Source organism: Phodopus roborovskii, unplaced genomic scaffold (assembly GCF_943737965.1).
Source record: "Phodopus roborovskii unplaced genomic scaffold, PHOROB, whole genome shotgun sequence".
NCBI classification, from domain to species: Eukaryota; Metazoa; Chordata; class Mammalia; order Rodentia; family Cricetidae; genus Phodopus; species Phodopus roborovskii.
In genome coordinates this window covers 46,721,277-46,832,216 of record NW_026126517.1, presented here as the reverse complement: position 1 = coordinate 46,832,216, position 110,940 = coordinate 46,721,277, and the positions used below count along the sequence as shown (strand labels likewise).

At 37.4% G+C, this 110,940-nt stretch overlaps 1 protein-coding gene across 1 annotated transcript; it reads right to left on the bottom strand.

Annotated features, from left to right (window-relative positions):
• Positions 1 to 2,786: 2,786 nt before the first annotated feature.
• Positions 2,787 to 101,653, bottom strand: Adam10 (ADAM metallopeptidase domain 10). Its single transcript, XM_051197908.1, has 16 exons — positions 101,385 to 101,653; positions 78,396 to 78,546; positions 61,972 to 62,090; positions 58,118 to 58,276; positions 44,874 to 44,974; positions 41,493 to 41,645; positions 40,040 to 40,132; positions 36,807 to 36,990; positions 30,113 to 30,276; positions 25,737 to 25,920; positions 17,651 to 17,801; positions 16,760 to 16,943; positions 15,875 to 15,983; positions 14,929 to 15,149; positions 6,572 to 6,698; positions 2,787 to 5,068 (listed from the first exon to the last, which is right to left on the bottom strand). Exons 1-16 carry the CDS (start codon positions 101,437 to 101,439, stop codon positions 4,974 to 4,976), a joined length of 2,250 nt encoding a protein of 749 aa, XP_051053865.1. The 5' UTR covers positions 101,440 to 101,653; the 3' UTR covers positions 2,787 to 4,973.
• Positions 101,654 to 110,940: the final 9,287 nt, after the last annotated feature.

Genomic DNA, 110,940 nt, shown 5'->3' with positions numbered 1-110,940 from the left:
GGAAGTCTGATTCCTTTGAAAAACAGTATTTGAAGACCATAGTTGGGGTACCAAATTTTATCTTCATGAAATCAATTATTCAAAAGTCTTTCCCACTGCTGTTTCTAGTAAGTTTATATGGCTGCATATACACAGATTTTCAAGCATGAACCCCTCATATTTCTTTAAAAAGAAATCCTTACATTAAAAAAGGTATTACATTAATACCTTTTTAAATCAATGACTTTTCAAACATCTTTAACCCAAAATTCCAGTTTTAAGCCTGTATTATTAGGTTTAGGATTTCCACAAAAGACTGTTTAAAGAACAATTTGGAACTTAAATATCTAAATGATGGGGAAGTAGTTAATGTAAAAATGCATACATACCTCCATAGGGTACAATCATTAGAGCCATCAGAATGGTTAATACAGCATCATTACTTTGTTCAATTAAAAAAAAACAGTGGATTACAAATTATGCTTTTAGTCATATGCACCTACTCATATACTGTGACCTCAAATCTTGACAATACAAACCTACCATCCCCTACAACACTCCCAGACACCCATTTGCATTTCATGTTTAGAATTTGTTGTTTCTGGATCCGCCAAGTCAGATAAGACGCCCCTGCCTGCTTCCCAGTTGCCAAAAATACGTTCTTGTTATCATCCTCTCATTTCATCTGTTCTTTGTTGGATTAGCCCCATCATTTTCATGGTGATTTCAGGACAGAGAGAAAGTAATAAACACCGCATTCAATCCTCTTATATTTCATCTATTGTCCCGTTGCTTTTTAATAGAAAACACATTCTGAAAAGCTGATCAACTGTAAAATATACAAATTTCTAATGAACATAGCACATATGTATATATCTTAAAACACAAAGTATACAGGAATATAGAATACAAAGGTTTAATCTATGTCTTTTAATAAAGAGTTTGTTCCAGAAACAATACTGAAAATGTTAAACTGGTAATAAATGGGGAAAGAGAATCAAGTGGAAGTCTTTATTTTTGTTGTTGCTGTTGTGGCTTTCCTGTTTTGAAACTTGTCTGCTCTGTTGGCCAGGCTGGCTTCTATCTCCAGGAAACAAGCAATCCTGCCCCAGCCCCCTAAGTAGTTGGGACTACTGGCAAATGTGCTGTAGAAATTTTTAGTTGAGAATCTAAAATGCTAAAATCAAAGCTGCCCTCTGGGCAGAATGATGATCTTTTGCTTCGGAGATAGAAAAAAGTTTCCCCCAATAATTCTTACAGCATTAGTGACTCCTCTAAAGATGAACTAGCCTCACCATCTGCTTTTAACTAGCATCCTCCTTGCTCCCTGGCTTTGCTCCCTGACCCTTTTAAGTATAGAAGATGACTATCTCCCTTATGCCAGTGAGGACAGGCAGCTACATCTATGTTCTGAGACCTTTGATTAGAAATACTCTATTAGAACTTAAAGGCTTTTCCAAGGACATACCTCAAAAAATACCAGGTTGAGAACAATTGTAGTAAAATAGCTGCCCAAGATGGGACTTAGGAATAAAAAACTTTGCTCAATTTGGACAAATCTTTTCTTTCACATCCAACAAAATTCAAGTACCCCCCCCCCCAAGAACAAAGTACTGGAGATACTGAAAAATAAAGACCGTTCTTTAAAAGCTATCTTTTCTTTAGATAAATCCTCTCCCAGTCTGCATATTGCTACTGCTATGGAAATCACTAAATCCTGAAACTGTAATGATTTGTTAACTGGTATCAAAATTTAGAAAACTACACCAAAATAAATTCCAAATTCCAAACAAAATTTAAACAGCAGTAAACAAAGCATCAAATTTGTAATTATCTGGCTTGGTGAAAATTATGTGTCATAGAAAAAACAAAATACTTTCCTCCTCCAATTATTAAGTAATTCTACTATAGAAACAAGTATCCCTGATTCCAACATTTGGAAGGCATGGTGAATTCAAGGCCAGCTACAAAATGAGACCTCTATTTCAAAACATATTTATTTATGTAATAGATACCAATCATTTATAGCTAGTCTTAATTTTAAAAAAGGAATTTGGTTTTTTTTTTTTGTTTTGTTTTGTTTTTGTTTTTTAAGATAGGGGTTCTCTGTGGCTTTGGAGGCTGTCCTGGAACCAGCTCTTGTAGACCAGGCTGGTCTCAAACTCACAGAGATCTACTATTCTATGTACAAAATAATTTCTTTTGTAGGTAACACTACAATAAATCTGACAAGATAGGAAAATGTTAGTTCAAAATTTCAAATATAGTTCTATCCATTAGACCAGGTCTTCTTTTGTGTGTGGGTCCTTGGGGAGAGCTATGGATTGAAGACCAGGTCCATGTGCATGCTAGGCAATTAGTCTACCAAGGTTGTTTAGAGATAGAATCTTGCATGTAGCCCAGTTTGGCCTTTAACTCCCTGAATCCTACCTTACTTAGCATCTGTAGTACTGAGATTATGGATATGCACTATCACACCCAGATAAATTAGATAATAATAAGGCACTTAGCACTCAAAACTTTGGAAATAGAAATTTCCAGTTAGGCTCGGCTCTTCAGTAGGACAAGTCCTGGACATTGACTAAAAACAGTGAAAAGCAGCGCTGCTGAGTGATTTTTTTTTTTTTTTTTAAATTGTGTGTATGGCGATGATACCCAATCAGGCTGTTTACTTTGGGTCTGTACTGTGAACAAGGACAGATGCCTGCACTTGCATGGGGAGACACCATTCTGCTGAGTAGTCTTTCATTCAGTAGGACAGCTGCTTCTGACAGTTCTCAGAGTTCAAAGAGCACATACCCATCAGATTGATTTCATCAAGTCTATTTATTAATGCATTTCAAGTTTCAAAAAACCTTACATCTTTGCACAATACTTTATTTTTTGCAGGTTTTAGTAAAAATTTCCAAAGTGAACAAAAAAAAGATACTGTATAAAACACAGTGGACATTAAACTGACAGTAGTATTAGATCTCACTGGTCCTGATCCTTTCATTTTTACCACATCTTGATTTGCAGTGGAAACAGTTCAGTGCATGTATCTCTTCAGAAAACATTTAACTTAGACTCAAAATAAAACAGGGCAGTGTATAACTGCCAAAACCCTACCACAGGATAACATTACAAGCAAAAAATGTACATGTTCCAAAGTCTACCACACTCAAGAAGTTACTAAGAACTCTTGCAGAATAAAAGTCACCATTTTAGAAATGCAAACCCACTTCCAACCTTTGCACAGTCCAAAAACAAAGGCATTTGAATGATTTAAAGCAGTGTCATACACAGCTACCTACTTATTGGGTTAGAATTATTTATAGTCTATCTGGGGTTTCATGTACAAAATTTGTCTCTAAATCATGTACAAAAAGCTGTTTTGAAAAAAGTCATCACGTACTGTACAAGTTTACAAGGAGAGATCCCATTGTTTCTCTAGCGTTTTTTGGCCTTGCTGGCTCGCGTCACATTATGAGTGATTGTGTAAACCTTAGACTCTTAAGAAAAGAAGAGAAAGGAAAGAAAAGAAAAAGAAAGCCAAACACAGTAATCTTGTCAACCTTCCTAAATTTGCCTCCTAGTAAAGCCAGGAAAATCACTGCTGTTGACTTCTAATTTAAGTAATGTAGCTGGAAAACAAAAGCAATGAATATGTCACAAGCTTACATTTTTAATGCCCCCCTCCATTTTCTGCATAGCGATAAGCCTGTTAATACATTAAATGCTTTTGTTTTCTCTTTCTTTAAAAATGCCAATTACTTATATCTGCTTAAAAAAGAAGTTTATAATGGGACACTGTGCTATCTACTTTCATTGTTGTTAAAATGGCTTAAGGGTTGGAAAAACAATGTCAGAAGGCCTATCTACAATTTCAACTACCTGCAGAGCAAATTACTCATCTCTAGTGGTTACCAATGATCAGTGATGGTGTGCTGAAGACCTGTCCAAATATTTCAGTGAAGACACTGATTTTCTTTTCCATATCAGACAAAAACACAATTAACAGACTTTTAAGTATATGGAATACACAAAGGAATAAGCAGGCTATACACACACACACACACACACACACACACACACACACACAATCATTTCTGACATAATTCCTACCAAGGGATGAATAAAATTTCACCTAGCAATTTAAAAAGGGAATTGGATTAGGAAGTGTAAAATACTAAGCAGAAACAAGACATAAAGAACTGACTCTGAAGCCAAATGCTGTTGCTGTCCAGTTTGCACCCCAATCGACTGCATTCTTCAGCGCAGCCTCTCCTGCTCACAGCAGCCATGTGACAAGGGAAAAGATGTATGTAAGAACCAACTCCATCATAAGAAAAGGGAAAATGATTCTCATTTCAAAACTGCCTGTGTGAAGCATTACAGAATCCTGGACCACTGAACACCACCATTCTCTGTTATCCTGAGTATGTCAATTAAACAGTAATTTTTCATTAAGAGCGGGAAAAATTTATAATACAAAGAAACATCCATATTGCAATTTCTGTTTACAATTGCACAGAGAAGTACAGTGTACGTAAGAAATACATGTCTGCATATAACAAGGTATGTACATTGGCAAGTGATGTATCCAATGTTGAGGTGGTTGAGCCTCTCAGCCTTGACTGGCAGTTGAAAAAAATATATTTCAATTTGTGATAAAAGTTCATTGAGAGCCAAGTCTGTCTGCAAGTGAAGAAAATGCAGCAACAAAGAACAGGGAACATGGGGCACATAATAATATTCTAAGACTTTGTGCCATTATGTTAAAAATATCTGTCCATAAGAAAATTGGGTTCCTTTTCCATCTAACCCCCCAATTGGAATTTTCAGGCTTTAAATTTTAAGTAATCCCACCCGGACTGAGGACATGATCTCTTGCCATTTTTTCTTCAACTATGAACTGTGAGGGTTTCGTCTGGAGATGATGACTTAACAGGTTTCTCTTTGGAGTGAAGTTTTCCCACTGTAGGCACTAGGAAGAACCAAGGCAAAAGCTGCAGTTAGCGTCGCATGTGTCCCATTTGATAACTCTCCCGGGGCCTCTGACGCGGGGGCTGCTGAATGGGTTGTGGCGGTCTCCTCCTCTTTAAAGTGCCTGAAACAAAAAACAAAACAGCTCACTGTGTACCACCTCCTCATCTTCAAAAGCAAATCACTCTTTCACCAAGAAAAGTTATTCTTTGTGACTGATCAGCAGAAGTATGTGCCCTGTAACATAGTTTTTCATTTTTTTTTTTTTTTTGGTGGCAATAATCATAATATTTTAATACTTATTTCATTTGGGCCAATTCAAGTTAAAAACAACAACTTTAACATGTACTCAATATAAAATTTACTAAAATGTTTCATCATTTTATGTTGTCTTTAAGACTGATTCATATTGAATGTATAACAGCACATCTCAGTGGAGATGAGCCACATTTCAAGTACTTGACAACCTTAAGAGTTAGACTGATTAGTCTACATTAATATAGGTTTGCAGACAGAATCTATGACTTGAGCTCTGACAGACATTTGTGGCCTGTCAGCACAGCAGGATTGCAACTAACTCATCCAGTCCATTATAAAGATTTTAAGACTGCTCCATAAGTGCTTACTTAGCATTTTTTGTGAAGGTTTAACAAATGATAAATCAGTTTTCTGTCTATACAAGTCAAATCTGTTCTACTGAAGGAGAATGTCATGGTAACAGTGCCTAAAAAGAGTCCTATAGCTCTTGGAAATGTGTTAAAACTGACACAAGTGCCTGAGTTCTGACTCAGGAAACTTAAGAAAACAAGTTTATCAAATCAAACGTCCTGCCATGCCCACCATGACTTCTGGGCTCTCTTGTCCCAACACAGGAACAGAGCAAAAATACAAAGTAGAGGAAACTACTTTGTATAGCTTTCTAGTTGACCGGACAAAGCTCTCCTAAGAAAGGGGGAGATGCCAGCACCCAACCCTGGCTTTCTTGCCACTGTCTTGGGCAATGTCTTCCCCATACCTATAATGACTAGCCATATTATACTTTGGAGAGGGGAAGGGAGGGACTGTTAAGAATGACTAATGTGTAACACAGAGAAGCTGCTTCCTCTCATGCCTGCTTCAAATGCCCAGGTTTGATTTATCCTAGTGGTGGTATCCTCCCAAGAGAAAGGGGAGACTATGTGACAGGTTCTTAACATCTGAGGCTGCTACACCAAGACTCCCCTACATACAGATTTGTACTTTCAGTAAGCATCACCTAGGAGGAAAATGTGCTTCCGTGCCAGAAACTATTTCAAGAACACAGACATTACAAATTGTAACAGTGCCATTAGTTATCAGATGGAAAGACCAATAACTTAAAAGCAGCTTAACTACCATAACAAAAATAAGGTACAGTAATAGACTGAGACAAAAAACAAGGGGTGGGGGAGTCCAACACTAGGACAGATCAGCATCACACTGGTAGAGAGTAACTAGATTGGACTAACAAAGAAGTATACAGCCACTGAATCATTTGTCAAGAACAAAGCCCCATAAACACAGTTATTAAAGCCTTGTGGGTGCTGCATTGTCCCTGCCTGGAAGCTTTGGCTCTACTCACAGCAGCACCCATTGCTCAGCACCTTACCTGGAAGTGGTTTAGGAGGAGGCAACTTTGGATTACTACTTGGAGTGTGAACACTGCAAATCTTGATAAATCCAGCCATTAACATGATCAGGGCAATTCCCATAAGCAGTACTGCCCACCAGTTAGCCTGGATAGGAACAGAATTCAACTGTTTTAAGACAGCAGATACTAATAACCATCATATGTAGTGTTTACAGCTTCCAAATTCTGAATATCCACATTGGCTTTAATATAGATTGTAACACTTATGCAATTACTACTAATTATTTCTAGCAAAATAAACATTCAAAATACCTCTATCATCTGAGGCTTTACACAACTTATTACCTCTGTTCTGTTTACTCAGATCCTAAAATAAAAATACATGCTGTGCTAAAACTAAACCACCCCCAGCCACTTTTTATGCATATATAAACTCTCTCACATTAGAACAACGTTTGTTTCACTTTGAAAAAATCTCTAACTTAATGAAAAGTTACAAGCACAGTGCAAAGACCTTTCTTTCAAAAATCTGACCCAGAGTCAGCGGCATGTACCATATTACCCCTGTGTACGTTAGCATGAAAGTACCATAACAAGGAACTCAACTGGCACTCATGTGCTTGCCGCCTTGCCACCAAGATGAATACCTAAGTTCAGAACCTCAGAACTACTGAAAACGACAGGTGTGAAAGCAAATACCTATAATATCAGCACTGGAGAGCAGAGACAAGTGGATCTCTGGAGCTTGCTAACCAGCCAGTTTAGCCAATCAGAAAGCTACAGGTTCATGATAGACCCTTGTCAACAACAACAAAAAGTGGAAAGCAACAACCAACATCAGAATCTGCCTCCCACATGCACATGCAATCCCCAAAGCAGACCACTGACAGATGAACAGAGAGACAGAAAGATATAGACAGACAGACACAGGTAGACACATACACAAATTCCTATGATACGGAGTATTTTCCTAGATAGGCCATGATCATCACAGACCCATGCAAGCTTTGCTACCTGTTCCCCTCTGCTGTCCTTCAGTCTGGAAGGATCTCACAGGTTCCTTCTGACCTTTAAGACTTTGACATTTTGGGGGCTGCAGAGATAGTTCAGTGGGTAAGAGAACACTTAGAGAGGATCTGGGTTTGATTCCCAGTAACTACATGGCAGTTACCAATGATCTGTAATTCCAGAAACAGGGTATCCTATGCTCTCTTTCAGCCTCCACAGGGAAAAAAAAAATATGCATGTGATGCACATACATACATGCAGGCAAAATACACACACACAGAGAATAAATAGATACTTGTGAAATTTTCAGGGCAGTTAAGTACAGGATGTTAGTGACCAATTTTGAATTCCCCAGTGTTTCTTATGATCAGATTTTGGTCATGCATCTGTTAGGCATGTTACAGAAGGGATGTGGTACTCTTTTATCACATTCTGTCAGGCTAGACATGACTCTAATTTCATTACTATGATGCTACCTAACCTTGATTACTTGATTGGGATACTATCCACCAGGTATTATCCAATGAGTATTTTGTAGAGATGTAATTTGGAACTATGTAAACATTTCATTCTTCACCAACTATTATTAATATAGCTACTTGTTCTGTTGGGGTTTTCTATCTTATACAATGGATTATAACCCAATACTATTATTACCATGGAGTTTTTTAACACCTTCCTCATCTCATTCTTTAAGCACTTACTTTCTCACATAACAAAAATTTCAATATCTGAGTCCTGGATTACTCTTGTCTCTGTTAAACCCTGGTTCTCCTCCTAGGAAGACCCCACCTCACCCCACTTGCACACTGGCACAACATTTGCCTTCTACATAGCACAGAGGCCTCTTAATGTACTTCAGGGTTTTTCCTACTCTCTAGACCCTACTCACTCCACTTGAACACTAACACAGCACTCAACTTCCACACAGGGCAGAGGATGTTCACAATATTTGAGCTATGTCATCCCAGACCATGTTCTTCCCCACCCCACACCCTCCTAACCAGGTAAGGCTCTATTAGCCAGATATCTCTGTGGTACTACAGCTCTCCATATCTGAAGTGGATTACTACCTTGCTTAGATTCAACCAATGACTTCAGGAACAAACTAGTCAAGAAAAGAACCTACATGAGCTACATGATGGAAGGAAAGAATAGATTCCAGAAAGTTGTCCTCTGATCTTCACTTACACACACACACACACACACACACACACACACACACACACACACATGCCTTTTTTTTTAATGTAAAGGAGATAGATAGATAGATAGATAGATAGATAGATAGATAGATAGATAGCTCGCTCAGTGGTTAAGAGCATTGGCTCTTCCATGGATCTAGAATCAATTCCCAGCACCAACACATGGCAGTTCACAACCATCTGTAACTCCAGTGCCAGTGGATCTGACAATGTCTTCTGACTCCTGCAGGTACCAGGCACATACATGGTACACATGTATACAAGCAGGAGAGCACTCAAACACATAAGATGAAAATAAAAAGTAATGAAAGAAGAGTGAGGCCAGATGTGGTGGGACAGGTCTATGATCCTAGCAACTGGGAAATGAAGGCAGCAGGAAGATTAGAAGGCAGCAGAAGTTCATTCAGGGCTAGCCTCAGCTAGTACTGAGTCTGGCCTGGGCCAAATGAGATCCTGTCTCAATCCTTTCCCCACCCCCCCACCCCAAAATTATGAAAGAAAAGGGAAAGAGGACAGTTCTGTTTTTAATCTAAAAATGAACTCAGAATGACACATTTCACGTGGCTTGTGGTCAGTTTTTTACAATCCTCAGGAAATGAACTTAGAATGACATAGTACATGTGGCTTGTCATTAGTCTCTTACAGGTTTTAGGTCTGTACAGGAGAGACCCACAGTAACCTTCCTTCCTATGTTCTCTTATTATTTGTTTATTTGTGACCTGGATTTCTCTTGTGTAGCTCTGGCTGTAGGTCTGTACAAGCTCTGGCTGTAGGTCTGTACAAGAGAGTCCCACAGTAATCTTCCTTCCTTCTGCTGTCTGTCTACCTACCTACCTACCTACCTACCTACCTACCTACCTACCTACCTTTCAATCAATCATCTTGCTATGAGTGGGATTTCTCTTGTGTGGCCCTGGCTGTCCTGGAACTGCTCTGTAGACTAGTAGATAAGGCTGGCCTGAAAAGGACTACCTGTCTCTGCCTCCCAAGTGCTGGGATTAAAGACGTGTACCACCATTACCTGGTTCTATTTTCATTTTTATTCTACAGTCTTTGAAAGGAGTTTCCAATTTTTTAGTCTTATGTTCAGTATGGCAGGGATTGCAAACTCAAGTGCCCACATGGTGGGAAGGTGCAATGCAATTTAGCCTTCCTGCTCAAAGATCTGTTTTTTACTCAATGATCTGTTTTTTAGAAGTTACAAATCAGAATTTTTAGGAGAAATCTATTGTTAAATGCTGGCAAACTAGTTAAGAGTTTCTAAATACAATGAACAGACCACACAAAACATGTTGATAGGACTAAATCTGGCTTAGAAATTATGGGTTTGCAATCTTTTTTTTTTTTTTTTTTTTTTCTCATGCCATGTAAGGTTATTGTGTTGATTTATGATCTATGGGTAAAATAAAAGTCTAAAAGACAAAACATCAGTTTTTATTATATGTTCCAACTGTTCTAGGTGTACTTGGGTATACTTTTGTGTTCTGCTGAATGAACACTAAGAGACCTGGAGCTTACAATCTACTCTTTAATCTACTTCTTCTGTCTTAGACTGTCAGTTTTCTAAAATGTTCTTTTGTTTGCTATAGAAACAATTTTCAGAGTTCCTTTCTTTGTTCTCAGGATGATATCAATCTTATTACAGAAGTTTCCTATGGATTCCTATTGCTTTTCTGTTTGTACTCATTGTCAAGTAACAGACTTGCTGTTATCAAGAGGCAGGGTGCAGGACTCCTATCAGTCTGTCCACAGTCCAGAGCTAATTTTGAGCAATGTTGGAAGCTCAGTATTCCTGGAGTCCAGTTAGTAAATACCAGTAGACCCCTTCGTTACTTTAATAGCTACTGCACATTTTTTAGTTCCTACTGGGAGCAGTGCCTCCTGTAATGTGACCAATTCTTAAGCTCAGAGGACAATGGTAGTCCTACTCCAGACAAGTTGAGGCTTAGTGCTGCAAGCAGCGACGTCCACCTTTACTGTTCCTCATATTCTTCTTAATACCTAGTCTCTAGTCTCCTGTGTTCCAAATACCATTTTTTAATTAGATTATTTGATTTTTTTTGGTGTCTAGTTTCTTGAGTTCTTTACATATTTTGGAGATCAGCCCTCTGTCAGATGTGGGGTTGGTGAATACCTTTTCCCACTCTGTAGGCTGCCATTTTTTGTCTTGTCAACTGTGTTCTTTGCCTTATAGAAACTTCTCAGTTTCAGAAGATCCCATTTATTAATGTTGATCTCAGTGGGGATTGTACTGAATTTTCAGAATGCTTTTGGTAGACTGCCATTTTTACTATGTTGATCCTACCTATCCAAGAGATTTTTCTATTTCCTGATATCTTCTCTAATTTCTTTCTTTAAAGACTTAGAGTTCTTGTCATACAGGAACAGTTCTTGTCATACTGTCATACTTGTTTAGTTAGTTACCCCAAGATATTTTATGTTGTTTGTGGCTATTGTGAAGGGTGATGTTTCTCTAATATCTTTCTCAGTCTGTTTATCATCTGTATAGGATTTGTTGTTGTTGTTTTGTTTTTAGTTAATCTTGTATCTTGTCACATTAATGAAGGTGTTTATCAGCTGCAGGAGTTCCCTGTAGAATCTTTCAGGTCACTTATATAAATTATCATATAATCAGTGAATGGTGAAAGTTTGGTTTCATCCTTTCTAATTTGTATTCCCTTGATCTCCTTTTGTTGTCTTATTGCTCTAGCTAGAATTTCAAGTACTATATTAAATATGGAAAGAGAGGACAACTTTGTCTTGTTCCTGACCCAAGGATGACCCCAATGAAGAATCTGAGCAATAGTGACAGGATAACTTAACTGCCTTCCCCTATAATAATATTGAGAACTACTTTATTTGCCATCCTAGAGACATCACCCAGTAACTGATGGAGGCAAATGCAAAGATCCACAGCTAAGCACTGGGCGGAACTCCTGGAGTACAGATGAAGAGAGAGAGAGGAGTGATGATATGAGCAAAGGAGTAAAGACCATCTTGGGGAAATTCACAGAGATAGCTGACCTGAGTAAGTGGGAGCTCACTGGCTCCAGACTGACAGCTGGAGAACCTGCATAGGACCACAATTTATCCCTAGTGCATGAATTGGATTTTTGGAATCCATTCTCTATGGAGGCAGGAGGGCCTGGGTCCTATTCCAAATAATGAGACAGACTTTGGTAATTCCCCAAGGGAGACTTCACCTCTATGAGCAGTGGCTGGGGGGAGGAGGGTCGGGCAACAGGGAGAGTGGACTGGGATTGGTATGTAACCTTAAATTTAATATAAATAATATATATATATACATTATATATATTTATAAAAAATGAAAGCACTTTTTGGGATAGTTACTGCAATGTCTCATCATTCTATCCCATTAACAGAGATACAACATACAGATACTTTGGTGCTATTAATATTCCTTTTTCAGATCTACAATAGAACAACACAAATGGCCTTAACACTGGAAAAGTAAAATCTGGATATAACTGTGGTTGAAACTTGACTTAAGGACTAGAAAGATGGCTCAGTGATTAACAGCACTAGCTGGCTGGGCAGTGGTGGCACACACCTTTAATCCTAGCACTCAGGAGGCAGAGGCAAGCAGATCTCTGTGAGTTGAAGGCCAGCTTGTTCTGCAAAATGAGTTCCAGGAAAGGCTCCAAAGTTAAACAGAGCAACCTTATTTCAAAAAAAAAAAAAAAAAAAAAAAAAAGAGCACTGGTTGTTTGTCTAGAGGACCCAGGTCCAGTTCCCTAGGGCAGTTCACAACTGTCTGCAACTCCAGTAAAAAGGGATTCGATGCACTCTTCTAGCCTTCATGGACATACAGATATTGAATCCAATTCCAGGAGCTCTGACTTACTTGGTCTAGGCCCTGTGGTGCTCTTGGACAATGTTCACCAAGTAATGTCTAAGGACATCCTATGTTTGTAATTCTTCCATGAGTAAATGCTCCTGTGGTTGTTTCCAAAACAAAGCTAAAGAAATGTATACATTCCAGGACTTCTCCCAATCTCACCAGCCTCTAGTTTTCTCAGAGGCACTGGACAATCAAGCTGAGAACAATTGTAAACTGTGATCCACTTGGGAAGCTCTGCCATAAATCTTCCATTCAAAAAGAATAGCAGATACTTAGTATTTAAATTAATAAAGTTACAGCAAAATACAAGGGTAGTAACTGATTAAAAAATGAGAAACTTCATTTTGAAGGTTGAGGTAGGATTGCTGTTAGTTGGAGCTCAACCTGGGCTACATAGCAAGTGCCAGGTTTAGGAACATGATACAAGACTTGCCTCAAAAAATTGAGGGGTGTGTACTTTGAGCCCAGCTACGATTAAAGACCTGGACATTATAGTTAGAAAGGAGTATAAGGAATGCTTTTTTTTTTTTTTAATCAAAATAGTAACTAAAACTTTTGGCCAACTTAAATAAAAAGTCACAACATAGTGGGGAATGAAAGGAAGGAGGCACATAATGATAAATTTGAAGAAAAGGTGAAAAACCTAGCCAAAAGATGGAAAGAGAAACAAGACCATATCAACTATAGGAAAAACTGGAAAAGAATTACTAACGTCCTTAACTCCCACTTAAAGAACAGGCGATAACTGCCCAGGATCTCAACATATTTAATGGTGAATGCTTTGTGTCTGATTCTCAAGAACTACACGATGCCTGTTAAAGCTTTAGAGTATGTTTATCAATGCCTCCCAGCTAAAACAAACCCAGCAAAGATATGGAGCATATTCTGGAAAAACTTAAATATGGCTGTCAAAACAACTCTCCACAAAGAAAAACAACAACAAAAATATTTCCATGGCAACAGTAGCCATAAAATATTAAAGTGTTCAGGTTCTTACTTTATAGAACTGTATGAGGAGAAAAGGGGCATAAAACACATCAAGGAGACAAAAGGACACCAGGTGGCACTGGAAAAGACACAGTGAAAGTAACCCTTCACTCTTGCACAGCCTCTTACAGCAGAACACCCTAACAACATACACTTCCAAACAGAAAACATTGCCCTGACTGGTAAGATGCCAAGACACAAACTATCATTACTACAAAACAAACCTTGTTATGCAAGGAAACTCTGCAGAAAATCAAATGAGACAAGCAATACAAAACAAACTCAGTATTTGCTGTCTTATTGCTTGACCTTGCCAATGTTCACTAAAGCATTGAAAGTCTGCTCTCCAGGCATTGTGGGTGGTGCTAACCGAAGATGTTATATCAATGTTGACATTATAAAATAAAAGACACCTGTTACTCTCACTCATGTACAGCAAACCTGTATAAATCCAGAAGTGCCTTATTAACCCATTCCAGAACATAAGATAAGTATTCTCATTGCTAATTCACAGAAAAGAATCTTTCATTAAATCTACTTTAAAAAAAAAAAAAAAAAAAACAAAAACAAAAGTAACAACTTGGAAAAGGGAGAGTCTGAGTTCTAAGTCAATTTGCAAAGCAAACTGTTCCATTTTAGGTATAGCACATTCTTAGTCATACCACTTGCAGGTAAGTCTCCTACACAAATAGATTGGCGAATATGAACATTTAGGTTAATCTCAGCAATTCTTTAAGAAAATCACAGTTGACACTGGAGGGATGGCTCAGCAGTTAAAGAGCACTGGTTGCTCTTTCAGAGGTCCTAAGTTCAATTTCCAGTACTCATATGGCAGTTCACAACTGTAGTCCCATGGGATCCAATGCCATATATGAGCAAATATACATGCAAACAAAACACCCATACATATATATATATAGTTCATCAATAAATATATGCATATGGGTATACCTGTTATACTGAAACAAGAAACACATAAACCAAGTAGCACTTTCCAAAAAAGTCCAGTGAAAACATTAATATATATGTACCATCAGAAGAAATCACCTGCAAGAGACAGTGTAAGCAACAGAAGAAAGCAGAATGACTCCTATAATCTATAATGGACCTTTGAATGACACTCTCAGGTGGAGATCCCAATCATACCAGAAGGAAATAAGAACCAGGGATACTCAAACATTAAAAACCTATTCATACAGAAATTCTAATATAAACAGGCAATGTTCTTCCTCCAACATTGGTGACCACTGTCCAAGTAAAACTAAGATCAAACATTTTAAGTTAAGGTTTTTATGAATGAAAACTATACTTACTACAATCCACTCAGCAATGTTTTCATAGAGTTGTGGACTGAAAATTGCTTTTTTCAGCCTAGCTAGAGGACCATCAGCATCTACTAATCTGCACCGCATGAAAACATCACAGTAGCCTCTGAAGTCATTACATGGAGAGCCTGGCTGCAGAGTGATAGTCCGACCATTGAACTGCTTGTTCCACTGTGAAGACCCTGTACTGGCACAAGTTGAAGGGGCCACTGGAAAAAGAAGTGCCAAACATGGAGGTCAGAATACCTGGCGTGACAGTCATGGAAAGCAAAAGAAAGATGCAACTACCTAAACTCATTCCCATATTACACAGACCTATACTAATTTGTCAGAATAACATCATTAATTATTTAACTTAAATGTTAAAATATAATTATTAAATCTTGACTTAATGTCTACAATGGCTTTGTAACTACTGAGCTTTGCTTACGTAAATTATTGCCTAAAGCTGGCAAGATTTGGTCTTAATGCATCATTTAACAACATTGGAAGGACCATAATACAATGCTATATTTAAATTTTTCTCAAGAGAGACAATTTAGCTGGAAAATATCTGTTCAAACTGTCAGTTTGTCAAGGGAAACTTAGAGACAGGAATCTTCTCTGCCCCCACCCCACCCGTGTCACCACTCTCGTGGCAGCTCTGTCTGTCTGTCTCTGTTGCGTTCTCTCTGTCTCTCTCTCTCTCTCTCTTCCTTTAAGCTATAAAAGGTTCCTCCAAAAGTTTTAAAGGAAGCCTCTTTCCTTTTAAGGCTCTAAGCTGTTTCTGATACTGCTATTCCTTTCTCATGCTCTCCAACCTAAATGCTCAACATGGTCTTGAGGTCCTTTTTCCCAATAAACCTCATTCCCAAAGAATGAAAAAAAAAAAATATTAATGGCAAATGATAGATTTTGGAAGTAGACTTTAAGGTGAGGTATTGAAAAGCCTTACTCTTCTTCATGCAGCAAACATGGCATAACTCCTTATCATCTTTGCCATCAGAGCTGGCACAGGTGCACTCCTCCAAGTCATACTTCTCACAGATAGAACCTGCACATTGCTGGGGTAAAGGCAAATTTTATTTAGTATCTGTGCAGTCAAGACTACTGTCCATGGTAACAGGCAGATATAAGCTTCCAATGTTAAATAATAAAGTGAGTATATTTAATGTAATAAACAACAAGGCTAGAGATGCATCTCCATGGCAAACAACTGCCTAGCACATGCTAGGCCCTGGGTATGATCCCTGGCACCAGAAAACGAAAACACAGGTGAATATCAGAACCAACAACATCACATAAATATACCTGAGACTAAATGAAAGTAAGTTATACAACCTTTAAAGCAATTAAAGGTGGGGGGGGTGACTAAACGAAAGCAGAAAAAGCAGTCCCACATTTGTGTTGGTTATTATGGCGTCTCTATAAGCAGAGAAAAAGTAAGTTTTCTTCATGCAGGACAAAGTAACATTTAGCCATGGAAGTTCAACAGATTTCACACTCAAAGAAAATAACCAGATGAGTTCTTTTATTGAGGCTCCTGAAATATTAATTTATACGACTTAAAAGCAGTGCAGATAAGACCACATGCCTAGTTGTACTCTTGTGAATACCAAAGACATACAGTTACAAAGATGAAAGGTGAGTCAGGAACTAAATGTATGCCACCAGGCAATTGTGTCACATTAAACATTCACAGCTTTATGGGAAACAGATAAGGATATTACTACTGAATGGGAGTCCCAGAGTAGTTACCTTATGGAGCTTTCAGTGTCAACCATTACTCTGAAAAAATGATGCTCTACAAAATTTAAAACATCTTAAACTAAATGCTTACCCCGTTAATGCACACTTGTGTATGCCTGTTACAATCTGTAAAGTTGGGCTTGGGATCAGACGCTGGACAGAGAGCTGTGAAGCCATTGCATATCCCTTCCTTTGCGCAGTCAGAATCATCCCGACACTTCTCAGACTTTGACTTGAATGCACACTGTGCTGTACAGCAGGGTCCTTGACTTGGACTAGAAGAAGTGTTAAATGATCAAATAAAGTAAATCAATTGGTTATGGGCCTGGCTTTCACATCACCTTAAATGGTTAAGTACCTTACTGGAACACAAGTTCAAACATTACTAGTAACAAACATTCTAGCAAGTGTAAGAAGATGATTAAGTATCTGGTTCCCACAGTAAAAAACACTTCCCTCAGCATTCTTAATCAGCCCTTTGTGAAGTAAATTCAGGGATAGGAAACTTTTCAGTGTTTTTTTCCACAACTATATAACATTAGTCAATTTACATGTTTCTGTACTAGAGATATGATGCACAGACTAACCATCTAAAAAAAATGATGCAAACTATAGCCTAGTGCCTGTTATCATGACTGCATTTGACAAGTGAAATAACTATGACACTAAGTCACAAAAGCCTACATGCCCTACATTACCTAAATATTGTAAAGTTAAGATTCTATTTGGATAGCCAAGTTTTCAAAATTAGGAACTAAATGATATGTAGTTTAAGGAGCAGCATTTTCACACTCTTTTCCAGTACCCAAATCACTAAATTATGAATTGTTCCAATTGTCAACAACAGAAGAATAACAATAGAACAAAGCAGGGCAAATTTCCATAGCCATATGGATTTCTTGACATCAGCATTAATTCTGTCCTAATGACTATGGGTTACCCTGCAGGCATGTTCACATCAAGGGGGTTGGCAATCAGATACCTGCAATGCTTCCCAGGCTTCAGCTTGCATTTCTTCCCCTCTGGCTGGTTTGCATCAAAGCAGCACTCATCTTTACACTGGTCACTGTAGCCACAGTCACATTCCTCACCTTGCTCCACCATTCCATTTCCACATATGGGCTGGCCAGATTCTAAAGAAAGATGAGCACAATATACACACATTAATTTTTTTCAAAATTTACAAACTCAGGGTTGGAGAGATAGCTTGACTGTTTATTTAAGAACACTTGCTGCCCTTTCTGAGGACCTGGTTTCAGTTCCCAGCATCCACAAGGCTTTCACAACTGTCTATAACTTAAAATTCAGGGGAATCTGACACCATCTTCTGGCCTCTAAGGGAATCACGCTCACACATGATGCAGACATACATGCAGGCAAAACACCACATACATAAAAAGTAAACTTCACAAATTCTTTAGAGCTTTACCAAAAAGAAAAAATTTGATGAGTAAGTAAGGCCAAAAAACAGAATTTGAAAATCAGGAGCAGGAGACCTGTTTTTAGTAAGGGCAGTGCTACTAACCAACAACACAATCTTAGCATGCAATTCCCTTTGGGGGCCTCTGTTTCTGCACATTGAGAGTACTAACTTCATGGGTCCTTCTTATGTTCTTTACAGAACTAGTAACTTGCTATTTAGGCCACAATACAGTTGAGTTTTGCTGACTACACGTGTATGCCATAGATATGCCAATAAAGTTAGTGTTTCTCAACCGAGAGAAAAGAAGTAAACCAGTCTGTTACAGAAAACTTCAAACTTTATAAAAGTAGTAGGAAAACAAGCACAATGACCTCCCATGTATCCTTTTGTCTTACTTATTCCAAACCATTTTTATTCTGTAGCATTTTGAAATCACACTTAATATATTGTTTTGTAAATACTTCAGGCTACATCTCTAAATGATAAACCTTTTATAAACTTAACTATATTATCATTATCATAGCTAATAAAATCAGGAAGATGCTTAATAGCTAAGCATCTATTAGCCAATCAATGCTCAAATTTCCTGAACTATCTCTTTACAGTTGGTTACTAAATCAATTTCCAAACAAGGCTCTAACTCCACCCCGTCCCTCATAGTTGCTTTAGATGATAAATCTCAAGCTATTTTACTATAGAATAGGTTCATCCTGTCTTTTTATTTTTACATCATTTATTTATTAAGGAAGTTGGATAATTTTAACCTATAGAGTAACTCACTTTTAAGAAATGATCATAATATTACCAGTAAGAACTTTTAAATGTACTTTATTCTTTTTCTTGCTAGACCAAGCTCCTTAAGAGAAGGAATATGGATTAATTATTAATACACTTTCTGTAGTCCCAAGCAGGCTAACAGTATGAGGACAGATCTTAGATAATTAGAGTTAGAAAGTCTGGCCTAAATATTGATAGATAATTTCAATATATTTCCTCAACTTCTAAAGTTCTCATTGAAACTTAAAATTAGAAGAGTGACTTCAATCCCCAGTAACACTAAAACAAATGATAGGGGGTGGGAGTGGGGGTGAGGAATGCTACTCTTTGTGAGATCACAAAATCACCCCATGACATTTTCATTTACTGGGAATGACAAGTATCAAATGCCTTCATTTTCTAGTAAGCAAAACTAACTTCCAAGGAGCTCATGACTTGCTAGAGGCCATATACTCCAATATGATCAAACAGATGAAGCCTGGGGTTCTTGGATCTTAAATCTTAGGTTCTAAGCCAGACAGTGGTATTGCATGCCTTTAATCCCAGCACTCAGGAGGCAGAGGCAGGTGGATCTAAGTGAGTTTGAGGCCAGCCTGGTCTACAAAGCTACACAAAGAAACTCTGTTTCAAAAAGACAAAAACAAAACAAAGTTAGGCTCTTCTCTTTCTAATGCACCATTTCGGACTTTAAAATGGGAATTAAATAACTAGAAGGGAATCCACACCCAGCATAGGAACCTCACTTACAGCCCAGGTATGTGAAAATCACTCCAGGAAGACAGGTTTTACATTTATCAAGTTCTTTCTTAATTCACTAAAGAAATCTTAGCAGTCACTGAAACTCTAGCCTACTATCTGATCTTATATGGTGTCTTTGGACTCTACAACTAGAACATACATACTAAGTAAAAACAATGACTTTTAAAAAGCTAGTATAACTTTATAATTCATGTGACATGTAATTCAAGAGAAAAGGTCAGAAAATGCATGTGCAGTATCTGACACACAATGTTTTTCCAAATAGCTATCAATTGATACATTCATTTTTACAATCACCTTCAAAGTTTACTGTGAAAATGCTTATCATCTACAAGGCATTTCTACATGAAGAACTGACAGAAGTGACAGAAAACAACCACTGATGACAGTAACAAATATTAGCATCAATGTCAATCTACACTTTGTGGGGAAAGCCATAAAAGAAAAAGCCGGAGACTCCGTGACAAAGATAAAGAAATACACTACAGGCTGGAAGAAAGAGTCCAGCATAGTAGTGTACAACTATAATCTATCATTCAAAACATAAAAACAAGGAAGATTGGGTACTACAGGAAGAACAACCAAAAACTCCCCTAGTTAGCTGACAAATCACCAATCATTATATGAAGCAATCTCAAAACTCAATGAACAAAACAAAACAAAAAAACAAACATACTATGTAAACAGCTGTGAAACATGAATAGACCATGTCATCAGAGAAGATAGACAGCTAATAATCAGTGAAAAAGTTCATCACTGTAATCAGAGAAATATAAAATAAAACAAGGAACTACTACTTCAATCCTACCAGAACAGTTTAATCAAAAAATAGTGAATATGCTAATTTCAGATTCTGATGATGATGCTGATGATAAGACAGACTAGTCATAAGCAGATCGTGAGAGTATAAAGTAGTACAGCCACCCTGGAAAGCAGTTTAGGAATTTTGTAGAAAACAAAACAAGTGATCACTGTATGGTCTATTAACTAGATGTACGGTGTTTATCAAAAGAATAAAAAAAAATATGTTCACATGAAAAACCTACACATGAGTTTTATAGATATTCAATTGACAAGAGCAAAACCTTGCATATAGCCAGCCCAGCTGTTTTTAGCAGGTGAATGACTAAACAAACCATTATATATATCAAGGAGTAACTTCTTGGCAACAGAATGGACAAACTACTGATAAAGTCTGGATGAATCTTTAGCGAATTATTCTAAGTAAACAAGGGCATTCCCTAAAGATTATACACTCTACAATTTCAACTATACATTTCCAGAAGGATAGTATTTCAGAAATGGAAACAAGATTAGTGGGATGGGCAGGGAACAAGAGACAGCTAGATGAGGTTATGAGCAGACAACACTGAATATCCTTGTCCTGATAGACTGTTCTGGATCTTGTCTATGGTGGTAGGATATAAAACTACATATGTAAATCAAATTAATAAAAAGAAGCAAACACTCTGAGAAGATAGGAATAAAGAGTGTGGCATGTGCATTGATGACATCACACTGATGATACTGTCCACCTGCAAGGCATTACTAATGGAGACACTAGATGAAGGTGCTAAGTACTTACTGTTTATTGTAACTGCATGTGATGTATGTGAATCTATAATTATCCCAATAAAACTGTACTGAAAACAAAAGGACAGACTTATCTGGAAGTCGTCCTCAATTCATCAACCCTTCTTTGGATATTTTTATATATAAAAGTGACTGTTACTCAATATTTGCATTCAAGGATTTATAATCTTGTGGAAAAGGAGGATATACAAAACAACTGTAAGAGTAGGCAGAATATCTGGAATCTGATAAATGCCACAAGAGAGATATATACAGCTGAATTTAAGACCAAAATGTGGTATGCTTACACAGTGGAATATTGTTTACCCTTTAAAAGGAGTGGAGTTTTGGTACATGTTATTATAGGGGTGAATCCTCAAAATCTTATGCTAAGAAAAACAAGCTGAACACAAAAGAACATACACTGTATGAGTACCCTGTGTGTCCACTGACAGAAACAATGAGTAAACTAGACTCAGTTCTATAACACTGTTGTTTAGCAACAGGAACAAAACATTGTAATGAACCTTGAATCATATTGGAGTTAAAAGTGAAATTCCATAAAGGAAAAAGCTATGAATTCCATTTGTATGAAATCTTAAAACAGGCAAACCAACCTCTAGTTAAACAATCAACTAGCAGTTGCTTCTGGAGACTGGCTGCAAAGTGGAATAAAGAATTTCTAGACTAACAAAAATGTTCTATATCTTCACAGCTGCTTAGTTTACACAGGAAACTGCCATTTGCCAAATTCATCAAATGGTACAATTAAGACTTGTGTACTTGATCTGACAGAGGGCTGATCTCATACATATATCTTAAGAAAGTAGACATCAAAATACCAAATAATCCAATTTAAAAAATGGTGTATAGAGAACTCTCAATAGAAGAATATCAAATGGCCAAAAGACATTTAAGGAATTGGTCAACATCCTTTGCCATCAGGGAATTGTAAACCAAAACAACTCGGAGATACCATCTTATACCTGTCAGAATGGCTAAGATCAAAAACACTGATGACAGTGTATGTTGGAGAGGATGTGAAACAATGGGAACACTCCTGCACTGCTGGTGGGAGTGCAAACTTGTACAGCCACTTTGGAAATCAGTTTAGCAATTTCTCAGAAAATTGGGAATCAATCTACCCCAAGACTCAGCAATACAACTCTTGGGCATCTACCCAAAGGATGTTCAATCACACCACAAGGACACTTGCTCAGCTATGTTCATAGCAACATTATTTATAGTAGCCAGAACTTGGAGACAACCTAAATGCCCTTCAACCAAAGAACAGATAAAGAAAATATGGTACACTTACACGTATTACTCAGTGGTTTTAAAAAAAATGACAACATGAAATCTGCAGGCAAATGGACAGAACTAGAAAAAAAATCATCCTGAGTGAGGTAACCCAAACAAACCCACAAAGACAAACATGGTATGTACTTACTCGAAAGTAGATATTATGTACTCACTCATATATGGATTTTAGACACAGAGCAAAGGATCACCAGATTACATTTCCCGCTGCCAGAGAAGCTAGTAAACAAGGAGGACCCTAAGAGAGACATACATGGTCTATCAAAGAAGGGAAAAGGGACAAAATCTCCTGAGCAAATGAGGGGGGTGGCAGTGAGTGAAGAGGGAGTTAGGAGAAAGAGCAGGGGAGAAGAGGAGGGGAGAGGAGAACATGAGGGAGATTGAATTGGGATAGCAATAGAGAACAAGAAAAGAGATAGCACAATAGAGGGGGCCATTATAGGTTGAAGAGAAATCTGGCACTAGGAAAATGTCCAGAGATCTACAAGGATGACTCCAACTAACAATCTGAGTAACAGTGGAGAGACTACTTTAAATGCCCTTCCCTGATAATGATATTGATGACCACCCTAGAGCCTTCATCTAGTAGATGATGGAAGCAGAAACAGACACCCACAGCTAAACACTGAGCTGAACTCCTGGAATTCAGTTGCAGAGAGGGAGGAGTGATGAGCAAAGGGGTCAAGACCAGGCTGGAGAAACCCACAGAGATAGCTGACCTGAACAAGGGGGAGCTCATGGACCCCCCCCCAGACTGATAGCAGGGAAACCAGCACAAGACTGACCCAGATCCCCTGAATGTGAGTCTCAGTTAGGAGGCCTGGCCAGACCTCTGACAGTGGAATCAGGATGTATCCCTGGTGTATGAAAGGACTTTGGGAGCACATTCTCCATGGAGGGATAATCCCTTAGCCTAGAGAGAGGAGAGAGGGCCTAGGCCCTACCCCAAATTACTTGACAGATTTTGATAAACCCCCTGGAAGGCCTCATCCTCCCTGGAGAGTGGATGGGGGATGGGATGGGGGGTTGGGAGGTCATGGGAGGTTGGGAGGGAGAGGGAACTGGGTTCGATATGTAAAATAAGAAAAAAATATAAAAATAAAATGCAGAAATGCTGGGTTAAAAAAAATAAAGTGAATATTAGATGCAATGTAAAGGATAACCAGGATACAATCCACAGTCCCAGAGAAGCTAGGTAACAAGGAGGACCCTAAGAGGGACAAATGGATCACCCTCGGGGCAGGATACAATCCACAGTCCCAGAGAAGCTAGGTAACAAGGAGGACCCTAAGAGGGACAAATGGATCACCCTCGGGGAGGGAAATAGATGAGATCTCCTGGGCAAAGTGGGGGTTGGAAAAGGGGATAGAGAATGGGAACATGAGGAATGGGGATAGTTGAGTTGGGGGAAGGAGGAAGAAGGAGAGCAATGAAAGAGATATCATGATAGAAGGGGCCTTTATGAGGTTATAGGGAGAAACCTGATGCCAGGGAAACTCCCAGGAATCGACAAGAATGACCCAGTCCTAGCAGTAGTGGAGAGGGTACCTGTACTGGCCTTCCCCTGTATTTAGATTAATAACTACCCTAACTGTCATCATAGACTTGAGCCAGTAACTGATGGAAGCAGATGCAGAGATCCATAGCCAAGGACTGGTCTGAGCTCAGGGAGTCCACTTGGAGGGAGGGGGGATTACATGAGCAAGGGGGTGGTGTGTATGTGTGTGTGTGTGTGTGTGTGTGTGTGTGTGTGTGTGTGTGTGTGTGTTTACAAGATCATGGGGGAAACCACAGAGACACCTGACCTGAGTTTTATGGGAGCTCAGACTCCAGACCAACAGTTAGGGAGCCTGCATGGGACTGACTTAGGCCCTCTGCACGTGGGTGACAGTCATGTAGCTTGGTCTGTCTGTGGAGTCCCTAGCAGTGGGAGCAGCATCTGTCCCTAGTGCATGAGCTGGCTTTTTGGAACCTGTTTCCCTATGGTGTGATGCCTTGCTCAACCTTGATGCAGGGGGAGAAATTTGCCTCAACTGAATGTGCCATGGGAGGCCTTACTCTTTCTGAGGAGTGGATGGGACTTGGGGGGAGAGCAGAAACAGGAGGAGAGGAGGGAGGGGAAACTGTGGTTGGTATGTAAAATAAATTAAAAAATAAAAAAGATTTGTATACTTTACATATCCCTGTTTACTGCAGCACTATCCACAACAGCTAACCCATGGAACCAACCTGGGTATTCAACAAGAGGAACAGATGAAGAAAGTTCACATATACACACTTAGGATTTTTCTTGTTTTGTTTTGTTTTTGTCTCTTTCTCTCTTTTTGCTTTGTTGTTGTTGTTTGGTTTGAGACAAGGTCTTGCTGTGTAGCTCTGACTGGCGTGGGGCCTGCTATGTAGACCAGGCTGTCCTCCTGCCTCCCGAGTGCCAGGATTAAAGGTGTGCACTATCATAACCATACAGCACATACACAACTGAGTTGGTTTCAGATATGAGGAGTGCAATTTTTTTTGTTGTTTGCAGGAAAATAGATACAACTGGAGATAATCATATTAAGTAAAGTAAGCCAATGTCATAAAACAAGTATCATGCTGTCTTCTCATTTCTGGTTCCTAGGTTTTATACAAATCCTTTAAACCATGTACATATATGTGACAAGAAAGTAGAAGAAAAACTACCTAGGAGACAATTTGAGAAAGGGAGGATAAGAGGTATGTAGTAAATATGCTCAATGTTCAGTTCAATGTCATATACACACATACACACACACACACAAAAACTCAGAATGTGCAATTCACCTATGAAAGAAATGGAGGGGGGGAGAACCTCAAACAATAGTGAATGCTAACTAATGAGATATAAGCTAAAGTGTTTAAGAGTAAAGTACTCTGCCATCTGCAACTCAGTTCCAAAGGGGCAAACACAATTCTAAGTATTTGATGAAGCAAATCAGCAAGATCTTAACTGGAAAACATAGGTGGGAAATGTTCTTAGAGTAGATCCTTTCTAATTTTCTGCATGTCTAAAAATCTTGGGCTGGGAAGATGACTCATCAGGGAAAGGCATTTACCACCAAGTCTGACAAGCTAGATTCAATCCTCAGAACCCACATGGTGAAAGGAAAGAATTGACTCCAGCAAGTTGTCTTCTGACCTCCACATACATGCCATGAAGTGTGAAAAAAGTTAATAATTAAAATATTGGAAATATACATACCAACAAAACAGTTGTTTCTCTTCTTCTCAAGTACTTGGCTTATGTTTCTAATACTGCAGAGTGAAAATTTGTTGTTGTTAAGTTTGTCCCCAGATGTTGCTCTTGCATACATGATGTAATTGCCATTTTCTTTTTGTCCTAAGTTCTTAGACTCTCCTGGTGTGCACTCTGTTCCAGAATCATGCTGCCAAATAGAATATGATGTTACAATAATAGGAAGTAAAACAGGGTTTCCAGGTCATCTGCTTAAGTGGAATTTTCTCATCAGAAGAACAGTGGAAGTCACATACTTTCCTTAAGGAAGGATCTAACTATTGCCTAGGATGGTGAGTTAGGAAAACCACTTGCTCTGTCAGGGGCCACAGTCGGCAGAAAAGAAAGAAAACTGAAGGTCTAAACAAACTATCTCAGAGCTTTATATGGACTAGAACTGAGCATACACCATCATAACAACTACTGAAAAGATGCCTTTAAGGCTGGCAGTAATAATATAGATTGCTTAGCATTCACTAAAATACATGGTAAATTACAAGCTAAAACTGGTTCAGTAAGGCAGAGATGAAACTGAAACCCAAGACCAGTGCTGGGGACAACAGACAGTAACACTTAGGGCAGTGGCAGCTTCCTTATGAGTCAGTGCAAATGATAGCTGAGTAAAATGTTCATTGGAGACAGAAACACAAGTTTTACTGTTAAATGAAATTAAGAAAACTCAAGGCATGAGATCAAAATACTACACTATACAATAAAGAGGAGACAGTTTTGTGTATGAGCACATGTACAGAAGTGGTTTTGATTCCAGTAATTTACCTAGGTATCAAAGGCATCAGAAGGGCTGCCTGAATGAAGCAGCAAACCCCAGCAGCACCTGCTTTCCTAATATGCACTAAAACAACAAGCCCAGGATTTGGTAGGAGCCTCAGTGGGAAAGAGCACTTTTTGGCATGCAAGAAGACCTACCTCTGTACAAATTTCAGGACCCACATAAAAAGGCCAGGCACAGAACCAGGGAGATGGCTCAGGGGACAAAGGTGCTTATCATCAAGCACCTTTGGCAACTTATATTTGATCCTCTGAACCCAAATGCAAGTAGCTGTCCTCTGACCTCTACTAATATGCTGTGGCAAACAAGTGAACATACACACACACACACACACACACACACAGAGAGAGAGAGAGAGAGAGAGAGAGAGAGAGAGAGAGAGAGAGAGAGAGAGAGAGAAAATGTAATAGCAATTTTAAGAAAAAAATTAAAACGCAGACATGGCCATGTTTATCTTATCTGCAACAACCTCATTGCTGGAATACAGAAACAGACACCAGGAGTTCACTAGATAACCAGTCTAGCCCAGATGGCAAGCTTCTAGTTCAGAGAGCCTGTCTCAAGGCACTAATGCAAAGAGTGACTGAGGAAGACACTCACCATCTTCCTCTGACTTCTGAATGTACACACAAATGTGCATACTCAGGTGCACAAACACACACACACACACACACACACACACACACACACACAATACCCTCAATACACACTCACACACCTGAAGCAAACCTCATACACAATGTCCTCGAGTAATTAAGGTACTCATCATTGCAAGAGGCAAAATGTTAGGTACTAAAATGGCAGTTATATTTAAGTGAATCTTGGTTTGAATACCCAACAACCCCATTCTCTACAGGCAAATAATAAATACCAAGTCACTTTGATTTTTATATTTCCTCATCAGAGAACTCTATTTACATCTTACTTTTCCTGATACTGCCCTAATTTTCTCCTGAGTCCAGATTCAGCCTCTAGCAACTACTTTCTCTGTACACAGTATTACCTTGCTTCATGTTTCTGCTCCTTACACTTCAATTTGGTTTCTGATTAAGTATGGTACTAGCAAGAGTTCATCATCCAAATTCAGAAACAGGAAAAAAAAATTACAGAACTGCATAGTTCTTAATGTGATTATAGAATCACTTGCTAACTTTCAAGGCAGTAAATATTAGAGTACCCAGTTCTACATCAAAGTACTAAAATATTCAAACCTATACAGATGACATTTTGCAAGAGTTACATTCTTAAAAACAGAAAATTGTGATCTACCCACCCAGTCTTATACCATTCAAGAATGGTGTAACAGATCTCACCAATGGCTATAGAAGGAGAAACAATTTGTAAACAAGGATGCTAACTACTTGCCACTTTAGATACAGGAACAAAACTATCCAACAAAGAAGTAAACAAGACCTTCCCACTCCCCTGACACACACATATACACAAAAGACTACCTTGACTGAAAGCCAAAAGGATTGAGAGTTAAAATTAAGAGTAAAATTTCACAAGTATACTACAACTTCAATTAGAAAAGAAAACAACAAAAACTACTTCCTAAATTCATAAAATACATTTTGAGGAATAGATTGTAATCCCACCATTAAAGAGGCTGAGGCAGAGAGATCACAAGTTTGAGGTCAGCTTAGGCTATCCAGTGAAAACCTATTAAAACAAAAAAAGAGAGAAAGAAAGGAGCAAATATTCATAGAAAATTCATAAAAATATTTAAGAATATATAAGAAAGCAATTATAATCTACTGCCCACAACTATTGACATTTTGGTCTATTTTCTATGCATTCTGCCATGTGTATAATGTTTATATATGTCTCATCGTGACAGTGTCAGATAAGTACTGAAGAGTCTAATGACTGCAAAGCATGTCATGGTAGCAGTTAAAAGCACTTGCTGTTCTTGCAGAAGATCTGGGATCAGTTCTCAGTACCCACATGATAGCTTACAACCATCCATAAACTCCAGTTCCAAGGGTTCTGACACTTTTGTGGTACACAGACATACATGTAAACAAAACACTTATACATATAAAGATAATTTAAAAAAAAAAGATTTCAAGGTAAGTAGGCTGAAATAGGAAATTAATTAAAATTAAAAAGTGAGATGAGATAGCACACAATGTATACTTTGAACTGAATTATGCCAAGGCCTAAATACAGGATGAGGAAAGCTTATCAGCGTATCATTACACAACAGAAGTCAGAGTGGATTGATTAGAGCTAGATCTGCACAAAAACCACTCTGCTAAAAGCAGAAATATATCAGATTTCTCATACAGGACCTTTCTCATTTGTGATTACATTCTACAACAAAGCTTACAAAGCAGTTTACAAGTAAACAATAAATATTTGAGATAAGAAAAGTGAACATAAAGAATAATGTAAACCTCCTGGAGAATGTAACATTATGTGGCTCAGAAACATAGCAGGAAGGAAGCAGGCAGAAAGATTTCAGAGAGAGATGTCAAGGTGGACAGGCTTGGAAGTTGATGATTCCAGCTCATCTATAAATCACTCAATAAATACTTAGTAAGTATCTACCATGTATATATGTGATAGAATTAACAACATGCACAAAGAAAGGGTGTGGTTAAGCATGGTAAGGTCATTAAAATAGTCAAGTAAGAGAGGAAAAGGTTAACAAAGCAGACAAGGAACAAGAGCCAAATTATCTATTAAACAATTCATAAAATAAATGCTAATTTACTAAAAGCAACTCACTGGCAATCAGATAAAGATTAAGATGAGAAGTAAGGGGACTGTGGAGATGTGGCTCAGCAAGCAAAGTGTCACCCAAGTATGAAGACATGAGCTTAGATCCCCAGAATCCACATCAAAGTTGAACAAGACCAAGCAAAGTGTCACCCAAGTATGAAGACATGAACTTAGATCCCCAGAATCCACATCAAAGTTGAACAAGACCATATGTGGGCAGTTAGACAGATACCAGGGGTTTACAAGCCAACCAATCAGACTAGCTAAAAAGGAAAGCTCGGTGTATCAGAAATTTATCATAAGAAAATGTAAAGTACCAATCTATTTCCACAATAGAAAATATACTCAAGTAAATCACAATATTACTTTAACATAAGCATAGCTAAAAGGCCATCATGCAATTTACTAAATTACTAAAAGGAGACTCATTCCAAAGAAATTTGAGTGTATTACATGTTAGTGACTGTTTCAGAAAAAGCAAATATAGATAGATAACCTTCTGTCTGAATAAGCCAGACTGAGCCAGGCATGGCTGAAGCATCCCTGTATTCACAGAACTTGGGAAGCAAGAACAGGACGATCAGGAATTAACAACTGACTAGGCTACATGAGACCCTATCTCAAAACTCCCCTTCCACACACAAAGAAGTCAGAAAAAACTCTGTTTTCACAGAATTCTCATTTTCAGTATAGTTAATTACACCACTCTGCTTTGGCATATTAACACTAAACATTCATTTGTACATTACTTATACAAAAAATATCACTAGAGATAAAAGTCAAACTAATCACTTTTTAAATTTTTTAATAATTAGGCAGTACTTACTGGAGATCCAAAGTTATGTCCAACTTCATGAGCAAAAGTAATATGAGAGACTTTGGGAGGCACATGAGAGCCATAGTTCTGAACAGTAATAATGCCAGTATTCAAAGACTTCTTCTTGCCATCTGAATACAACTTGCTTTTCTCACATATTCCTCCAGAGCTTCCTAATTCAGATTTGTAAAAAATAATAAAATAAAAACAATAAATTAGTTATCTGTTCCCCTACCAAAAAAAATAGGTAAATAGTAAACAAAATCATTATATGGAGTTAAAACATTTATATTTTTCAATTTAAAATAGAAGTGGTACCTAAGTGACTCAAATACTCCAACGTTCCCATGATCTAAAATTTGAAAATATCATTTAAAATAAAATGATAATGTTACTTGCAAAGAAATGCCAGGATTGATTACACAATCATTACATGTTTTTCAGATTCAAAAGTTCTCAATTTTTTTGCTGCCAATAACATAGCAAAACATTTCTACTTCCTTTAAATTTGAGTAAGTCCACATTTATACTGAATCAAAGCTCACACCCCTTCATCTTTTAACATCTTTTAAAAGAAAAACTTATAAATTAAATAAATGTTAAAATATCCTTAAGTACATTCTGCAAAAGCCACTTCTACAAACAGTGATGAGCATTCAGCATGTGATGGCAGTCCTTTGATGCAATGCATCCATCATGTGTCCAACTAAATGACATGGATTTAAGAAATAGAGACAAAGAAAGAAGGGTGGAGAGAAGATGGGAAGAAAGAAAGTAAATATGGAAGAATATGCATTTCTGGTTTGCTACAAGTTTACTATACTAGTCACACAACTCCAGCAGCTGTGAAACTTTTTTCAAATAAACTGAATTATGATTTTGCAATGTGCCTTGAATTCACTTTCAAATTTTAAAAGAAAATACTTACAGTAAGCATAGTAACCTATTTTGTAGTTTGTCTTTTTATTAACAAGAACTTTGGAGTTTAAGAACAAAATGGCAATGCTTTCACAGCTAAAGGCAGTTACAATAAAGAAAAAATAAGTGAGAAAAATCAATCTAGCTAGTCATTTGCCATCCTTTTCATCTTAGACTCCTAAATGCAGTTACAGACATATGTCACCATGCTTATTCTTTCTTTTATTAATTTACAAATATTTTAAGAAGAAATTCTTTAGTCTATGTTCACATTTAAAAGAATATAGCTCAGTGGCAGACTACTTGCCTCAAATGCCAAGGTCTTGGATTTGGTCCTTAGCATCACATAAATTTACTATTTAAATAAACAGCTTTTCCTAATTAGTATTAGTTTTAAAGGTTTACTTTTAATTTTATATATGGGGGGGTGGGTATATGTACATGTGTGGGTACCCACAGAAGCCAAAAGAGGGTACCAGATCCCCTAGAGTTAAGAGTTAAAAGGTGGTTGTAAGTCACCTTATGTGGGTGATGGGAACTGAACTCGAGTTCTCGTCAAGAGCAGTAAGCATTCATAACCACTGAGCCAACTCTCTCCTCCCCTGTTATTTTAAAAGACAATCGAGTGGATTAAGATATTCTGATAATCAAATTATTTTAGTTTCAAATGCTAGGACACAACCATTTTACTAAACCATTTAAAAAGTCCAATATTAGTTTTAAATTCCTGATGAAATCTTTAATAGAAGGTAACTGGAAACAGAACTGCAATAGCATGATTAGAGCCAGGCATAGTAGAACATCTGTAATACTAGCATTCAAGAAACTGAAGCAAGAGACTCATAAGTTCAAAACTAGCCTTAGTAAGATCTTGTTTTGTCCCCATGTCCTACAAAAACAACTTATTGCTTTATTCCCATTAAATATATGGCAACAAACAAATTTGAAACTGTTATGTTTTAGCAAACTGAAATCATAATGCAATTCATGAAAAAGGAAAGTGAAAACTAAGTGAAGAGTTAGCCCATAAAGCACTGACAACCTTTATGATGGTCTCCATACACACCCTTTCCTGTACAGAAAACAGAAAAAAATGGGAAACAATTTATGAATATTTGATCTTTCCTGTTCTTTTTCTGAAGGTTACATCATTCTAAGAAATAGGAAATTAAATCTATGAGCAAGTACTTTGGAACAACTATACACCACCCATTAAAACGTTGAGCAAGTAGCAAATGAATGTCCTGTCTTGGCGAAGACTTGTTATATGAAACTGATCCAAAATAACTCCTGTCAAACTTGAACCAAGCACAGAAGACTCCACAGTGCACAACAGTTAAAAAACAAAAGAGAGAAAATAGGCACATTTTTTTTTTTAAAAAAATCCAATATATTTCTGTATTTTTCAGGTCTAACTAACTTAAGGCAAGATCATATAGAAGTTTGAGAATACTCTTCTTAAATATAGTCTCTGTGATTTATATACTGCTTAACCTCCTAAATAACAGCTCTGAGTCTTGAGTTTAATATAATTATAGACTAATAGTATACATTGGAGCAAGTCAGATCACACAGAAAAAAAAAAAAAAAAAAAAAAAACAACGTATAGTAATCTTCCCTGAGTTTTGAATTGACTTTTTCTCTTGGTGCTGTAGATCAAACCTAGGCCTTGTACATGCTAAGCTAGTACTCTGCCATTGAGCCACACCCCCTGTGTATCTTTGTTTGGGAACCAGGCTCCTTTATGATGGTTCCACTACAGGCATAGCATAATTTTAAGTGGGAATCTCCAAGTCAACTCCATTCACTGGGAAGATCCTGTTTTTTTTTTTTTTTTTTTTTTTTGATCAAAGACAGCTAAAGCAGCACTCAACTACAAGAAAGCCTTAAGTAAGAAGAAGCAGAGTACATGAGAAAAAGAAGAGATTATTTAAAAAAAAAAAAAAAAAAAAAAAAAAAAAAAAAACAACAACAAAAGACGTAAAGACAACAAACTTACTATTAAAACATTTCAACCTGCATCTTCCTGCATCAACAGGGTCAGCAAAGAGGACTACAGCTCATAATCTACATATATATTCTGTGATAATTAACCATAATATAACATCTTCTCTACTACCATGTTTTTGAATAGTAAAATAACTTCAGAATTTAATTAATTGAATTTAGGGCAAATTAAGCAACAGGATAAGAATTAACAAAGATTAATTAGATCAAATAAAAATGAAAGAATAAGAAATACTAATAGACTATAAGCTCAATAAGTCAGCTATGAAACATTATCTAAAAATAATAAGATAACAGCAAACACAATTAAGACATAAGAAAAAAGATGGGAGTCTAAAGGAAAGAGAGAAAATAAATTATAACATAAATAAATCTTATACAAAGTAATTTACTAGAATGTATAAAGGGGGGGAAGGCAGGTAAGGGCCCAAGGCCCTTAGTGCCACTGCTTTTCCCACAGAGCCATAACAATTGCCCAACATGATAATGCTGAAGTATAGCAAAGTTCCATGTCCACCTTCCTCTCTTAAGAAAGAAAGAAATGGAGTCAGTAAAATGTAACCTCTACTGGGAAGCAAGACTCATTATCCTGGGATAATGATCAAGTAAACTATATATGCAACATTCCTTGGAAATATATCAAACTCAAAATCAGTTCAGTTGCTGAGAACAAAACTGCTTGTTCTTATTTCCAGGCAGAAAACCTAAACCTGTATTAAGACAACTGAGTTAAGAGAGGAAAGTCTCCTTCCTTCTCTCACTCTGACCTCTAATCTCTCTGCCTATCTTCTCTTTAAGCACTTTTGGAAAAAGCCTCCTAAGACCCAGAGTTGGGGATTTAATAGTCACATTAGAAAACATCTCACACCTGAAATAAAGGGGAAAAGTTATTAACACAGAAGGGAAAAGAGTCATATTTTCCATTCTGACTATTCAATCTTCTATAGTTACTCACTATAGGCAAAGATAAGAGTTGTGCTTCACCCACACAAACAATCTAACAGTAAAAACACTCTACCTAGTGCCATGTTAGCAAAATGAGTAGCATCACAAAGTGATGGTTCAAATATCCAGAAATACAGACATAAATACTAAGTGTCCCTAACCCCACACCTCATCTAATCATAAGAAAATCATCTGACATCAGTATAGGACATCCTATAACCCAGCCAAATAACCCTCTTCAAAACCAGTGCGAGGGTTGGGGTGGAAGACTCAATATAACATCTGCTTAATTTTTCTGTAACTCTAAAAACTGTTGTAAAGAAATAATAAAAGCTTCTTTAAAAGGAAATTAAGCAGTTATATATGTAAAAGATACATATCTACAAGAAAGTTGGTCAAATTCCTGTAGCATCCACCTACCCCCCATTCCTTTCTTTTGGAGACAAGGTCTTACTAGGTAGTGAAGACTGGCCTTGAACTCATGTTTCTGTCAGGACTACAGGCATTCTTTTGTTTTGTTTTGTTGTTTTTGGAGACAGAGTTTCTCTGTATTGTTTTGGAGCCTCTCCTGGAAATAGCTCTGTAAACTAGGCTGGCCTCGAACTCAGAGATTCGCCTGCCTCTGCCTCTGAAGTGTTGGGATTAAAGGTGTGTGCCACCAATGCCTGGCTATTACAGGCATTCCTAATGTCTAACAGTCTGTAAATGAAAATGCAAAATGATAGCAGGGTCCCAGTCTGAAACAATCTTCTTGTTTGCTCTGGAAGTATTTGGTGAATGAGCTTTAGAGACAAAATAGTTTGGTGGTTCTCAGTCTCATACTTTAGTGCGCAGCAGTAGTATCTGAAAGGCTTGTTCAAACCAACATTGCTGAAACTAATACTAAGAGTTCCTGATTCAAAGGACCGTAGGCGGAGCTTATGAACCACATTTCTCACAGGTCCTGGGTGAGGCAAGCATGGCTAGCTATGGTTCACAAGATGAGAACTATCTATAAAATATACAAAGAAAATCCAAATAAATACCCAAGCTTTTACAATACTAATTAATAGGAAAAAGGGAAGCATTAATTTTGTTAAAAAAAAAAAATGTTCCAGCTATTTGAGGGGAAGAGGGTAAGATTTATAAAACTTGAAACATCCTGGGAGAGATCTGAACAACTTATCACGATGCAAGGTATACAAAGAGGACAGTCAATAGACAAAGACTAAAACAATATTACAGTAGAATAAGCAGTCATCATAATTTGTACCTTAGTAATACATGAATGGAGTATATTTTACAACATAAAAAAGCACTGAAATGCAAATAAGGATATTTATTGTAGGCTTCTTTTAAAAGAACAAAAAATATAAAATAAAACACATTACCTAAAAATATAAAATATACAAAATAAATCACAGATTAAGCTTAAACTAAAGAATGAGGAAAATATGCTTTATACCAGGTAAAGAAAGGTCAATTTTTAAGTAACAATGAGGTATCAGAAAGAGAAATTAGCTGGGTAGTAGTGGCACAAGCCTTGAATCCCAGCACTCAAGAGGCAGTGGCAGAGGCAGGCTGATCTTTGTGAGTTTAAGGCTAGCCTGGTCTACAGAGTGAGTTCTAGGACAGCCAGGGCTATGCAAAAAAAAAAAAAAAAAAACCCTGTCTTGAAAAACCATAAAAATGGAAGGGAAAGGGGAAAGAGGAAAGGGAGAAAAGTAGAGAAGGAGAGAAGGGGAGCAGGGAAGAAAAAGAGGAAGGGGAGGGGAGGGGAGAGAGGGAAAGGAAAGAAAAGGAATGGAAAAAGAAAAAAGGAGAGAGGAAAAGAAAGAAAAAAGGAAAGAAAAGGGAAGGGAAGGGAAGGGAAGGGAAGGGAAGGGGAAGGGGAAGGGAAAAGGGAAAGGGAAAGGGAAAGGGAAGGGAAGGGAAGGGAAGGGAAGGAAAGGAAAGGAAAGAAGGAAAAAGAAAAGAGAGCTTCACATCCAAAAATCTGAGGTCTTTATTACCCATCTTCCAGTGAGTACATCTGAATTTGTCAACAGCTCCCTCAAACCCACTGTATGGGATGGGGACTACCCATCTCAACTTTATCAATGAAGGATCCCCATTTTCATAGTGACCATAGACAATACCAACAAAGCTGTATGCGGCATGTGGCCTGCACATCTCTGCTGTTAAAATAAAACCCACAGAAAATAAAAATGTTTTCTTTCTTTCTACCTGCTGCTTCTGACATGAGTTTCTCTATTCTCTATCTCTCCCTGCAGAACAAAAAAGACTGTAGTTTTTTGTTTAGTTTGTTTGTTTGTTTGTTTTCCTTTTTTGACAAAGCACAGTTTTTTTTTTTCCTTTTGACTTTCAGGCCCTATTCCAAGCAGCAGGGGAATTTAGTAGCATTTAGCTTTTATGGGAAAATGTAGGTTTCATTTTTATAGTGATGCAAGTACTACTTCTTCCCATAAAACTGTGTCAGCTTCTAGAAATCCCAAAATCAGGGTAATTCCCATATTTCTCTTTTCTTTTCAAATTTTTACTTATTTAGTTAGTTGAGACAGGGTTTCCCTATGTAGTCCATGGTGGTTTTGAACTTACCTTCCCAAGTCTCTGACTCAGCCTGAGAGCTGAGATTACAGATGGGTACATCACAAGGTCAACTCTTATATTCCTTTCAAAATAAAAAACTGCTTCATCTATTCTGACATTTGCATTTTTGTGCATCTGGTCTTAACTCGGGATATGTGAACTAAAGTTTTGTATAGGCACTATTTTCTCTGACACTTGCTAAAACCTAATCTTTCTCCAAAGATGCTTTTTCTTCCAAGTATTAAAACATTATTACACAATCTACCTGAGGGTGCTCCAACCCATGCCAGACCAAGAACTCCATCATCAAAATCCCGGTCTGTGAAGACATAAGCCAAGCAGTAGTCATCATGATTCTGCTCAGAATTCAACTCCAGGAACTTCTCCACACCAATATTTGGGAAACGGAAAGGATTTGTAGGGTCCTTTTCATCAGAGGTTGTATTGATCTAAAATAAAAATAATAATTTAAATAAGTAATTACTGCTAGCTGTTCTCTACCAACCTCTTCCCACATAGGCCGGGACAATATTCCAGAGAACTGCTCACAGTTCTAAACTGGTCACAGAAATCATAAACACACAAACAAAAAGAACAAAAAGAAAAGCAGGACAGGGAAAATGAAATTGAAGGCATTAAATTTCTTAGTAAGGATCTGCCAGATTCCTGAACAGAAGCCATGGAGAGAAGGCACTGTACCTCTCCAAGTTGGTTTCTCAAACTCAACTGTCTAAGCAAGTTTCTTTATGGGACAAATATAAAGATACAAAACCTCATTGTTAGCTAATAAGCAGAACATGAAATAATTATGGAATCCAAGACTGAGTTTACCAATTTTTCTGGTTCTTCTTGCCTATGAGTTAAACCCAACTAACTTTTTAATTCATTGTTTTCTTAGATGTACACAAGAAATTTTAATTCTTTCCACCCCTCTAGCTGTTTTAAATTGGTCCTGCAGATCTTTTATCCTCCATAGTCTCTTCTTCCTAATCTGAAGAACAATCAACACCAGACCTTTATTAAACAACACTTTCAAGTATCAACCTTGCTTCTTCCACAAATGCTCAACTATCCTCTCAAGCCATAGAGCAGTTTGTTTTCCTAGGAAATCATACTCCAAACTGGGTAACAGATCTTATAAAAGGTAGAGATGAAAGTAAATGTTTTTCTATAAGGCAAACAGTCAATCTAAAAGGCCAGATATAACTGATACAGTGAGATTATTATAGAGTCCTAGGATCCACACCCTGCACAAACCAAAAGGTTCAGAGGCAGGATTAAATATCACTGTAAACACTGATATAAGGACATACTTTAGAACTTCTGGTTTAATTATCAATTAACTGTACACATTTGGTTATAGTCATTAATACAAAACTATCCAAAAACAGGCAAGTATATAACAACCCATGTATGGAGGCATAAAAGTACATTTATCCACTTCATATGAAAATAATTTTCTAACATTTATGTTATACTAACTATAACTAAAAACTATATCTAAATTTTAGCCAGCTATATTAAAAATAAATAGTTACTATTTAAGTACTATGGATTTAAAATAAAATATAATCTAAATTATGATCCTCCAAGCTGCCATATTCTTACTGATATACATGTCTTAAGTACCAATCGTTTTACTAAACTCTTTCCCGCAAAGTTGTTAGATACTCACTACTTTCTATTATGTTACATTTTATTGCTTTGCCAGTAAACCCAATACTCAAACCACTTTTCATATTTACTTGAACATTTAAGGATTTACATTGATTATTAGTGTCTCATAATGTAAATCATATTTCACCTTGAGATAAGCCAATGCAAGATATAATTATACTATCTTTGAAAGTAAGGAACATCTTCACCATTTTTAGATAAACTATGTATATACTAAAAATGTCTAGAATATACAATTTTTATCAAGTCATTTTAAGAAAACTATGAAACTATAAAGAAACATTATGGTAAAAGTTTTTGTAAGAGGGTGAATTTTTTAAAATTCAGAAATATCCAGTTAAAAATTTAGAATCTTAAAATATATGCACATATATTTAAGAAATTCAGAAAATTCTTTACTTATATTAATTTATCAGTGATTCAATATTTATTTGCGTATAAATTGGAACAATAATTTTCCAAAGCAATAAAATACAACAATAGAAAATAGTGAGTGCATAACACCTTTTGGGGAAAGGTAGAGTTTAGTGAAATTACTGGTACTGTGAAGATATGCATGTATTAGTGAAGAATATGACAGTTAAAAGGACTGTAACTGATAGTATTATTTTAGTTTAAATCAGTACTACTTAAATACTAGATCTAAATCTTAAGTTCAATTTTTAGTTATAGCCAGAGTAAGGGAAATGTCAAGAAATTACAATTAGTACCCTGTGGTTCTGTTCAACAGGTTTTGACAGTTACAAATGATGTTACTACAGAAGAGGATTCCATAGCCAAATTTAAAGAAACAGTTTTATTTCTTAGAGTACTTCTCAAAACCTGATATATGATATTCTAAGCCGTGAATTTTCAAGATTATAATAAGTGTTTCTCCAACTTCTAATTTTATTTAAACACTATCTATTTTTTCCTCTGCCCTAGAGTAACAAAAGGGATACACCCAAAGCAACATACACAAGGAAAACCTTAAAACACCAGTAAAAATCAAGCAATGTTTATCAGACAAAAAAGCAGTACTGTTTTACCTCTATTGTAGTATAGATTAATGCCTTGCAGATTTGGTTTCTGTATTGGTATGTGTACATGTTCATATAGAGGTTAGAGGTTGACACTGGGTGTCTTTCTCTAATGCTATCCACTTCATTTGAGACACAGTTGCTCCCTGAACCTGGGGCTCATCAAATTGACTAGCCAGCCTAGTCAATGAGCTTCAGGGATCAGCCAATCTCTGCTCTCCCAGTACTGGAGTTATGGATTACATGAGGCCACAACTGGCTTTTACATGGGTTCTGAGGATCCAAACTCAGGTTCTCAAACTTGCACAACAGGTACTTTACCAACTAAACAACCCCCAGCCCCCTAAATTTGTTTCTTAAATCATAAACTGAAATTTATGTGTGCATGTGTATATACACGCTCACACATGTGTGCACATGCATATGGATGCAAGCACACATGCACCAAAAGTGAAGAGCAGCAGCAAGAGCAGATATGATTTAAACTATGTTATTTCACATATAAAGATGAAGTAAAAAGCAATTATTTACTTTCTTTATAAACTTGGTTCTTACTAATTTTTTTAATTTTATTTTGTGTTTGTGTTGCCTTCATGTATATAAATACATCACATGGATGCAAAAGCCCATGGAGGCCAGAAAAGGGTATTGGATCATCTGGAACAGGAGTCACAGACAGTTTTCAAGTTGCCATATGGGTGCTGGGAACCAAACCAGGTTCTCTGAAAGTGCTTTTAATTGTTGAACCCATCTTTCCTCCCCACTTATTACTTTTTAAAATGTCTTTACTGTAGTTCCTTACTCTTATGCGTTTCACCATGAAACTGATGTTACGAATTCCGGAGAAGTCTGTAGTCTGGTAAATTGTATCAATTGCTTTAACGTGACTGGATATCTAGTAATTAAAAAAGAAAACAAAGCATTTTAGGGACAATGTTGAATATAAAAGAGATTATTAATTTCCCCTTGTAACATCAAGAACTATGCTATACATTTAAATTATAAAATTATAAATTGTTTATTATAAAATGTTTATGCTATATGTTGAATACAATGGAAAAGATGAGTGAGCTAGGGCAGAAAGTGGATACTCTTTATTTTTCCCAGGCTCTGGGCAATCAACCAACCAATGAATCAATCAGTAAATGCTCCCCTATCTTATTCCTATTAGAAACTGCTTCATCAATCCAGCTTGCAGAGTCTTATTGTCCGCTCCTTTTTATACACCTAATGCCTGGAGTGTCTTTATTTGTCCTTAAGACTCAAACACTTTGTACTAACCATCTCTACTTTCCTCAAATGGTGAGTACTCCTTAAAGGGTAACTTAGTAAATGTTCCTTAGTGAATGTTCAAGAGCACAGTCCCTCTCAGCTTGCAATCTCTCTACAAAGCTGTTTCCTGTCCTCTGAATGTTCTCATTGCTCCCCATTTTTCCATTATCCCCAAACTATAGCTTACTTTTCTATTTTTTCACATTTCTTAAAATCCTGTCTATTTCCACCATCAAAATGCAATCATCTTTTATACCATAGTATCTCCATCTTCTCAGTCTCAAATCCTCTGAGTCAAAAATACACTGAACAAACTTTCTCTAGGTATATTCAACATAAAGACATTTTAAAGGGTAACCTCAAAACATCTCTATTTTCATAAGGATTAATAGACATCATCAAAGTTGGTGTGATAGAGCAACCTGTAATCCCAGCACACTTTGAAGGCTGAAACAGAAGGATTACCATGACTTCAAGAACAGCCTCAGCACAAAGTGAACTTAAGCTATCCTGGGCCACAAAGTAAGACCTTGTCCTTAGGGGGAAAGGTGGGGGGCAAATATGAATAATAATTTTACTTGGAAAATGCTATGTAAGTACAAGGAGATACAAGACAGATATTATACATTTCTCATTGGAAAAATTCCTGTCCTCGCTTTCAAATTCAAAATGAAAATGGATTGTTTTCAAAAGTAAGTTTCATACTTGTCTACCATGCATTAGGCCAACCCCAAGTCCAAAACACTTTTATCAAAACAAACAAACAATTACAAAAGCCTAAGTTTCAGTGTCATCAGCAACTTCCAGAAACTGTTCCCTTTATCTCTTTTCTTATTGGCAATCCAAAATCTGAACTGGTTGGTCCTATCTCCTCTGCATTTAGTTTATAGACTTCCCCATGGCACAATTGAAACTTTATTTTCTTTATCTTTATATAATTAAACAAAAGGGGAATTCATAACACATTGAGTAACTTTAAGTACCTGGGCAATCACAGCTTCTCGTGTTCCATAGTATTTAAAGAATAGGTGATCTGTCTGGATATACAGCTGACAAGTATTTCTTTCAGCCAGAGTTGTGCGCTTTTTCCTCAGGAGCTCCGGACCAATACTAGCAGCATGCTCCTCTTGATGTGCCTGTATGTCAGAGTCATTTCTGATAATCAGCTTGTTTCACAATTATAGTTTTATAGTTTAGAACACATATGTTGGGCAATTTCTTATCATGTAACTATGCAATACTGCACGTATTTCTAAAGCTGTTAGCATAATAGGGGCCACCAGAAGTTAGAAAGAGAGGTGAATGTGAGGGTTATCCAGTGAACACCAAAACCTAGAAAAGCATTGCCATGCTCTAGTGTTGTATGGCTAAGTAGGGCAACTATGCTCTATGCAGCTAATACAAACTCTCAAACAAATGAGAATGAGAATTCCTAACACATACAAAAAGTAGTAAAACCAGAGATGGAAATAATGAGGACTCTGATTATCACATAAACACACACACACACACACACACACACACACACGTACGTATCGACCCAATAAATATGTACAAACAGGTCACATTTTGTAATATTTAGAAATTATGCATAATATCATTTTATCTATAATATTCTCCACATAGATTACCTTTCAAGCAATTCCTTCATTTTAAACATTTTGAAAGTGTATTTTAAGATACATTCATTTCAACATGGTAAGTCAGTAGTCATGCATAGTAATTTAATATCTTCTTCCATTTCCATCTACAACCTAATCCTATCAAACTCCTAAGTAACTATGGCTCTGACACTCCAGCTAAGCTACCTACCATTTCTGGACTTTTAACTAGTTTTCATACTGTATTTATTCACCTGAATACTATATTTCAATGAGTTTCTATTACTCCAAGGATAAAGTTCTCAATTCTTCATATGTTCCATGAGATCAGTATCACACAGCCTCTCTTCACCACTTTCTTTTCCCATGTTGCTTCTAGAAAAGACCCCTATATCAAAGCTTATTCTCTAAATACAGAAGACTTTTATGATTCTCCAAAACACAGCTTGCCTATCTCCTGCCATTCTCTGCACATGCTTATGCTGCCTCTCGATCTGGTTAATTAGTATCTTCCCTCAGATGTTGAAACTGTCAGTTCATCCATTATATCACTTCACAGAACACTGCACCCATCTTCCTTATACAGGAAGACTTACATTTATTATTTTCTATTTCTGTCCCCAGCTCATCACTAGAACTTCAATCCACTAGAATGTAAGTTTTTGAAAAGAGCCTCATTGTGTTTGTTCTTCTCTATATTGTTATCACTTAAAAGATTTAGCAAGAAGTGTTTCTTTAATGAATTACCACTACTATTGAATTCAAACACTCAAGAGAAGTGTCACATAGAACCTGAATTAAATTTTAAGCCACAACTTCAAATTTATGTTCACATTAGACTTTCTCCCTTCACAATTCTCTGTTCATTTATTCAAACTTTAAATGCTATATTTCACAAGAAACGAGTAATAGTGAGATAGTGAATATTAACTTGCTTTGCTATAATAATCATTTTATTCTCCCTATATATCTATATTATAGACTATATCATAAAGATACATAATTTTAAAAAAGAATGTGCTACTATAGGTAAAAACAAATTCTACTGGGCTAATGATATAGCTCAGTGTTAAGAGTACTTGCCTAGTATGAACAGGCCCTAAATTCAATTCCCAGTCAAGGGAGGGGGGAGGAGAAATCAATACTATTAAAAAGCTACAGTCCTAAATAGTACATTTGGAAGAAGCATGCCTTTAATACTATTTTCCTCAATATTTTCATTTAGGTGGTTTCTAGGTGGTACCAGTCTGTTCAGCTTGAAAATGACTAAAATGTACTTCATATGCACAAGTTTGTGTTATACAGTTCATATTTATAATCATGTTACTTCACATATAAAGGGTACATATGTTAATCTTAGCTACATTTAGAGATGCATATACAGCTTTTTTTTTTATTTTAACTTAGGGAGAAAAACCTGAATGCTCCAATATGAAAATATTGGGGGGGGGGGATTTAAATTAATTTAGTCTTAAGTATGAAGGAGATTTCCAAGTAGTGAATTACATAAATTAAGTAGTCAAGTTTATTAATAATATAATTCAGAATTTCCATATCTTTTATTCAACTATTCCCTAAGAAGTGGACATTTCTGTCATATGGTCTTTCTACTGCTCCTTCTGGTTTAATTGATTTTAACTGTATTAACCTGTTCACAGACAAGATCTCATATAGCAAGGCCAGCCTTAAACTCAAAATGGAGCCGAGAATGACCTTGAAGTTCGTATTTTTCCTGTACTCCCAAATACTAGGAATACAAGTATCTACTAAGTGAGCTACAGCCTCGGGCCCTGCTTTATATATTTTGAAGTTATAATATAATGTTGTAACACAAGAGAATCTTAAAAATATACTTATTTTACTAATGCTTTCTTTCCTGAAGTCTAATTTGATATTAACAAAGTATTATAATACTGTCTATTTTGATATTAACAAAGTATGTAGAATACTGACTGGAGTTTGAAATTTTTATCTCTTGTATTCTTTCAGTCTTTCTAGATTATTATATTTTAGATGAAGAAGTTAACTTAGAGGTAACTATATAATCCTTAACAAATCAAATATACTTTTAACTGTTCGCAGAGATTTTAACAACTTGAGACAAATCCATTACATTTTCATCCTGCCTCAGCCTTCCAAATACTGGGATTCCAGCATGGTGTCCACTCCCATGGGTACTTTCACTGTTTTTTTTTTTTTTTTTTTGGTTTTACAAGACAGGCCCTGGCTGTCCTGGAAATTGCTTTTAAAAATCAAGCTGACCTCAAACTCACTGAGCTACATATGCCTCTGCCTCCCCAGTGCTGGGATTAAAGGTATATGTGCCCCGCTGGTTTCACATATTCTTCAAGTATGTTATTCTCCTGAAGTATTATCTAGAATTTACTTAAGACACTCAAATGGTTTAAAATTTAGGGGCATGGTAACATAGCATAGACTTTTTATGACTAAAAAAATCAAATGGGGAAAAAGAAAAGATCAATGTATAATTAAAATGTCAACAGTACTGAGCTTTTATTTAGGGTGAGTAATCATCTTGGTCTGTCTAAAGACTCAAAACTCAGTTTTAAAATGGGTGATCAGCACAACCTCTTTACTACTGCTAAGTTATGTGCATGGCCTGTTTGAGTATTACATGAGTATAAATATTTCACAACAGTGATATAAATGTTTCATAACTCCTAGAACATATATGTGAAAAGAAGAAACATTTACCCAAGTACACTTCCTTGTCTTAAGTTTAACAAGTGCTGAAATCCTTACCTGTGCTCTTTCCTCTACTCCAGTCATTTGGTACTTCCTCATCCTTTCAAAGACAGAGTGATCTGCACAGCCCCCCTGTGGGCCGTATTTATGGGGATAGTCTAAAGAAGAGGAGAAACATCATTGCTACATGTTCAGATAAAGCTGGCACCTTATCAATGAAAAATTAACTAAACTAATTTTGGACTGGAGCAATGGTGCACTCATTGCTCTTCCAGAAGACCTTCATTCAATTCCCAGTACCCACATGGTAGCTCACAACTGGCTGAACTTCCAGTTCCAAGAGATCATTGCCACCTTCTGGCACAGATGTGATACATAGACACACATGCAGGCAACACAACACACACACCAAATAGAAATAAATTTTAAAAATTAATTAAGTAAGTAAGTGAGGCCATGAATGTTTAGTGAACATTCATGAGAAAGGCACTATGCTAGGGGTTTGATCCTGGTCCTAGAGTTTTATCTTGGCACAACTTCTGAATTCAAAAACAAAATAATAATCATTCTTTCTTTTGGGTTTAACTTTCCACTTTAGATAAACAAAGCATCTTAAAACTGCAATTTACCTTGTTTTGTTACTTATAACTTTCCCTTCAGTGCATTAAATTTCCTACACTACAAAATGTACTATTTAAGCACAGTAAGACTAATATAAGATTATCTTTGGCTTGAAGTCCTTCTATGAATACTAACTGGCCTCAGATAAAGTGTCCTCCAATAACATGGCATGGCATGAAAAAAGTAGATTGATTTTAAATTTATTCCATGTATAATTCAAACACATGCTATACAAACTAATAACTACTTTATCATTTGTTCTCCCTTCATGTATTAATTATCCTTAGCTAACCTGGTTTTGTTTTCAAATAAAGTACGTAATTTAAGTGAGTCGTTTAAATGTTTATTCTATTCTCTCAACAATCTACAAACTTCTTTCTTATTAAGATTCTCCTTAGTTCAGGAACGCATTTTACAATCCAATCCACTCCAGTAACCACAATTAAGAGAACTGACAAAATAAGATGCCAGGATACAGGTAGGACAGAGTGCACTTGGAAAGTGCCTCGGCAGTAACTGCAGAAACCAGGAAAGTAAAATGTAACCATTGCCACTTTTGGACAGTCCTGACCAGTGATTCAAAAGAGGGCTTCTACTGTCTGGGTAGCGGGGGTTTTGTTCAGCGGTCTTTGCATCTTGAAGCGGCAATGTCAGCCAGATGAGAAAAGTTCACTAAAGCTATTTAAATACACTTATCCACAGAATTACATGTATATAGGTTTTTTGATAAGGTACACAGTTAATAGTATGATTGTTTATGGCAATTTCAGAAATCCTTATTGTTATTTTACCTTTCTTCCTCCTGTATTTTCCTTCCTCCCCACTTTCTAAAGAGCCCACCTTTTCACGTTTCTCCTATCAGATCTTTTGTATCCTGCCCTTCCCTTTACCCTTTTCCTACCTTCTAAGGAACTCCCCCTTTCCCATTTTCCTGATCAGATCACTGCACCCAACTATCTCGCTCACCCCACCCCAATCTTGGCGAACTGGAACTGACCTGGGCTTTGAGGTTTCAAAAGCCCATGCCATCCCCATTAGCTCTCTCTGCCTTATGGTTGTTTTGTCAACATGTAAACAGTCAACTATTGTTCCAGACATGCCTGCCTGTCTGCTGACATGTTCCCTACCACCACAGTCATGGACTCACCCTCAAATTCTAAGCCCCCAATAACCTCTTTCTTCCATAAGTTGTCTTGGTAATGGTATCTTCACAGCAACAGGAAAGTAACTATGATAGTCAATAAACAAAGAAGCAATTGAAAAAACGAAAGCTCTGGGAGTACTGACATACAAATGGCTTACAGCATAAACTGTGGTATTTAAAGTTTTACATTCCTGTTCCATTATGATGGACAATTATTACTCAATTAGTATGTCATGTTCTTATTTTTCCTTTGTGAAACGGTTCATGGGTGTTTCTATATAAATTTCTAAGACTACTGTCAATACTTAGTAAGATTTCATTTCAACATTTATCTTAGACTAATGCAAGTTTAATGAAGAAAAAATTCAACATTTGATGCCATTCTTACTAAATTAGACACTGTTCTCCAAAGAGCTATGCTTACAATTTTCATTTATTATGAAATTTCTAAAACTGTTACATTCCCACCCCCCACCCTCAGCCACATTCAAAACTTTTTTTCTCTCACACTCAAGACAGACAAGAGGACAGATACAAGAGCACATAGATAGCATTATTTCCAAATAAGTGACTACTGAAATTAAGAGTTTCAAAAGACAACTTTCCCTGTGATTAAATCTCTTATAGCAAGCTTCACAATATTCCCTAAATGTCTCCCATACCTATTCCCTTCCTTTATACCTCAACAGTACCTACCACTAAAAAAGTATATATCAGAGTTAGGGAAGAATGATCTGTTCAACAAAATATATACTTCTCAAAGACCTTTTTATATTATCAATCACTTAGTCATACTTTTAAAGCTATAGTTAAAATTAAATGTTATTTTTTAAAAGCAATTATAATTGCTTTATAAAATACTAAAATTAATAAATTATTAAAATATTATTTTTTGAAAAGCAATTTGAAAGTCATTGGCCAAACTATTCCTCAATATCCTGAGCTAATGTCTCCAGACTGAACTTTGTAGCTTCCCTTCAAGTAAAATATCACACACAGTCAAGTTCTAGTTGAAGTTACTAGTCATGACCTTCCCCAGTCTTTTTTCCTGAATGACCAATAGACTCCAACCTGGTAACAACAGAATGATGTGAATGATGCTATGGTCTGAATAAGAAAAGTTCTCTACATGCTAGCCACCCACTCCTCTTCCCTCCCTCCCTCCGCTTTGTCATCTCTTTCCCTCTCTCTCCCTCCTTCTTCTTTCTATGTGCATGGATGTTTTGCCTACTGCCTGCTGAAGCCAACTCTCCTGATGCTGGTGTTACAGGCAATTGTGAGCTGTCAAGTAGGTACTGGAATTGAGCCTGGATCCTCTGGAAAAGCAGCCAGGGTTCTTAATCACTGAGCCATCTCTCTTGACCTCCCCCACACACACTACACACACCTTGCTTTTTGTTTTTATTTTTGGGTGTTTTGTTTTGTTTTGAGAGAGGGTCTCTTTATGAACCTGGAACTCACTGATTCAGTTAGACTACTTAATCAGCAAACTCCAGAGATCCTTGTGTTTCACCTCCCAAGTGCTGGGATTACAGATGTAAGTTGTCTATTCTAGTTTATTAGGTGTTAAGGTTTCTATTGCTGAGAAGAGATACCATGACCACAGCAACTCTTATAAAGGAAAACATGTAACTGGGGTGTCTCGCTTGCAGTTTCAGAGTTTAGTCCATTATCATCACAGTGGGAAGCAAGGCAGCATACAAGCAGACATGGTGCTTGAGAAGGAGCTGAGAGTTCTTATATCTTGACCCACAAGCAAAGTGGTCTGAACTAGGCATAGCTTGAGCATAGAAAACCTCAAAGCCTGCTCCCACAGTGACACACTTCCTCAAACAAGGTCACACCTACTTTAAAATGGCCACGCCTCCTAATAGTGCCACTTCCTATGAGCTTATGGAGACCAAATACATACAAACTACCACAACATGCACGCTGGGATCCACTCAAATGTCATCATGCTTGTACAGCAAGTACTTTACTGGCTGAGTCATTTCTCCAGCATTCTTTTTTTTTTTGGTACCAAGAAATCCATTCTTCTCACGCTCACATAGAGATCACAAAACTGGCACATGATTTACTGGTGATTCAAAATGCAACACTGTAGAACAAATGTCTTCTTATCCTACACTGCACATAATTATTTTCAACCAGTCCAGAAACAACACTGACATTAATTCATTTAAAACTTTAGTGATTTCATCAGCTAAAAGGAATACAAATACAGATTTAAAAAAAAAAAAAAAAAACTTGTTTTGTTTTAAGCAGGGCCTCCCTATGTAGTTAAGGCTGATTTTAAAACTCACTACGTAGTCTAAGCTAGTCTCAAATTCATGATCCTCCACTTCTTGTCTCACCCTGTTCAGTGCCAGAATTATAAGCATGAACCATCACACCTGGGAGACAATTTTAAAATGAAACCTTTGGGGCTGCCATGTGGCAAGATATCACTTCCCTAAAACTTGCCTTTCTACTCCTCACACATAGCTCCCTGTACCACACACACACACACACACACACACACACACACACACACACACACACACACACACGTATATATCCATTAGATTATTCCATGGACTACTCCATCTACCACAGGAATCTGCAGCCCCTCAAAGTCACTTCCCTTTACTTCTTATCTTCACCTCTTGAATCACTCTCACATCACCCATCATAATTCTTTGAAACTACAACATTCATGTTGATGATCTCTCCTATAATATTTAGAACTTTTCTCTAGATCACTTTTGAACTTCTTATTACTAATAACCTCTTTATAACCTCAACTTTCAGCGTCCTATCTTCTGTCCACCATTACCTGTCTAGACAATCCCTCTAGACCCAACAGCCATTCAAAAACAATAAAATCTTTTAACTTACCAATGTCTACCATCATCCTATGTACTCTCATAGGATATTTTCCTCCTGCTTATTCATTTTATAGGCCAGCAAGGATCATAATTACTCATTGCATTCACCTTTGATTCCTTTGTCCCCTATCCTATCCCCTTGACTCCCAACCAAATCCCTTTTAAATTTAACTCTTTACTATACCCCTGGTCAGCAGGACTGTTCTCATTCAAAAGTCATGATCTGTAGCCATAGTTTTAACTTCCCAACACAGCCTGGAACCCCAATCCTATTATAAAGTCCATTTTCAGATTCACTTGCAAATAGTTAGCAATAGGCAGACCTCATTATCTACAGGCCATAAAACTGATCCTGCAAACTTCTCAAACTCTGCAAACTGACTTCAATCATCAATTGTAACTGTTCCAATATTTAAAGACTTTTGTCAAAAGACAAAAACTTTGTCATCAATACATATAAAAATGAAAAATAAAGGTATATTTAATAAACTATAATTTTATTGCTTAAACATTGTGTTTTACCTCTTTGTAAATTATATTTTATATAAGATAAAGACAAATTATTCTAAAATCTTTTTAGGATAAAAGTAAAATTCCAAAGCAACAAAACACTATTATATGTTTCAGTTCTGTCAGCATAAAATTCTCATGACAGAAAAAGGACAGAGGCCAAGTACAAAAATTTTTCTGTATACTTCTAAAATTTCTAAGAGACTATTCTCCCTGGCCACCACATTAACTACAAGACCGGACAATGACATTTTCTCTCTAAAATTACTGACAATATAATCCTCATTTCTAGAAAAAGCCTTTGTTCAACTTATGAATAAGCCCTCATTGAGATGCAAAATCATAGGATGCACTGCGGTTCCCTGAAAAGGCCAAACAGTGATTCTTTCAAAAGAATGAGCAGAGTGGCAAACATTAGCCAGTTTAAAACAAAGATGGGCTTTAGAGCTCCTGCCTTTCCTCCAGTTCCTCTGCATACAAACCTCTTGCTTTTATTTTTGCTGAAAGAAACAAATATAAATAACACATACACCACAGCATCACCTCTGGCAGGGTGTAAGTAGTTGATTCTCAATTATCCACTCTAGTAAAACAGAATATTTATAGTTTGAGTTATCTGCACGGCACCAACAGCCATAAAACACTCACTTCTGGAAGCTTCACCACCATCAAGGCAGCAACTCTAGGCAGTTAAGGTCTAGGGTCTTCACCATGGCTCTCTAGTAGACAAAAGCAGTTCTAAAATCTATGAATGAGCAATTGATCAACAAATCCAATCAAATAATGCAACCCTTAAGATGAACTAAATTTAAAATACAATAATTCCACAGACAGATAATTATATGAAACTGTTGTCATATCATGGGACATGTTCTTTAACTAAGAAAATTTCCATTTATTCCTAAGTTGTCCCAAATATAAGGATCAAGAGAAGAAAGGATGAAGAAAGCGAAGGTAGGGAAGGACTTAAATGCTTCTCATCTTCAATTACAATGGACAGGGCCTCTTTTTCCCTATGACCTTTCTCCAAACCCAGACCCAGTTCAGGAGGTATGGGGAGGGTAGAAACAGCAGCACACATATCACATTCATCTTCCAGGAAAGAGGTGAGAGAGCTGACTCAAGCATGTTCCTTACCCTGACTTTTGGAACAAAGAGTGCTGGCAGGCAGGGGCTCATGGGAGCAAGAGCAACAGGGGAAATGTTGCTGTATTGTGACCAATTATAAATAGAATCACTAGATTCTGAAATTCAAGAAGATGGAACTTTGTAGTATTCACCACTGTATACCAGGACCGAAAGAGATTCAAATAATGTCAAGTAAGAAAGAAAGTTAATCATTAAATCTATAAATGGAATATTTACTGAAGGCCTGGCCACTTGCTGTTCTCAAAGGTAGTGAAACAAACCTAAAAGGAATTAGGTCACTAGAAGCAAACACTGAAGAAGATGACCAGGACCTACACACTTTCCTGTCACTTTCTCTGTATTCCCAGAGGATATTAGGTAAATTCACCAGACTCCCCACCATGATACGTTCAGTGTTGCCACCAGAGTCCCAATGCAATAGGGCAACCAAACCATTGACTGAAACCCCAGAATATAAGGCAAACTAAACCCCCTTCCTCTAAAAGTTTGGTAAAAAACACAAAAACAAAAACAAAAAAACAAGACTGAAGTAGCAGCACAAAACTAACACAAAAACCTGTGAATTGTAAAACTTACAACTGAAATGCATGAGGAATCAACACATTGGTTATGTCCATCTATATACTACTTGGGATAACACACCGGTAAGTGGATGCCTCCAAGTCAAAGCCAATGTTTGGTTCAGTCCTTTTTTGTTTTGTTTTGCTTTGTTTTGGTTTTCTTTTCTTTTCTCAAGTTCCCAAGCTATAACAAGTAAAATAAATATTGTTGCAACTAGGCAACAGTTTCTGCAATCACAAACTCTTTCTCTGACAGTCTAGGGATCTCTTCTTAAGGTTCGAGTCCAATATCAAAATACTCAGGAAGCCTTCCTATATTCAACTAAGAATTTCTGGATTTGTTCTACTCTCATTGTTTAAGTTATAGCATTTAAGATTATTGTTTTGGGTTGTTTTGTTTTGTTTTTGTTATTTGTTATTTTGTGGGTTTTTTGAGAGTGTGGCTGAGACAGCCTTGGCTGTCCTGGAACTCACTTTGCAGACCAGGCTAACCTTGAACTCACAGAGATAGCCTACTTCTGTCTCTCAAATGATGGGATTAAAGGTTTTGTGCCACCACACCTGGTGTACATTCTTTTCTGTGAGAATTCCCCTTCAAGGTGCATTTTTAAAAACTTAATATTTCCTGTACATTCATAAACCAATACAGTTGAATTTAATTTTCCAGCCAGCAGCTGGTTTCTATGGCTCTTTCTCAAAGGCATCTATCATAAGACATATATTGAAAACAACAAGAAAAACACTGCTTTAGTAGCTTCCTGCTGGCCTTCATTCTACCAACAATGGCTAAGAATTATCTACCATTTCTAAATTGCTTCTCCAAGAACTGTTTTTAAAATTTCTAACTATTTTACAGACTACTGCAAAAGGCACATTCAAAGTTAAGGATGGGCTGGAAATTTCCTCTAGCAGAACTTGTCTAGAACACATAAGACACCTGCTCCTTAAGAAAGGAAGGAAGAAAAAAAGAAAAAGCCAGAATGCTTTAACCAATGTGTGTCAATATTTTCCAGAGTTGTATTACCTTACTTGCCAATATTCCAAAAGAAAATATTGATTTTTAAATGAACACTGTTATAAAATTCTAAGATCTTTTGAATTCAGTCTTCTAACAAATCAAATGTTCCCAAACATTTCACCACATTGTACTTAAAACTACATACACCCAACTATAATATCTAGATTGTACAATAAATTAATTCCTACTCTTTTTGTTCATGTGTTTATTTATTCAAGACAGGGTCTCATCATATAGTCTGAGCTGTCCTGGAACTCACTATGAAATCCAGTCTGGCCTTAAAGTCACAATTATCCTGCCTCAGCCTCCTGAATGGTAGACTACAGAAATGAGTCACTATGCCCACTAATTTAATACTGCAAAAGTAATAGTGAGACAGCTTTCAGAAGAAAAAATTTTCAATGTCACTTCCTAGAGTTGTTTTATGACAGATCTTTGATGTTTTTAAAATCATCTTATGCTTCTGAAATGATGCATTACAGTTAATTTATTTTATAAGTAAAAATAAAAATATATGCAGACACAGATATATATGGTAATAAATCAGAAACGGTCTTGGTCTAAATTTTTCTCAAGTCCTACTTTTATAGTTTCTGACTGAGTAAGTTTTTTCATCTAATATTTGTTTTGTGTTATAATTTGTTTGTTGTTTTTATTGTTTATCGATTTTTGAGACAGGGTGTAGTTCTGTTGCTCAGGCTGGCCAGAACTCGCTATGAAACATAGGCTGGATTTCAGACTTGTAATCTTTATAATGCAGATCACCCATGTATTGGTATTACAGATGTTCCTTATACACCTGGCTTCTTTTGATCTAATTTTTAAGTAAATTAGACTTCTAATTAACTATTATTTTTAAAATAACTGCCATTTTTCCCCACCTGTAAAACGGTTGGAGAAATTTCTACTTCCCAGAGGTGAACCGGGGAGGGACACACACACAACAAAATAGCACCTCTATCTTTTTTTTAACTTGACAATTAACACTAAGCATCACACCTGCCTAGGATTACATTTATTGCAAAGTGTAAAATATTTGGAAAGTTAAAATAACTCTAAATTTTTATATTTGCTCCAAATATTTTTGTACCTGCATTCAATATTTAAAGCCAATACAAAAGATATCATGATTTCCCATCACTTGTCTATCCTAGCATGTCACAACTCAGTATGTATAAATAGATTTCCAAACTCCACACTAGCCCTACTCATGGCTAGAATTCTCTAAAGGAAATCTTCAGAAATTTGTGTCATAAAAGTTATATTATAATCTGACATCATAAAATATCAACAGTGCTAATAATCCCCAATTCAATTCTTTCTCCCATTGATACCACCATCTCATGGTGAAACAAAAGAGCTGGGAAGCTTAGTAACCAACAAAACTCAGTTATATCAACAATTTCAAAAGTATATGTGGAATTAACTAATTTTTGTTTACTTGCTTTCCAAATTGTTTGTTTGTTGTTTAAGACATATTTTCATGTAGCCTAGGCTAGTCTTGAACTTGCTACATAGCTGAAGATGACTTTGAATTCTGATTCTCCTGCCTCCATCTAGCATTTGCTGAGACAACAGATATAGTATGTCACCACATCCAGCTTCCGATATTTTAAAGGTATTAAAAGCAACATACTAAACCCTCCACAAATAGGTTTCTACATGAATGAAGTCTCCATTTTGAAATGGCAAAACAAAATTTTAAGTATCTTAATTTTTTTTTTGTTTTGTTTTGTTTATATTTATTTATTTATTTATTTTTTCGAGACAGGGTTTCTCTGTGTAGCTTTGGAGGTTGTCCTGGGACTCACTCTGTAGACCAGGCTGTCCTTGAACTCACAAAGATCAGCCTGCCTCTGCCTCCCAAGTGCTGGGATTAAAGGCGTGCACCACGAACGCCAGGCAAGTATCTTAATTTTTAAGAACATGAAATTATGTGCCTTTTCACTGAAACACAAGAAGGTGGAGAGACACACAGAGCTATAGCTAATACATGCTAAGAGCAGGGGCAACTAAATTCCTAGGAGACACAGGCAAATTTTCATTCACCAGTAAATAAATAATAAACAATAAGTCTAAATGAAAATAATAAACTAAACACAATCTACATAACTTTATATGTTTAATTAAAAGGGTTTTTAACTATTTTTATGAAAGTATAGCAGGAAAAAGTGACTTTGACCTTAGCCTCAGAATACATGGTAGGCTCCAACAGGAAACAGTCAGGCATTCCTATGATCTACACATAACAAAGTTAATATTAGTGTTTACCACACAGTGGTTTTGCCATTTCTTCAAAATAAACTGTGCTAGCAGGCAAAGAACTAAGTGACATTTGAACCTTGTCATAACTGTAATACTAGGAGAGAGTGCTTTTTACTGCTGCAATAAAGAATTAGGCTTCTATGGTTTCTAAGCTGGTACCTGTATGTAGTGAGCAACATGATACCTAGGTGTGTATCAAAGCACCTAGGGAGGCTGCTCAGTGTTTCTGCTGAAAAAGCATCATCTAATGTTCTCCAAAACAACAACATCATTTTCCACATGTATTTACACATTTATGCCAAGAGGTCCTAAAACAGTATTCAGAAAGCATAGCTAAACTCTGATCAGAACATTTATATAAGTTCACTTATACATAGTATATAAACAATCATATAACATTCTAGTTCTGAAAACAAATTATTGGCACTAAGTTAATTATGTGAAATATTTTTTTTAAAAAAATTAGTTAAAAAGAAAAGGAAAAGCCAAGGATTGAAGTTGGTCTAACACAGCAATACATGCAAATGTGTAATTTTGGGAAGTATGCAGATTTCAGAAAAGCCCCAGAAATCCTAGAATTAAAAGGTAACGAGGTGGATTTCTTTGAATTTGAGGCCAGCCTGGTCTACAGGGAGAGTTCCAGGACAGGCTCCAAAGCAATAAGGAAAAACACTGTCTCAGAAAATATAAACAAACAAACAAACAAAACAAAAAGGTAATGAGGATTTACAGTTTCTTCCCATGGCCATACGGCACAGAAGTGATGTCCACAAGCCATGTAAGATTGATTCCAAGTCTTCCTTTCCAAGTCACATAAGATTCCAAGTCTTCCTTTCCCTACTATAAGGACTAATACTTTTGTCTATACCTCACCAAGCTACTTAGGATGAAATATTTAACACACATAAAGAATTTTATTCAGTGCCAAGAAACACTAAACAACAACTACCCTTCTTATAATACTGGTTCTTTTAGAATCACCAATACCCAGAGTTTAAACATTCAATTAAAATTTAAGTTTACAGTTTGCAAGACAAGTAAGTCCAACTCCCTATTTTTGTTTGGTATGCTTGCTAGATGTGGTTTTTATAATGTGTGTGATACATATGGAGTGGGGCCTGCACGTGTGTGCAGGCGCTATACCATACCCAAAACTGGATACTGTCTTCCTGATTGCTCTCCACTTTATTTATGAGTCAAAGCCTCTTGGTGAACCTGGGGCTCACCAATTCTGGACAATCTAGCTAGTCAGCTTATTCTAGGGATCCCATCTCTACCTCCCAAATGCTGCACCTGCCTGACTTTTATGTGGGCAATGGGATAGCCTTCACGCTTGTGCTGCAATCACTTTTATCCACTAAACCATCTCTCCTGCCACAACAGCTCTGTTTTTACTATGAAATACATTGTATAAGAATATTATAATAAAACCTATCCATTTTATTCTAACAAAGGGATAACATTTTCATAAACTTTTGCTTCCTAATATGTTCATCTTGACATCAGTACATTTCCACTTAACAGAGAAGTTACAAGCAAAATCATCTTAAACATAACTACCTTTGCATCTAATATCATTACTGATGTCTAATAAGTAATGTTTATATAAATCTGGAAGTTATGACGAAACATAATAGAGTAAATGTAAATAAAAGCACAGAACATATGTACACCACAAAGATCCACAGGAGGAAGAAAACAGGAAGGAGAAGACATCTCAGAGTCATAAGCAGCACAAAAGCATAACAAAGACACTGATGGCAAGAAGGAAGCTCATGCAGCAGGACAGTCACAGTAACCCAGGGAGGAGCAACGCCCTGTCCAATCACTCTTCTCAACTCCCTTATCGAGAAAGGCCCAGTTTGAGTCTGAAAACACTTGCTAGGGAAAAGATTTCAACATTTTATTAGAAATTTATCAACATTTGCCTCACGGATAAGTGTTACTTGAATGTTAAAGAAGCAAAAACCACGGACCTGTACTTGTACAACTGTACATTGTGATAGTGGAGATAAAACTGCAAAAACACTAAACTAATACAAAAAATTACAAGGAAAAATACAAGGTCAGTGAAGGAAAACTCTATCAGCAGAAAGGAAAGCAAAGGAATCCACATTCCTACTTATGGAGGACTGTAGCTTGATGGCCAAAAGAAAAATAATGAGGGCTTAAAATGTCAGGAGGTGAAATGGGAAAGGTATCAAATAAGAATGACTAAAAACACAAACAAGCAGCATTAATAAATCCAAGAGACAGCAAGCAACAACAGTTATAAACACATCCCTAAGTAAACTTGAACTGTTCTCCCACAGCAGTTCAACAAGCATTGGGTTGATGGAAATACAGAAACTGTCAGAGCTAATGGAGCAAAAAAAAGCAACATAGTTTACATCTGCCAGTACATTACTAAGCATAAGAATAAAATACAGATAATAAATCCTTATCTGTAGAAAAGAAAATGAAACTAGGAGAAAGCTGCCAAATCAGAGAAACAGGCAAAACTCTAGAAACTAGCCTAGCCGCATTAAAGAGAAAGAAAAGTATTCAAGATGCATAAAAATTACAATAATCTGTTTTGTGTTATTTTAATGGCACATTCTCATGATTAGATAACCATGGAAACACAGACAATGACAGAATTAAAACAAAGTCTATCTGAATTTTCTATCCTTAAACACAGAAAAAAAATTATCCCAACAAATCCATGGTAAGCCTGGAGTCTTTTACAAAGCTGTGGTCAAGTCACTGTTTCAAGATTCTAAAAAGTAGTACTCAGTGGATTTAAAAATTAGAAAAATCCTATATTACACATATATTCATACAGAAATTCACATAAAAAGATATGGCATTGCTGTTCCTTCAGCAAGTCACAGGCATAAGACATTGTAATTAAGCAGACTGGCTGATAACCAGAACTTAGATTTCTAGTTCAAGTGGATTTGGTTGACTCACAGTTAAAACAGAATTGGTTGTTTTACAACAGAGTATGATTGGCATGTGTTGACAACTGCTGTTATCATATAGACCCATTTTTTTACTAAATGGAGACTTTGCTTATTAAACTCTGTTTAACCTGAATAAGCTTAGGAAAGAAAACAGCCCCGGCTACACCTGTTGGATTCCCATGCCTTCACAAAGACCACCTGATATAAAACTTGAGTACTTACTAATATCATCTTCATGATAAATGACAGAGTGAAACGGCAGGATTCGGTCTTTAATATATCTCTCTGCTGGCTCAATATAAAATGTGCCTCCACGAGTCTGAATAAAACCTTCAAATCTTCCATCAATGACAGACCCATGACTAAAGCTTCCTTCTTCACCTATTAATGAAAGCAACAAATTCTTGAAATTTTAACTTGCACATTCTCCTTTAAAAAAAAAAAAAAGCAACTCTTACATTTTTTTTTTTTTTTTTTTTTTAACAAATATCCTAAGTACAAATGTACTGGGAAATTACTTTTCACAAAAAAAAAAAAAACATCAGGTTAATTTGAGATATGGGTAGCAACCAGTATTTAGTTAAAACAGATAGACAATTACTTACATAACAATGAAAATGGAACATAAGTCATACTGACAGTCTTATGCCTAGAACATACCAGTAATTCAATAATCATTACATTAACTTAAACTTTCTTTTTTTTTTTTTTTTTTTTTGTTTGTTTTTTGGTTGTTGTTTGTTTTGGTTTGGTTTTTTTGTTTTTTTTTTTTTTTTTGTTTTTTTTTTTTTTTTTTTTTTTTTTTTTTTTTTTTTTTTTTTTTTTTTTTTGAGACAGGGTTTCTCTGTGTAGCTTTGTAAACCAGGATGGCCTTGAACTCACAGAGATCTGCCTCCCACTGCCTACCAAGTGCTAGGATTAAAGGCATGTGCCACCACCCCTGGCCTAACTTAAACTTTTAAAAAGCAAACAGATCCTCTAGTAAACTATTTCCAGAAAAAGACAGTCAAAGTACATTTTGAAGCTGTTCATAATTTACCACAAGTGAAAGAGTCCTTTCTAACTTAACACTAAAGTTTTTTGGCCTCGTTGTCACCTATAGATCTTACAAATGTATTTCTAAATAGAAAAGGACCAAGTAGTTCAGAAGTCATTTAAACAAAAGCATTTTTACAATCTTGTTTAGAAGCCAGATGTAGTGTCTCAAGCCTATAGCTCGCTCCAGTGCTCAGGAACTTGAGTATAACTACATACTGAGAACTAAGCCAGCCTGGGAGATGAGTGACATTTTGTGTTTAAAAAGAGTACTGGACAGATAATGTAATACTATCTCACTATTCTCTAATGAGAAATATAGCAGCAAAAACTGGGGTAGTTTTAGTTCTATTTAAATATAGTCACAGAATTTAAGCACCAAAATTAAAAGACGTAGCGGCATAGAGTTTTGGCTTGCTCTGAAGGTTCTGAATCCATCATCTCCCACATGCTAGGCAAGCATTCTACCTCTGAGCCATGTCTATAGCACCACCAGCCATTCTGGTTTTATTTAGAGATAGCATGTTGGCTATGTTGCTCACCTTGGCCTCAAACTCCCCCTACCTCAACTTCCCAAGTACCTGAGACAAAGGCATGTGCCCTTAAGGAGGGGATTTAAAGTTAGTTAAAGCTGAGACTGGGACAGGACTTGAAATCAGCCTGAACACTATTGTTATCTTCAACAACAATAAACCCAAAATTTTACCTTTTCAAATTTTCCCAGGCTCAATTCCAAGCATTACAAGGAGGAAAGGGAGGCAAGATGAAAGGAAAGAGAGAGAAGAGAAAAGTATAGGGAAGGGAAGGGAAGGAAAAGGAACGGGAGGGGGAGGGGAGGAGAGGACAGGAGTGGTAGGATATGGTAGGAAAGTAAGGGAATGAAGGAAAGGAGAGGGAAGGAAGAGAAAGGAAGGGAAGGCCAGAGGAGAATGTAAAGAGAAATGAAAAAAGAAACAAAAAAAAAAGGAAAGGGAAAGACAAAATTGGGCTCGACTCAGTTTTTTCTGTAATTTTGAGGATATCTGGCTCTGGTGCGTGCTAAGTACACACTCCACCCACATGAAATAACCCCAAGACCCAGTCTCTCACAATTTCCAAGTTACAGATTAACATTAGTTGATTTTCAATTAATCACAAACTGAAAATAAGATTTTTATTTTTCCTGTTTTTCTTTTGTTTTGTTGCTTTTTGTTTGAGACTGTCTTGCTATGTAGACCTGGATAGTTCTGAACTCATGATCCTCCTGCTTATGCCTCCAAAGTACCAGAATCACAGGTGTGTGCCATCAAATATAATCCCCAAGAATTTTAAATGACATCATCTTTCTATACAAACCCACTTATATTTTTACTTTTTAATAACCATTACCTACCAAAAGAGGAAGAGTTTGCCCAACAAGACAAGTGATAAAGTAACAGAACACTAAAAACAGCCAGAAAAATACTCTCCTTTGGGAACAAAAAAAACCCTAAAATTTAGTAATTTAGGTTAGTTTACAGGTAAAGTATAAAAAATGCCTCAACTAACTAGCATAACATTAAAAAGCATTTAATTTTTCAAAATGCTGACTTTGAACAAACAAACAAACAAACAAAAACCTCACTAAAGGAAATTTTTGACTGCTCTGACTTAATCACTAAGGACTGTCTTTACTAATTATTAATGTAGCATTACAAAAGACTGAACTAAGTTAGCCTCTTTCTGACTTCCCTGTCTGTCCCATTTTGATGTCAGATGAACTTCCTGTTGGGCTAAGTATGTGCCTATGCCTTCCAGCAATTTTTTAAACTGCTGAGAACTATTTGTTACAAGTGTCAAGAAAAACACATGGATTTTAGGAAGGGAGGGCCTGTGAAATTTTTCTTAGGTGACTTGGTTACATTACATTGTTTTGGACTAAAATGGTCTTTACTGTCAGTTTCCTTTCAGGTTTTTCTAATTATTTTCTTGTTCGCTCTTCCTTTCTTCCTTTCTTTTAATAAAACATGGAAATAACTGCTAATTTCTTCTAGGAAAATTAGAATGTCATACAATTCATTGAAATTTTTTTGAAAACTTTGAATGTGGGTGCATGTGCCTGCAATCTTATCCCTTAGGAAGTAAAAGTATGAAGATTGCTAGTTCCAGGCCAGCCTAGCCTACATAGCAAGATATTGTCTCAAAAACAAATAAGAGGCTAAAACAATAGGGAATTCTTAATACTTAGAAGCACCAGAAGTCACAGTGTTACAGATTTCAGAAGTGGCACACTGTGTAATTTACTATTAAACATCATGTAAAGTGGGCACATAGATGACTTCATTTTCAAAGACTATTGCCCTATATAATTTAGTCTATCTCCTCAGGTTTTGTTTGAAAACAGAAAAAAAAATAATTAACTAATTAAATAAATTTTAAAAACCCACAAAATTCCCTACATGACTTGGGAATGGGAATATCCGGTAAGACAGGTGACTCTAAGTAGAGCTCTCATCTCTTCCGGAGCTTGTGCCTCTGCTACATATGGGAGTCCAGCCTATGGAAGGCTGAACAGGAAGGATATACACCAATAGCCAAGGCCATCTTGGGTTTCTTTTGTTTTGTTTTAATAAAGTTGGAAGTCCAATAAGATAAGCTTTAACAGGATTTATCTGAATAAGGGGCATTAGGGATGAAAGTACTCAGGGAAAGGACAGTATAAAACCAAATATGGATATGGGCTTCTCAAGAGACAGAATTCTCTAGACTATCATGTGATAAGTATTATAGTGACACCCATCTGGGATCAGATGCCAGTCTCTTCCCTTTCTCAATAGGTGCATGACTCCTGGCCAGAATTCATCCCCAGGTACAATTCAAAGTTGAACAAGGGACTAGAGAATCAGTGGGTTGCTTTCTCAGTCTTTTTTGGATCTTTAGGGAAAAGGTCTCTGGCCACTTTCTTCCCTCTCCTCAGGATTTACACAGCCTTTTCTGAAATATCTGACTGTATATATAATATATACTCTCTTTTGTAGGAAGAAAAAAAATCAAAGAAAATGTCAGATAAAAGTCCAACTTACCATAAATATGTCCAGTGTAAATATGAGAGGTATCATAATCAAGTACTTTATTTGATGTTTCTACTTTAAATTCATCACTAAAAAGGGAAGTGTCCCTCTTCATTCGTAGGTTGAATTGTCTGCAAAACGGGACAGGAAAAAATATTAAAAGAATCCAAATCTTAAATAATTTATTTTACTATTAAAAAAAGTACACAAAACAAGGGACTGTGTCACACAGTTTGTTTATTTGGGAAGTGGAAAGTGTGTGTGTGTGTGTGTGTGTGTGTGTGTGTGTGTACTAATGAGACCATGTCTCAAAACAAAATTATAAATTCTGCCTATCTTATGAAATTGTTTTTTTGTATATGTGAATTTTTTTTAAAGATAAGAGCACAGCATTTGGCCTGCAGAAATTGTGGATAAATGACAACTTAACTATCATTACTAAACTTTTCCATATTTGCTACAGAAGTCTGCACACAACAAAATTTCTACTTTGTGATCTTTATGGCAAATACAAAAGTGTGCTGTTACAGCTTATCTTCTCAAGAATGTTTTGAATAGTAGAACAGGAAGGAACATTGTTGTGTAAAACACAATACAAATTTGCACTACAGTCATTATACTCATCTGTGACACAAATAAATTGGTATGATTTGTGATAGCTGTTTTGGAAAACTGATCAAAAGAAATCATTGGCAGCGGCAGTGGCTTCTAGAATAGGAATTCCTCTCTAGAATTCTTATGCATGCTTGCACATAATGAAATGAACTCCAGTACAACAGGCTGCAACAAACTGGCCTTTGTCTCCATTTCCTGTGACAAAGCCCTTAAAACTCCGGGATCTCCTGAATGATAGGAGTGTCTTCATCCCTATTAAAGAGTCCATTTCCAATCATACCAAAGTCTATAAAGAGGTGACTGAACATGAGACCCACCCCACCCCAGCCTCGGGATGGGTTGATCAGGGACTGTTTAACTTATTTTATATTTCAGTGTCCATTCTGCAAAACCTGACCTCTGGGGCTGTTTTGATCAACCCAACTTGAGGCTGTCTTAGGGGTCCCATGTTCAGTCATTTCATTATCATAGACAGTGAAATTTGGTGAGCATCCATCCACAGGTGGTTAGCACGTGGAAGTGGTACAAAGGTGACACATAAAGGCCATGGAAACTAGGTGTGCCTATCTGTCCTTAGCAGCTCTTCCATTTTGCTTTTCCTAAGTTGTATCCTTTAAAATAAACCAGTATTAGTAAGTAAACTGTAGGGCTCAGGGTGTGGCTAAAAGGTAAAGTGCTTGCTTATCATTCTTAAGGGCTATATGGGTTTGTTCCCTGCACCAATGCAAATAAGTAAGAATTTGTATGGATGTGAGGAGAAGAAACACTTATTCACTGCTGGTACAAGTACAAACTGGTATAGCCACTATGGAAATCTGTGTGGTGGTTATGGAAATCAGTGTGGCAGTTCCTCAGGAAGCTGGGAATCAATCTGACTCAAAATCTAGCTATACCACTCTTGAGCATATATTCAAAGGACTCTACATCCCAGTACAAAGATTCTTGATCACCCATGTGCATTACTGCTCTATTCATAACAGCCAGAAAGCGGAAACAGTTTAGATGCCCATCAACTGATGGATGAATAAGAAAACGTAGTACATTTATACAATGGAATATTATTCAGTAATTAAGGAAATTTTAATTGTGAAATCTGCAGGTAAATGGATAGAGCTAGAAAAAAAATCATCCCAAGCAAGATAACCCAGATCCCAAAAGACAAATATTATATATTTTCTCTTATATGTATTATTAACTTTTAAAATTTCAATATGTGTGATACAATCCAAAAACCACAGAGCTTAAGTACCTAGTAAGGGACTAACAGGGAGGAGATGATCTCAAAGAAAAGGACATAGAATATAGTGTTATGGAGAGACAAGGGGGAAAGTAGGCAGGAAGATTAAATAGGGAAGGGGATGGGAGAGAAAAGAAGGGAAATTGGTAAGGATGACTAACACTAAAGGCCACTGAAAAACCATATGGAATCTTATTACTATAAAAGCTTCTTAAAATAGATGCATATATGAGTCACCAAATAAGGGAGACAATGCCCCAACTAGACATCTTATGCCATCAGTAAAACCTCCAGTGCCAGGAATGGGTTGCCTCTTGTTAAGTCATTGGCCATAGGGACTCCATAGGAACCCCCAAACCTCATAGACTATTGCCAAAGCTACTGGCAACCTGGTGATAAGGCCTTATTGCTAAAGACAACACTTACTTATATTAATGAACAAAGAGATGAGAAACTGGTGCCTAACTAGAAGTTTCACCTCTAGTGTCTAGCATTCATGGTATTGAAATGAATTCTGCAGGTTATCAAATGAGAAATGTAATCACTGATATCACCCACCTACAAACCCTGTGACCTACAATAGTGACTTGCCTGCAAGATAGAGTGGTGCAATATTGGCACATATATCATTGGAGTAACCAACCACTTTCTGATTGGATTTAAAACCCAGTCCATGAGATGTAACCCATACATAGCACTGCTAAAATGGCCAAAAATCTGAGACTAGATAGTCACAGGCCTAGGAGAAGACCTACCAGTATCATTTTGATAAAGAAACATAGCAATAAAATGACTCCTGATGACCTACTGCTATACCCATAGATCAGAGCCTTGCTTAATCATCAGAGAAACATCTTATTTCAGTAGATGAGAGTTAACAGAGACCCAAAACTAGATAATGTGCAGAGAGACTCTAGAGCACTCAGTCCTAAATGGGATGTTTTTATCAACCCATTCCCCCAGGACTTAGAGATCTATGCAGAAGAGGATAATGAAAAGATTTTAAGAACCAAAAGTAATGGAAGAGTCCGATGAAATCACATCCTTAAGACACAACAGGTTTGATATACATATGAACTCACAGCAACTGTGGTAGCATGCACAAGTTCACCAAACAGGGTCCCAGGACTGAGAGGGAAAAGTGGACACAGGGTCCTACCCCTAGTCAAGAAGCTATCTATAATTGATATCCACTACCAAAGAGAAAAATCTGTCTCACTGAATATATATTAACCACACTTCAAGGCAGGCCCCAAACCCAGGAGCAGTTGGCTAGCACAAAATGTTTTGTTTTATTTTGCATTGTTAATGGCATTTTTGTGTCTAATTATGACTTTTGTTTGTTTGAATTTTTGTTTTTGTGGTTTTGAGTTTTTATTTCTCGTTCTTTCTTCCTTTTTTGTTTTTTGAAAGATAAAAAGGAAAAGAACATAAAGTTGGGTGGGTTAGGGAAGTGGGAAGGATATGGAAGGAATTGGGGGAAGGTAAAATATATTGTATGAAATATTTTTTCAATAAAAAAATAAGAAAACTGTTTTCCTAAATTCTGTGATCCATTCTTGAAAAAATAATTTTAGGAAGAAGTTGGAAGCACTCCTTATTTATAGCAGGTTAGTCAGATCTAAAGATTGTTCAAAATTTACCACTGTATCTGAAGGGTTAGAGGAAGGACTTTTTGTGGGTTTGAGTCCTTAAGTTATGGAGTCTACATTAACTCCACATAGTTACTATCAAACCTGAATTAACTAAATTGTTGAATATTCACGTGGTGTCTAAAGAGTAAGAAAACTGTTAAAAGAAAATACCTGAAGAAGCTAAGTGTGGTGTAGCACTAATTCTAGCACTCAGGTGGCAGAGGCAGTATCTCTGAGTTCAAAGCAAGCCTGGTCCATATAGTGAGTTCGATGACAGCCAGAGCAATGTAAAGAGACCCTGTCTTAGATGATGGATGGATGGATGGATGGATGGATGGATGGATGGATGGATGGATGGATGGATGGATTCCAAGAAGAACATTCATTCTACCAGTCTACAGTAAGAACAACTGATTAGAAACATCCAATCAAATTAAATAAACAATGGCTATCAAAAACAAAACAAAAAATCTGGAAAAAAATCAAATTCTTACATTTAAAACCAAAAATATTAAGTTTTTTTAAAGTGGAATAAAAAAAATACAAAAAAGAAATGTGGTAGCTTGAAAGAGAATAGCCCCCACAGGCTCATATATTTGAATACATGGTGCCAGTTAGAGAAACTGTGAAGGATTTGGAGGCAGGAAGTATGTTACTGGGGTGATCTTTGAGGTTTAAGAAGTGCACACCATTCCTAGTTAGCACTCTCTGCCTCCTACTTATGGAAAGATGTGAGCTCTCAGTTATTGTTCCTGCCCATGCCTGCCTGCTGTCATACTCTCTGACTCACAACAGTGAGGTTGCCTTAGTCGCAGTGTCTTACCATAGCAATATACAAGTAACTAACACAATAAGTATAATTTTTTAGATTTATATGCATACATATATGTGTATATATATATATGTATATATACATATACGCATATACATACACATGCATGTATGTATGAATGAATGTTTTGTCTGCATGTATGTCTATGCACCATGTGTGTGCCTGGTACCTGCAGAACTCAGACAGGGTACTGGATCCCCTAGAATTGGAATTACAGATGATAAACTACCATGTTGGTTCTGGGAATCAAACCTGAGCCCTCTGCAAAAACAAGTGCTCTTACCCTGAGCCAACTTTCTAGCCAATATTATATTTTTTTAAAAAATAAAGAATATGAATATATGTGTGTGTGTGTGTGTGTGTGTGTAGTCCTCTGCATTTCACAGAGAAAATTTTTATGTGAGAGACATAGAGTAGGATTGTATGTCAAATGTTCTGAAGGATATAAAAGAAACAAAAAGTGATGGCTTAATGGTTAAGAGCACTGGCTGCCCTTCCAGAAGACCTAGATTCAATCCCTATCATCCACATGGCAGCTCACAACCATCTGTAACTCCAGTCCCAAGGGGTCCTCCTCTTCAGGCCTCTGAGGGCACTGCATGAATATGGTATACAAACAAAACACCCCAAAACACAAAATAATGTAAGAAGAAGAATAGCAATAGGAGGGGGAGGAGCTGGGCAGTGGTGGTGCACACCTTTAATCCCAGCACTTGGAAGGCAGATAGGCAGAACTCTGTGAGTTGAAGGCCAGCTTGGTCTACAGAGCGAGTTCCAGGACAGGCTCCAAAGTTACACCAAGAAACCCTGTCTTGAAAAAAAGGCAGGGGGGAGGGAGGGAGGGAGGGAGGGAAGGAAGGCGGGAAGAGGTGTGGGGGCAAGGGGGGATGAGTGAGAAGAAGAAATAATAACACCGAGACTGTATAACATGCAGGCTTAGGCTATATAGAGAAATGTCATCACACCTATGCCCCTACCTCCAAATTGTAAAAATCATGAACTATATAAGAGGAAAAAAGAGGAGCAGGGGGGAGGACTAAGGAAGGAATAAAGAGAAAACAAAAAGAGAGAAAGAGAAAGAAAGGGAGGGAGAAAGAGACAAAACAAGATGAGAATTTTCCTGTATATGTAATATAACCATGTTCAAGAATTAGAGCAGTGATTCTCAACCTTCCTAATGTTGTGGCCCTTCAATACAATTCCTTATGTGCGGTAACTCACAACCATAAAATTATTTTATTTCTACTTTATAACTTACTGTTATGAATCATAATGTAAATATCTGATATGCAGGATATCGGATATGTGACCCCGTTAAAAGGTTGAGATCCCCCAAAGGGGTTGAGATCCACAAATTGAGAAACACTGAATTAGATGGAACACATTAGCATAATCAGGAGAAAACACACTATTAGAGAAAGGACAAGAAGGAAATGGCAATATTAAAAAAAAAAAATCATGTGGTTTGAATGAGAAATGTGCCTCACACCCCCAGCTTCTCTGGTGGGGCTACTGTTTTGAGAGGTCATGGAATCTTTGGGTTGTAGGGCTTAGTCATTGAGGGCCAGGCCTTAAGGTCTGCAGTCCAGCCCAGGTTCTGGCCACCTCTGGTCTGCAGAGATGTAATCAAGCAGCCTTGGTGCTCCTGCCATCACTTGTCATGAGCCACTCCTGCTGCCATGTCTTCTCCATCATGATGGATTGTGCACTCAAACCATAACCCAGAGAAATTATTCATCCCTTAAGCTATTTCTTATCAGATATTTTGTCACAGCAGCCAGAAAAGTACCTTAATAAAAATAGTATTTTGCCAGATGGTGATGGCCCATGCATTTAATCCCAGCCTTCTGGAAGCAAAGGCGGGTAGATCTCTGTGAGTTCATGACCAGCCTGGTCTACAAAGCAAGTTCCAGGACAGTCAGGGCTGTTACACAGAGAAACCTTGTCTCAAAAAACCACAACAACAATAAAAAATATTTCAAAAAAATAATAATAGTATTACATGATCAATTTAGTTTATTCATGAATATGGTAGTTTTACATTTTAAAATCAATGCAATCCACTTTATTTGAAGGGGAGAAAAACCATACAATCATCTTATTACATACAGAAAAAGCAACTGAAACTTTCAGCACTCACTCAAGATAAAAATTTTTAACAAACAAGGTCAAGTCAGAACTTTCTTAATCTAACAAAATATCTCCAATATATTTTAGTGTTAAAAACCAATCATTCCGCCCCTATGGTAGGAATAAAAACACACTTGCACTCACCAGCTCTCTTCAACACTGAACAAAGGTCCGTCCCAGTTAGCACAATAAACTCAGTGTATAAACAAAGAAATAAGCATGCCTTTAGTTGCAGATGACATAAAAGTCAGCTATGTAGACAATCCTAAGGAATCTATTGGACACTAACAGAAATAGAAAGCTTAACAGAGTCACAGGTCAAAGGACTAGCATGCAAGGCCAAAACAAACACCACCAACCTGTTTTTGTATCTAGTAGCAAATGCATGAAGGATGAAATTCAATGAAATCCCAATGAGAGAGAGGAAAAAAAGAGAGTTTGTTTGTTGTAATGGGGGTTTTGTTTTGTTTTATTAGACATGGTCTCACTACAGAGCCCTGGCTAACTTAAAATCAAGAGATCTACCTGACTCTGCCTCCCAAGTGCTAGGAAACTCACAGTATTTTTTTAAGTGTAAAATACTTGACATAGGGAATTATAATTAAATCAGCATTGTCAAGAATAGACAGTTGCTTCATTGGTAACAGACCAATGAACACAAACTGCAACACAGGTGAGTCTTGTTTCTAAGATGGTGATAGAATTTTTCCCAGTGTTTAAATGTATTCAAATGCTTAGTTATATAAATCACAGCATAAAACCATTTAACAGGTTTGAGGTGACACCCCTATCTTTGTGGAAAGTAGAACATTACTAATTAAGTTCAACCTTATCTTGAGAAAGGGAGAGTAGTAATAGTATTTATGTAACTGGAATTGTTATTTTAAAAACAGATCATATTAATTTTACTACATACAAGTCAGGACTGTCTAACATAAACATTGTTAGCCATTTGTAATCTGAACTTTGGTGTATGCATTAAATTATACTAAACATTAAGTAAGGCAGATTGGTATTAGTTTGTTAGTAGCCTTTTAACATAAGCTATTAGGTCTGCCCTTTCTCTCATCTTTTTTGTTGTTGTTGTTCATTTTTTAAATTAATTTATTTTTTACATTCTAATCCCAGTTCCCCTCCCTCCTTCCCTCCCACTCCTCCCATCTGCTCCACAGAGAGGGAAAGGCTTCCCATAGGAACCTAGTCTACTAAATCTGTCCCATCGTCTAGTTGAGGCAGGACCAAAGCACCTTTCCACATCCCCATATCCCTGTGTCTAGGCTGGGCAAGGTATTTCTCCATATAGAATAAACTCCATTAAGTCAGTTTGTGCATTAGTGTTAGGTCTTGGACCCATTGCCAGTGGCCTCATATATTTTCACACCATTGTCACTATATTAAGGGAGTCTAGTTTGGCCTTATGCAGGTTCCCTACTTATCAGACCTGCCTTTCTCCCTCCTTAATTCCAGTGAAGATCATATCTTTTCTCTTTTGTTTAAGGGATGTAATTTGGGGGATTTTCCAAATACTCCCTCAGGGTATCCTCTCCCCAGGATTAGGAAGATGTCTTTGTTCTTATTGGTATTTGTGTAAGAGAATCCAGTGGCCTGACCTGTCTTCTTCCCAAACAAAACCATGGAGATTTGGTCCAGTCTTATGCTTGCCTCCCTTTTCCACAGTGTGGCACTGGGCACAGTTCTGAACAAAAACCTTCTCACCTTTCTCAACATTATGCATTCTTAATTCCCTGTTAGCTGGTCACCACCAAAAATGCTATGACCCAAAAAACAGATGTTCCACTCTATATACAACAGTATTTTTTAAAGTACTTGGAGTAACTTTAACAAAAGATATATCATGTCTCTACATTGAAAGGTATTCAGGGGAAAAAAAAAAAAAACACTGTTGAAAGAAACTAAGGCTTAAATAAATGGAGGTGTCAGCTAAATGGTGTTATTAGGCTGAAAACACAGCATAGCAAAATTTGTGCTAGCACACAGTGGGCTTAGGACGTGAGGTCCTCAGTTGAAGACTTAGCACTCCCCAAAATTTACCAATTTTCCAAATTATCTAAGATACAGCAGTCTCCATCAAAACAGGAAGGTTTGCTATATAGACACTGACAAGGCATCTCTAACATTGATGGGAATGCAAAGGATGTAGATCAGCAAAACAATTCTGAAAAGAAAATAGAAGGCCAAAACCTCTCCAAACAGAACCACCAACTGGGACCAAGTATTCAAATACATAAGCCTATGGGAAACATTTCTCACTCAAATCACAATGTATTCAAGAGACATGCCTGATATTTCCAGATGTTCATTTCCTCTTTCTTCTTACAAAGATGTTTGAAATAGTCTCTCCGTCTACATTTTCTTTCCATTACTATTGTGGGAGTAAATAAGCAATGCACATGATGTATATATGCAAAGGTTTTTAACAAACACATTGTTTTACATGCTAATTTAAAAATAAAAAAGACAAGTTGTCAATATGTACATCAAATATTGTGAGTTGATTATTAAGTTTACTCTCACTAGTATAATTTTTTATTACATTTTATCATTTATTTTTGTGAGTATATGTGTGTATGTGGACACATATGTGCCATAGTACATATGTGGGTATCAGAAGACATTTTTGAGAGTCTATTCTCTCCTTGCTTCAATCCTAGGGATTGAACTCAGGCCATCAGGGTTGGCAGCAAGTGTTTTTACTGAAGCATCTCACTAGTCCATTAGTGTATTTTTTTTTTAAACAGAAAAGTCCTTCTTTAAATCACCTTTTGGAAGCTCAATATGCATCACATACACATACATAAATAATAAGCAGAACAGTTTTGCAGAAGCAGAAGATAGAATCAGCTCTGTGCACCCCAGGCATCATCCACAGGAATTCTAGGGCTCTACAGACTGAAAACAAAGACAAAAATTACCACAAATTAAGCAGAAAAACCTGTTTAATAATCTCATAAACCAAAGAGAAGAGTAACATGAATATCACACAAATAAAACCAGTATGAATCTGAACCAGCCATCTTTAGCCAGCCAATAACCTTATCACCATATCAAGTTATAGTTCCCCTACTTTGAATATATGGGGGGGCCCTAACTGGCAAAATGTAGGCCTTCTGGTAAAAGCCCAAATTGAAAATTTTGGAAATTTGAAAAGAATGAGCCAATAGTGGGAACCTAACAGAAGTAAAGTGGTTGTATATTCTATGTCTCAATCTGAGATCCAACATCAACCAAGGCTTCAAGATAAAGAAAATGAAAGTGTTACTCAGACTGACAAGATGAGATTAAGCTATTTGTGAAACAAAGAAAGTTAGGAGTCAAATATAAAGGCATCAGTCCTTTAGTAGGGATAAGCAAAATGTGTGTTCGTCACACTGTAATCACCCTACAATCACCACAAAATTAATAAAAATAGTCCCTCCAAGATTGGCCCATTAGGCTTGCATAACCAAACTCTGGAGTTCGATCCCCAGAATCCATGTAAAAAGAAAAGGCTGGAACTGAAGGAACACACCTATGGTCCCAGCATTGGGAAGCAAAGCAAGGGGATCCCTTGGACTCCTTGGTCAACCAGCTTTGTCTACTTGGCAAGTTCTAGACCAGTGAGTGACATACCCCAAAAGAGGTAAGCAGAACATGAGGAACAATCCAAGGTTGTCTTCTCACTTCCATATTCATGCTCATACACATGGATGTACACCTACACATGTGTGCACCTATGTGTACACAGACAAAAAAGAAACATAGCCCTTACAAGACTGAAGTAAGAAGATTACACTTGCTGAAGTTCCAGACAAGCTGCTTTAGTAAGTTCCAGGCTAGTCTGAGCTATATAAGTGAAACTAAAACAGCACTCAGGAGGCAGAGGTAGGAAGACTGATATTAATTCAAAGCCAGCTGTGCTATAGAACTTGTTTCATTCATAAATAAATATGGTGAGATGGTTCAACAGGTAAGGGGTCTTAAAACACAAGTCTTACTTAAAAAAAAAAAAAAAAAAAAAAAAAAAAAACTGAGTTTGATCTCCAAAACACACAAAAGGTGAAAGAAAAGAACCAACTCCATAAGAGTTTTCTACCCTCTTCTGTGGTGGTTTGAATGAAAATGAACCGTAGGCTAATGGGGAGCAGCATTAGTGGTGGTGTGGCCTTGCTGATGAAGGAAGGTATGACAGAAACTAACCTACAGAAATATTACATCACAGAATGCAGAACTGCAGGGCCAAAACTTAAACGAGATCAAACTTGCATTTTACAAAGACCACATCAACTAAATTCCTTAGGAGATTATAGCACATTGGTATTCTAGAAGCCTAAAATGCATGGTAGTGAAGCCATGGATACATGATAGTTAAGGCAGGAATGTATAATAGTTATTGCAGGATGCAACATGTCATTGGCTAGTATTTAAAAGGAATACAGGAAAATAGTTCCTGGTACATTATACACTACTACATCAAAACAAGGACTGAGAAACACCAATTATCTGATATTATTATAAAAACTGTGTCTTATCCGCCTGAAACAGAGTACAAGCTGATCCTACATTCAAAACAGCTGGACAAAGCAGCCTTACAGACTACAGCTAGGATATCTGAATCTTCTTCAAATCCCCCAAGACAGCGCCCCTTACCAGCAGGAAGTAGTTTGGAAAGAACGACGCCAAATTCCCAAATATTGTGTATAAATGTTAGTTTTCATTTAATTGGACTTTGTTATATAAAATTAAATAAAAAAATGTGTCTTATGATACATCTGCCTTTTCTGTACATTTTGAATATTTCTATATTCCCTTGTTCCTTCTTCTCCTTTCTTTACCTCCTTCCCTTTTTTCCCTCACTACGACCATTATTCATGTAAAAACCTAAATAAGACTCAGGCTCTGCACCTCAAGTTCACAAGGGAAGACATACACGTATGGGCAGAATTTTTTTAAAAAAGGGTAATCAAATAAGATAAAAGGAATAACTGGCATAAATACAAACTAAGTAAGCAAATCCCACTTGTCCAAATGAAGCCATTTCAGAAATCCTGAAAACTTATTATTTCTAAGCAAATTACCTTTTGATGTATTTTACCTTAGTAGCTATTTGATATATTCTTTTTAAATACCTTTCTTCAACAACTGTAGTACTGGCACAAACAAAACTTTCTACACATTTTCAACTTTATATCAAGAGAAATAGCTTTTTGTAGAATCTTGACTTTGGGCTTGGAAGCCAGGCAGGGTAGCTAACACCTGTAACTCTTGAACTCTGGAGGCTAAGGAAGGAGAACTACCACAAGTGTAAGACCAGCACGGTCTATATCATCAGTTCTAGGCCACCCTGAGATGCAAAGTGAGACTCTGCCTAAAAAAAACAAAGATATGGGTTGGATATATACCACAGTTGGTAGAGTACTTGCCTAGCATGAACAAAGCCCTGGGTTCAAGGCCCAACACTGCATAAACCAGGTGTGTGGTAGTGTATTCCAGTAATAGCAACAATGGAGAGAGGCAGGCAAGAGGATCAAAAGTTTGAGGTCATCTTTGGCTACATAGCAAGTTCAACCAAGACCTGCCTACATGAGACCACACCTTAAAAGAAAATAGGGGGAGAGGGACCTTAAGCTTGAAAAAATCACCACCACCGCCACCGCCACCACCAACAACCACACACACTGTTTTATTTCAGTTTGATTTTTTGAGACAGGTCTCTCTACATAGCGTGGCTGTCCTGGAACTTATTATGTAGACCAGACTGGCCTAGAACTCACAGAGACCCACCTACCTCTGCCTCCTGAGCTCTGGGATTAAAGGAGTACACCACCATGCCTATGCCTGGCCCAGAAAATAATAATAATAATAAAACTAAAAATAAAAACTCTTAATATTAAACAAAACTAAAAGTATGTTCATATGCTTAGTTATAAAAGAAATACAAAAAGGACCTTAATACTTAAACATACAGGGGATAGGATACTCCTCAAAAGTTAAGTCATAATTGTCCAATCATAATGCTGTACGATCACATCTTTATGTGTCTGAGCTAAGTTTGCTATATTCAACATGTTCCATAATTAACTTAAGTAAACATATCTGATTCTGAGGGACTAGGCCCTATTTTGTGAAGAAAATAAATTCTTATTGACATGTTTAAAAAGTTGAAAAAATAGGTAGGTAATCTAGCCATAATGACTATGACTGGCACATTTTACAGATGTGGCTACAGTTAACTGTAACCCAAAGTCTTCAATATCACGTACTCACTAACAAATATACAAGAAATCATTTGTAAAAATCAAACACAGGTTACTTTTTATCCCCAAAATGATAATCTATATATAGATACATATCCTATTGGAGGTGTTATGATATATTTAACCAGTATTTCAATTTGGGTTTTTTTGTTTGTTTGTTTGTTTGTTTGTTTGTTTGTTTGAGACAAGGTCTTTTTACAGAGAATATATTGTTCTAGAATATGAGATCCTCCTGCCTGAACCTCTCAAGTACTGGGGAAGGATACAGTCATGTAGCATCATACCTGATTTCAGTATTTCTTTCAAGACAGAGAAAATATATCTAGTAAGAAATATATAATTTCCTACACAACTTCATCACTTTGTATTTCCTACTTCAAAGAAAGGGAGAAGTAACATCAAACTATCAGCTCAATAGGAAGTTCCCCCACTGTAAGTTTCTACAGTACTGTATCTCTAAACCACCATATTACTTTCCTTCTTCACAATAACTTCTGCATACCTTACTGTTCTATTATTCTACATTTGTGTTTCTATAATCCAGTGTTTAAATGAGGTTACCTTTACCAAGCAATCAAATTATTTTTTGGATGACTACATCCCTGCACGGTATTCATGCATAACTCTTTCTCACTCTCATACACAAAAGAACTAGGAATTTGGTTTGTCAAAAATAAAATATGTAATTTATCTAATAAAAATCTACCTATACAACAATGTGACATCCAAACCAAAGGCAGCTAACTGAAATCACATCTTCTGCTAATGAGGAATAAAACAGTAAGTATATTTGGGAACATAGTAGTAAGTTTATTTTGAGAGGTTACTAAGGTTAAAAAGGCTAATGACATTATTATTTGATAATGCTAATAAAGAATGGATAATTTTAATAATATCTAAAACTAAGAGTTATAAAAATTTATTTAGTATGGTAAACTGTTAGCCCTAATTTTTTTCATGCAAAGAAACATCTTCAAATTAATCTTTTGATTAATCTATATCATATATGTAATACACTGGATAATACTAAATAAAAAAGGTGCTTGGCTGTGAAGAAAAAAAAACATTCATAGAAAATAAGCTGAAGAAACAGCTCACTGACTAAGAAAAATGGCTCTTGCACAGAACCCAGATCAACTCCTAGCACTCACACAGCAGTTCATAAACACTTGCACTCCAATTCCAGGGGATTTTATGGCTAGGTCTGGCCTCCAGGTATACCAGGCACATAAATGGTACATAAACACACAAACAGACCAAATACTCATATAAATAAAATAATTTTTAAAAAGAAAAGAAAAACAGACAAGAAACACATGGAAAGGACAAAAATACAAATCAAATGTCAATGAATCAGTTACGAATTCAAAAGCTCAAAAAAATAGGGAAGGATGTCTAGGAGGCAAAAATTGAATTATACATTAAAAGATGATCAGAATGTAAAATGAATGCCACAAAGAACAAACTGTATATGCACCTCAGGTATTCAGAATATCATTCTGGCTGAAAAAGACACCTAAAGCTAGCTTAGACTAATAAGCAATGACTAATTTATAGAAAAAGTTAAAGGCAAATTTTAAAATCTGGCTAAAACTTGTTAATGGAAAGCTTCAAAGCATGTAAGTTGTAAGCTGACATGAAAAAGGAAACATTTAGGGGCTTTTTAGAGTATTTGTCATCAGCTGCAAGTCTCTTGGTCCATACCTAGCACCAAAAGAGGGTATGGTGGTATTTGGGGAAGATCTACATTGTAGCCATATACAGAATAATATTAATGAGAACAGGTTGGAAGGTTAGAAAGCTACTAGGAATTAAACTCAAGTTCCAATCAAGGTTACACCAGTACAGTAAGTTCAAAGTATAATTACAGCAAGCACTATAGAGTGCCTGACCAAGAGCACAAAGGGGTGGGGGTGTCTGTGAAGGTTTTCATTATCTAGGTCTGGTTAAAATCTATGCTGTGGAAGTTATTTAACTTCCCTGCACCTATGTTTCCTTATATCTTATAGACATAGTTACCTTTGTCTGAGTATGTGTTGATTATTTTAAACTATCAACTTGCCACAACTGAGAACACCTCAGAGGAGAGACTCAATTAAGGAAATGGCTAAGTGAAATTGGTCTGTGGGCATGTCTGTAGAGAACAAACTATCTATATTATTAATTGATATAAGAGAACTCACTCCACTCTGGTTATACCACTCCTAGGCAGGTGTTCCTGAATTATCTAAAAAGGCAGCTGAGTGTAAGCCAGCCTACAAGTCACCTAGCAAGCAGCATCCTCCATGGTTCCAGCTGTACTTCTAGGCTATGAAGTGAGTTCCCTGGTTGGAGGCTAAGGGTATGTGGAATACCAAGCAAGCCTCCCTGCCCTGGCTTCCCTCAGTGACAGACTGTGACCTGGAGCTGTAAGCTAAAGAACCCTTTCCTTCCTTCAGTTGTTTCTTGTCAGTGTTTAACCACAGACACACTCTCGTGCACACACACGCGTGCATACACACACACACACACACACACAACTAAACAGTGTTACAGAAGACTAATAGTAAAATGCACGTGAAGGGCATCTGAATAACTCAAAGATAAAGGCAATTTCAGTTGAAGCCTGACAGCCTGATGCCTGAACTCCACAAAAAGGTGAAAGGAAACTATGCCACAAAATTGTCTTGTGACCACTGCATGTGCACCATGTCATCTATATACCTATATACACACAACAGCAACAACAATAAATTTTTAAGAAAATGCAAGTAAAGTCATTTAATAATTAATTTTCTCTTTCTCCGTTAGCACTACCTTTCTGTAACCCTTCATAATTCTATTTGAGAACTGAACAGTATAGCAGGTAATCTGTCTACTGGTTGTTATTATAGAACTAACAAAATTGATTTAATAAAAGATTAAGTAACTTACTAATAGCAAACAATTAGCTACTTTTGTCCGTTGGTACCAGAAAAAAATACATTAAACACAAAACATACAAAAAGTGGAAAGACAAACGCAAGATCTTTTTTAAAAGATACATCATTCTACTATCAAATCTGACTCATTGTAGGGAACATCAGGCCATAAGGGCTAGCTTATATTTAGATAACATGGTGTTGATATGGATATCTGGTATGAGTTAGCTAAAGCACAGCTGAGAACCAATATCTGAGACACTATGCACTGGCACAAAATGGCTGACACCAGACACTCAAGAACCCCAAAAATAAACACTGATGTCATCTGTTATATAACTATTCCTAGCAGAGTGTCACTTTTGTGTGATATATGGCCTTTAGATCACAGGTAAGAGCCTGCCTGTGGTATCTGCCACTGTCCCTACTTCTATGTAGCCTTTGTGCCAGGACAGAGTAGATGCCTGCATGTGTGTCCAACCAACCACTGCCTGAGTACTTGCCAGCATCTTGATACCTTGCTATATACATGCCTAGTGAGTCTTACTTGTCTGACTCCTTACATTTTCTGCAACCTCCTAACTTCCTGTTACCCTCCATCCTTTGCAAGCATCTAAGACTGGGCCTCACATTTACAACTCAAAAATATTTACATGTGACTTAAATATATAATAGGGTAATCCATTTTAAAAGGCAGCATTTTTAAATGTACATACAAAATTCCAATAGAGGATATTTTCAAATGGGAAGCTTTCTATTAAGGGTAAAAAAAAGTTCCTTCCTTTAACAGACTGAATCAAAAGGCCAGACACTGTCAGCAATAAATTTACTCACCTTCCATGGGCATGGAAATCTAGAAGTAAAAACTGGTCCTCATGTGAGACTGCTCGTTTGGCACGCTGGTGTTTTTGGTGTAATGAATCCACATTGTAAGATAATCCTTCGTAATGTCTAATATATTTATTTAGAGGATTTCCATACTGACCTATAAAAACAAGCAAACAGGTAACAGACTAAATTAGTATCACCTTGAAGGCCCTGTCTAAGTCTAAATAATTAGTCAAAAACCGTCCATTATTTTCAAATATCTATAAATAAGTAAATACCAACTGTCTCATTAATCCTAACTACTATGATAAATCAATCTCCTATTAACATTATTCTCATACACTTTTAAAATTATTGTAAGGGGGACATTTGCCAGGCCTTGTAGCACACACTTTCAATCCCAGCACTTGGGGGGAGGGGCAGAGATAGATGGATCTTTGTGAGTTTGAGGTCAGCCTGGTCTATAAACTGAGTTCTAAGACAGCCAGGACTATGAAAAGAAAACCCTGTCTCAAAATAACCAAAACAAAGCAAAGAACAACTTATTTTAAAGGTGGCATTAATCACAGAAAAGATTTTGACTTTGCTGTAGGTTTGTCTTAGATATGCTTTACCAGGTTGAACAAATTCACATTAATCAAATTTTTGCTGATAAAATTTATCACCATAGAAGCCAATTGTCACCTGTTCCACTCAGTATCTATTATGATTATCAGAGTAAAAGAGGAGTGGAAAAATTGTATGTCTTCAATTTTCTAGATAGACTAAAAGAAAATTAGTATCATTTCTCCCTTCAAGTTTTGTCAAAATTAACCAGTGACATCATCTTAGCCTAAAAACATTTTAACTACAATTTCATTTTACAGTATATGGTAGTACAGAACTTTAATCCTAGCACTCAGGAAGAAGAGACAAGTGGACCTCTATGAGTTAAAAGTCAGCCTGGTCTACAAAACAAGCACCAGGACAGCCAGAACTACATAGTGAGACCCTGTCTCAAACAACAACTGCCAGTAGATTAAAAAAAAAAAAGAGGGAGAGGAGGAAGAAAAAGCAGCAGCTAGTCCTGGGTGAACTTTATAGGATTCAGTGCTATAAATGTCCTCTGAGAACTCCCTCCAGAGGAAATCTCACAAAAATCGGTTATATTCCACTTCTACTTTCACTCCTCAATCTTTCTCATTCATTCTTTGATCCTTATGCTATTTTAAATATTATTTAGCTTCCAAATATTGAAAATTTTTCATCTATATTTTGATCATTTAATTTGTTGTTTTTGTGGTGCTGGGGATCAAGCCCAGAGCTTCGTACATAGTAGGCAAGCATTACCACTCAGTACATCCCAGGACTTATTTTTGTTACTGACTTCATGTACAGCTTAATTCTTATATAGCCAAAGAATACAGGTTGTATGGCACCCTTTCAAATACACTGAAATTTCTTTTATAACCCAGAATAAAATTTCTCCTGACAAATGTTACATGTACATTTAAATATAACCTTGCATAATCACATTACAGAAAAGCCACCAAAGAAACTAAATTAAAAGAGGAAAAATCAACCCAACTAAGACAGAAACAAATGTATAAAAGTAATTTGGAATAAATCAGTCTTTGATGACACTGAGGGATCCTTGCTACTTCTCTTTAGTACAATACTGTGGTTACATAACAGAAGGTCTTGAATTCTCAAAGACAATTTTTTGAAGTATTTTGGAGGTTAAATGGCATGATACCCATAATTTACACTAAGTGATTGGGGGGGGGTAAGATATCCAGTTATCCAGTTCTGGCTAAGACAAAATAAAAACAAAGTAAATTTAACAAACTACCCTAATAATGAGAAACTGGGCAAAGCAGCAAATGAGGTGAGTTCTATTCCAAATGCCAGCAACTTCCAAGAATCAACCTAGACAGCTGAGTTCAGTGAGGTCAAGCATTTAAGACCTATGGGACAAAGCTGCCAGGAGGAAGAGAGCTAAAATATCTAGAATGTTAGATGAGTAATGATCTGAATATAAAGAATAAACTATCCCACCACAGAAATAAGAACCACCTGAAAGAAGAATAATTCTTTTTTGTTTTGTTTTGTTTTGTTTTAAGTTAGGCTATCTCTCTGCAGCCTTACTTGTCCAGAAACTCGATATATAGACTCGGCTAGCCTCAAACTCACAGAGATCTGCCTGTCTTTGTCTCCTGAATGCTGAGATTAAAAGTATATACTACTATGCCCAGACAAAGCATATCTAACACAGGTCTTGTACGTATTCATCTTTATCACCAAGAGAAGGAAGTCCTAAAAGTATGTGAAGCACTGGGTATAACCCTCAGATAAGTAAAGTAACTCCTTAGTAGTAGGGTACAAGTAGTCATAGACCAACAGCTGTTCTAGATCTAACTAAGCTTAAATAAACACAATCCTCCAAATTTAAATAACAAATTGGATTTAACTGATTCCAAGTAGCTTAACTGACAGAAATGTCTGAATGTGTTTAAAGAAAAGATAAAAAACACCTTCAAATATAAAAATCAGAATGCTCTTTATCGAACAATTACCATGCATATAATATGCATATGTGTGTGTTCTCCCATAACTAAAATAAAAATCAGTTCTTAGTAACAAAATATTAGAGATGATGAAGATGGCAGATGAGGTTGTAAAAGCAACTATTAAAAATAATCCCCACTAAGCTGGGCAGTGGTAGCGAACACCTTTGATCCATATACTTCGCAAACAGTGGCAGTCAAGTCTCTGAGTGGCCAACCAGGTGAAGAGTGTGTTCCAAGATAGCCAGGATTACAGACAAAAACCCTGTCTCAAACACACCCACACACACTAATTAAATAGCAAACAAAAATTCCAGAGGGGGATTTAAAAAAAAAATGTATCTATAATTCTAAATCAACACTAAGTCAAAAAGAATACATGTAAAAGAAAACAAGATAAAGGCAAATCATAGGCTAATGGTTGAAAACTAGAGATCAAAATGTTAAAATAAATTGTAGCAAGGAAGCACCAAAAAACCTAGAGGAAAAGACACATGCCACACAGAGATACACAAGCTAGAATGAAGGTACAACTCTGTATACAATTACAAAGTAGGTGTCTATGTTTAAAGTTCTACCAAACTTTCAGCTCAAGAGTCTATAATCAGTTAAATGAAGGGTCTTGGAGGTCAAAACCAACACTAATTTGGATATCAAAGCTTCTAACTTAATACCATAACCATACTACTAAAAATTTTTCAGGTAGAAAAACAATAACAGGGGGCTAGGAAGATGGCTCATCCATTAAGAGGGTTTACTGCTCTTTCACAGGACTTAAGTTCTCAGTACCCATATGGCAGCTAAATCTGTAACTCCAGTTCCAGGGAATCCAATACCCTCTTCTGGCCTCCAAGGGCACCAGACATGCACAAGATAACCAGACATACATGCAGGCAAAATACCCATACACATAAAAAATAAAATTTAAAATTGCTTTTAAGTATTCATAATTAAAAAGTACAGAATAAAAAACAAACACAAATCAGAGATGACTCAAAATATTCCAATTTGTTCTCTCAGAAATTTAAATAATATCACCATTGTAATCATTTCCAATAAATTATTAGCCCATCTTTTAATAATCTGTTGTTCCAAAATATCTCCATTTTGAATAAGTCAAAGTAAGAAATAGGCAAAAACAAAATACCAAGCAACAATCAATTCCATGTATGAAGAAAACATTGGTATGAAAACAACTTCAAGAAAAAGCATCAGTTAAGAATATAACCAGATCATTTTCAACAAAAGAATCCTCTGCTCACAACCAAGGACTTCTTAGAACACTGCTAGATCTAATTCTGCATTCAAGACCAACAGCTAAAAATGAAAATCTGGAAAACCTATTTACCATGTGCTCAAATAAATACATTTTTTTTCTACTATTTTGTTTTTTATTTTTGCTGGTAGGTATTTGGGGGGAGGTGTTTATGACAGGGTTTGTGTGGCCCTGCCTGACCTGGAACTCATTTTGTAGATCAGGCTAGCCTTGAACTCAGAGAGGCATGCACCAAACACCTAGCAGCATAAACTCATTAACTCAGCACTGAGACTAGAAATACATTTCTGTGGATGCCTTAATCCTATGAAAATAAATCCTTTCTCATATATAGGTTTTGCATTTTCCTACCACAAGAGACTTCATTTCCTAAACTGCTTCAAGGACTAGAGCATGGGTATACTCTGGGAATTGTTAACAGGGCAGATTCTGGAGCACCCCACATCTACTGACACTCCAAACAACCCAGTGTGGTAGATGTTGCCTTGACTGGATTGAGAAACATCCAGAAGATCAGTGAAGAACCTGTACTGTGTGTGCAGGCATCTCCAGATATTATTAGATCATTGCAGCTCTGACATAATCAATGTTCTCAGCCACCAACATTTGAAATGTTGAGGAGACTACCAGAACGAGATGGAGCTATAAAAGGAGAGCCCTATTTTGAAGAAGTCAGTCACTGGGGGCATGCCTTTAAAACACCCATTTAACATGGACCTATAACCTCCTATTACCTCTCCCTGTTTCCAGGCATCCATGTGGTACACAGATATACATGCAGGCAAAAACTCATATACACATAAGATACTTTTTTTTCTTTTAATTTAATTTAAAAAAAAAAAATAACCTAATGAGCTGCCGAAGTCCAGGAGACTGCCATGTGCGTCAGGAATGTGAGTGTGGAAGATAAAAACTGACCCAATCAATGTGGGTGAACATCACCAAATCACCAATTGTTCATAATCATTTTCTCCTTTTCTCTCTGTGATAGCCTAACATGAGACTTCTCAGCCTCCATAACCACAAGCCAATTCCTCTAATAAACTCCCCCCTAATACATCTAGATTATCCAGATTCTCCATTTATCTGTCTCTTACTGGTTTTATCTGCCTTGAGACCCTTTGGAGAGAACTTGTAAACTCCATGATTATGCATGAAACTTCTGAAACTATTTTCTTTCTTGGCATTGTTTCTGTCTCTCAAGTTTAAATCTCTCCCTCATCTACTATAACCTTATCTGTTTTTAACTTACTATACTATATGAAGTAGGATTACCCCAAACCCTTCACCAAACAAGAAACAAGGGCAGTCTTACTTTTCCCTCAACTTTAGTAAAAATACCTTTAGTTCATCACATATTCATAAAATCATGCTAATGCTTTCCTCCCATTTCTATTTTTAAAAAGTCTCGTATTTTAAAATTCACATGAAAATCTGGCTTGAAGACACACACAAAAATTTTGACTTCACATTTTATATCTTAAGAAGGAAAATTAAAATCCCAAAACTACAAAGGGCCGTTTTAAGTACTTTAATGGTAGAATTTTTGTTTTATTTTGAATGAATACTGACAGCTTACTCTGTGGGGGGGTAGGGGGAGACAATCCTTATTAGGTAAAGTTTTTTTGTTTAATTAAATGCTTAATTGTGACAGGAAAGATGACTTAGTATGTAACAGCTGTTTGCTACAAACCTGGTGACCTGAGTTCAATCCCTAGAACCCATGAGGTGGGGGGGGGGGGGAGACTCTCAAATGTTATCCTCTGACTTCTATGCACACCATGGCAGGCTCATGCCTCCATCCCACCCCACCAAAAAAATAAATGTAATTTAAAATAAATTTATAAACTAACACTTGATCTAAAAATAGATAAGTAAAAAAAAAATGCTAAAGCAGCTTGCTAACTTTACATCATGGTTACAAAACAAACAAAATTTGAGACAACTTAAAGGAGAAAGCACTTATTCTAGAATAACACAATTTCAGAGGTTTTGGCCTACCATGGCAGAGACAGTGTGGCAAAACAAAGAAATTCACATCAACAGCCAGGAAACAGAATGTTATGGGATATTTGTGCACTATATGATTGGTTTAATAAAGAGCTGAATGGTCAATATCCAGGCAGCAGGGACAGGCAGGATTTCTGGGAAGAGAAAGGAAGAAAAGGAATCCAGGAGCAGGACAAACTAGGAGACAAGGAGAAGAAACAGGAGGTGCAAGATGGAAGAAAAGTAACTCCATGTGATAGAATGTAGATTAATATAAATGGGTTAAATTGTAAGAGCTAGTTAGAAGGAGCCTAAGTTATAGGCCGAGCTTTCATACTATCTGGGAGCTGGTTAGCCAGGCAGAGAATGTTTCCTTCTTATTTACCTTTTATTTCACCCAGATCCCAACCTACTGAATGGTAGTACCTCCCATACTCAGAGCAAAGATTACCACTCCCATACACCCAGTTAATCATGTTGAGACTACTAATCTAGGCATCAAGATGATAATCAAGGTTAGCCATCACAATAATGGTACTTAAAAGTTGAATGTAATGGTAATTAAAATTTATTGAGCACTAACTATTTACCAGGCTAGGCACTGCTCTGAACTTTTCTATTTGATCCACCAAATGGGTCTATTAATTAAAAACTATTATGCATTGTTAAAGAAACTGGTTGCTTAGGAGATATGTAACAAGCCCAAGGGCATGTAGCAAATAAGACCAATATGAGGGAGATAAGTAAGGTATTGATGAGCTCAAGATAACATATAACAGTTTTTTATCTTCATAAAGTCAGGCAACATTCATGATACTGATGTGACCACAAAAAAAAACCAAAACAAAACAAAACAAAAAAAAAAAAAAAAAAAAAAAAGCCAGTGACATGACCTTCAAAACTAACATCTATCTTTAAGATATATTTTTAAACCCACATATAATAAAATACTAAAGAGGAATGGAATGAGGTTTTTATAGATCAAAAATATGTGTATACCTTTGATTTCCACAGCTAGTAATTGAAACTGGCATGGTTTACTCCACAGGAACCTGGACCAATCTCCAACCCTGCACCACTTACCTCAGTCAGATACCACAGAATTGCCTGTTTCCACATGCAGAGTCTGAACTGACTCAAATGAGCTTTTGTTCTTATACTTTAGCAACAGGTCAGAAACTCAGAAGGTAAAGACAGAATACGGTTCCATCAGATCTCACAGATACATGTTAAATACTCACCTGTCTCTATCTAAACATAGCACAGCCTTTTGCACCCAGCCCTCCTCGAATAGCTCTCTTCATTTCCCCCATGCTAATGTGCCAACTGTCTACTCCAATTCCTTGCCTGATTCCTATCGTCTATACCTGATTCTTATCACCTGCTATTCTTGCAGTTCTGGTTCTATCAGTCTATAGATGCCTTGGGGCTAACAATATTATCCTTCCTATAATATCAATCTAATCAAGAAAAATCATGAATCAGGCAAAACAACACCACATTCAAATAGAAATCCAAGATTTTGTTATTTCTTACAAATCATCTTATAAATCCTCAGGAAAACTGTTCCCATAATTCTCAAGTGTTTTCCAATGTGATTTTATTTCATCTTTTTATATATTATCTACTTAGAGTAAAATTCCACACTTTAAAACAGTAACAAACTCCAGTCAGGCAGTGGTGACACACACCTTTAATCCCAGCTCTCGGAAGGCATAGGCAGGCCTGAGTTCCAGGCCAAGCTGGTGAGAGTTTCAGGACAGCCTGAAACACAGAGAAATCTTGTTTTGAAAAACAAACAGAAATCTCTCCACCTTTATTCTCAAATAACTCTCAAAAGCAAGCAGTATGTATCACAATTACCATCAAAATATGTGAAAATATTAAAAATGCTGCCTTTGTAATGACATCTTTGTTTGCTTGTTTGTCTGCTTGTGGTGCTGAGGACTTTTAACACAGGGACCTCATATGTGCTGGGATAAGCACATTACCACTGAGCTGCACCCTCAACCCTTCTAGTGCCAGAAATTCAACCCTTCTAGAGCCAGAAACTCAACCTAAAAACAATTAGGAGAAAACATTCCAGAAGATGTACATTAATATCAAAACTTCATCACATAAGCATGTCAGGTCAGTTCAGCACCTAAGTCTCCAGAGATAATTCTAATTACAGGCACCTATAGCTACCATAATAGTAACTTTCTTCACATGCCTAGAAAGAAGGAAGAAGTTTGGAACTCCAAAAGTTTAAAATGTGCCAAACCCAGCAAGGTTCAAAAGTATCTCAACAGTCAAAACTATAACAAATAACTGACCTCCTTTTTGGTTCTATTCCTACCCTCCTGTCATCTATCCTTTACACAACAGAATAATGGTATTCAGGAAAATTGTAAGCATGTTAGCCTTCCAAACTCAAAGTCTAAACTACAGCTTACAAAGATGAGTGTGATGCCCCTACCCAACTCCTATCTATTCCCATCTTATCCTTCCCCACATTCCCTTCTATGTGCAATATTTCTATCCACCACCTTGAGTTCTGACCTTAAGTATACATTCCCATCAATTATACTCTAATGCCCTACTTTATGAGTTCTAAAGAACATGTACCACCCACCACCACCATTAGAATACAGAGTCACAATTTAAATAGACATTTTGTCCACTCATAAATCCTCAGCACCTGGACAACAGTCAGGTATAGGCATAGTGGTGTAGACCTTTAATCCCAGCACCTGGGGGCAGAGAAAGGAGTATCTCTGTGAATTTGAAGTCAGCCTGGTATACTGTGAGTTGGCCATACAGGGATATATAATAAGAGTCTCTCTCCAAAAAAAGAAAAGCTGATCTATAAACACCAATATACATAATGAATGACTCTATTCAAATGTTCCATGGAAAAGGAAACTATATTTTAGAGATTAAGTACTGTGGAATAATTCTCTTGTACCCTGTAAAGATCTATCACTTGAATTTGTTTAATAAAACACTTCCAGCCAGGAAATATAGGCAGGGCAACCAAACTACAGATGATGGGAAGGAGAAGGGCAGAATCTGGAATCATCAGCCAGACACAGAAGGAACAGGAGATGAACACGCCATGCTAATAAAGAAACTGCCACGTGGCAGAGCATAAAGAAAAAGAGTATGGATTAACTTAAAATGTAAGAGCTAGTTATTAATAATCCTGAACTATATAGGCCAAGCATTTACAATTAATATAAGCCTTGGAGTGGTTAATTGGGACTGGGCAGATAGGAAACTTCTGCTTACAATTAAGAGCCATAAACTAGTCACTGAAAAACATGTGATCCTATGAAACTAAGTATCAGAATTCCTAATAAATTTAATTCCACTGCCAGGCTTGTTCTTATAAAAAAAAAAAACAAAAACAAAAAACTTCTGTATCTATTTGTAAGATAAGGGAGGGATTATCTTACTGCTACCATGAATATACTTCAGGAAATTTCTATGCAAAGTATCCATGCAGCTTTCCCAACTGTATTAAGTACCTACTTCACTATGCCTCAGTTTTCCCATTTGAAAAAGGTGTAAGATACCAAAACCAATACCTCAAAGTGGCAATATATGGACTAAAAGTAGATGTGTATAAAGTGTTTAGAATGGTGTACAGCACACACTATCTAAGAATATAAGTTATTGTTAAAAACTACTGCTGGACATGGTGAAAGATACCCATAATCCCAGGATAAAGACGGCTAAGGGAGGAAGATGAGTATAAGATAATTCTCTTTCAAAACAACATATTTATTCTTTTAGGCTACTTTTTGCAGTGAACTAATACATGCTTTAAAATACTTTCAGGGACTGCAGAGATGCTCAACAGTTAAAAGAGCACTGGCTGCTTTTTCAGAGGACACAGATTAGATTGCAAGCACCTACATGGCAACTTACAAGTGCCTGTAACTCCAGTTCCAAGACATCTAACACCTTGTAGTCTCCACGAGCATCAGACACATTAGGAGTACACAGACATACATGCCAGTAAAACACCTATACTCATAAAATAATACTTCCAGATAGAAAGACAGTTGTTTTTAAAAAGCAACTTAGTTCAGAAACCTTTCTTTCTTCCTCTTTTTTTTTTGGGGGGGGGGGGGTCCAGACAGGGTTTCTCTCTGTATTGCTAGTGTTACTAGCTCTGTAAATTAGGCTGGCCTTGAACTCACAGAGATTCACCTGCCTCTGCCTCCTGAATGCTGGGATTAAAGGCATGTGCTACCAAAGCCTGGCACAGAAACAATTCTAATTCACCCTACCTCTTTAATTAAAAGAGCATGTAAAAGTACTTAATGAACAAAATGAATACACTAGCAAAAACAGAAATCCTGTTTTATTTTAAAGTTGATTGCAGTATGGCTGAAGCACAGCTATGTGGTAAAGTGCTGAGCTAGCATACTGAAGTCTTAGGTTTGATCCTGAGCAAACTTTAAGAGGGCCAATGAAAGAAAAGGGACAAATGTGAACAAATGTGAATCTTCAGAGTCTCCCCCCCCCCCATCCACACTCTCAGAATTTGGGGACTCTTACATAATTTGTAAAATGAAGAAATTATTTACTTCATGATTCATCTATTCACTCAATACATACATATTGGGTACACTTAATAGTGTATGTGCTAGGCTTTACTTTACGTGCTGAGAGTACAAACATTAAAAAGTTGCAATAAATAGCTACTAATCTCATGGGCTTTAGTCTAAGATGATGAACAATAAACAAAGCTATAAACATTATTAATGGAAGAAAGGTATATGACAATAGTGGCTAGAGAAGACCAAGGAAGGAGCTGATCTTTTATGAGGTAACCTGGATGATTAACATATAAAAAAAAGACTAACAGAGAACAAACCACAATAATGTGAATGTCCATACCACTATTGAACTACATACTTTGAAATCATTAAGACTTTATTGCTTTTCTTAACTTTCCAAAATAAAACAGAGCTAAATAACAGAGCCATATATAGAAATAAGTTTACATGCAAAGAAACAGAAAGTACAAAATAGCAAATTTGGCTGAACAGAAATGGACAAGAGATGCAAAGGTACTCATATAGTTCTTTACATACTTGTCTTTTACTTACAATGGTGAGTTAACTGATAGGTTTTTTTTTTTAATCAATTGAAATAAAAGTCACACAATAAAGTCTTTACTTTAGCCACTGTGAAGTACACAGTGTGTCACTGGATGGCTCTGACCATGCTTTGGATGGTCACTGACTGCTAAGCTGAAGAGAGACTGAGTGGGACAGATGCTGAGAGACAGTGAACACATACAACAGAAACTAAAGAAAGATGACTTTAACCTGAATCAGGAAGGCAGTAGTAATGAACTAGTGACTGAAATCAACTACTCAGGAGTACAAGTGCAAAGCTTGTCTGAGCTACAGAGAACGTTAACGACTAAGTGCCAACAAAGAAATTATATCTTCCAAAAGTTTGCTTCTATTTTAACATGGGACTTAGATGTCACAATGAAAATCTTCCCCTGCCTTAAAACTCTTTACATATATCAAGCAGATCTGTACAAAATAAACAATCTCCTAAAGACTAAGAGTAAAACCAAAAAGCACAAAGCCAGAGTACCTCTTTTTCATTATTGATGCATTACAACACAAGGACCAATGAACAAGGAAGTTAGCAAGAAGGGCTCAGAAGACACCAACCTGAGGCCAGTGGTAAAGCTCAATGACAGAAATCTTGTCTGACATCCACAGAGCCTGGGGGTTGAGACCCAACATTGAAAAAAATAGATAAAAGAAGAAATTGTTAACCCAAACTCCTTTAATCTCCAAACACAGAGAATACAACTAAAAGTGTTCCCGTGTAATAATGATGTTTTTGACAACAGCAAAAAATAACACACATTTAACCAAGAGTGCAGAATGAAATGTTCCTTATTTGAGGTGAGTGGAAAACAACAGCTTCCAGTGAAGGACCATTTCTAGACAACCCAAGTTTTTCCATTTGCCATATAGCTTTCCATTTGAACTATTACTAACTTCTCTCCATAGTTTAACATCTTGATTATATTCATTCTTATCAACATCTTCATGAGGGGAGGCCACAATGATGTAATGATTTCAGGGCTATTTTACTGCAACACTGTGTCTACATCAAATCACTCTACTCTGCACCTTTTGTCAGGTAAGTTATCTTTTTCTTCTGCTATTTTATTTCACCTACACAAAAAAGCATACCAGCAACAGTTTGCCTTCTTGCCCTTGGTTGTAGATTTCAGAAATCTGACCTTGTACAAAATACACAATGAAGTACACACAGTAACTAACACTTTACAGACCCAGTGGAAATTTTGAATATCCCCACATTTAACACACACACACACACAACAGAGGGTGGTGAGATGGCACTTGCCACCACGCCTGAAGAACTAAGTTCAACTACTAAGCCTCATAGGGTGGAAAGAGAGAACCATCTATTCTACAAGTCATCAGAGGACTCCACACAACTGCCATGGCATGCATACAAATAAAAAATAAACACACTCTACACCAATTATGGAAGTGTATTGTGGAAAACACAAACTGTCTCTCACAATCAAGGAATTCTCTCTCTGTTCAACCTTTAAAAATGAATATAGTATGTTAGGATCTAGAGATATGGTTCAACAGTGGAGCACTTGCCTAGCATGTGTGGAGCTCCTGAGTTCAACCAAAGCACTGTGAAACATTATAAAAATAAGTAAGTAAACCAAGAGTGACTGTGCACACCTGTAATCCTAGCTATATTAGCGTACAGATGGTGGGTTAATAGCATCACTCTTGAACCAAAAAGCAACATTACTTAACAAACTTTTTTTCCTGTCTATAATTAAAAAACAAAACAAAAGATGCTTATACAATCTTATACAAGAGCTGGGCAGTGGTGGCGCATGTCTTTAATCCCAGCACTCAGAGGCAGGGGATCTCTAAGAGTCTGAGAGCAACCTAGTCTACAGAGTGAGTTCCATGACAGCCAAAGATAAACAGAGAAACCCTGTCTCAAAAAGAGAGACAGAAAGAGACAGAGAAAATTTACAAAAATGTTATAATAAATGTTCCTACTAAATAGAAAACTCAATTACAACACACGAAAATAAAGATAAAAGGGCAAACTAAAACTGGCACATCTCTAATGCCTCAAAAGAATTACCTGCAATCTAGTTGTTTCCAACACTTTTTACCTAACATTAGTATCAAAATTTGATACTGCATTTATTAAGTTACTTTCTCACTACTGTGACCTGGCAGTCTAGCCCACCAAGGAGAGGAAGCTGTGGGGCAGGAAGCTCAGACAGCTGGTCACATGATGTCCATAGTCTGGTGCTCAGCCTTTCTGTTGTTTTGTTTTGTTTCCTTTACAATCAGCCCAGGAAACCCATATCCATAGGATGGCACCTATGGGTGCCATTTAGGGTCGTTCTTCCCCGATCAGCTAAACCTCTCTGAAAACAACTCACAGACACCCTCAGAATTTTGTGTCCCAAGTGATTCCAAATTCAGTCAAGTGATTCCAAATTAAGTTGACAATTAAGGTCAACAATGTGATTTCAAGAACATTTTCCAACATAAAAGCAGGTTTTCTTCCTTTCCAAACCATCAACTGTTTCAAACTTTTCAACTTTCAACCATCCTTGACCAATACTCTTTATACTGATATATATTCACTCTGATTTTGAAATACTACACAGCCCTTACAAAACTGCTCTCTTGTATAGCAAAAGTAGTGTTTCAGCAATATAATGAAGCATTCAAGTGTGCTTGGACAAACCATTTCTACACCATGACTTCAAATTGAAGCCAGTTATTATTTCTTCACTAGAATCACTATCTACACCTCACAGTTACAAGTGAAAGTTCAAGATAATAGGGTACATCTATATTAAAAACATAATTCAACACATCCATTTTTAAATAAGCTAAACTCTATAAATAAAATAATAAAGCAAGCTGGATCAGAAGTGAAACTAACCCTTTCACAAATTACAAACTAAATTCATCACACAGGGCACAGAACATGAATGATTATTTTTACCATCCACTTAAGAAATAGTTTTAAAATACCAAAATTGAACCACATATATCATTTAGATTTTTATGCTCATATCTGAAAATTTTCACATACTTTCAAATAAACACCACCAGTACAGATGGTAATCTACATAAAGACTGTAGCTTTCAACCTACATACATTATCTCCCACACAGACACAAGAAGTTCCAGCCACCATTTCCATTATTGCTGTACATCATCTATCTTGCATTTCACTCTAAACCCACACCCATTGCCTCACCTTTCACCCAAGTCATACCTGGTTGGGAATTACTATTCTATAGCTTACTCTATACAAGAAGGATGAAGACTCTTGGATTAAAGAGATACTACTGTATAGGCAAAAAAAAAAAAAAAAAAAAAAAAAAAAAAGCTGTAAGTACAAATAACTAATTTCCAAACCAATTTGTAAGTACAAATGACTACCTACCTCCAAGGCTGGCAGCCAAATGGTTCCAGATTAAAATACCTAATCCTTATTACTATCCACTTGGAATTCTGATAAAATACTGTATTAATTGGAGGGGGTACTCTCTAATGTACTACAAGAACATCAAATTTAACAAAAAACTCATCATGACATTTAGCTTCATATAATGAAGCTATTTCTATAACACTACAGACAAACAGCAATTTAAAGGCTGTCTCACTAGACTACAACTCTGCTCATGAAAATGGCTATGTAACTTGCACTTAGAAATCTAATCCACTCACCAAGCTATGTTTACATTTCTGTGGGGTTCTTTTTTTACCTTTCTTAAATATTGTATGCATGATGGGTATGTATCTATGTATACAGGGTGTGTGCCATGGTGGATATTAGATAACAACTTTTAGGAGTTGGTTACCTCCTTTCACTGTGGATTCCAGAACACAACCTGTTAGGCCTTTACCTGCTGAGCCACCTTGCCAGCCCTCAATTACCTTTTAAATCTTTGTTTTTAAATAACTACTCTAACCTGAAACTAAGCCGCACAATTCATCAAACACCTAACTCATTTCTAACTGTATCACACCCCAATCACTCAATATGGATACCAACTTCGTTCTGTAGTATCCTGACTCCTAGTAATGGCTCAGAATATGAACAATGCAAGTCCAGATCATTATGACCCAGTTAGCAAGAGCCTTCCCACCATTTAAAACGAAAAGACCAGATATTTTTCCCCAATTAGTCTTTGAAATGGTAAATTCACAATTTGCATATAACCAAGTGTACCAGGCAATCTGGAACCAAAAAGATTAATTCTAATATGTTAAATTAACAAAATAAAAAGCAATTGTTTTTGTTTCTCAAACCTAACTCCTAAATCTATGTGCATCATCATTCTCTCTTACCTCACAAACTACCCCCAGCTCACTAGGTGACATCTCTATAGCTACATTAAATTTCACTTCACTTACAAATACATGTATTTTTATATCCTGGCATTTTTTTCACTCTGATAAATTTAGTATTTTTTTACTTTTCTTCTCATTCAAAGTAGTTGCAGCTTCACAACTACCAATTACAGATACCCAAACAATCCCTGATTCTTACTGGACACCTTGTTCATTATTTAACTGGAACTGTTGTAGGTTCAACATGAATTCTTTTGGTAGCAAAGGAAGAGCACATTATCTGAGACTGTTCTCATATGTATTTTCTGCAACCTACCTGGATCAGAACTATGTCCACAAGTACTAACTCAAGACCATTTGACTGTTGGAGAGTAACATTTCTGTCCATACAGGAAACCAACTGGTAGGAATTATTACAGTTTTTTCCACTTCTCATTGGCATTGCTTTCTTGTCCCTCGTATAAAATTGACAACTGGGAGATGTAGATTGAGGATAGAGAAATGGCTTTGTGAGTGAAACCACTTGCCAAAACATGAAGATCTGAGTTTAAATCTCCAGCAGACAAATAGAAATCTGGGCATCACACCTGTATTCCTCTATTAGTGGATACACACAGGCAAACCCCAGAAGCTCTCTGGCCAGCCAGCCTCACTAAAAAGGCAAACTTCAGCTTCAGTAAGAGACTTTTGTTCCAAGGAATAAGGCAGAACACAATAAAGCATGGCACCTAGGGTCCTTCTCTGGCCTCTGCAAAGTGCTTACACCAACATAATCACATGCATACACCACATAGAGTAAACAAATGAATAAAATAACCTTTTTAAAAATAGTGACATCTGGAATAGTCAGAATTACCACTGCTAGATTGTTTTTCAGAACAAGCTAACTTTAACTTTGTACATGTATGGTCTGAGTACAACTTGCAGGAGTCAATTCGTTCCCCTGTATGGATTCTGGGGATCTGATTCAAGTTCTCAAACCTAAAGGCAAGCACCTTTATCCATCTAAACTATCTTGCTGCCCCAAGCCATCTTTTTAGGGTTTTGTAGAAGTAGTATTACCAGGTATTAAATAAATTAACTCTTCTTTAAACAAACAAAAAAAAATTAAACAACCTTGAGATTCTACCCAGTCTTGTCGCTTGGCGCTGCCTACATGAAAAGCAGATCAAATACAAATCAATTCCTATTATTTGAAGTGTCTGCCTCCATAATTCTGAGCTTGGGATTCCAATTTGAAACCACCAGGTATTTCTCTGTCCATAGGCTTTCCTATTTTACAACTTATCTCCCCAATTAGTAGTCACATGGCCTCTCATGGAAAGGCATCAGTTAACATGGCCACTAAATACCTTTGTTCTGGTCCCCAATAGTTTCCATATGTGCAAACATTATTGTTGGGATTCACACAGATTTATTTTAAGCTAGACCACTGGAAAGATAATATTCCCACACGATTGCATATAGCTGTAAGTCCCAGCCACTGCTATAGTGCCAAGGGATTACTTGAGTCCAGGAGTTTTAACCCAGCTTGGGCAACACAATGATTATGTGCTATCTGTATCACCAAAAAGAAAACAAACAAACAAAAAAAAAAAAAAAAAAAAAAAAAACACCAACTTCATGGGGATGGAGAGATGGTTAAGAGCACTGGCTGCTCTTCCACAGGACTGAGGTTCAATTCCCAGCACCACATGGCAGATCACAACTGTCTTTAACTCCAGTTCCAGGGGATCTGACACCTTCACACCAATGCACATAAAATAAAAGTTAAATAAATTATATAAAAGAAAACTTCAACAAAAAGTTTCTAAGCATTATGATTAAAAGACTGGGCTGTGGATGCAGCTCAGTGGTAAAGCATTAATAATGTCCTGGGTTTAGTCTCCAATACCAAAGGGGGGGGGGGAGGAGAGTAGGGGAGGGGGTTTAACTGCTACTCAAACTATTGAGAAAGATTATAAATTCAAGGCTTGCCTGGTCTTATAGACTGAGTTCAAGGTCAACCTGATCAATTTAATGAGACCTTGTCTCAAAATTAATCATAAAAGGGGACCAGTGAAATGACTGAAAAGCAAAAGTCTAACACTCTGAGCTCAAGTCCCACAACCCACGAAATAGGCAAGAATTTCCAAATGTTATCCTCTGACCCCAGTAAGTATGCTGTGTGACATGTGTATGTAAATAAAGTAGGTGCATGTGTACGTATGTACACATACACACACACACGCAGTAAATAAATAAATCTTTTTTTTTTTTAGTTCAAATATTAAAGTGTTGGATAGAATGCTTTCCGAGTACAGCAGAGTTGTTAAATCCTCAATACTGAGAAAAAAAGGTAAAAAGGGAAAGAAGAAATGCAACTTTAATACAATTAAAAAAAAAAAACAAAACTAGAATAACAGTTACTATAGCACAGCTCTAATAGTAAATAAGTAAAACAAGCATGGAAGCTTCTACCATCCTGCTTTTACTGAGTTTCATATAAGTAGAGAAAATTCTCAATTTGCAATACTGCAGGGAATATTATAATAAACATTTTAAACTATGTTTTTTTTCTATCAACAATCTAGTAAATTAACTTAAATCTGTAACTAAATGAATGAGCAGATTTTGCTAAACCTTCCAAGTTATTTGTGATTTTTCTTTCCATTCTACCCTCCTCATTTTAGCTAACACATTAGTACATATCCCTCAATTGTTCAGAAACTAAACAAAGCAAGTTTAGCACTAAACTCTACAAAATCAAAACATAATTTAAAAAGGTAAAAGTTCATCTACTTTATCGCATAGAAAAGTCAGAACTTCCACTTTGCATACAAGTGTTAAGTATGTGTACTCATGCCAGGTGTTGGTGGTGTACGCCTTTAGTCCCAGCACTGAGGAAGCAGAGGCAGGTGGATCTCTGTGCCTATGAGTCCAGCCTGGTCTACAGAGCTAGTTCCAGGACAGACTCCAAAGTATAGAGAAACCCTGTCTCGAAAAGCCCCCCCCCCAAAAAAAGTATGTCTATTCAGTTTTCTTCAGGGGAAAAAAGTTAGAAGCTAATTCAAGATGATAACCTGGCTCAATATGGAGGCACACACTTGTAATGCCAACACTGCAGAGGCAGGAGAATTAAGAGCTCCAGGCCAGCCTGAACTATGTAGTAATTCAAAGCCAGAATAGGCTTCATAGAAAGATCATGCCTATCCTCCAGTCCCCAATGCCCCCCCAAAAAAAACCCTCAAATTTCACAAGAAAACCGGGAAACTTAACCAAAAGGTTATGATTAAAACTATATATAATCTTAAAAACCATAATTAATTGTTATAAATTCAAAAGAAGAGTAAACATGTCATTTCAGTAGTTTCTGAAAAAATAAACAGAAGCTGCAAGAAAGACCCTTCCCAATCATTTTTCTCATTAAAAAAAAAAAGACTGGATGCAGTCTGTTTTAGACAGTAAACATGTAATGCACTTTAGAAAGCTATTATCTAAAGGCTGCAGAGATGGCTTAGTGGTTCAGAGTACTGGCTGCTCTTTGAGAGAACTCAGGTTTAATTCCCAGCATCAGCATGATGGCTCACAATTGTTTGTAACTCCAGTTCTAGAGAAATCTAACACCCTCTTCTGGTCTCAGCAGGCACCACACATACATGTAGTACATAGGCATACCTGCAGGCAAAACATTCATACACATAAAATACATCTTTTTTAAAAAAGATTCTTTCAATTAAAAAATTTAAAAGCAGAAAAGACAGTGTGTGGAGGGATGGTATTTGTATTCTTTTGGGTTTTTTTGAGACAGGGATATTATGTAGCTCTAGCTGTCCTGGAACTATGTATACCAGGCTAGCTTTGAACTGATCCACCTGCCTCCCTGACTCCTGAATTCTGGGATTAAAGACACATGTCACCACAATCCAAAGAAAGTTTTTATATGGTCTGGCATGGTGGAATTCACCATAATCCCAACACTGAGTAAACTAAGTTTATAGAACAAAAAGAAAAAACAAAAGGAAGGAGTGGAGGTACAGAGAACAGTGAGTTAAAACTTAGGCCTTTGAAATGTCTCGTTTGAGGTAAAGTCAAGCCAGGTGGTACAGACCTATAAACTCACCTATTCAGAAGTATCCCAAACTCAAGGACAGCCTAGGACTTAAAAGAGAGAACCTGTCTAAAACAAAGGGGAGAGGCAGGGGAGAATGGGTATATAGTTCAGTGGTAGAGTACCTGCCCAGAATTTTGGAGGCCCTAGATCCAATCCCCAGTACCCAAAACAAAACAAAAGCCCATTGACTTGTGTTTGAACATTTTACTACTAAGGAGACACTAGAAAAATTATCCCTTGTTTAATTTTCATAAATGTTTAAAGGAGAAACTCCTAAACAGTATTAAATGAATAATGAACATTAGAAAAATATCCTTTGCTCTCCAACATCCAAATCTTTAGGTTAAAGTCTTTAGGAAAAAGAGACCCAATAATACACAGTATATGAAGGTATGGAGTAAGTTATTAAAAGCACACCAAAACCAAAGGAGTGCCTACCATGCCCATTCCCATTCAGCCCTGCCAACAGAGGTCCTGTACACAGATACAAGAGACTGCTAATGTTGGAAATGACTTGAAATTGGCCTTTTGTAGGTGACAGAGTGTGCTGGACTCTCAAATTCTAATAAGATTAAAAAGTCAAAGTTCCTTAAAGGCATAGACAAAAAGACTGCATCTTTCTATATTCCTACTTGCTGGCAGAAGTTGGGGAAAACAAAACAAAAGTTCAAACTTAAGCATTGACACTTTAAATTTTTTGGGCTAAGCATCCAGGAAGTTTGTTTCTGTAGAACATGTATAACACAAAGCAAAGCATTTACACCATTTTTAACTAAAACACACACACACACACACACACACACACACACACACACACAAACACACACACACACCAAAGTTCATTACAAATAATCTGTTGCTGTATCTAATACCTTATGAGTTCTCAAGCATACTTTTTTGGGGGTTGGGGTGTTTCTCAATTCTCTGGCTGTCCTGGAACTCATTCTGTAGGCCAGGCTGGCCTTGAACTCAGGGATCTATTTGCCTCTGCTTCCCAGGTACTGAGACTAAAGTGTTGTGCTACCATTACCCACAAAGTAATTTTTCAAAAGGAGGTAAAAGCCTTAATTTACCATATGTATGTGTTTAAAAGTAATAGCCAGCCCCACATAAAGTAGCTGTAGTCCCAGCTACTATAAAAGCAGGAGGATCACTTGGGCCTAGGAGTTAGAATGTAGCAACATAATCTGTCTCTACCTCAAAAAATTAAAAGAAAATAAAATCACACAGACATAAAAATTCTTTGGTTAATCAAAATAGTGCCATGAATTCCTAACCTGTCTCCAAACAACTTTATTTTATTATTATTGTGTGTGGTGTACATATGTGTTTGGGCACAAGAACCACGGCATGGACAGGGAGGTCAGAGGACAATCTTGTGGAGTTGGTTCTCTCTTTCAATAAAAGGATAGGGGCTAGAACTCAGGTAGTCAGACTTTCAAAGCAAGTATTGCCATCTACTGAGTCATCTTGCTAGGACACAAATAACTTTTTAGAAGCACTCTGTATGTATGTTTTAGTACTACCATACAGACACTTCATAAACTAAAAATGCCATGGTATCTTTCTACAAATACAACATAGGGCAGAACAACTGCTAATACAGAAGTGCAAACTAGTAAAGTTTGTTTTATGTTTTAAAATTTTTATTGCCTCCTTCCAGCTTCCCATCCCTCATATAAGTGAAATAAGAAAAAGACCACACACAACAGTGATTATCAAACAGGCAAGATGAAAGCAACCAACAAGAGTTCTACTGCACTTAAACATAATTCACATCTTAAAGTTCTCTGTACTTCTACAGCCTAGCCCAGTCTTACAAACACTCAACTTTCCCATGCACTAGCCTGAATACACACTAGCCTACAAAGCATCACAAAACAAACTTAGCTACACTTGACTCAGATTAGATTTTTAAAAAACATATAGTATGATAAATTATAAATACAGGAAGGCTTAGTGGGGGGGGGTTGTTTTGTTTTGTTCCCTTAAAGTGAGGATCTGAGTAGTACAATCTTGGTATCAATATTAAAAAACACACACACACCAAAGTTTCATTTAAGTTTTTAACAGAAGTACAATGAATATTGGCCTTTCAACCATTACTTAGTGTAGTAAGACACTCCAGAGTTCTGAATAAAAATTTCACCCACAATGATTATACTATTAATTTACCTTTTCCCCAAACATCAGACTACATTGGTTTTAGTTTTCCTTAGTAAACGGCATTGTATATCATTACTTATCAGTCAAAGTGTCTCATGTATGTCTTACTTTTTATTACCTCATGGAGAACAGTGTCTAACTCCTTACCATAATCACAAAAAGTGAAAACACCCAGCCAGGGCTACAAACAGTGTTTTGACAAGAAATACAAATTGAAAAGGCTCTTTACAGACAGTCTGTAACAGAAAGAGGAAGAAAGTGAGAGAGAGAGAAAATGAATTTATTAATGGTTATCATCTAAAATGTGTACCTAATAAATAGTACAAACGACATCAGAAGTCTGAGTACACAAAAACAACTTCAGAGTAAGCAGAAAGGACAGAACTGCAGGGTTAGGCCCTGCAGTTGTAAGTTAATGAGACAAAGGGAAGAACGCGAACAATACACTATAGAAAACACTAGGATATTTTCTAAATTACCAAATTAGGCTGCAGACAACTATCCAAAGCACTCCTACGTGTTTTGATTTTTGCTTTTTTCAATTAAAACTAAACTCGATCGGGATACTTGGGCGGCAGGTCAGCTTACCTAAAGTAAAGCACTTTCTCATAAGAACAAAATAATGCCTGTCCTAAGAAACACTGGGAATGAAAAATCTCTCAAACTCGAAGCATCAAGAAACTGCCTACTTTAAGCAACTGTGCTAGGGGAGGGAGCACAGGTTTGACAATCCTCTGACTACGTAACGTCTGCTCCACCTGAGTGTAAGAAAGCTCTGCGAGTTGGGTTGCCCAGGAAGGGTCGGTCTTGCTTCTTCTCTAAGGAACTCAAATCAAACAAACGAATGGCTTGAAGGGCATCTTAAATGGCTAGTTCTCCTAAGTCAACTAAAGTCTGCCCCAGGGCGACAGAGGACACACACACACACAGACACACACACACTCCAGCAGAGGAGACACACTACCGCGCGCTGGCTGCAAACACTCCGAACCGTGCCGGATGGGGAGGGAAGGCACCCGAGTGGGACACGCACACCGACGCCCGCCCGACACCCGGCCCGGATCCGCTCCGGATCGCCGCGCTCGCTCGCTCGCTCGCTTCCAGAACAATGCACGCGCCGCGCTGCCAACCTCGCAAGTTGCCGCGAGTCTGCGCGGTCCTAGGGTTCGGACCCGGGCAAGGCTGAGGTGGCTGCGGGAGTGCGCGAGGGCGGCTTTTGCCTGGGCTCCGCGGCTCCCGGGAAAGCGGCGCGAGAAGCTGGGCTGGTAGGGCCGCCCGGCCGTGGGGGCGGGGAAGGCCTGGCCCGGGGCTCCGCAGCCAGCTCGGGCCGCCGCCGGCGGGAGCGCGGTCGGGGCGCGCGGGGGACAATAGCGTGCGGGGAGCGCGGCTCGGGGTCGGCTGAGGCGAGCTGAGAGAGCTGACAGAAGCTGAGTAGCCCTGACACGCGCGGCCCGGCTCCGCGACGCTGCGCTCGGCCGGGCCGCCGCTCCGCCGCCGCCCGGGGTCGTGTCTCACCTCCCAGCCCCGCCGCCCAGGAGAGGAGAAGAATTAACACTGTCGGCAACACCATCTTCCGCGGCCGCCGCCTCCTCACGGGTTAACCGCGGTGCATCGATCCTGAGGGAGCCGCGACCGGCGCTGGGTCCCGACGAGCCTTCCCCGGCAGCTGCACCAGCGAAGCGCCTCCCTCTCGCTCCACTTCAGGGGCCCAGCCGCGCGCCCCGCTCCGCCAAAACAGGGCCCTCCCTCCCCCTCGGCCTCTTCCTTCCTCCCTTCCCCGCTTCCCTGCCCTCGCTCTCCGCCTGGTCTCTGCCCCTTCCCTGAGCCGCGGCCCTCCGCCTCCTTCCTCACCACGTGACGCGCCGGTACCCAATGCGCTCGCGAGGCCGCGCCCCTGCCTCCCGCCCCGCCCTGCTCCCCCAGGCGCCCTGACAGAACGCGCATGCGTGTCGAGGCGGACGCCCGGGCCGCTAGGCCCCGCCGCTGCTTCCTGTCCGCTGGCGGAGAGCTGGGATTGGCTTTGTAGGGCGGGGCCACGGGACGCCCCTCCCACCTCCCCGGGCGGGAGCGCTCTTTTCCCAGTCGAAGTGCTGCCCGGTTCTTCCAGCTGTTAAAGACTGCCCCTGGGGCTCACACCCTAGCCCAGAAGCTCTCAAGAGGAAGGACTTTCCGCCTCTTCGCCTCCAGAAAACGGGAGGTTTTCGCTGCTTCTTTATCTGCCTCTCTTGAAGCTCTACAGCTGCCAAGTAAACAAAAGCAGTCCCAGAAAGCACTGATTTTAGCCGCGATAGACAGCAGTGTTGGGGACCTAACTAGGAAAGACCCGACAGGAAGAAGAGATGCCCTAAAGGGTAGTTTTTTTTTCCCTGAACCCCTAACAAATTTATGTCTCATACTAGGCCTTAGCCATGGTGGGGGGGGGAGACAGAGGTCCTTAATCTCCAGATCAGAAAATGCTCCTTTGTTAAGTCTGTCCCCTCAGACCTCATTCAATCCAGCTTGTATAAAGGTGGTATTTGGTTCTTTACGCTCGTATTTCAAGAATTACATCTTGGTGATACTAATTATTCTTCATCTATTTGGTATTCTGCTAATGTTGACTCGGAGAATATAAGGGTTTATAACAAGAATAAATAGAAATTCTTTTACTTCTGCCCTATGTATTTTCTACAATCTACATCACTAAGTCGAATGTGGTTCTTTAAATAAAACAAAAGTAAAGACAAGTATACTTATCCCGCCCCCATCTCCCATCCCCCATCTGACTGTTCCAGGCTACCACTTGACACGTTGTTTAGCCAAGGATGAACTTGAACTTCTTGCCCTCCTGCCGCCCATCTTCCATGCTGGAATTACAGAATGAACTGTCACGCCTGGTTTAAGGAGTATGTTTATTTTCTCTAATTGTTTTTGAAAAATGAGTTTTCCTTTTGTTTCACATTACTAAACTCAGTACTTCAGAAGTTCCCACATCATGATTATCCTCTTCATTCGTTTCTACTGAGGTATATAAAACCAACACAGAATGATTGGATGTTGTTATTCCTTTTTTCTTTTTTAAAAGATCTACTGTTAGGAAAATTAACTCCAGACATGTTGCTTATCACACATGCTTTCTACTTCCCCCTTACAAAGAAGCTGTCACAAGTGAAGTTTGAGTTTTTTAATTATTAGTCCATCTTTATAACAATTTAGGTGTTAGGCAGTACTGTTTATAATCAATTCCAGTAATCACAAGCAAAGAGCATTTTCTTGTAAGATTCAGATTAATCATTGAACATTACATTTCTTTTCTTTGTAAAACATGATAGCACTACCCTTCCACATCATAATGAATGACACTTCCATGTTACAATTTTGGACCATTACTGTGCTTGAAGTCTTAATTCCATTAATGGCATTTTGCAAGTGAAGAAGACAGTGAAAACGAGCTGGATAAGGTCTGTGTCTATGCCATCCATCACAGACCTATTTAAGTTTGACTCCCACCCCTGCCACTTCTAAGTTGATTGACTTTGGCCAAGTTATTCAAAACCCTCTGTAACCTCAACATGAAAACTGCCTTTTGTAACTACTTTCGATGAATTAAATTCAGATTAGTTAACATTGTAAAACAATTACAAGTACCTAGCAGATAATAATTGTTATGTGTTAAAATACATAATTACTATTTTCCTTTATTTTTAGCTATGTCTGTGAGAGAGAGACAGAGACAGAAAGAAGGAGTGTGGGACAGGGCCCACAAAAAACATGTGGAGGTCAGAAAACAACTTCGTGGAGTGAGCTCTCTCTTTCCACCTTTACTTAGGTTCCAAATGACTCGGATCATCAAGTTTGTGCAACTAACCTGCTCCAAGGATTACTGTAGCAGCATTGTTTCTTAATCAACAATAGACCATTTTGATGCTAACAGTAAAAGGTTTTATGTTTGTTTGCTTTGCTTTTTGTTAAGACCTAGCCCATAAAAACTAACCGTAATGCCCAGCAGTGGTGATGGTGGCCTTTAAGCCCAGCACTTGAAAGTCAGAGGCAGATGTGAGTTTGAGGCCAGCCTGGTCTACAGAGTGAGTTCCAGGACAGGCTCCAGAGCTACACAGAAAAACCCTGGCTTGAAAAAAGAAAAAAAGAAAAATTCTTAAGTTATAGCAATGAGACATTTCCTTAATAAACAAATGGCTATATGTGATCTATCAGGCAAACGATATTAGAAAAAATGCTTGCTGCACAGACTTAAGACCAATGTTCCAATATTGGCTATGCATTTCTGATTCTCTTGCCTCTAACTCCTGAGAGCTAGAACTACATACATGTGCAGCTAGGGACCAAGTCGGGGGATTTATTCATACTAGGCCAGCACTCTACACCTGAGCTACATCTCAGCCCGGCAATTTCCTTTCAAAATTTCAACTCCTATTAAGCCACCTGCTGATGACTCCTTGTCATGCCAAACTCAGATGTGTGTGTGTGTGTGTGTGTGTGTGTGTGTGTGTGTGTGTGTGTGGTTCCTCTTATCTGGTAACAGCATCTCCAATCTCTCAGGAACCAGGATTGAGGGGAGGTTCAGACTGCTGGAGAAAAGGCTTTGTGACTCCTGATCACTGGCTGTTCTTCCAGATAACCTGGGTTTCAATTCCCAGCATCCATAGAACTGCTCACAACTGTCTGTAATTCCAATTCCATGGGATCAGATGCCCTCTTCTGGTCTATGAGGGCACCAGGCAGACACATGGTGCACAGACAGGCAGGGAAAACTCTGATACACATTAAACAAAAATGAGTGGGAACATCTTAGAGTCTTACATTGTTACTCATGGCCAGTCACCAAGTCATATTGAATCTTCCCTTTATTACACTTTCCTATTCTGCTCTTACCCTGGTTTAGACAATTACTTTCTCTTGTTTACCAGGAGGAGCTCATCTCCTTTCTCCAATTTCCCCTGCTTTCAACCCTCACTTTAATTCATAGCAATCTGATGTCACCTCATCATTCCTAAAGCCATTCTTGCTAGAGTCATCAAACATCTGTCAGTTGTCAATGGCAGTAGACACTTTCATTTCTTATCAGACCTCTAGGATGTTTGACACTTCAAAGAAAAACACCCTCATACATAGCACATAGTAAGCATTATAAAATTCTAGATGATTCTTTTATAATTACAAGTGTAACATTTATTCACTAGTTCTTTCCTGGTGTTATACAGCCCGACCATCAAGTTTCCCCCCCCCGCCCCCCACCACCCCCAGACCTGGGAATTGAACCCAGGGCCTGGTGTGTACAGTTCTACCACTGAGCTACAACCCCAACCCATTCCTTTTCTTCCCTGGAAAGGCAGTTCAGTGGGGAAGATTTGTCTGACATTCCGGAGATCCTAAGTCCAATTTAGCACCAGGGGTAAAGTGGGGAAGGAGATGGTTAATAAAATAAAAGTAACATGGGCAAAATCAGAATAACAGGAGATGACAGGTAAGGAAATATAAGTTTAAATCGCTTAACTAATCCACCCTAAGTCAAGGCTCATGAGTGGCAGAGTCAACAAAAAAGTTAGATTCTTCTGGAGAACATGCTGGCTTTAATCAGTACAATGTGTCACTATTCAACAGCGGTTGGTTTCCCAAACACACCACTTCCCACTTGAATACCTTTGCACATTTCCTGCCCTCCAGGAGCATCTCTCCCATTCAGCCCACATATTCTAGAGTAAGGTTCAGAAGGTCCTCTCCGTGATGCTTTTCTTAATACACACTGTTTTAAGATTTTAGTTTTCATGTAAATGAGGGAGTCAAAAAGAAAAACATAAAATACACTTCTAGAAAATAATAAAATAGGCTGTTTACAACTACAGGCATTTAAAGTATCAATTTCTGGGCTGGGAACATAGCTCAACAGCAAGGATGGCAGGGCTTGCCTAGCATGCATGAGACCTTAGCTTTAATTACCAACACTGGAGGTGCAGGTGGGGGCTAAGCATTCATTTCCTTTAAGATGCAAAGGGACAGAATTGAGACATGGTGTATTATCTGGTTTTCATGTCAACTTGACACAAGCTAGAATCATTTTTGAAAGGGGAACCTCAATTGAGAAAAATGTTCCCACTGGATTAGTCTATGAGCAAGCCTGTGGTACATTTTCTGGACTGATGACTGATGTGGGAGCATCCAGCTCACTGTGGCCATACCAGCCCTGGGCTTAGCGTTTCTGGGTTTTTTAAGAGGGAAGACTGAGAAAGCCATGAGAAAAGCTAACCAGTAAGCCATGTTCCTCCTCTGCATCAGTTCCTGCTTCAAGGTTCTTGCCCTGAATCCATTCAATGAGGGACTGTCATGTAGAAATGGCAGTGAAATAAACCCTTTCCTCCATAGGTTGGTTATGGCCGTGGTGTTTTATAACAGCAATAGAAAGCCTAAGACATGTGGCTAAGGTGCCTTCCCTTTTCTAAACTCTTTATTAACGCCTCTACTAGAAAGAATTTAGTGTCTGCCGTCTCCATACCTCTAATGTAGATTGTAAAGTATTTGCTTATTTAAAATACTTACTAACATACTATATGTAATGCTCTGGGTTTGATCCCTAAACTAGTCAAGCATATTCTCTCTCTCTCTCTCTCTCTCTCTCTCTCTCTCTCTCTCTCTGTCTGTCTCTCTCTCTCTCTCTCCTCTTTCCTCTGTTCTTCCTCCTCTCTCCGTGCATTAACCCACATCTAACCAAACATTTGTAGTGCTGACTGAAAAATCACTCGCTCTAATTCTCAATGACAGATATGATTCATATACTATAGGAATTTTAGAAAGAGTGGTAAATATATGTCCAACACATGCTTATTAAATTTCAAAACTAGTATGGGCCAAATTTGATTACTTCATTCAAAAATTAGAAGTAGCATCTTTCTGCCTAAAATTCTAGTATCTCACTCAAAACTTAAAATCCTCCACAGATATACCTCATTGATCCGTGGACCTCTCTTTTTTCTCTGATTGCTCTCCATTCAGTAAATTGGTATAGTCTTGGTATCTTCAAAAACATCTTCAGCTTTTCTGCCAACACATTTCTGTCCTGTTTCCTTTCACCTCATACAGTGCAGGGCATAGTCTGATAAGTCAGAAAACATGTCACCCTTGCAGACATCTTTAGTTTGACTTGAAGTGAATTTTTTAAAACTTTATTATTCACTCAAATTGAACAATTATGAGCTTTCAAGGCACAGCCATGATTCTATGCAGACCTACATTCTTCTACCTTCCTAGTCAGGAACTGAGTAGAGACTGCCCTCTTTGGACTGGGCTTGTCTTATGTCACTCTGGTTCTCATTATTCCCATTAGCAAACTTCCTATGTGACCTTTGTTTTAGAAACTAGACCAACTTCCGAATAGTCCTTGATTTTGCTTACACTTCTCTGGCTCCAGTAATCTCAATCACATTTTAGTTCAAAACACCTTTTATTTTTAGCCTTCTTCCATAATTAAGCATGTGTTACTTCCTGGAAACTCTCCTATTATTATCTTGAAGGCTGACACCAACAGGCACTAAGGCAAAATGGAGGACCAGAAAACCTTACAGAATGGCAATGATCACTGTCATTCAGAAATTCAATGAGCATTTATTCTGTCCCACTATGGGTATTCAAAGATTATCAAATAATAGTCATTGCCATGGTGGACTGTACCTCTCAAACCATGAACCAAAATAAATCTTCCTTTCCATAACTTACTTCTTGTCAGATATTTGGTCAGAGCAATGAGAAAACACCCTGGGCTTCTAACATGTGCGTGTGTGTGTGTGTGTGTGTGTGTGTGTGTGTGTGTGTGTGTGTGAAGAACTTGCAAACTAAATGTTAAAAAAAAATCATACAACTAGATTAATGTACGCATTCAAGCACTTACCCAAAAGACCACACATGTCAATGAACTTCTATACAATTAGACATTCTGAAGCTGGAGAGATTTGCTTTAGATCTTACATTTTTGCTATCAATTATGCTTGTATGCACTTATCCACCACAAAAAGAAAAGAAAGCCTATATTCTCTTCCATGACTCATGTGTTCTTTACCTGTATCTGTCTTTTCTCATTATCCAAATGTTACCCTATCTAATTTAACCTTAGCTCTATGGTCCAAAACCCACTTCTTAGGTTTGGGAGATTTTTTTGTTTTGTTTTGTTTGCTTGTTATTTAGACTTAGGAATTACATCCAGAGCCTCGTGCATGATAACCACATGTTCTATGATGCTACTGAGCCATACCCTCCGCCCCTGAAGGTCCACAAACATGACTTTAAACAAAAGTTTTATTTATTTATTTAATGTGCATGTATTTAAGTGAAGATGTGTCACAGCAAATGAGGGACAATCATGAGACAGCTCTTAAATTCTCCCTTTCCACTCTGTGGCTCTGGGAATTGAACTCAGATCATCAGTCTTGGTGGCAAGTGCCTTTACTCACTAATCCATCTTGCCATCCCCATTTCTCAGTGCTATCTGAATTTATAAATTTAGAAAGACTAATGAATGAGAATCAGACTCTTAAGAGAGGTGTCTTTGACTATCACAGGCATGGTCACATTGTGTGCCTGTAATCCCAGCACTGAGGGAGCAGTCAGGAGGACCACCACCAGTTCTGGGTCAGCCAGAGCTACATATTGAGACTGTCTCACAGTAGACTATTAAAAACATCTTCAGGTAGATTTTCATTTTATCAAGTTAATCTTTATTATCGTTATAATCTTTATTATCATTACTCAAGAAGCTGAATCATAATTGAAAGTGGCTTAGTGAATATCACTGGTGCCAAAGAAGCACACTAAGTAATCTTACTAGTCAACTACCCAGCTATCCAACTTACCATGCCACAGCAGAGGTTATGTAGGGAACAGGCAGGTAGACAACAGGGCACTCATTTGTTCAGGAACCTCTGTATAGATGGTGATCAAAAGCACGCTGTGATAAACCCATGTGCGCTGGGACGATCCCCAGAAACATGCTCACCACCATTTCCCTTTAAGTAACCATGTTTTCTTCAGCACTGCCATAATTAATTAGGCCAGGCTTTGGTTCCACTTCTAGGTTTTACTTTATTTCTTTTATTTACTTACAAGTGTGCAAATGTTATACCACTTTTTTAAGATTTAATTTTTTTAAAAATTTTGTGTGTGTACCTGTGTGTGCATGTATGTGTTTGTGTACATGTGTATGTGCATGCATGTGTAAATGCAGATGCCTATGGAATTCATCGGAGGTATCCACATGCCTTGGGACTGGAGTTACAGGTGGTTCTGAACCACCTGATATAGGTTTTGGAAACCAAACTTAGGTCCTCTAGAACAGCAAACACTTCTCAACCTCTGAGCCATCTCTCCAACCCTCCACCTTATTTATGTAGGGTCTCTCACTGAACCAGGAGCTTGCTGATTCAGCCAGATGGGCTAGGCAATGGACTCCAGGATCCTCCTGTCTCTGCCTTCTCAACACAGCTGTCCCCAGCTATTTCATTGAACACAGATCCCCATGCTTCTGTGGCAAGCACATTAATGACTGGGCTATCTATTCAGCCCTATTTATTTACAATTTTGTATTTATTTCTGGGTTGAGGATTGTCCTTGGGATCTCACATATGCTGAAATGATTCCACCCTGATCTTCACTCCTAATCCTTACTTTTAAACATTAAAAAGAAAATCCAATTAGTTGGAGAACTATTACAAACAGCTAAGCTGAAGCCTGGTGGTGGTGGTGCACTCTTATAATTCCAGCACTTGGGAGGCAGAGACAGGCAGATTGCTGTGAGTTTGAGGCCAGCCTGGTCTACTGAGCGAGTTCCAGAACATCCAAAGCTCCACAGAGAAACCCTGTCTCAAACAAACAAACAAAACAAAAACAAACAAACAAACAAAAACCCAAATAGCTAAGCTGATTCTTTTTATATTTATTTTGATTTTTGATTTTGGGGGTGGGAGGGAAATTTGAGTCAGGGTCTCACATATCCCAAGCAGCCTTACAAATTGCTATGTAGCTAAGGATGACCTTGAATTAATGATCCTCCTGCCTCCATCTCCCCAAGTACTGAGATTACAGGCATTTCCTATCACTTCCCAGACTGTTTTGCATTGGCTACAAGTGTTATGTTTTCATTTCATTTTATATAATTATGCTGTATCTTTCTAACTAGATTGCTTCTAAATTGATAGCACCAATAATAATAATATATTTGAGACAGGGGTATAGCTCAGTAGGAAAGCACTTACCTAGCATTTGCAAGGTCCTGGGTTTGACTCTCATTACCACAATAACAATAGTCACAATTGAAAGTCTGTTAATAATTTAAAATTGTTTGCCCTAAGTTCCCATTTAATTTACAAATGTCATATTGGCTGATCTTGGTGCTTAAGGGTGCTGGCTGTTCTTCCAGAGGACCTGAATTTGGCTCATAGCACCCAAGTCCTATAGCTCACAATTACCTGTAACTCCAGTTCCAGGGGATCTGATGCCCTCTTCTGGCTTCAGCAGGAATGCACACGTGAATTTTTTTAAAAATCTAACAAAAATAGTAATATGATCATTTAAGCTAATGTTGCCCCTTGGTCTTTGGTTTTTTTGTTCTTTTGACAGGGTCTTATGTCTAGGCTGGCTTCAAACTAGGTAGTTGAGAATGATCTTAAATTTCTAATTATCTGTCCTCTATTTTCCAAATAATGGGATTACAGGAATGTACCACTACACCAAGGGTTTTGGCAAGCTCTCTACCAACAAAGTTACAACATCAGTACCTACTCCATATTTTCTTTCATTTCCCTTTTCTTTTTCTTCCTTCCTTTTCCCCTTCCTTCCTTCCTCCCTCCTTCTTGCTTTACTTTTTTACAAAGAGTAGCAATTAAAATTAAGAAATTGATTTACCCAAAATGAGTGAACAGCTGGAGCAGGTTCTAATCTCAGCCCTGTAGGCTCCGTTCATCATACTTTCTGCTACATTAGCCTGCTTCCATGCTTAACATTTTCTTCTGTGCCTCCAAATAACTGTTTTAATTAATTAATTAATGAGATATCTCATTGTAATTATGTATCATAATTATTGCTATATGGT

What these genes read in the sequence shown, in the direction of transcription:
- Adam10 (XM_051197908.1), bottom strand. Translation starts at nt 101,439, where the DNA reads ATGGTGTTGCCGACAGTGTTAATTCTTCTCCTCTCCTGGGCGGCGGGG. An exon ending in AAGCCTGGGAAGCATTGCAG is followed by an intron (nt 16,944 to 17,650) that starts GTATCTGATTGC and finishes CACTTCTTCTAG; the next exon opens with TCCAAGTCAAGGACCCTGCT. An exon ending in TCCTCCTAAACCACTTCCAG is followed by an intron (nt 5,069 to 6,571) that starts GTAAGGTGCTGA and finishes TTTTTGTTTCAG; the next exon opens with GCACTTTAAAGAGGAGGAGA.